Consider the following 142,697-nt stretch of genomic DNA (forward strand, 5'->3'; position numbering starts at 1 on the left):
ATTCTTTTAACACAAAAACTTCAGATGTTACATGAGCAACAACTGCTCACCCCCTCTACTATAAATCCTATTGGAAGGAATTACAGCTGTATCCATTCATAATCCACAAAGCAGAATATCAGATACAACTTCCAAGAGAAGCAGAACCGCTGGGTGCATTTCTCAAATCCCTTTCACCACCAGATGTTCCTCACCCCTCTAGGCCTCTTCGTGACACTCCTTAAAAGCTGACAGGGCAGACTGCTCTTTGTTTCACTAATGCTGTAGAGTCATCTTTAACACCATGAACTTCTATTGCCCACTGAAGAGTAACCAATACTATTTACAAGACAAGAAGAGAGGATTTCATAGCACAGCTTTTTAGCAGCAATCACATTATTGGGATGTTTTGTTAAAGGACATTCTAATTGAATGTCACGCTGTTTAAAAAATCCAACTATTAACCTTGCCCAAGTCAGCTATATATTGCCAGCTGCTGTGATTACTAGATTATTAGTGCAATATGGATGGAAGAAAGTAGATCTGCAACTGAAAACTGATGTAGAGGAGTCTGTCATGCCAATCAGCTGTGCTGCCTGCCACAATAGAAATAAAAATAGAAAAAGAGTGGCCAATGTCCAACCAGTTTTCTTTTTTAACTCTTCTAGCAGTTTATTAGTATTCCATGCCCACTAATTAATTTAACATTGATTATACTATTCTGGGGCCTTCCCTTAGAGTTTTTGCAATTGTATATAATTCATATATACTTCAACTACTTTCTAAACCTGGTGGCTGTTTCTGTTTGAAAGGGAAAGTAATTTAGCTATGTGAACTTCAAACATACAGGAAGTCAGATAAGATGAAACAAGTCCAAAATGAACACAATAAAATGATAAAAGTTCAATACATAAATTTAAATTTTACTAATTGAAACATATTTTACTGGATTAATATAAATGTTTATTTAGAAATGGGCTTTTATGAACTGTACAAAGGAAAAGATATCCTTTAAAGAAAACCATCTTCTCTGTGTGGCAATTGCTGAATTTCATATAGGAACATTTAAAGCAAATACATATCCATGCAATGCAACTAAGGTGCACATGCTGATTCTACTATTAACCACACACACACACACACACCCTAAATACAAAACATATTGCATTGGGGCTAAATTATCAGGTACAGAGAACCTTACTGCTGAGAAGTTTAAAAGTACAAGAAATAAACATTCTAGAAATATGACCATTCATTCTTCTTCCATATATTTTGCAAGTTCATACAAAAAGTTTATCAGTGATTTTTATTTATATAATTTATACAAGCAGTCATGGATTACAAAGTATACAAGTTATTTTAATGTATATGCAATTCTATGTAATCAACTTTTACAATTTTAATTTCATCTCAGAATCTTGCTCTTCAATATAAAATTTGTTGCCATTCACCCAAAACATCCCCCTAAACAGAGACAAGAGATTGTACTGTCACCAAATCGTAATAAACATTCCACAAAGGCCAATATTTCTAGGTTACATAACAATATAAACAGCTTTGACACTGTTAATTAACATACATGAAAACAACTAAGGTAAAGCAAATACCTATTAGGCAACAGCATGGAGTGGACAGACAATAATGATCTTACACTGCACATGGGCAAAACAGACTCCAGTGCACAAAGACAGAATGATTGTCCTTCGGATCTTTAAAGCAATCCAATTTAAGGAATCCATGGAACTACTTTTCCAGGAAAATAATTATCTTAATTCTGTTCATTATTGATGAATAATGGCCATCCATTATTGACGCCAAATATGGAGCATGCTAATTAAAATTAAGCTTAATTTTCAGATCAATTCCAAGATCAGATAAGTATTTAGAACAAGATTATTTTACAAGAGCTATACTTACTATACTTCATCTATTGTGCCCATTAGAACTGTGGTCTTTGGGATTTCAGGTCTAGTACTAGTCACGAACCTTGGGCAAGAGATGGGTGGCAACTGACTATGCAACATCGTCCCTTGTTGAGCTGTTAGACTTCATCTTGATGATGGCAGAATGTTTCCCTAAACTAGAGTTGGGGTACTATGGCCCTTGTATGACTTATGCACTTCAACTCCCAGAATTCCTGAGCCAGCAGGTGTTGAGGTCCACAAGTCATAAAAGGGCCATAATTCCCCACCCTTGCCCTAAACCAATGGTGCTAGGGGATTTCCAGCTGCCTTCTTGGGCAACTTGAAATTTCATAGCTAACCATGGTAAATCTAGTGTCACAAGCCTCTGCAAGGAGGGAAGACCTGTTTGATTGGTCTGCCTCAGATACCTAACGAACCTCTTTGGTTTTCATAGGGTGCTGGCAATTTTTCCAGGAGCATGATTGGCAGTTCTGCTAAGCTTGAAATAATAAGGCAGCAAGATACCCAAGTAGCCTCTCCTCTTTATTCAACCTGCAGTTGCTCCTTGGTTTACTTGAAGAATTCAAAAAGGTTGACAAAAGAGACATCTAGAGTGCTGCTGGGCAAAAATGAACAGCAAATCTGAATCTGACTGAACACGGGTAAGGCCTATCTTCTCTGGAACAGGAGACCTTGGTCACCACCTCCTGTTTGGATTACTGCAATGGCAACTACACGGGACTACTTTAAAGACCACTTTAGTGATTCCAAATGCTCCAGAAGGCATCAGCTCAAGCAGTTGTAAGCACTAAACAATCTGTCCATGAATCAGCTCTGCTTTAAGAGCTGAAGTGGTTGCATGTTTGCTAGTGCAATTTAAGGTGTTGGTTCTCACTTATAAAAACTTTTATGGTTTGAGACCTGGGTATGTATTAGATTATCTACTTGCAAGCCACTAAGATATAGAAGAGAAGACACTTTCTAGATTCCATCTCTTAGCAAGTGTCTGAATTTGAAATCTTGGATTTGGACCTTTTTTGGTCATTGCCCCTATCAGACTGATTATCTGCTGACATCAGACAGGTTCCAATTCTCCTGAAGTTTCACAAAACTCCCAAGAACTAGCTTTTTACCAAATCTTAGGTTCTTAAGAACAAATCCATACATGCAAATCAGTATTCCGTGTTGGGATTTTACTGTTATAGATATTTTTAAAGTTATTTAACTATTACTACAGTAGTAGTAGTAGATCTATAGACCACTTATAGTCAGGTATGACTAGAACTGTACATAAGCCAAATAAATTATAAACAAATACTATTTATATCCTGATTTTCTATATTACAATTTAAAGATGGTTTAAGATGATGATGATGATGATGATGATGATGATGATGATGATGATGATGATTTATTGAATTTATATACCGCCCTACTCCCGAAGGACTCAGGGCGGTGAACAGCCAAATAAAATACATATAATACAAATGTTAAAAAACCATTAAAATACAATTAAATAATTGGCCCGGAAAACAAAATTTAAAACACCCCAAATTCATAAGACAAATTTAAAATTTAAAAATTTAAAAAATTTTTAAAAACAATTTAAAAAGGAGGTTAGGCCAGGCCGGCCTGCTGGAATAAAAATGTTTTGATGTTTTGAGATCATATTTCTTTCTTTCTTTATTGCATATGCATATGACCAAATATTTATTAACTGAAAATTAGAAAATAAAAATATAACACTTGAAAACAATGTGTAAAAAGTACTGATGTCAATGAAGCTGAAGTCTAACATACAGAACTCTCAACACCTATATCATACAAATCTGTAAACAGTAAAGCTTTTATATCTAAACAGTCCCTGACAATATTTAATATTATCAGTTAATATAATTACCAGTATAATAAAGTGGTATTACATATGACATTATTCTGAATATATATTCCTATTGAACATGCTTGGCTAATATCTGTGCACATATTTTATTTATCATATCTATATCTTTCCTTTGAGTACTTCTACATGTGAAGTAGATTAATAATCAATAACTTTACAATAAATAAAATTTATGATGAATAAACCCCATGATATTTGGTCATAGTAAAAGTGTTAAACCTATCATTATTTCAGATAAGTATAGCAGGAACTAATAAGAAATGTTAGAACATCTACTGAAAATTACTTAAAAGAAATATTCTATATTATGTAATGCTCAAACAGCATTCTGTATTTAAGTTCAAAATGTAAAGGCGATACTGTTCTAGTTTAATATTTATAAATGTAAACTTAACTCTAATCCTCCCTGTACACACTGAAAATAATAAATAATATGCTCTTAAAACTGTTCATTAACCAAGTTCTAAACCCATGTAAGCACTCACCCAGCAGAACAAGGAACAGGACACAAGGTGTTGCAAAAAGCCATCTTTAACACTTCTATAAACATTTATGCAATCTAATTGTAGAACTGAAAACACCTGGTGCAGACACAAGGTGCCAGCTTTATCAGTGAGTTCAGATATAATGAAAAATACACTTATATATTGAGCATCAGATGCCCCATTCTTTTTTCTCTCTCTGTGATCTTTTTGAGATGTATCCAGCCATATACATAAATGGTCAAAATAGGCTATCTTTGTGTTACTGGCAGGACCTGGATGAGAGACTTCCATATTTTTTATTACTGTAACGTTTGTGCTGTGGTAACTAAGGGACGTCACCTTCTGACTTGAATAACATGAAGAAGTGGGTGGAAATCATCCTAGCAGTTAAGCTTTATGATCAGGACATCAAAAATATTTTGAGCATGCAAAACCAAACCACCAAGCCTCCTACACCCCCATTCCTTCTCTGGAGCATTAGGATGACAGCCGTTTCTTTGGCTACTGCTTCAGAGAAGCAGTCCAGAAGGAATGAACAGAAACTGGATGAGTTCAATGTCTTATTTAATGGGCTAATGCCAACAGTGAACTCATTGTGTAAGGATATAAGTAACAATGAGACACTGAAGACAAGGAGGAGGGGGATGCATTGAGATATTTTTAATAAAAACTCAAACTGTAAAGCATTTGACAACCTCTAATTATATACATTTAAATACCGTTTTCCTGAAAATAAGACCCAAACGGAAAATAAGCCCTAGAATTTTTCAGGATGCTTATAAGCCCTACCCCCAAAATAAGCCCCCGTTAAGATTGTCAGCCAGATGGGTGCATTTCATACCATATTTTCCCCAAAATAAGACCTAACCAGAAAATAAGCCCCGATGCGTCTTTTGGAGCAAAAATTAATATAAGACTCAGTCTTATTTTCAGGGAAACGCAGTATGTAAATTCTAAAGGTCAACTTCCAAAGCTATTAAAATTTTCAGTCTACTATTTAATGGACATAATAAATTATGCTCCATCATTCTAATTTATGAATGTATTCTATCCAACTTTAAAACTTGTTTCACAAATTATATGAAACCCACCAGACATTCTAAATGTATACATATTAGAATATGGATATAATATTGAAGAGTTTATGTTTGAGAATGCTAGAAAATATTTCATTTACTAAAGTCACAGATAAGTACATTTTGGACAGTCAAGAAGAATGCTAGTAATCGTTTTGGAATATGAATATTCATGAATTCTTCAGAAATATCTGGCCTAAACTATAACTATACAAACATCCCAACTGTCACTAATGTCTTCTTGGAAAAACAATGTCCAAACATAATACAGAAAATACTTAACTTCTAAAGCAGATTATTAATACGCATTGAAAATATCATTTTAAATACAATTCTTTTAAATACTAGAACAGTATCTTATAAGGTCAGATCAAATGCCTATTCAGTTCAACACGTTGTTGCTAAACCACCCATATCCAAATCACACAACTAATAGAAAACATACGAAAAATAATTTTATACAAAATAAAAAAAAAACTCTTGAGTCCATTGCCATGGTTTCCATCCACATAGTTTAGGCTCCCCCCCCCCTTGCAATCAAATATTTTGCTTGAAGTGGAGTGGAATAGGGTTTGGTGGAGTAGGTGCTGAACAGTTTAGAGAAGTGCTGGTAATTAGGTCTTTGCTGTATTCTGTTACCCAACTTACTCAACTTCTGCCCTAACCCTGCCCTCCCCTTGGTAAAGAAGTGGCACACCTTAGATTTGAGGAGGGTCCTCCACATCTATGTTAAGAGGACTGCCAACCTGAGGAAAACAGAAGCACTGTTTATTTCCTTCCAACCAGCTTCCTTAGGTAACAAGGTCACACCTTCCACAGTGGGTCAGTGGCTTCGACTAATCATCACCAAGGTTTATGAGCTGCAGTCCCTGCTTAGACCCACACAAGTGACAGTGCACTCAACCCGGAGTGTAGCTACAATGGCGGCGTGGGCAACACGGGCCTCTCTAGAGGAAGTCTGCAGAGCGGCCACTTAGTCTTCCCCTTCTCCATTTGTTAAACATTATAAATTGGACATATTTGCCACGGTGGAGGCAGTATTCGGTCACCGAGTCCTTCAATGTGTACATACCGAGGGAGAGACCCCTGACCAGACTGTAGCCCACCCATGAGGACAGCCAGCTTTGGTATGTTCCATTCCTGGATGCTATCTCCACCACTATGGAGAAGGGGCATTGGTCTTACCTGATATGCTCCTTCTCGTTGGGTGGAGATAGCATCCAGCCCCACCCTGAAAGCTGTCTGGTCATCGGTCACCAAGAATGACTGCGATAACGACATGTCAAGTCTGTCACTTCATCTTCGTCAAAAGCTGGGAAGCCCTAGCAATAGAGGCATGGCATTACAACTTTGACAGACTCAGTCCAATCAACTGAACAGACGAGGACAACCCATTCCTGGATGCTATCTCCACCCAACAAGAAGGAGCGTATCGACCAGTGCCCCTTCTCTTGGGTTGGATATGCCCCTTAGGCTTGACAGTGGGAAGATGTGTAGATATTGCAGAGATGGTCATGGGGAGGAATAGCAAGAGACCTCTGCTCATCCTAAAGACCTTCTATTTGGGCTGCTCTAAACTCCAGTTGTTACTACTTAACGCCAGGCTAATTCTGAATAAAGCCCACCTCTTTCACAACTTACATTGGTCCTAGACCCTTATGATGTGGTGTGCCTCGGGGCTTAGATTTCTCTTTAATATCTACATGAGACCACTGTGGAAGGTCATTCAATGACATTTGGTGCAGTATCTTCAGTATGATGAGGTTACCCATCTGCACTTCTGGCCAACCAAGTGATACTTATTCAAATACTGTCCCAATAGCTGGAGGCTGTGAGAGGGTCTGGATGGAGAGGACCCTTTAATGTCTGATCATGACAGACTGTAGGCTTTTGCTGCCTCAGATCTAATAAGGGGTCATCTTTGACTCTTGATAGAGTGGCACTTTCCTGAACAGAGCTTGTATAATTTGGGGACCCTCCGGGACTCGTATTGTAAATTTGAAGAACAGGTGGCAGCAATGGCTAAGGGAGTCTTTGCATAGAATCAATCTTTTGTGCCAACTGTGCCGTTTCCTAGATTAGGAAACCTTGTTCATAGCCAGTCATGCACTGGTTACTTCCCATTTGGATTATTGCAATGTGCTGTATATGGGATGCTCTTGAAGTCGATCTGGAAGTTAAAGTGGGTCCAGAATGCAGTGGTAGGCACACTTATGGGCGGGCACTCATGGTTCACTCATACTGTGCTGCTGCTGTTGTGCGAGCTGCATGTGCTTCCAGTTTCTTTCCAGCTACAATTCAAGGTGCTGCTTATCAACTTTAAAAGCCTGAATGACACAGGGCCAAAGTATTTGCAGGACTGCCTCTCCCTGAGAGTATCTACTCGTTTACCACATCAGATGGGATAGAAACATTCTAGGTTCATTACCTTAAATGACATTTGGGAGGATTTAGGAAGTATATCTCCTCTGTAGCAGCCTCAATTCTGTAGAAAATCTTCCACAGTGAGTTCCTGCAGGCCACCTCCCCTCCTAGCCTTCCAGAAAGCTTGAAGAGCAGGCTCACTCTTCCCCAACTATAGGGTTAGGGTGAGGATGGATCCCAATCAAATTAAATGCTGTTGTATGGAGGAGTATTTGTTTTCAGGGTGCCAGGAACTTTTGATACTGGTTCTATTGTCTTTTTTGTGAGCAACCCAGACTTATAGTACATAAGGTAGGTGACAATATAAACCTTATTATTATTATTATTATTATTATTATTATTATTATTATTATTATTATTATTATTAATAATAATAATAATAATAATAAATAATTTAATTAAAGAAAAATTCAAAAGTTTCTCCATAATTTGTGACAGTATTATCCACCATGAAAACAAATCGTCTTGTATGCAAGATGATCAGTATTTCGCTACATATTTTTTCGTATTATTATATAAGACTAAATACCCATACATTTACCTTCCCAATTTGTAGTTACACAACCATCAATTATAGTTTCATGATTTATCAGGCTCCAAATGTTTAGGAACTAAACCAGCTGAGAAACATGAAATCGTTTTCCAAAACTAGCCTTTCTCATCTGCAAAATAATCATTGAGTAACTACTAGGAAGTTACTAAGCAATAGCATCTTGCTCTCTTACCAGTCAGCTTCTCTGAAAAAGTATACTGTAAGCACTGTTGCACAAATCTTTTGTGGACCAGGTGAACTAATATTAGAGCCCTGAATCACCCTATCCAACTGATGTACAATAGTCATGGACAAAGAACACTTCTTCACACAACAACTGCATGATTAATCTATGGAAATTACTGGCACACAAAGTATGTCATAAGCTGAATTTAGTTCACAGAGGTTTATCAATGGCTCCTGGCCATGATAATTGTGGCCCATCCATATTGTGAGAAAATACGTCAATAGACATTAATTTTTGAATTTTGTCGTGTTGCCATCACGTTCTCTTAAGGGCTTTTCACAAGCTTATGTGTTTCTCAGACTAACTTGCCAGACCTACATGGAAAATAAGAATCCTTTGATTGGTTCAGCAAAAGTCTGCAAAATGATCTAATACTATATAGATTTTTATATAAAAATACTGTCCTACTTCACTCACCTCACTAAAGCTGCGATTCTCTGTGCTATTAATTAAGAGTATTTCAGTGAAATTTGTTTCTGAAGCACAATATGCAAGATAGGACTATCTAATAGGGATGTGTAATGCTTCAGCATGTGCAGAATCATGACCATACCACTCATCTGTGACTCACTGAAATAGACTGTCTACAGGACTGTGCTGCTGTGAATTTCTTGAAACAGAGAAGTCTCCTTTAACAAGGTGCAGCCAGGTGCTGTATTTGTACTCACAAACATTCTAAAGTGCCCCTTCCAAAGCTAAACCCAAGCAAAATAAACAATGCCACTGCCGCTGAAGATTAGGTCTGAAAAACCCAGGGTGGATAAAAATCAATGATTTTTTAAAAAAATAAATAAAAAAAAATCAGATTTTTTTGATTTAAATCGGATTTTTTTGATTTTTATCAAATTTATTTTAATAAACTTTTGGGGTAAAAATCTATCGTAAGATAGTTTTCTATTTAAGATACATAAATAATTTAGTTTATTCAGCATGAAATGGAGCTTAGTTATGTAGCATGAGGCTGTATATTCTGCAACACTGGGACTATCGGTGAGTCAACAGTGGGTCAAAGGAGTAGCAGAGATGACAGTTGCTCTTTAAAAATTATGATTTAAATCGAGTTGATTTAAATCAAGCCTTTTTACTAGTGATTTAAATCATGATTTAAATTGTGATTTAAATCAACTTGATTTAAATCAAATCCACCCTGGAAAAACCTATAGCTATCTCTCTTCTACCTATTTTTAATTCCCATTCTGTGATTAATAAAAATAAAAGCACAGCCATAAAATAAGGATATGCAAATTCCTCTGTAGTGTGCTTGGGGTGAGGGTTAAATCAAAACATGATAAAGAGTTAAGACAAAAAAAGATGAATAGAACAAGGGTAATAAATTAATACAATTTAATTTCTATTCAAATGGAATGAAATTAAATTAACTGATTACAGTTAACATTGTCATTCCTTATGTAGCTGATTGTTTTTACAATCATGATAGAGATTACAATTTGCAGAGAACTGGGGGAGAGGTTCAGGGAATCTCCACATATGGATTTATTGGATTGCATGCAGTGTTGGGCATGCATTAAGCATTCTTTCTCATAGGTTTGTGAAACTTTGCCACAACAAATTTTCCTTCCTTCATAGGAAGGTAGGTCTGAAAACAACCTAACATATTATTCCCGACAGTTTAAATATTTGCATCACTTTCAATCACTCAACACCAGAAACTTCAGCAGCAACAGGCTAAGTAGATCCAATCTATCAGAAAAAAGAAACTGCTTCCTTTTCAGCACTTGATAAAGGAGGACACCATGACTGAGCTAGCATTAAACTGACTGATTTACACACTGCCTAACTCCAAATGACTTTATGTGGTTTGCAAACATTAAAAAGCAATGCAGCAATAAAACAAAAAGAACACAAGCCATGTGAATCAAGGAAAAAAAAAACCAGTTCCTCAGACAAAATCCTTATTCCAAAATCCACACTAACCCAAGGTCTGGGAAAACAGCCAGGTTTTCAAAGATCTCTTGAACATCAAGGTGGAATTCAGGTAAATTGGGGGGGCGGAGGCAGAGGGTACTGCAGTTCCAGAGGGCAGATGCTGTGATAGAAAAAGAATGTTTCCTGGGTCCCGATAAATGTTTACTATTTAATCAAAGGGATTATGAACACATACTTTCTGGCACAAGAGACCCTCCCCACACCCATTCCACTTGGACAGTCCAAAAGGGTACTACAATTCATGGTATCAAAAACCACTGAGAAATCAGGGAGCCATGAAAAATGCATCATCCTCATCCCAGCTGAAAGGATATCAGCAAACAGGACTGATGCTATGTTTGAAAGATACCCTAATCTGAAACCCAACTGAAATGGGTTCAGATAATCTATTTCTTCCAAACTCCTATGGAGCTGTATGTTCAGTCACCTGGCTTCTTGAGGAAGGGATACAAAGATAAGTCATACATACAAGGGTTCACCTTACTTTCTTTTGTCAAAATTTTACTTATTTTATAATCCATCCTGTACTGACAGTGTACAATGCTGGATTCTTAAAAGAAGGCATTTCCTGAGTACCTGCTGGTGAGGAGTAACATGAATCAACAGGATGTTATCCAAGTGAGAAAAATAATTGCTTAGGAATTACAAAGATTAATGTACACTTTGACAGTCAGCTGGAAATCCGAAAATATCAGAGCCATGAAATAATTTTCATTCTCATTTCCCAAGACCAATTCCCACTAATATATATTAGTTATGCAATGCAGTACAGTGCAAAGAAATGATCATATGAAGTTCACAATCAAATTCCAGAAAATGGTAGTTTCAAGCAATCCATAATATGTATCTTAATGTTACTGAAGTTCTGGTTTGCAATGTAACAAAAGGTTATCTTATCAATTTTAGATCATCTTTGATAGAGTTAACTGATTCTAAGATTAAATACTTCAGATACATGTTAATTTGCCTCTCGTCATTAAAGTTCCCTGAGCTACCTATGACAAGACACTATTCCTATCCTTAATCATTACATATGTGGTTGTGCACAGAATAAAATAAGAACTGGTTAATATTTTCTTACAGAAATTTGGAACTATAAAGAAAGATATAAACAACGAAGCACTGCACATTTTCAGGAAACAGGGAGTTCAGGTGAAATCAGTAACCTGAATTGCAAACATATCCTTTCTATAGTGATAGATTGATATAGTGACAAATTGGTGTAAGAATCCAAATTAGAAGAGCAGACATTGAAAACAGAAGAGCAGATTCACTTTCCATCAATCCAGTTCTTGAGGCTAGACTTCTTTTCTTTCCAAATAATCACCAGTTAAACACACAATTTGAAAGTCATTTTCTGAATATCCTTGAGACTGCATTTCCAACACCCTGCTTTAAAAAGAAGCAGAAAAAATGCTTTTTTTCCAACTACCTTTTATGTATTTTTTTTCCTGCCTGTTGAAACTTGGTGGGGGAATTAACTAGTTATTTGCACTTGAAATCAGAACTGTACTTGACAGAAAATCCAAAGTATCATTCTGCTACTGCAATATTTAGTGAAAACGGCATTACAGAGGCATATGAACAAAAGATATGAAGAGTGGGAAATTAGTTAACCTGGAGAACAACAGATAAAATTCATAAAAATTTGAATGTAAACTTATTTACAAAGCACTCTACTAGCTCTGATTAACAAATTTAGTATACTTGAGTTTTTGTAACATAAGCATTCAATTTATTGCATCAATGAAATAAATTTCAAAATAATGGCATTTTTCCTCTTTGTCCAAATGTTCACATCTGAATCTATTTCTTCAGTAGCATTTTAGGGCTGAAGAATTCATTTAAATGCATTTATGCAATCTATACTGCAACACACCACAGTTTTAAAAGGAAACCTGCACCCCCTTCCCTTAGTGCAATTATCCCTGTTGCAGCACGCCTGCAACAACCACTAGAAAATACATTGGCTTCAGAATTTTCCCTTGTAAAGAAATAGTAGTGGAGAGATTGAGGGATTTTCATGCTAAAAGAGCACAAGAACTACACCCCTGATCTGTTGCACGCTGCCTTTTTAGACTATGACCCATTGAACTTCTGAATAAGCTCGCACAGGATGGAGCTGTGGCATGTTGAAATGTTATTTACCATATGAATAATGCAAAAACGAGCCTGGAAAAGATCTTCCGGGGGAGGTAAAAGTACTGATTTCAAGGCATTTCAATGCATACAGCCAACATTCGTTGCAAGTGGGTAATAAGTAACTGCCTATTTTTGGAATTCCTGTTCTGCAAAGGCAAAAATAAGATTTTGCGTTCTACAAAAACCGACTCACAGCAACCGTGTGAGCTCGGCTGAGCGCAGAGCAATGGTAACAGGGTGCTTTTGGGTTGGCAAAAGGGTTCGTCTACTTAACCAAAAAGAGCATCAAAAAAAGAAAAAAAGCAACCCCTCTTGCAGAAGCAGCAAGGCAGGCGGAAGCTACAGAAAGAAAAAGTTACTGAAAAGGCAGGCGAGGCAGCTGTAGGAAAAGGGAGGAGGGGAGAAAAACCGAGCAACTTTCTCTCTTGCTAATGCATTAATTTTTGGCAGCCCCGTCAGAGTCTGACCTGCTTGCTGAGCAGCTGCACTCCGGCTTTGGCTCCTCCATGGCTCTGACGGAGGCGGCGGCGGCGTCTTTCATGCGTGCACCAGGGCAGGCATGGCAACCCGCAGGAGCTCTTCCGCAGCCCGGCCTGGCGACCAGAGCGAAGGAGCGCGGGAGGGCGGGGGGCAGCCGACCGACAGAAAGAAGCGATGTCACTCACTCGCTCACTCACGACCCGGCTGCAGAGACCCAACCGCGCCGAGCTGGCCGTGCAGCCGCCATCTTGGAAAGAGGCTCCAAGAGGAGCGAAGCCGGGAGCATCGCTCGTACGGAGAGCGTCTAGGGACAAAGCCCTCCACAGGCGCTCTCATTCGCTCCTCGGAGCGGCAAGTGGAACGGGACGCCACCCGGAAGGAAGAGGAAAGGAACGTCCCATGCAGGAGTGGAGACGCTGCGGTGCGCGTCTAGGAGGAGGAGGAGGACCGCACCTCTCCACTCCGCTCGGAATTCCTTCCTTTTGCAAATCCCGGATTGCAGCCCCGCTGTGCGCAATGCCTACTGAAGGATTGCTCTTGCAGCCGCGTGCTGCTTGGTGGCTGGGCTCCTGTCCGGGATGGCTTTCCTTATCTCAGGGATAAGGAGAGCCAGGTAAGGCTAAAAGTAGAATAAGTGGCATAGACAAGAGACGGGGATTTTACTTATTCATTTATTGGCGGACAGCAGTGGGGGAGAAAAAAAAATCAGGTAAGCGTCATATCCTTGCAAATCAATGCTTGCCTCATTTACTCGGAGGCAGCGTCACTGACCTCAGCAAGGCTTACTCATTGATACCGCTGGATAAGTTACCTGCTTGCACGCAGTGGGATTTTCTTTTTAGTGTAAGTACGAAAAACGCCGCTCAATATTACATAGAATCTATGTCTTATGATTTATCCCGTTGGATTATGGGGTCTAAAGTACCGTTTGATGTTTAAAAAAAATAAATGGCTTTTTTTTATACCTAAAAAGTATAAAATTTATATTGAACAAGCAAAACAGCCCCTAGTTATCTTTGGTGATCATGAAAAATTATCCTGTTACTACAGGAGTTATTGCACTTTCCCAACCTGATGTCCTTCAAATGTATTGGAACTGTAAACCCAATCTTGGCCCCAGATTTGAAAATCGTAGTATTTGCAGAGACTAAACTTAACCAGACTGAGAAAAAGTAAAGTGCATATATAGTCCAACAGAGATTAAAAATCTATTTATGCACAGTAACACACAAAGTATTGGCCTGAAGATGTACACTAATGAAATCATGCAATCCTTAGAATGAGCATACAATCAGGTTTTTTAATCCTTGTTTCTTTTAAAGGCCTTTTTCTGTAAACAGAAGTGTAAACTATAAACAAAAATGGGGTGCAAACATGATTAACACCTTTGATATAATGGTGAAACAGTGAAATGGAAGATTTTTGTTTTTATGCAAAGGAATACCTCTTAGTTAATGTTACTGATGCATTTTTTAAAAAGATTTTTATCCTACCTCAATTATTTTTATATTTTAAATCAAGGTAAGGAAAGGCTGTGTCCATTTTATTCCACAACTGCAATCTTATGAGGTAGGCTGGCCAAAAGTCACCCAATGAGTGCCTGTAACTGAGTTTAAACTAGAACCTGAGCCTCTACTTCTAATCCAATGCCAAAACACTACACTAAATTGGCTCTCTAATATGATCCAATCAAATGCCTTTTTGCAAGAGGCTGACTCTGTAAACTGCTTAGAGGGCCGTAAAAGCACTATGAAGCGGTATATAAGTCTAAGTGCTATTGCTATTGCATTTGATTGGATATTACCTTTAAGGATATTGCCTTGTACTTATCTCACCTTTAAGGATATTGCCTTGTAATCTCAATTTCTACAAGTTTGGGCTTTTTAAAAAAACCTTACTTACCTATGACACGTTTCTATCAGTTTAGATTGACATTTGGTTTAATGTGAAATCCATTAAAGTAGATCATAGATCATCTTTTAAATGAAAAAAGTGTCCCTTTTTATAGACAGTAGAATAAAGTAATTCACAAACCTTTTGTAAAAGAAGCATGACTGGCTCTTTATTTACATCAATGTGATTATGATTATTTTTATTACTTTCATTTTACATTACAAATGTCAAACTAATGGAAGCTTTCATCCTTTCATCCTTATTGCAGAACAAGAATTGAATGTTCATATAAATAAAAATAAACCTGAAACAAACAAAATGTGGATGTACACTTTCTGTCTAAGCGTATACAAATCTACTACTATAATCAGATTCTCAAATATATCATTTGCAAGAAGGATTGGGGAGAATAAGAGCAACTTTAGCCTGCATCCCTGCAAAATTATGCCTGCTCATGTTGGTTATACTGAATTACATACATCATTAATCTATACAGCATACAAAGACATAGTTTGTTTTAATCATAATTCGTTGAACAAGACAATAGCTTAGTTCATAACTACTAAGCCAATAACCAAACCACAATAGATGGGATCATGCAACATGCTTAGCTGTAACTGTCCAAGCCACATTATGGTTTACTAAAATCCATTGGTATAAGGAGCTTCCTGTTTTCCTGAAGGGTAGCTGCAGACATTTCAAAAGGCAGGGAAAGAAGTTCCTATTGTAGGAACTCATAATTATTATTTTTGTATAAACCATTGTGAATACCCTACCAGGGTAATGGCTCATTAAACGAATTATTAGATCAGAAGCTGTTTCCAGTTAATGCTAAAATCAAAGGATTAAGATTTACTATCCCTCCCAGAAGGGACCCCATAGCTGCTCAGTCTTGGAGAGGAAATGCCAAATACCCATAGGTGAGTTACTCTAAAATACAGGAAGTTCAGCTGAGGACAAGATGTCATTAAACATACTGAAAGTGAAAGGTGGATACAAAGTTGTAAAACTAAAAAGACTCTAAAGACCAAAGTTATTCTTTGCTAGTAAAACCATTGATCAGAAATTTTATCCAGGGATTATTTGATGGTATGCCTGTTTTCTGCCAAGGTTCAAACACTGTATCAGCCACCAACATTTCATGCCTTCCTAATGTGTCATTATGAAACAGTTGTGCAGTGAGCTTCAATGTACTTCTCTGTGCCAGCAGTTAATTATAAAATAAAGTGCAATGTGTTATAGGTCAACACATAGTTATTTTGGAAAAAATCTATGTCGTGTGTTAGTTTGGTATCTAAAAACAAATAGGCAAACAATTACTGCTGTACACAAACATATTAAAGCAGTGCTGACATTTTAAAAGCCATCAAACTTTCTTAGAAAGAACTACAGGGTTAGACAAATGAGCAAAATGGGTGTGTGTAAATTGAATTTAGAGAAAATAAATGGTAGTTGGGTTATTCAAAAAGCTTAAAAGGTAAACATGGATTTCAACTAAGCGAACCATGATTTATGATCAATATTCTAGTCACTATGTCAATTCACAGATTATTCTATTTCATTTTAATGAATTTTTTTAAGAAGAATGTCCTGTCTTTCCGTCATCAGCTTAAGGTAGTATAAGTACTCTTCCTCCTTTTAATTTTCCCCACAGCAACAACCCTGGAAGCAAAGTGACTGACCCAAAATCACTTGAGGTAGGATTTCGCAGGAAGCTCTACTGAAGCAATGCAAAGCAGCAAAAAGGGATGGAGTAGGAGGATCACCCACTGCTTTCAGAAGTACAAAAATATGTCAGAAAAAAGTAAAAGGGTGGTTGTGGGGAATCCCCAAAAGACCAAAAGTGATTAAACCGGATGAATCAACATAACAACAATAACACAAGCCGATTGTGTATTGGGAGAACAGAAGAGATAACGGACATGCTCTTTAATTTGTAACAGACTGGTTGCGCTTTGATTACTAAAATTCTCATCTTTTTTAACATTAAGAATAGCAAGAGCACTATACTGCTTCATAAGTGCTTTGCAGCCCTCTCTAAGCAGTTTACAGAGTCAGCCTATTGCCCCCAACAATCTGGGTCCTCATTTTACCAACCTCGGAAGGATGGAAGGCTGAGTCAACCTTGAGCCTGGTGAGATTCGATCTGCCAAACTGCTGGCAGCCGGTGATCAGCAGAAGTAGCCTGCAGTACTGCACTCTAACCACTGCGCCACCACGGCTCATAATAGATATTCCTATCTTTTGAGTTTGGTGTAGGCTAGAAACTGGGAAGCCATGAGTTCTAGTTTCACCTTGGGCACTAAGCCAGCCAGGTGATTGGGCCAATCACTTTCAGCCTTAGGAAGGAGGAAATAGCAAACCACTTCTGAAAAATCTCACCGTGAAAACTGCAGGGATTTCTCTAGAAAATTGAATACAGGTAGTCCTCGACTCTGGCCAGAGCCACAGCCATCAAAAATACAATCCTCGAGTTAAAACAGTTCATTTTTAGTGACCATTCAAAGTTACAACGGCACTGAAAAAAGTGACGTATGACAATTTTTCACACTTGACCATTGCAGCATCCCCATGGTCCCATGATCAAAATTCAAATGCTTGGCAACCAACTCATTTATGACTGTTGCAGTGTCCTTGGGTCAAGTGATCACCGTTTGCGACCTTCTGACAAGCAGTCAATGGGGAATCCAGTTTCACTTAATGATATTACTAACTGAACAACTGAAATGATTCACTTAACAACTGTGGCAAGAAAGGTCGTAAAATAGGGCAACGTTCACTTAACAAATGTTTCACTTAGTAAGAGAAATTTTGGGCTTAATTGTGGCCGTAAGTCGAGGACTACCTGAGGAAAAAAAAATCCTGCTTTTGGTCTCATCCATTCTGCCACCATTCTGAGAAACAGTTTCAAGCCAACCCACAGTCATGTTCCCCACAGCTGGCCTCAAAAACAGATGGGACAATCGATGCTGCCTCCAGCTGCCTAAGACACTGCAAAGAAATGGCTGTCACGGTTCTGAGCTCTGAGCCTCACGGAATTAGGACACCACACAGCAAGCAGAGTCATACCCCTTTATTCCGGCACAGAATCTCGGCACGAAGTGAGTCTAAGTCAGTGCTATGAGCTTCTGCCTTCCAGCTGATTATGAAGGGCTGGAGCTTCCTGCTCCTCTCCAGGTGTTCTGGAACACCGGCAATCACCCTTTGTGTCTTCAGCGTTCATGCCTTAGCCGTCGCTGCTCCGACATCTCGGGCTAGATTCGGGCCCCATTGCTCCACCGTGCACCCTCTCCCCATGAGTTCCTCAGCACCATCCCTTTCGTGACAGGGCCTCTTGAGTGACAGGACTTTTCCCCTCTCCCCATGTGTGGCGACCCCAAGACGGCGCACAGGCACTCTCAGCCGCCACCATATCGGAGGTTGACAATGGCATTGAACCATTTAACAGTATTTTGTTTGGCATTTAAAAGATATTTTGTCATCACAGTTAACTGCAATGCAGTCTAAGCACCATATATGTCTGCTCAGAGTACAGTATTAAAAGAGAAAAACAATGCAACAGTGACTTAACCACTGGGATCAGTAAGACAGTGTTTCCCACCAGTAGAAAACAGGCCCATTCTTAAACTCAAAAGAAATCAAAAGTGAGTTTCCTTGTTCTCCATGAGTTTCCTTCATCTTGAACTGTACCTCAACTGGAACCAAAGTGGCTTGCCTGCCTAGCAGATACTATATTGGGAGACCTCATAGAAGTGGGACTGATCTAGGAATACCACAAACATCACATGCACACTTGTGAAAGTATCCTTTCTTTTTTCAATTATCTCAACACGGGTAGCACTAACAACCCGCTCTCAACAGAGGGGGAGGGATATGACTCCTCCTATCTCCTGTTTACAACACAGTCCTTTCCGCAGTTCCAAGAAGATTCCACACCCATTTGCACTATTCAGGTGACCCTGAGGGCACAGATAAACCTTCAAGTTTTCTAGATGACTACAAAGAATATAAACCCTTCCATCCTCCACCCTTCAGTCAAGAACTGAAGAAGCTTCTTGGATGAAAAGTGAAATGTCTTTAAAGAAAAAAAAAATCAAAGTCCGTTTGCCTTTTGAAAAGCATTTTAGGGACAACCATGACCTGGATAACTGAGAATCTCCATAGACACTAGTGACTGATGTGTTGTTTTGTTGTGAGGTCCCAGCTCTTTCTTCAATTTTTGAAATGAATGTATTATTTTGACTTCTTAGTGGAATAGTTAAGATAATACATCCAATGAATGTTTTAAAACAGTTCAAATGGCACTATTCATTTTTTCTTAAAAAGGCAAACAAGCACAAGGACTGACTATGCTCAGTGTCACACAATGTTCTCTGACCAGATAGCAACAGTTCACATTGGTTTTGGTGGCAGGCCCTCTGTGTGTGTATGTAATCAGCAGGGACAGCTAATGAGTTGCCCTCAGGGTACCGTTGGCCTTTGACTCTTCTAAAGTTCAATCAGCATGGCAACTAGGTTAAGAAGTATGGAAATTGCAGTCCAGAAATATCTGGAATACCATAAACTGCCGCCTCAATGTATTTATTTATTATTAAATAGATACCCCCACTTTTCTGCTTTTCCAAACCTACCAAGCATTTTACAATGATAAAACAAAATGCAAACTACAGAATATGACATAAAACCTAATACAATTAAAATAAATTAGCCTATCATTAAAATCATTTAACAATATATGATGCCTTAGTCACTTCCCATTTGGCCTTCAGCAATGGACTCTACGTGGGAATGCCCTAAAAACCATTCAGAAGCTTCTTCAGCTGGTCCAGAATGTAGTGGCATACGCACCATTGGGCAAGGTTCACCCATGTGACACCTCCATTCAGCTGCCCTGGCTTCCAGTAGCTTTCCAGGTACAATTCTACATGCTTGTTATTACCCACATGGCACACAGCCAGGTTACCTCCTCTTCTCAATACAGGTAGTCCTCAACTTAATGTCCACAAGTGAGCCCAAAAATTTCTGTTGTTAAGTGTGACAATTAAGTGAATTTTGCCTCATTTTACGAACTTCGTTGCTACAGTTGTTCAGTGAATCACTGCAGTTGTTAAGTTAGTAACATGGTTGTTAAGTGAATCTGCCTTCCCCATGGACTTTGCTTGTCAGGTCGCAAAAGATGACCTCAGGACACTGCAACCGTCATAAAATATGAACCAGTTGCTAAGCATTTGAATTTTGATCACATGACCATGAGGATGATGCAACAGTCCTAAAGTATGAAAGCCAGTCATAAGTCACTTTTCCTTGCCATTGTAACTTTAAATGGTCACTACACGAATGGATGCAAGTCAAGGACTAACTGTACTCTTGTCCATCCTACCAGATCCAGCAAGATAGACATTCTGCAGGTCCATTCTATGAAACAATATCATATACAAGTAGTCCTCAGTTTATGACCACTCAGTTATGATTTACCTGAAAAAGCAGACCTATGACACGGATCCAAAGTTCTGATAGCCACACCCCCATCACAGTCACATGACCCCCACTTCAGACATTCAGCAACATGGCTGCATTTATGGCTGTCTGCAGTGTCCCCTGGTCACACGACTGTGTTTTACACAGGTCTCGTCAAAAACCAGCACTAACTTCTGGTTTCTGGCAAAACTGCATTATAGCAAACAATGGGTTTGCTTAATGGCCGCTGCAAAGTCATAAAAAAGTTTCACAATTGTTACGACTTAGTGAGTCGTACCTGGTTTTATTACTTTTTTGCCACAGTTGTTAAGCAAATCACTGCAGTCGTTATATGAATCACATGGTCATTAAGCGAATCCAGCTTCCCCCATTGACTTTTGCTTGTTGGAAGCCTGCTGGGAAGGTGGCAAATAAAGATCACGTGGTCCTGGACTCTGCATCCATTGTAAATAAATACCGGTTGCCAAGTGCCCAAATTTTGATCATATGACTATGGGGATGTAAATGCAAGAACTGGTCATTAAGTCACTTTTTTCAATGCTGTTGTAACACTTACAAATGAATGGTTGTAAGTCAAGGACAACCTGTGTTATTATTTTTAATAGTCTTTTCTATATTGTACAATGTGGTCTTCCCTTGTATACTATTTATTAATCACCTGCAGTTATTTGTTTAAACTGTGCAGCCACATTTTCTAAATAATTCTAAATGAATAAATACATCTTTCTTCAATTAGGGATTTCTGCTGTAACACATTCTTTCCTGAAAGCTACTGTTGCCATACCTGCAGAATTTTAACTCTGAGCTTACATCAGGCACCAAGAAAAACCTTTGACAGAAAGGATATTTTTGTCTTAGCACCTTCACCTTACTCTCTCTCTATATCAAATCTGGGTTCTATTAAGTCATTGCTATTCTGGGAGACTTTAAAACATGGTACCATAAGGTCAGAGAATTCTTGAGCTTCATTCTCTCTTGCTTCTGCCAGCTGAAGAATTTGTCTCTACTTCCTGTCTTGAAAAGCTATTACAAATTATAGTACATCTTGCCTTCTTATATAATAGCTGTTTCTAATTTTTATTGGCAGATAAAGTCATGTAAATGTTATGCTATAAATACCAAAGATCTGATTCCAAAGCTTTCCTGACAAGACCTTAAAAGTTTTTAGGATTGAATGCCTCTGTGTCTGTATGTTTGTGTATGTATGAGTTGAGAGAAAGGGGAAGAAAAAAATAGATGGATCAATGGATGGAGAAAGGTAGGTAGGTAGGTAAATAGGTAGATAGACGGACAGGCAAACAAATATTGACGAGATCCACAAAAAAGTTACAATTTTAAAGAACAAAAGATAGCAAGGGAGAAATAAAGATAGTAAAATATGGAAAGATTTTAGTGTAAACTAAATATAAAGGGGACGCGGTAAGACACTGAGCTTGTGGATCGAAAGGTCGGCAGTTCAGCAGTTCGAATCCCTAGTGCCGCATAACGGGGTGAGCTCCCGTTACTTATCCCAGCTTCTGCCAACCTAGCAGTTCGAAAGCATGTAAAAAATGCAACTAGAAAAATAGGGACCACCTTTGGTGAGACGGTAACAGCGTTCCGTGCGCCTTTGGTGTTTAGTCATGCCGGCCATATGACCAAGGAGACATCTTCAGACAGTGCTGGCTCTTCGGCTTTGAAACGGAGATGACCACCGTCCCCTAGAGTCGGGAACGACTAGCACATATTTGCGAGGGGAACCTTTACCTTTTTAAATATAAACAGAATTCCTTTTCTGTTCTCTCCTCCCTTTAATTTATTTTGCTCACTTTCTATACTTTTTTTGCACACTGTCACTTATTCCAGGAGAATTAGTGTGGTAGTATGTATATATAACAAATATATCTATATACCTGAGGGTAACATGCATAGCAGAAGGGCAAGACTTCCAGCTAGTTTGAGATGCCAAGTTTCATACATGACTGTTGTATTCATGAAGCATATCAAATGTGTCACATATGTTTAGCAGTACAGGTAGTTCTCGACTTACATTCGTTTAGTGACCATTCAAAGTTACAATGGCACTGAAAAAAGTAACTTATGACTGTTTTTCACACTTACAATTATTGCAGCATCTCCATGGTCAAGTGATCAAAATTTGGTTGCTTGGCAACTGGCATATTTATGATGGCTGCAGTGTCCGGGGTCATGTGATCACCTTTTGTGACCTTCTGACAAGCCAAGTCAATGGGGAAGGTAGAATCATTTAACAACTGTATTATTAATATAACTATTGCCATGATTCACTTAACAACTGTGGCCAGAAAGATTGTTAAATAGGCCAAAGTCACTTAACAACCGCTTTGCTTAGCAACAGAAATCTCAATTGTGACGGTAAGCCACGGACTACCTGTAATTGGTCCTAGATCCTCTATAAGGTTTGTGCCTGAAGAAACGTTTGAATCCAAATACCACACCCCCAGCTCACACTGGCTTCAGCACAAGGCGGCATATCCAGAAAGGATAAAGCTCCAACCACTGTGACTAATTCAGGGGTGAAATGCTCCCGGTTCGGACCGGATCGCCTGATCCGGTAGCGATGGAGGTGGGTGATTTGGAGAACCGGTAGCAAAAATCCCTGCCCCCCACTCCCATGCCCAGCTGAGCCGCACAATCATCAGAGACTTTTTTTTTAACTTTTAAAAGCATTTTTTCTACAACCTCTTCGGCTGAAAAAATGCTTTTAAAAGTAAAAAAAAAAGCCTCTGATGATCGCGCGGCTCAGCTGGGATCCTCAAAGGCTTTTAAAAGAAAAAAAGCCTCTGTTGATCAGGCAACTCAGCTTGGACCTTCAGAGGCATTTAAAAGAAAAAAAAGCCTCTGCCGATCAGGCAACTCAGCTGGGATTGTCAGAGTCTTTTGAAAGCATTTTTTTACAACCTCTTCACCAAAGAGGTTGTAGAAAAAATGGTTTTAAAAGGGAAAAAAAATTGACCACGCCCACCCAGTCACATTATCCTCCCCACCAAGCCACGCCCACAGAACCGGTAGTAACAAATTTTAGATTTCACCACTGTACTATTTCATTTAACAAGAGTTATTTATCACAGTATTTGCCAGTCGATTTATGAACTGCTGAAAGTGGCTAAGGTTTCTTTCTATTAAAAGGACCTGCATGTTCATCTATAACAGTACACTTTGCTTTTATTTTTGTATTCACACAATCTGTCTGCTGACCTGCGCCCTTCCTCAGACCCTGACATACTGATTTGATAACCACTGTGAGCTTATTAAGGTCAAAATCAGCACAAGGGAGTAACAGGAAGGGATATGAGGAGTGTTTTCAGAAGATGACTGTCCAAATTTACGGAAGAGATACTTTAATTTTTCTGTTTAGCATCCCTCATTTTCCATTGCCGGGGCATGAAAAAAGTTGGAAAGATTCTATGTGGAAGATTAGGAACTCCAGATCCCTTGACAAATTCTAAGAAAGAACAAATATGCAATAAATGTCTAGGGGAAAAAACATAAGAGACTACCAAAATATTTTGTCTTTGATTTGAATGTTATAAATCATGATAAGCAGGCTGTGCAGTACAGCTGTAAGATTATTCAGCACCATAGCACAATGTCTTAAATCACAGATTAATTCCACTGTCAGCTCAAGCTATTAGTGGGTGTTGGTAGTCAGGCAACCGTGCTAAAATCTGAGATAGGGAGAGTTTGTCTACCTTCTTAATTGCACAGAGCGGTTTCACAGCACTGAAGATGATTAAAAGAGAAGAAAGAAGTTTTCAGTGACAGCAAAAAGATGGAGCAAACCCTTCTGCCTTGACAGACTTTCTATTAAAAATTGAGAAAGGAAACAACTCCTGGGGCAGAATAGTTTCCTGCCATTAGCACAAAATTGCTATGAGAAAGCTGCCTAAATTCAAAAGGTCATCCAAAAAGATTTAGTGTTGTGAAGATACAAATCTTCATTTTGCATCAATTGAAATTCACAAGAAGCTCCCACCAAGAATATCAGCTTTTTTTCCAATGCATCTGTACAGAGAATGTATTTAAGTCGTTTTAAGTAAGAAGTTACCACGGCAACCTCTGTTTTACCAGGAAAATAGTCAACACTGTAACTGAATTTATGCAAAAGTAATGGGAAATTGCTGCTACATGGTTATGCAAGTGCAAAGCTAGACACTGGCACATTTCCACTCTGTAAACCTTTTATTTAGGGAGAAGTGCAAATTGAAGCCACAACAAACTGAAAATTCATTCCCAGCTTGGCTATAAATCCCGAGAGAAAATTTAGTAAATTGAATTAAATCTAAGTTTGGGTTTTTAGTCTCTCCAATGATCCTAGTATACTAATGTAGGATGTCCACCAAATGTCTAGACTCAGAAATGAGAGAGTGAGTAATAGAAGTACTGTGGAATCCTAGAGAGTCGGAAGGAATCTCGGTGGTTATCTTCTGCTCTATGCAGGATCCACTAGAGCAGGAGTGGGAAACGATGGCCCCTTTATAACTTGTGGACTTCAACTCCCAGAATTCCTGAGCCAGCATGGGAGTTGAAGTCCACAAGTCATAAAAGGGCCATCGTTCTCCACCCCTGCACTACAACATCTTTATTCATTTATTTGCAATGAATACACCACCTCATTCTAACTAGACTCTAGGTGGCTTACAATATATTTAATATAAGACATAAACAATATAAAGCTATAATAGATTGAAAACCTCCAATGAAGGAGAACTCACCACTTCATGTGTCAGTGTGTCCAACTGGTTAACAGCTTGTAGAGGCAGGAAGTTCCTCCTGATATCTAGCCTGAAACTCCTTTCTGGTCTCTGGTTCAGCTTCTAGGGCAATAGAGAATAAATCCACTACCTCATCTGTGTGGTAATCCTTCAGGTATTTGAAGACTACTATCATATCATCCCTTAGTCCTTTCTGTAAGTTAAACATCCTCAGATTCTTTCACTATTTCTCCTAAGATTTATTTTCAAGATCCTTTACCATTTTGACTGCCCTTTTCTGAACTTGTTCTAATTTACCATGGCTATTTTTAAATTGTGGTGCCCAGAATTGGGCAAAATATTTCAAATAGGGACTGATAAGGGCAGAAACTGAGCAATTGAATTGAACAATTTCTTCCATGATCTGGACATTATGCTTCTATTAATATATCCTGCAATAGTACTTGTCTTCCTGGCAGCTGATGCTTTACACCATTGGCTCATGTTTAATTTGTGGTCAACAAGGTCTCCTTTTCATTTCAGCACACCGTTCCAACCTGTTTGGATCTTTCTGAATCTTCTCTCTAGCCCTTATTTTCTCATTTTATTAACAAATAATTTTGCGAAAGACTGTCAAAGGCTTTACTGAGATCTAGATGCATTGTGTCCATGGATTTCATGCTCTATTAAATTACTGTACTTAACAAATAAAGAGGTGAAGTTAAGTCTGGCAATATTTGTTTATGAGAAACCCAGACTGTCTTCTGTTAATTGAAGCATGCCTACACAAAAGCTCACAAATGCTTTTTAATAATCTGTTTGAGGATCTTGCCCAGTATGGATATGAAACTGTGGGTCTATATTTTCCTTTCTTGAAAATGGGGACAACATTTGCTCTTCCCCAACCTTCTGGGTCCTTGCCAAACTAACACGTTCTCAACAATTTCTGTCAGCAATTCTATAATCACGCCTGCTAGTTCATTCAATATCCTGGGTTGAAATCTCTCTGGCCCGGAGACCCAAGTTACCTTAAATTAGCAAAAATCTCTGTTACCCTCTCCTTTTTTAGTTTAAGCTCAATATCCTTCCTTTCCTCAAGGGCACAACAGTGAACTAGGCACCATTTCCCTATTGAGAAAAGACAGATACACAATAAGAATAAAGAAGTCCTGTCTTCTCACAATTAACCATTACCAAATTTACTAAAAGAAGATAGTAGATTCTGTTTTTTCTTGTCTCTTCTGACAAGAGAGGACAAGAATTTGTTGGACCCGTGTACCTAAACATGCCTCTCTCGCCTTTTATTACCAGCATCCTTACATCATTGAAGATCAAATCTAGGCAATCATTTCCAAAGGAAGTTAAGCAAGATTGGAGTTAAAATGAAGCTTTGTGGATCTCAGTCATAAAAGCCAGTGAAGACACTAATTTCTTTCATCTGAGGACTGACTTCATAAAACTACTGTTCTTCCTATACCTCAGGCCATCAAAGCTGATTTCAAAAATACAATCACTACAATGAAGAATCCAATTCAGAAAAACTGAAGTTCTTGAAACAAAGCTTCAAACTTTCCAACTGAGATCCCAGAATGATACGTAGCATGAGTAAACTATCTAAACCACTCATTATCCCTCAAAAACAAATAAAACTGATTTCAGAGTCTGAGAAAGATAAACTTATTTTAATTTCCTCTTTTTAAAAAAAGAATACATTTTAACAATTTTATAAATCATCATGGACATTTAGTGGAAAGGCAAATAATATCAGTAATAATCTGCCTGTATATAAATGAGCAATAAAATTAAATCAGTTGAGAGAATGGTAGTGACAGAAATCCCAATTTAAAAGAAGCTTGTCTAATTATTCTGGAAAATCTCACCAAACTCTTGAGGAGTCTCCATGTACATTCATCACTCACTCATCATTCATACTCACTTGGGTTCAACAACCATTTTAAAGAGGACCAGTGTTATCCTTCTAGCACTGAGAAAAAGATTGCTGACAAACCTGTCTATAATAGGCATTAGATATGATTGGTTGCAAAGTTCTGTGCCAAAGTTACATAACTATTTCATGGCTGCATGAGGTCATGCAACTATTTATCATCCAACTCCCTAATTAGGGATTTTAAGATAGAGTCAGTCTAAGTTTAGCTGCTCTAACCTTTGGATCAACCTCTTTATGAGAAACTGCTCAGCTCGAAACAACAGAACAGAAATTATATTTTTTTCCAAATTCCTTAAAATCTGATTAAAATCTATATAAATTGAAAAGATTATACAAAGTCTAAAATTCCATATTTTATTTAGGGCATAAGCATTCTAACTTTTCTTCCAGGAAATGTAGACTTCGAGGAACCCAATTCCACTCAAAGGCTGAAGCCCTGGTCACAATTTTGCTACTGAAATACCACTGACTTCACTTGGACTTAAGTGATTTGGTCGGCAGCTGAAAAACGGAGGTGCCACCACATTCAGAGTCTTATTGGGCTTGTACTGCTGAAATAGAAGGGGGGGGAAGCTTATTCTGTCTTTGGTTCCATGTAGAATTTCCCTCAACTCGCAACTAGTTAAGCAGATGTTTGGGGACTACTAGAAAGGATCTGAATCTGCCCCTTTTTTTGATCCTTCCAACCTTAGAGGCAGAAGCTACCAAAGCTTCCATGTGGATTGGGACAGGATTTAAACTTAGTCTTCCTGCTTTGCAGACCAGCTTCTCTTCACCTCTGTTCAACTCTATTTCCCAGGACGCTAATATGATTTCTAGTCCAACTCTAGAAGCAGTAGAACTTATCATAATAGTACATTTTTGAACGAGTTTTAAAAGCTGAAGGAAATGTGTTTATAAATAAGAGAAATCTGGAGCACTAGAAGCTTCCACTAGGGCTTCAGACCTTTCTCGGCTGATGGGAATATTTGATATTTTGGGATCAAGTTGTGGTGCTTTCATAAAATAGCTTATGGAAGGAAACCTGCCAATTCATAAAATGGCTGTCATAGATACAAAACATGGATTGATCAGAATGTTTCCTCCTATCAGCTAGAGTCACATCCAGACACACACTTTGCTCCCTCATTTCCTTGCTTTGCTTTATTTCTTTTTTGGGCAAAAGGCATCACATACAGGGCAAGTTTATTTCATTTCTAAAAAGCCACCAACTCAGAGTTAAGAGTTAGGCTTCCAGTTAAATAGGTACCAACTTGAAGATCAAGCTCTTCTTTTAATGACTGGTATATGTTCCTTGCCCCTTTATTAAAGAAAGGAAAACAAATACAATAAGGGCAATACTTTCTAAATACTCCAGCCCCTATGATTTATATTAAATAAAAAGTAGTTACAAGTACAACTGGATTCACATATTAAGCTATATTGTAGCTTAGACCATCAAGCAGAAAACAATATCCCAATCAAGGAAATACTAAGGAGAAAAACCACACTTCCATCAACATTGATGACTGTATATAAACAGGGAGCAAACTCCACACTCACTAGCACTGATGATGTTATCTAGTTGGGTAATGTAAGGTCTGCAAGCAAATAACCAAACTCAGAGAGCACTAAGGATTCAACCCTAGTTCAACCGTAAGCCACTAATATTCTATTCTATTGTAAACTATTTTGTTGTGTGCTCCCTAGAGATGGCCTTGGAGAAATGGGTGGCTGTATGAGAGAGACGGGGTGGGGAAAGAGAGACTGGTTTGGGTGAACCCAGCCATTTTGTGCTCTGTTAACCAAAATTTATGGTTTAACCTAATGTGTGATTATAGCCAGTCACAGTTTATTCAACAAACACCAGTTAAACAAACCTTGTCTTTATGCAATCTCTACCTCTCTCTTTCTCAAAAGAAATTATGTGGGAATACATAATCACAGACAGAGGTCTGTAACATTACATCAGATTTCTTAGAAGTTCTCTTCCCTGTCCAAAATATAAACCAAACAAAAAGAATCTAGTATCCGAAGTAACTGACAGGCTCTGTATGCAAGGAATAAAGGCAAAAGGAACATATGCATTTTTCTACTTAGAGCAAGATGAATTATTGTGTCAAGCAAACAATCCAAGACCCTCAACAATGGTGAAATTTGGGGAGATACACCTACTCTTTACTTTTTCCTCCAAATAGTTGACAGTTAATGCAAAAAGCTTCTGTCAGTCAGAGAAAACAAACGATGGATTAAATAGACAGTTTGTCTGAACAACTCAATTCAGCTTCCCATGTTCTTACCTCCAACATGTTGGGATGAATCACTGACCTGGGCATGCCTCCTGACTGGAAGAAGGCAAGTCTGGAGAAATGACTCATGCAAACACCAAAGAGGCAACCTACATAAGAAAAGAACAGCTCATGCAGTTGTATTGCCATAACATTAACAACTGGTGTATCCTCTTCCCTCCCTGACAGATTTCCCATATTTCTAGCTTAGCCTGCACCTATCTGGTATTTTCCAGTTGTTTTGGGACTGTAACAGAGAGTTATGCTGGTTGGGAGTTCTTGGTGTTACAATAGCAATATACCTGAAGAGTATCAGGGCAGAGAAAGCTGTCAAAACTATCCTTCAATCACTGGCATCCCACAAGGAAACAATGGTGGGAAAAGTATTGTTATGTATCAAGATATACAAGTAGTTCTCGAATGATAATCATTCATTTAGTGACCGTTCAAAGTTACAATGGTACTGAAAAAAGTGACTTATGATCGTTTTCACACCTACAACCATTGCAATATCCTCATGGTCACATGATTACAATTTGGACCCTTGGCAACTGGCTCATATTTATGATGGTTGCAGTATCCCGGGCTCACGTGATCACATTTTGCAAACTTCTGGCAAACCAAAGTCAATGGGGAAGCCAGACTCATTTAACAAACATATTACTAGCTTAAACAACTGCAGTGATTCACTTAACAACTGTGGCAGGAAAGGTCATAAAATGGGGCAAAACTCATTTAACAACTTATTTATAAACTCATTTATTTCACTTAGCAACAGAAGTTTTGAGCTCAATTGTAGTCGTAAATCAGGGACTACCTGTACAAATAATCACAAGTAAAAGCAAATTCAAGTGATCGATGTGTTATTGTTTGAGCCACCTGAAAATAACTATAACTATCCTGTATATTTTAAACATTTTTCTCTTTTCTAAAATGTAAACATCAAAAGGACTATAACAATACAATACAATGTCTTAAAGGAAACAAATTGTTTAAACTTCATATTGTTTCATGAATAGCTTTACCATATTGTGTGCATTGCTTGGATATTATTATTTTTTAGTTTCAGAGCATTACTTTTCAGTTCAGTTCTTAGCTTTAGACTTTTCTTTTTCTTTTCTCAGGAAATGCACACGCATAGTGCATTTCATTTGGGTAATGAAATGTCTGCAACCAACCAACCAAACTCAAAAGACCACCATGGACTCTATAGCTCCTGTCACCAATACCCAACCTGACCACTGATGGAGAACATTAATATGAGGTGGATGAGAGGGGGGGTCAGGGGGAACCTGAGCTAAATTGTCCAATGTTGTATAAGACAGGTTCATCTGTTCATGACCTGGGGTGGGTATGTAGCAATAGCACTTATATACAGCTTCACAGTGCTTTACAGCACTCTCTAAGCAGTTTACAGAGTCAGCATATTGCCCCCAACAATCTGAGTCCTCATTTTACCGACCTCAGAAGAATGGAAGGCTTAGACAACCTTGAGCCGGTAAGAATCGAACTACTGAACTGCAGGCAGCCAGCAGTCAGCAGAAGTAGCCTGCAATAATGCATTCTAACCACTGCGCCACATAAGAGGTGGAACAGGACTCAGGAACAACTGTGCAGAGTTTATTTATTTAAGAACATTTATACAGCCGCCCAACTCACTCTCAGAGATTCTAGGAGGCTTACAAAAGTAATTTAAAGAGCATTTGTTTCAAGGGCACCACTGACACGATGACTCACAAATGCTAGCTCCATAATAGGTAGGTTTCTCTGCTGGGTCTAAGTACCAAGATCTTCCCTTGTATGATTGAAGACTAATGTTGAATGAAATCCTATGCTGCAGGCCTATCTATCTCACTGATATTTCTCACTTAACATGGAATGGAAAGGGTGCTTGAACTCTACATACCAAGTGCAGTATATTATGAATCCAGTTGCATGCTCTACATGCCAAATGTGTTATTAATCCAATTCCCAAATCCCATGAATATAAACAAGCATGTCTGTGTTTCCAAACCTCAGTTCTCGAGGTTCATATTGTAATCATTTTAATGCTGACAACTTAAACATAAATATGATCTGAAGTAGGGAAAAAGATTATATTCAATATTTTTGTGCAACATTAGGCAACAAGAACCCACATATTAAGGTAATAAATTGGGTTCAAGTGAACTCAGAAGGATTCCATTTTGAAAATCAATATCCTGAAACTTCAGAAATCACAGAATACAATAGTTGGAAATAAGGGGAGAAATTGGGCAGAAGCAAAACGCAAGTTTAATTTTAGCGGCACTTTGGTACCATCACAAAAACACAAGCAGAAATGTTAATAACACCAAACCCAGGCAAGAAGCTGCTCCTCATTACCAACTTCATATTCAGGGAATGGGGCTGTAAACAGCAATCAGGATTTTTAATTAGTCTGCTACAAAATGACATCCGAATTGAAGAAGAGGTTTGGTTTTTTTCCTGTAGTTAATCTACAAATCTTGTAGAAGTGCTGATAAAATTAGACTGCATATATATATATTAATATTTCATTTATGCTTTGTTTCTTAGGATATTCTACTGGACATATTTGTATTAAGATGTGGAATTTTAGGCTTCTTGTATCTGTGAGCCTTTGCTCAATTACTAAGGGAACTAACACAGCTTTTATAAAAATGGAAAAGAACTAAACAACACAAGAACTAAACAACATGGAGAAAAAAGCAGTTCCAGATGTCGGGAGAATTAGAGAAAGGGGAAGGAGTTACAGGAGGCACAGTTCTGTAGTCAAAAACAGGATGAAGACTAAAAAACCAAGGACTAGCGGTTTCATAACAGGCATGAGCTTGTACAATAAGCTTAATTATAGACACAGATCCTTTATCTTGTTCTGTTCTTGTATTTAACAGAGTATACATCCACAAAGAGATTAAATGAGACTGCAATTTGGAAATCTGCAAGAATAAAAGGGTGACTTCTTTGTGGTTTATCCCACTTTGAGAAGTATCCAATAATCTTCAAAAGGGTCAATATTGTATTGTTTAGCCATAATTATGATGCTTGAAAACAGGCAGAGAGGAGAGAGGAGGATATTTTTTAAAAAACCTTTTCAAAAACATTACATCTGGATTCCTGCAAGAGAGAGGAAGTCAGTCTTGTGGTCTTAAAGTCCAATTTCTCTGGTTTGCATTTTTCCACCTTCTACAAAGAACCCAGGGTTCTTTCCACTGAGTAGAATAAAATGTCAGCTATTTGGGGAAAGAATGGGAAATAGTTTTAAGTTCATGTGATGAAGGACATCTAATTTGCAATGAATGGAACATTTTCCATATTGCAGCTGAGAAACCAACATGAATGTCACCAGGAATTCAGCTCAGATCAAGAAAGCCTTTATTCATTTACATCCTGATAACATACTGTACTTGCTTCGGAGCAAATATGTGGAGGATTGCACTTTTACACGTCCAATGATTGCTTCATATTTATTTCATGGGACAAAAGTGTAAGTCTACATATAGATTTTTATTTTCCTTTTAATTCTGAGGACCCAGTTTGTGGGGGCAATAAGCTGACTTTGTATAAATACACAAAAGTATGAAGGCTATTGCTTAACGCATTGTAAGCCGCCCTGAGTCTCCGGAGAAGGGCGGCATATAAATCAAATTTTTAAAAAAAACAAAAAAAAACCCATTATGTTCTGGCTAATTGGGTTTTTTTTTTTAATCAGTACTATTTCATTGCCATAGCTTATCTTTCTCACATGCTATATAGTACAAGGTATGTTAATTTACTCATTAACCTCAGCCCCCTAAGTTATATAGCAAATTAGGTGTAAGAGCAAATCCTGCAGAACTTTGCATCTGTATATTTGCATCTGTATATTTGCACCACTATATTTGTGCCAAAATAAGACAGAAACTCAACAGATCAAGCTTTCTCTCACCAAATTGGCTTGGGCACTAAACGTAGGAAAAATGAATGTTGTGTTATCTTCAGCGGAACAAGCTTATCAAACCGTCTGTTTCTTCTAGCTAATTTCATTTAACACTTTCAACTTTTCCTCAGAGGATGAGAACTTGGTCACCAGGAATTAAATACATTTATTTGCCAACTATGGTTTGTTGAAGAAGCCATCACACTAAATCATACTAAAGTATGAGTTGACTTAGAACATTGTACAGATCCTACAGATTGTACAGATCCTACAGATGCTACTGTATCTAGTCCATAATTAGGCTGCTTTAGAAAATTATTCAACAACTTTTACGTAAAATTCATACATACCTGAGTTATGATAAATGGCAGCTTTCTGCAGAAACACCTACTAACCCACCCGAAGTGAATATTGCTCCACTTAATGTGGCGTTCCAGGATATGTATTAACCACAATTTTTCAGCAAATTTGGATGTGTTATTACAAAAGGGCAAGCATAGTTCCTGAATATATGAACATAGTTCCTCCATGGTTGCAGCAGTAGCTGATTTCATGCTGAACTGTTAAGTAGACTGTTGGTTTGGGCTCAGCATGATTTGTGAACCATGGTTTATCATGGAGCAGTATATATAAATTGGACTTTTTCATCAAACCATGGTTAAAACAAACCACAGTTTAGCATGATCTTTGAATCCAGCACATATACACAGATCTTGTCCAATTAGGTTAAACCATATGATGCTGGAGTAACAAACATGAACAATAGGCTTTTGAGTATGCCAGGAGATCAATCTTCAAGACCTCCTGCCAGTTGCAGATGACTTTTTGACCCTTCCTTAAGAACTCTTGAGTGATATACGAGATCCTACTAGCTGCAGCAAATGATCACAGCCAGCCACAGCAAATTATCTTTGCAATGTAAAGACAGAGCATAACAAGAATGACATGTGGATTAGAAGACATCCAATTTAAAACGTGCATCTTCTAGAAACTCAATAGTTGGTTACAAATGTGATAAATAGAATTAAATGCAGGAAGCCTAGGTATAAAACACATAATGGTCCACACTCATCAGTCATGCAGTCTTAACAATTACCTATCACTTCTTCCAAGTGCCAAACAAGATTTAATACCAAATACACAGCCCAGCCTTCCTTTGTTCTCAAAGTAATCCAGGCACCTAGCAATCTAATCTGGACATGTAAATATGTGTTCATGTAAAGGTAATTTAACTTTACTGATAACATCTGTATTGTAGAACTGACTACTAGTAACATCCTATCCTTAACCAACTCTCTCTGTGTTTAAAATAAGATATAAATTCTGCAACATCTAAAACTGTGCACAGTACAGTTTCAATCCTATGGAGATTCCCATTTACCAAGAAGCAAGTTTTATTGAAAAAAGTGGAACTTTACTGAAAAAAGTATTGATGGGACCAGACTATAATCCAGCAGATACTTAGAAACTAAACTCCATTCAATTATCTTTATGAAAAAAACCACAGGTCAGGCTCTACACCAGGGCTGTCAAACTCAAGGCCCACGGGCCAGATGCGTCACATGCTGGCCACACCCACGCCCGGTTTAGTGAAGGGAAAAAAAGTCCAGATACATCACGTGACACCGCCGTGATGACGTGAGTTTGACACCCCTGCTCTACAATACTGCTTATGCATGTTATATTTACACAAAAGGAAGTCAAGCTTGATTTTAAGATGCTCATCAGCCAAAGAAAAATAGCACCAAATCTTCAGCAAATCTAAGACAATTTATCTTTAAAGTGCAAGTACTACCCGGGAAAAAAATCAACTCTACTTTTGGGGCAAATTACCTTAAAATAAACCCGAGGAACTCCCAGAAAAAAGGCACCTAGGCTTGGGCTAAATTCACAGCATACTTACTCAAAACGGTTATGGAAGGGTTTTAGTTCAGCAACATGTTTGACGTGCAAATGCTTCCGATTTCAAATACTAACATATCCCAGCTATGGTAGGAAAAGCCTGCTACCCATAACAATTCAGACCTTTCAGCCAGGCAGAGAAGAATAGATACAAGGCAATTTGTACGCTGCCAAATATATATATGAGCAGCTTTACAGATAACATATTTCTGGAAAATCAAATTGAAGCTGTTGCTATGCCCTTTCTGTATTTAAGGGCTGATACATTCATTACCTATTAAAACAAAGGTTTTCCCACAATGCAGAAACTATTGTTGCCAAGGGCCACCATAAGGACACACTGACAGGTCATGGCACAAAGTGACAAGTACATGATGGTGAGGGTATGCCAGAAAAAGCTTTTACCTGGCAATTGGCCTGAAAGATATTCCCTTTCACCTGTGAACTCTTCCCTGTTCCCTAACACAAGAATTCCATACACACACACACCCCAAAAAGAAAGGAAAAACAATAATGCCAAGAAAGGTGGCATGGCTGAAATGCCTGTTGATGGACAGAGCATGGAGCCTCTTCCTTGGAAGTAGGTAGATCCAAGGGGAAAGAAATGAATTGAGCACTTGCAGTTTTGATGATGAGACAAAAAATAAATAGGAAAAAAAAAGAGTGCTTTTGTAACCATAGAGTTAGAGGTAGTTTCGTATTTGTAAATTATACCTGCTGTAAAGGAAATCCAAAGTGACTTCTAATTTGCCTTTTTGCGACTTTTTCCTTGTCTCTTTCATTTACAGGAATGTGCCACTGGACGCAATGAGGTGTCTCCACGCCTACAGGATTGCTGCCTACATTTCAAGCAGCCAGATCACCTTTGCCTACCTTCCTCGAAAAAGTTGCAACAATCCGGCGGGGGTCCAACGCGTTTAGGATGGCAGCCCACGTCTTTACGAGACGGCGAGGATCCCCGGACTATTAAAACTTTTGTTGGCGAGCCGCTTCTTCCCAAGAAACCAATTACAGAGGGATGATGACGAAAGTAAATACGCTTAAGTTGCATCCAGTAATCATCCAGTTTTCCACCGAGGATCAGAAGAGTTGCTGGAAACCCGCTGCCTCGCTGGCTTTACACCCATAGTCTTCCCGCTCGGGAAAGACCGGAGAACAATGGAGAAAAGTCGCCCGCGATGTTCCCACGCGGCCTCGGTCGGAAGGCAGCGGCTTCTCTGGCTCAGCCAAAGGGTTGCGCAATTCTGCACCTCCTACCTCGCGTCTTCCAGGGCGGGGGAAAAGCCGCGGCCAGTTTGGGGCTCTTGCCTTTTCCTTCCGCTTCTTGTTTTGGCGGAAAGGAGGCGACCGAGCAATCGGGTTGCCAGCGTGAGACGGCGTTGGAGAAGGCGCGGCCCCGAGGGAGAGGCTTCTCCAAATCCTAGCGTCTCCGCCGCTGAGGTGATTTTTGGGAAAAGAGGCCAACGGGCGCTTAGAGAAGGCTGCCCTCTTTTGGGAGCTCTTCAAAGCGCAGCCCTGTTGCAAAAAAATAAAAATAAAATAAATAATTGTGAGGTCGGATCTAAGTACAGGTGGTCCTCGACTTACAACAGTTCATTTAGTGACCGTTCGAAGTTACACCTGCACTGAAAAGAGTGACTTGTGATCCTTTTTCGCATTTATGACCATTGCAGCATCTCCGTGGTCGCGTGATTTACAGTCAGATGCTTGGCAACTGACTCCTAGTTACGACTCCTAGTTGCAGTGTTCGGGAGTCATTTTGCAACCTTCTGACAAGCAAAGTCAATGGAGAACCCAGATTAGCTCAACAACCGTGTTTAATTTGCACAGATTCGTCTGGTGCGCCAGTTGCGCCCCTACCTGGACCGTGATGACCTCCGCACAGTCACTCATGCACTCGTGACCTCCCAGATCGACTACTACTCTGCTCTCTACACTACTACTACTACTGCTCTCTACATGGGGCTGCCCCTGAAGACCACTCGGAGGCTTCAGCTGGTGCAGAATGCGGCCGCATGGGTAGTGATGGGAGTGTCCCGACACTCTCATGTTACACACATCCTGCACGACCTGCATTGGCTACCGGTTGCCCTCCGGGTGAGATTCAAGGTGCTGGTTATTACCTATAAAGCCCTACATGGCCTAGGCCCGGGGTACCTGATGGACCATCTGCGGCCAGCGACAGCTCCCCATCGCCCGGTGCGTTCCCACAAGGAGGGCCTCCTTGGAGTGCCGTCGGCCAGGCAGTGTCGTCTGGCGACTCCTAGGGAACGGGCTTTCTCTGTGGGCGCACCTACCATATGGAATCAGCTCCCTCTGGAGCTCCGGGTGGCCCCTGACCTGGGCTTTTTCCGCCGTGACCTTAAGACATGGTTATTTCGCCAGGCCGGATTGGACTGAAGGGGTTTTTAAGGGGAGTTTTAATGGTTTTTAACACTTAATATTGATTTTATCTGTTTTTATTGCTGTGAGACACCCTGAGTCCTTTCCAGAGAGAGGGCAGAATATAAGCTTAATTAATAAATAAAGAAAGAAATAATAAATAAATAAATAAATAAATAAATAAATAAATAAATAATTTAACGATTGATTCACTTAATAAGTGTAACAGGTAACAGTAACAGTTGGAAGGGACGTTGGAGGTCATCTAGTCCAATCCCCTGCTCATACAGGAGACCTGTACTAGGGATTCAAACCACCGAACTGCCAACCTTTCTAATCAACAAGCTCAGTGTCTTAGCCACTGAGCCACCTAGTCAAGCTTGAGCCACCTAGTCAGGCTGTGTGGCAAAAAGTGTGGCAAGGAAAGTTGTGAAAGGGGACAAATTCACTTAGCAAATTTTTCACAGAACAACATAAATTTTGGGCTCAATTGTGGTCGCAATTTGAAGACTACCTGTACCTGTGATTGACCTGCGCTTCTTGTCTAGCAGAAGGTAGTGGAGTAATCAAGTGGAGTATCTAATAGGTTTATAGACAGTTTGGAAACCATATTTTTAGTGCAATAGATCCGCGATAAGTCGCTTCTTGCCAAAGCCTCAGATTGTACAACAGGGGTAACACATCCTACAGCTTGCTATAGGTAATCCTCGACTTACAACAGTTCATTTAGTGACTGAAGTTACAACAGCACTGAAAAAAGTAGCTTATGGCCATTTTTCACACTTATGACCATTGCAGCATCCCCGTGGCCATGTGATTTACATTCAGATGCTTGACAACTGGTTCCTATTTATGACGGTTGCAGTGTCCCGGGATCATGTGATCACCTTTTGCCACCTTCCAACAAGCAAAGTCAATAAAGAAGCCAGATTTAATTAATAACAATGTTACTGATTTATAAAATGTAACACCCACCATTTTTGTTTTTTGAATCAATCTTAGTACATTTCACACCAAGCCAGTCCCATCTTGGCATACAACTTCAGTGATTTACTTAACAAAAATGGCAAGAAAAGTAGTAAAATGGGGGCAAAACTCATTTAACAAATTTCCCGCTTAGTAACATAAATTTTGGGCTCAATTGTGGTCGTAAGTCGAGGACTACCTGTACTCTACCATAATCGCCATAGACATTGATCATGCTTTCTAGGATTTTGGAACATGTGCCAAGATGGGGCTGGCTTGATGTGAAATGTACCAAGATTGATTAAAAGGGAAAAAAATGAAAACATGGGACCTACATTTTATAAATGATTAAATAAATGCTTGTGTTTAACGCCCCAAAGGTATTAGAGTGGATAAATTATGAATAGATACCGATATTATGCAGGTTAGTCACTAGTTGATTTTAATGATCTCTGAGTAGTGTTGAGTTATGATCTCATTTCTACAAGAACCTAAGCTAATATGTGGTTTTGGGTTAGTCTATTGCATTTAAGGATTATAAATCATCATTCATTACCAGTACTTAACAGTTATTGATATTGGCAACATTGTTAGCCTGAAGAGGGAAGGGAGCCATAGAAATAATGGCTGAGGATGTCATAACTTCAGTAGAATGGCCTGTAGACTTATTTTGTCTTATGACTCATTGCAAGAACCAATACTAAGTTAGGTACTTTCCATTAACCCACCTCCCACAGACAGGAATATGATTAAAAATGGTCCCTTGGATTTTAGACCCACTCAGTCTGGAGGGACCATATACAGCCTGCATCTGCTTACTTTAATATTTGGTCACCACTTTGTTCCCTCTTCTTCTATTAATCAGAGCCACCCACAGAATATGGTAAAAAAAAAGGCACTCTTTTTTTACATGACACTGATAGAGCTCACTTTGCAATTTTTTGGTTCTTTGGTACAATGGGGAAAATAACTTGCTGCAATCAAATGTTTCAGTGAATGTGGAATAATTTTCTTTTACTCTTCAAGAATGCTTTGGAACCCTGGAGAATTTGTGGAAAACATCAACACTTTCTTGGAATTGCATTTTGATAGAATGGCTTCCACCCAGTTGTAATCTGAGATTGTCCAATTGGATCTGGGTTATGTGCAATGGTGGGTTTCAAAATTTTTTACTACCGGTGTGGCTTGGCGGCCATAGCATGGCTTGGTAGGTGTGGCAGGGGAAGGATACTGTAAAATCTCCATTCCCTCCCCAATCCAGGGGAAGGTTACTGCAAAATCCCCATTTCCTCCTGATCAGCTGGGACTCGGGAGGCAGAGAATAGATGGGGGCGGGGCCAGCCAGAGGTAGTATTTACCGGTTCTCCAAACTACTCAAAATTTCCTCTACCGGTTCTCCAGAACTGGTCAGAACCTGCTGAAACCCACCTCTGGTTATGTGTTTATTTACAATTTGAGTTGTTAAAGATTTTTGAGTTTTCTAATTTAAGCACTAGCTGTAATTTAAAGTAAGATCAACTGAGGATTGATTTCAGGAGGCCTCTAGGCAACATTATGTCTGGTAAAATGATAAAGCAGTGATACCACTAATCTGCCTCTGGCTAAGTGAACATTCTCTTAATATGACCAAGATCTATTTTCTCATTGCAAACCTGCTATTTGTATACTTGTGGATTACAGTCTGGCTTTCACATAAAAATGACTACAGTTAAGAACAGCTTTCAATCTGCTGGTATTTCAGAGACTTTTGTGGCCTGTCAGCCACACATTTCATTCAATTGGTTTAAAGCCGTCCTTCCAAGAGAAAAATTGCAGTTTCTCTTGGAAGGAGAATGCTGAGCACTTCTAGAAAAAAAAAATCTTTCAGAATCCAGAGCTGAACATGTATGTAACCGATGTAGGCTTGCCTCTGCATATTTGCATGGAAATGAGACAAATTGTTCATGTAAATTCACTATGTCTGCAGCTTTACCCTGGCGGGGCAAGTGATAAAACATGGATTATGACAAACTCTTATGTATTTATGTGCAATGACATGATCCAAGTATCAAAAGGTGGGACTAATAATGGACATTTTGGCAATGGCATCATCATGGTTAGGAACATGTATGAATGTGAGACAATTGGCATGTTGCTTCAAAAATTCACTGCTATGATGTCATTTTGGTTTAGTTGCTAGATTTTTGTATATATTTTGAAACATGTTAGCCTTATTTCCTCTGGTCAAATCAGAATCCAAAATGTTAGAAGGTAATTAAAATTACACCCACCAGTTTTCTTGCTTGCCTCGGTATATACATGGATACTCGTAGATATATGATACTGGAACTGTGATATCTTGAAATTTCTTTAATTATTATACTAGATGTATTATAGAACAAATATTCTAATGTTGCAGATTCCATAAACATCATAACACTGCTATAAAAACTCCTGCAATAGATCTAAAAAAACATAGCCTAAAATAGGCAAATATTGTGCAATAAAGTACAATGCAGGCAGTAGAATCTAAAAATTACTAGCCAGAACAAATACAAAAGCACAAGTCAATAAGTAGTGCTGTTTAGCATTAGATAATCCTGAAAAAGCATTACCACTTGGGAGACCACTAAGATATCCCAAGACTAAGGGAAAATTCAAAAAAAAAGTTATGGAAAAAGGAAGTGGCAAACCACTTCTGTACTGTTGCCAAGAAACTGCACAGACTTGTCCATGTGGTTAAAAACACAAAAACAGCAGAAGACAAAAGAAAAATGATGGAGCAGAAAATAAATCTAGAGGGGAACAAGGGAAAGAAGTACAAGATATCAGTTGTCCTCACCAAAACCAGGTTTTAGGGCTCTTAGAAATGTCTGTATGATGGGACAGTTTCAGTTTTGGGGGAATGTTATTTCAGACAGGAGGAGCTGCTATTGAGGGGGCAATGGTGGGATTCAAAAATTTTTACTACTGGTTCTGTTGGCATGGCTTGGTGGGCATGGCTTGGTGGCATAGCAGGGGAAGGATACTGTAAAATCTCCATTCTCTCCCCACTCCAGGGGAAGGGTACTGCAAAATCCTCATTTCCTCCTGATCAGCTGGGACTTGGGAGGCACAGAATAGATGGGGGTGGGGCCAGTCAGAGATGGTATTTACCGGTTCTCCAAACTACTCAAAATTTCTACCGGTTCTCCAGAACTGGTCAGAACCTGCTGAATACCACCTCTGATAGAGGGGGTCCTGATAGGTGGCATTCTTTAATAGATGGAACCTGGAGCACCCCAAGTCTACCAGATTGAGCCAAGCATATATTGTAGATACTCTAGGAGACAAACAGTCCAGGCGGAGGCGCTATCAGTTGGGGTAATGCAATTTGCTATTTTTTAAAGTGCAGTCAACCATGGTATCCTTTTGTGACAGGAGGTCCCTGGGGCATATTTTTTTTTACTATGGTTTTAGTCCTTGTTATGGTGCATGCTGAAGATAGTGCTGTTGACTATTGTTAGCCACCTAGGTTATGGAGCCATGTTGTCTTGTTGTTTACCATCTATATGGAAGTGTTGGGTATTGTTTGTTCCTTTGGAATATGCAGATGTTCTCCAGTTCTACTGCTACTTGCTATCTAATGCCAAGAAAGTATTTGGTATCCTTGAACACTGATTAAACTCATTAAGGACTGGGGGAGGGAGAATGTTAAAATTAAATCCAGAAAAGTGAGAAGGGCTATGGAAAGGAAAACTTGGGAACAGTGTGGAACCTATTTTGGATAGGATTTTCCTATCTTGGATCCCCAAGAAAGAATAGGTTTGCTATTTGGGGATGGTTATTTATCCCAATTGTTTTAGGCTTTTCAGGAGACAGTTAATCACAAACAGCACATTTCAGAATTAAAATGCCAACTGAGATGTAATCTATAGAGCAGGGGTGGGTTCTAAATTTTTTTACTACCGGTGGCTTGATGGTCATGTGACAATTATTTAGGATTTAGCAGAGGTACTGGTCTACCAGGTTTTTAATTGCTTGCAGAGCTATACCGATCTACCCATTTATTTTTGCAGGCACTGATCTACTCATGTATTTTTGCAGGCACTGGTCTACCCATTTATTTTTGCAGACACTGATCTACTCATGTATTTTTGCAGGCACTGATCTATTCATTTATTTTCTTTTAACACTGATCAGCTGTAGGGCGGCCCTTTGAAGCCCCGCGGCAAGAGTTTAAACAGTTTTTTTCCCTCTAGTCATCAGCTGGGACTCAGGAGGCAGCAATAGATTGGGGGTGGGGCCAAATAAAAGGTAAGAATAAGGTGGGGGGATGAGGGGGCAGAACCAGTTCGGTGACGTCATATCATCACCGCTACCAGCTCGGTGGAACCGGGCTGAACCGGGAGGAACCCACCACTGCTATAGGGGCAAATAGGTTATATCGGAGGGCATTTAAGTAGCCAAGCATATTACAGAACAGCTCTTGGAAAATTTTGAAAACTTGTAAAAGACTAGTGAGGTCTCAGAAAACTGGACCAGAGCAAATATTGATCATCAACACTGCCACCCACTTTCAAGAAAGGAAAGCATAAGGACCCAGGAAGTTAAAGACCTGTTTGGTTGACATCTATACAAATTATTAAACAATTTGGAGAGTGATAACTTATCTACCTTTATGTAAATGAAATGTAATTTTGGACGATCAAAAAAACCAAGCTTTTAGTAACAAAGTCAGGTCCAAACACTTGTGTTCTTTCTTTTGTTATTCATTTGAGCTGGGTAGTGTATAAAACTGAATTATGATTTGGGTGAAGGCAAAGAACAGCAATATCAATAATAGATCAATAATTCAACCTAGAGTACAGAACAAAAAGGTTAAACGAAAGCTCTTTGATAAATAAAGTGAGTAATAGTGCTGTTTCAATTGTCCAACTTCAACCCAGAAGATATCTTCATAAGATTTACACGTTTTGACCTTTTAACTGGATAAATTGGTTTTCTTTTCTTGCTTAAATGATGAAGATTATAATATATCATAATATGAAATGTTAATGGTAAAGATAATATAGAAAAAAAATTAATTGCCCTAATGTAATGTGTAGAATTACAGATCCAAATTTTGGCATGGGACTTCAGCACTCATGTTCATAATTAAATATATATGTATTATATAATTAGTTTACATAGTAGCTTTCCCAAATCAAGGAATACTAGATTTTAAAAACATATTGCACAATTAGGCCCATAATACATTTTATATAATAGAGAATACATTATCCAAATGGGTACTGTATGTTGAATGAAAGCTTACCTAAGGAATGACTCAAAAGTCCTGTATAATTACAATCATAAATTTCAGGCTTAAGGTACAAAATGTCTCTTCTGACTTCCATTATCATCTTCAGAATGAAATTCTGATGTGCCCAAGATCACTCAAGGAGAATGAATAAGACTTGAGTCAAAGCCTTCCCAGTTAGCTCTTCAGTTTGACTATTCCCTAAAAATGGGAGGAATTTCACTGGTGTCAAAATATATGTAGTGGATGACCGGTATTGAAAAATGTGTCATGTACGTACAATAGTGCTATTTTCAGCTTATGTAAAACTTAACTCCTCTCTAAGCTAGATGCAGGCTGACAAACTCCGTTCTAAAATTCTCAATGAACTAGTGTGACTCAATGAACTAGTGTGACAAATAGATATGCTCCTAAATCTTTCTCTGCATGTCACTTATTTAGAATCACAATAATATACTGTAATTACTCAAATGGCTCTCATTGTGGATGGGTGAATCCATTGTTTAGGTTTTACGTCTTTCTTTCATTAATTTGCAAAGCCAGCAAAGAAAATACAAAAATGAAAATTTGTATCAATCTTCAAGTACATTGCTTTGTTTGTTTTATTAGGTTTATATTCCAACTGCTGCACAGGAGCTCAAGACAGCACATGTAATACTCCTTCCTCCTACTTTTCCTCACAGCATCAAGGTTATGGGGTAGCTTGAGCTGAAAGAAGTTGTAACTGGACCGAAATCACTATTTCAACTTCTCCTCATAAATATATTTTTAATATATTTTCTCTAGCACATGTATTTTCAAGCAATTTCCCTCCTAATAGTTTAGAAAAGGCCTAGAATTCAAGAATACAGAAGTGACCTTGAAGAAGAACCTTGAAGAAGGAACGCAAGAAGCATTAAGTTAAACAACGGGAAAGAAAAAGGGGTAAGAAAGAAACACCAGAAGGCAAGGCAAGAAACAACGGATGGAAACTAATCCAGGAGAGAAGGAACCTAGAGCTAAAGAGAAATTTCCTAATAGTGAGAACAATTAACCAATGGAATGATTTGCCTCCAGAAGTTGTGGGTGCTCCATCACTGGAAGCTTTTAAGAAGAGACTGGGAAGCCATTTGTCTGGAATGGTATAGGGTCTCCTGCTTGAGCAGGGAATTGGACTAGAAGTCCTCCAAGGTCCCTTCCAACGCTGTCTTCTGTTAGTCTGTAACACTCCTCTTTGATTTTGTTTCTGTGTGAAGAAAATACTCCCAGCAATCTACAAATGCTTTCCATTTCCTTGTTTGTACAATTCTGCAGAAGACTACAATTCTTTAGCCAAGGCTCTGAAAGAAGTAGAAAAGAATGTTTCTGAGGAATCTCAGGAAACAAAACAGCATACAGTGCTGGGGCTGATGAAAAAAGCCAGAACTAAAAATCCCCACCCAGTTTTCTTCCTTGATGCAGCAAATAAGCATCAGGATTTGGAAAGAGGGAGAGAGGGGAAAAAACTTTACAGTGAACTGCCTTTAACACACTTGTATTCTGCATTTCTGTGTGTAAGAGTGAGGGAAAGAAAGAAGTTGTGCGTGACAAGGTGAAACATTCACATATCATTGGCAACAATTGTGTAAGGGGAAGGCCCCACAAGTATGTTCTTGACATGGGTTGTCCCTTAATAAGGATCAGGCCAGTCTCTAGTCAGCTAATGGTGAGGGTGCTTTGTGGCTTGGCTTCACTCACCTCCCCAATATAACTTGGATTCCACATAGAACTGGCAGGCTACATTCCCTCCATTCCTGAGTAGAAGAAAGACCAAAGATGGAGAGAGGCAGCCTTTTGTTTCCTGGGTTCCCTTTGCCAGCCATCTTGCCCAGGGGTGAAATCCAACAGGTTCTGACAGGTTCTGGAGAACCAGTAGCGGAAATTTTGAGTAGTTCGGAGAACTGGCAAATACCACCTCTGGCTGGCCCCAGAGTGGAGTGGGAATGGAGATTTTGCAGTATCCTTCCCATGCCACTCCCACCAAGACACAGCCACCAAGCCACATCACGCCCACCAAGACACACCCACAGAACCAGTAGTAAAAAAATTTGGATTTCACCACTAATCTTGCCCTCCTTGGACCCACATAAGCCACCCCAAGACTTTACTGCAGCTAGCTGCACCAAAAGGACAGACAAGCAAGAAACAATCATCAGCATTGCCTCAGACACCCCCACCCCTACTACAACAATGCTGGCTCTTTCTCCTGATCTTCCCTTCCCACATCGTATTTCTTAGTCCAAAAGAGGGTTTCTAAATCAGCCATCCTAAGGACCTGCCTTCATTTGCCCATCTCAACCTATTCCTGCCTCTTCTCCCCTGAGCAATTGGAATACCTTTCCAATTGGCAAGTAATGTTTGGTGAAAAGGGAAAATGAATTTGGAGAATCTACCAGTCACTTTCGTTAACTTATCCTGTATTAATACCTTTAAGGCCAGCCTTATTACTGAGATAGAATAACATTTGGCTAATTGGGACAGCAAATTTTAGGTAAGTATACTTTTCTATGTTGATGCAGCTATGGAGTTGCAAGAGAATCTATCCTTAACCAAGTGGAAAAGATGGAGAGAATAGTGGACTTCCATAAAGTTCAATCATTGGCTCTGAACTCCTTCGCTTTTTTATTAACAGGTGGGAGGGAATGGGGAGGGAAATGCCTCTCAAGCTTGCAAATGTTAAAAGTGGGTGGCGTAGTCAGAAAAAAAAACTTGAAGTCAACAGACTAAAATGTACCAGGCAAATGCAAAATTATTCACTTAGGACATTGAAATCATTGGGGGATCCTTGGCTTGGCAATAACATGCATAAAACAAGCCTTGGATTAATAGTTGATTGCAAGCTGAACATGAGTCAGCATCATATTGTGGCAGCAAAGATTTTCCATCTTTGGGATAATCAATCCATTATCAGAAATATAATTTTAAATTGCCGAAAGAAAGTGTTCCATTTTATTCTACTCTGATCAGATTCAAGCAATTTGTCCAGTTTTTGTCCAGTGACAAAATGGATTCAAGAGGGAACAGCTTCAGAGAAAGACAACAGGAATGATTCGGAGACTTGTTCACCACTGACTTAGCATTTTAAAAAAGTGCATGTCAGTATTTTGCCATCAGTTTGGTAAGCCTCCTGTGGTTTGGCCTTTGTCCAATCCTTTCTATATCACTTCTTGCCTTCTGAGTGTTTATCAGTTTTGTAAATAATTTTGTCAATGATTTCAAAGTTGTAATTTTGGGACTTCCCCCAACATTCAAGACTGATCAAAATTTATAGACAAAAGCATTAGCCAAAATGATTTCTATGCTAGTAGGTAACGTATGGTCACATGAGAGGAAAACTTCAGTGGTACATTGCTGCTTAAATGTGTTCTGCAGCCGATTACAATTTAACCACTATGCTAACTAAAGGGCCAGCCTGAGCTATCTCCAACAAACACACTCCTCTAGGTAAATCTCTGAGTGTTTCAAGAGGGCAAACATGACCAGATCAACAGGTCCACAAAGGTGATGAGATTCAGTCAAGATACCTGATAAAGAGGAAGTAGCATTAGTAGGAGCTCCTTCCTGTTTACAAGCCAAAGCATCCTTAATGTGCAGTGCACTGTTAGCATCTTAGTAGTTCCAGCCTCCAGATGAAAATTGACTTGTTGTTAAATAAAAAGACAGCGTGCAAAGAGGTCTTAGAAAGAAGCTAGCAGAGAAGAGCAACAAAGATGATTAGGGGACTGGAGGCTAAAACATATAAAGAACGGTTGCAGGAATCGGGTATGTCTAGTTTAATGAAAAGAAGGACTAGGGGTACATGGCATAGGACCTGGGTATTTGCAGGACCGCCTTCTGCCGCCGATAGCCTCCCACCGACCAGTACGTGCCCACAGAGAGGGACTCCTCAGGGTGCCGTCAGCCAGGCAAGGTCGGCTGGCGACCCCCAGGGGGAGGGCCTTCTCTGTGGCAGCTCCTGCCCTCTGGAACAATTTGCCCCCGGAGATATGAAGGATATCGGATCTCCGGGTCTTTCGCCGTGCCCTGAAAACTTTTCTTTTCCATCAAGCAGGGCTGGCGTGAACCCCCTCCCCCTTTTTTAGTCTTTTTTAGTTTTTTAGTTTTTAAATTGTCATTGGGTTTTAATTGAATTGTTTTAAATTGGGCCAGTTATGTAATTCTTTTAATAATTTTAAATTTTGTATTGGCATGTGTTTTAGTTCTGGCTGTGCACCGCCCTGAGTCCACTAGGAGAAGGGCGGTATACAAATTGAATAAAATAAATAAATAAATAAATAAATGATAGCAGTGTTCCAATATCTAAGGGTTTGCCACAAAGAAGAGGGAGTCAACCTATTCTCCAAAGCACCTGAAGGTAGGACAAGAAGCAATGGATGGAAGCTAATCAAGAAGAGAAGCAACCTAGAACTAAGGAGAAATTTCCTGAGAATTAGAACAATTAATTAGTGGAACAACTTGCCTCCAGAAGTTGGACATTTTTAACAAGAGATTTGTCTGAAATGGTATAGGGTATCCTGCCTGAGTAGGGGGTTGGATTAGAAGATCTCCAAGATCTCTTCCAACTCTGTTATTCTGTACTCTGAATATGCTGTTAAGTATTCTAGTCTCTTCTGCTCTAGCAAGGTTAATCCTTTCCCAGTTATCTATACAACTTGCCCATTTAGAGAAAACCTTATACTTAAGGAGTTCAGGGTTATGAATGAAGGCAAATATACATGTCCCAGGATAATGTTGCAGGATCCAATCTGGATCAGTACCTGGGACCAGAAGTCTAGTCTTCCGAGCTTTTGGACTCAGGATGGAGCCCATCCTCAGGGAACTTCTCTCTAATGGAATGTTCAGGATTACATTGGGGGATTGAAAATCAAGTTTTGATTATTAAGAAAGGTTAGATATATGTTTAGCTGAAACGAAGCTATGAGAATACATATGCTTTCTTAAAGGGGAAATTTCAACAATGGCTAACAATCATGATTTAATCTTTTCTGTACTAGGAACTGCATGTAACACTACAAATACTTGATTCCTTCCTTATGTTTTACCAGATGACAATTGGCTTGAATATGGCTGGAGCAAGAAATGCATATGCATAAATGGAGCGAAAGTTAATGTTTTAAAGCTCTGTCACTTGAAAGGTTTTCCCCGGCAGATTTCCAACCATTGTCCCTTGTGGTGACATTTACTCATTTGCTGCCATATGTTGGATTTGGTTGTGCCACACTAGGAAAGTTCTGGTTTATGTATCCAAAAGCTAAATCTGGTGCATAACTTCAGATGTACACAACTAACAAATACATCCTATAATAGCTAGAAATCAGCCTAAGATTTTCCATCAGTGTCAAATCTTGAAAACAGTTGCAAGAAGCTGTATATGAATTTAGCTAAACAACTCATTAAAAATATATTCCTCTCCTCCCCTCCTCTGTTCTATCCTATCCTTACTCTACCCTACCATGTCCTGTCCTGTCCTGTCCTGTCCTGTCCTATCCTATCCTTCTTTTCAATCTGTCTGTTTATCCACCTATATTTCTTAATAATACTTCATTTTTGATTAAGGAGAATTTCAGAATAAAAAAAATCTAGGGAGAGGTCTTCTACCTTTCTGTTTCATCAATTCAAACATTTAAATGTTATTTTGTAAGATCATGAATTCAAGGTAATGTTTCAACATTTCGACCAGAGAAGAGAGGCCCAAAGTACTGAGAGAATATTTAACCCAATTTGGTTAATCTCCTTTGCTCGAGGCTTGTCTAACTAAGCTAAGTCAATAAAACTTTGTCCGCAGACACACAGAGCTTTCAGCACACAACTTGCCTGTCCCAAAATGGAGTGCTGCAAATATATATTTGGATTAGTTTTCTTTTTCTACACAGGTATGTTTCTTTTTTGCTGCTTTTCAGAAGAATTGAGATAATAGAAGTCTCTGAAATATTACCATATTTAATGAGTGTTGGGACTTAACCTTGGAAGTTTGAATGGGCACATATTGGATAAATGCTTGATGTTACTAACTTTATATATAAAATACTAAATAATTACATTTCTGTTTCTAAAACCTTACATTACAATGAGATCTGATTTTTCTTAATGTTGTACAGTCCCAGGAACTAATAATGCTGAGAGAAACTGGCTGAAGAACGCTGTGCCCAATTTATTGTAAAATGAGATGTGAGCGTTTCTGCACCTAAAATTTTGCAAATTGTGTCCTGTATGCTTATGTAATGTTCAATAATCTAGGAACCACTCATATAAAGCAAGCATATTGTCTATGAAACATCAATATCGTATGCGACATTGCATCTTCTATTAATATTTATTACCCTTGGATTATATTCCTCTTCTTTTCCTCAAGATGTCTCTGAGTTGTTTAAAAATAATGTTACTGGGCAGGCAGGTTACAGAGCTAGATTTAATTAGTGGTGGGACAACTCCATCTTTTGTCAGAAAACATCACAAATCATTGCAGAAGTGGCACAAGCTAAATATGTTTCATATTGCAAGCAAGTTTTAGGTAAGTTTTCTAGCTAGACAATACGTTCTTAAAAGGGGAATTAAATGTTTCTGAATACAACAAAGCTGACAGCAGGAGCATGTGCAATTCAGTAATCCAGCAGCCATTTTAATGGCCATTAGAGCCATTCTCCCCCCCCCACAAGTTTTTTATTTTTTTTTATTTTTTACAAACATATCAATGCGTGAACAATGTGGCACCTGAGTGTCTTACATTTTAGTACAAATATAATAATATTCATCATATTTACTATGTTTGACAAGCTTATATAATTCTGGTAATAGTACACATATTTATCTTAAGTTATAATCTTTCATTATTTAGTTATTCAATATTTCAATGTGTTATTTTTATGCCAATCACCATATTCTGAGTGTCATTCCTTTTACTACAAATAAAATATTATTAATCATATTTGTTACATTTAGCAAGCTTATATGGTTCTAATAATAATACACATATTTATGTTGTTATAATCTTCCATTATTTAATTATTCAATATTTCAATATGTTATTTTTATGCCAATCACTATATTATTCAAGCATATTTGATAAAACCATAGTTCAAATTCATAATCTCCTTGCAGCTTCTTGTCAAAGTATCCTTAATACTTTGAATTATCGATGCTGTTCCTCCCCAAATTCCACTCCTTTCTTGCTGGTGGAGCATCTTGTTTAGTTTTATTTTGTCCCTCTTTTGTCTAATAATCCAAAACCCATATATTCAAACATAAAGTCACATCTCAAAAAGTTCAATATTCATGAATCTTTATATCCCAAAGCTGATTGACCTGTGCCTCTAGATAGTCCCAAGAATTTTTCCAGAATCTTCATAAGTCCCACTATAAATTCAGTCTTGTGTTGTAGCTTTCAGGGGTCACTTTAATAATAGTTTCTTTCTTATTCTCACGTTTCAATCTCCAATAGCTAAGTATTTCTAGGATTTTAAAAATGTGTTATGCCTTCCTTTTGTCAGCAGGTGGCACTCTTAGATCAAATTTCAATATTAACCAGTTTTATACAATTTTAATGGTAACAATCCAAAATATAAAGATGATATTAGTGTTTAAGTAAATAGTTCCAGCATTTTAAAATGCCTATCCAAAACAACGCCTGTCCAATTTAGAAATCCAATTTTCTGTATTTTTAAAGGTCTTTTAAAGGCCTTTCTCCCTTTGATTCTTTTTCCTTCAATTTTGAAATTCTTCTCAAAATGTTAAATCACTGCTTTTAAAAATAGCAGTGAGTATCTGTTTTCCTGAATATTCTTTTGGGGTTGAGTTTTAAATAAAAAGGATCCTTCTCACCCAATTCCAGACATTATTCACCAACTCCACTCCAGTACAGCTCTTAGATTTTCTCAGCTGTTCCAGCTTCATGGCAGCCATCTTTAGGCTGCCTCTTCTCACTATGGCATAGAGGGGAAAAAGCCTGGGGTTCAGCAGTAGAGTTGCAATCTCTCCCATGACTTCTCAGGGCACCCCTCCTTAGCTTCGCTGCCCCTATAAGGCAGCTTTGACTCCTCTCGGAAGCACAAACAGAGAAAACTCAGCACAGGGAACGTGGAGACCCGTTCCCTGCATCTGATATTGCCGCGACGTCAGCCGGAAGTCCCCTATTAGAGCAGTTCTTCATCCTAAACCAGAAAGAAGACAGAACTTCTATAGAATAATTTTCAACACACCCCAGCTGTGTTTTGACTTTATTTAGCATATTGTTAGATATTCCAGATGGAGATAGGTTTCTATCACTTAGGTTTTTTTCTCTCCTGTATCAGCAGTTTCCAATCACCAACTCACTACAGGGTCAGATGTTGAAGTCCATTAGGAACAGGAATCGATAAGGAGAATCCTGGAAGCTGGAGATCAACAAGACTTTTGCTCTTCTAAGCTTATTAAGACCTAGACGTTCTCCTGCTTAAATAGAAAATGCCTAAGACATATTATTCATACTACTCTGAGCTCAACCAGAAAAGAAAGGTAGAAACAAAACAAATAATAGTTTCCCAAAGGTGACCTTTCGTTTGTCTCAACAGTTTGCCATTGCACAAGGTTTACTGGTTTTGTAAGCCGCCTTGAGTCCTACGGGAGAAGGGCGGCATATAAATTACATACATAAATAAATAAATAAATAAATAAATAAATAAATAAATAAATAAATAAATAAATACTGGAGACATTTCTTAAATGTAGCCAAAATCAAGCCAGTGAAGAAAGGACTTGATTTTGCAAAGTATCATTAACTGTGAAATAAACAACAACATTCTGGAACTCAAAATCTCACAATCTTTACTTTTCCCATGGATAAATAATGAAAGTGCTCTTGGGACAAAAAGTTAGCAATGAACCTAATTATGGGACACCTTTGAGGCACTGCCTTGAAAAAGTTGGTTTGCGGTCTCTTCCCCATTTTATTTCCTGGCCTGGAAATTGAAGATTATCAAGACTCTTGTAAAGAGATAGAATGACATCCCCCCTTCACCTGAGACAGCAGCTGGTTTTCAGAAGAGACTGCATTTAAACACTGTTGCTTCTTCCAAAGACAGCGATAACTACATAAGGAAGTGCAAGGAACTGCAAGAAGGAAGCCAGTTTGGTTTAGTGCAGGGGTGAAATCCAGCAGGTTCTGACAGGTTCTGGAGAACCGGTAGCGGAAATTTTGAGTAGTTCAGAGAACCAGCAAATACCACCTCTGGCTGACCCCAAAGTTGGAGGGGAATGGAGATTTTGCAATATCTTTCCCCCAGGAGTGAAGAGGGAATGGGGATTTTGCAGTTTCCTTCTCCTGGAGTGGAGTGGGAATGGGGATTTTGCAGTATCCTTCCCCTGCCACGCCCACCAAGCCACACCACACCCACCAAGCCACGCCCACAGAACCAGTAGTAAAAAAAATTGTATTTCACCACTGGTTTAATGGTTAATGCATCATACTAGAAAACAAGACACTGGGAGTTCTAGTCCTGCCATAGGTTTGAAAGTGGCTGGGGGACTTTGGGCCCATCACTCACTCTCAGCCCAACTCACCTTCCAGGGTTGTTGTAAGGGGAAATAAAAGGAGAGAGGTATATTGGTATGTTCGCCACCTTGAGTTATTTATAAAAATTATAAAGGTGAGTTAAACCAAATCTAAACAAACAAGAAAGGATGTGTTGGCATCATTTCTCTCGCAAATATACATACCCTTATTTGGTACCCAAGGCAATTATTTTTATCTAACTCAGTGCTTCCCTGCTGGTGAGTTTATATCAATAGAGACACTTATAAAACCAGCAGAACTGTTTAGAAGGATTCCATATCAAGTACTGCAGAAAAACGGTGCAGAATCTCAGAATCTTCCTTTGCTCTAATCATTCCATTCTCTGTAGCCCTACTCTCTCTTTCTAATAAGAAATCTAGGAATTATCATTCCATTTGCAGGTTTATCATCCCTTGCTCAAGGGTATCAACCTTTCATCTGCAGGCCAGTTATTCTACATCTGAATTCCAGTTCCAGGAATGTCGCCCTCCCACTCAGATTCTGATTCTACATCTGAATTCCAGTTCCAGGAATGTCGCCCTCCCACTCAGATCACCATACAATAAATTTGGGTGAAATGTCTTTCCCATCTGCCACTGGAATAATTAAAGTTTTTCCCAAGTGTTAATTTAACCCTGTGCACTAATGTAATTCTTACATATTCAGGCAATTTGTAGACTTTACATTCTGGTATACATACTTCCCTGCATGCAGAATAAGCAAGTCTTTCATTTGGTGAAAAGTATGTATTTGGTGTTTTTACTTTCTAAATTCTTCTCACTTTTCCCCCACTCTCAGTTCAAGGAGATATTCTGGACAATTATGTAAGGACAGATGGTGCTTGGATCCTTGGTCAAGAATCCACCACCTATAGAACTTTAACTAAAGGAGCTTGTGCTATCAAATGTGAAACTGAAACAGAATTTATCTGCAGGTAATCATAGGATTCTTGCATTTTATGAAAGTTGCTCAAATGTTTTGATTGTCGCTGATTATCTGAAAACTTCCTTAGAGACAAATGACATAGAATTCAGCTAATACTTAGAGAGCTTGATACAGTGCAATGCAATGTACTGCAACAACTCTACAGGCAGTTCTTCACTTGCAACCACAATTGAGCCCAAACATTCCATTGCTAAGCAAGATAGATGTTAAGTGGGTTTTGCCTCATTTTACGACCTTTCTTGCCATAGTTGTTAAGCGAATCATTGCAGGTGTTAAATTAGTAACACAGTTGTTCAGTGAATTTGTCTTCCCCATTTGCTGGTCAAACAGTAGCAAAAGATGATCTCATGCCTCTGGGACACTGCAGCTGGCATAAGTACATGTAAGTTGCCAAGCAGCAGAATTTTGATAACCTGACCATGGGGGTGCTTCAGGGGTGAAATGCTCCCAGTTTGGACCTGATCGCCCGATCCAGTAGCGATAGAGGCGGGTGGTTCGGAGAACCGGTAGCAAAAATCCCTGCCCGCCCCCCATGCCCAGCTGAGCCGCGCAATCATCAGAGGCTTTTTTTTAAAAAAAAAATTAAGCATTTTTTCTACAACCTCTTTGGCCGAAAAAATGCTTTTAAAAGTAAAAAAAAAAGCCTCTGATGATCATGCGGCTCAGCTGGGATAGTCAAAGGCTTTTAACGATCCAAGCTGAGTTGCCTGATTGGCAGAGGCTTTTTTCTTTTAAATGCCTCTGACGATCCCAGCTGAATTGCCTCAGCTGGGATCGTCAGAGCATTTTTTTACAACCTCTTCGCTGAAGAGGTTGTAGGAAAAATGGTTTTAAAAGTAAAAAAGAAAAAAATTGGCCATGCCCACCCAGTCACATTACCCCCCCCACCAAGCCACGCCCACAGAACCGGTAGTAACACATTTTAGATTTCACCACTGGGGTGCTGCAATGGTCCCAAGTGTGAAAAACAGTCATAAGTCACTTTTTATGACTTTTCTTGCCACATTCGTTAAGTGAATCACTGCAGTTGTTAAATTAGTAACACAGTTGTTAAGTGAATCTGGTTTCCACATTAAATTTGCTTGTCAGAAGGTCGCAAAAGGGGATCACATGACCCCAGGACACTGCAACTGTCATAAATGTGAATCAGTTACAGTTACAGGTAAGAGCCTGTAGTACAGTAGACTAAAGCACTGTTATTAACATCTGCTGTTTGCAATTACTGCAAGTTCAAATCTCACCAGGCTCAAGGTTGACTCAGCCTTCCATCCTTTCAAAGGTAGGTGAAATGAGGACCCAGATTGTGGGGGCAATAAGCTGACTTTGTATAAATATACAAAAGTATGAAGGCTATTGCTTAACGCATTGTAAGCCGCTGAGTCTCCGGAGAAGGGCGGCATATAAATTAAAGCAAAAAAAAAAAAGTTGTCAAGCACCTGAATGTAAATCATGTGACCATGGGGATGCTGCAATGGTCCTAAGTGTGAAAAATGGTCATAAGTCACTTTTTCCAGTGCCGTTATAACTTTGAACGGTCACTAAGCGAACTGTTGTAAGTCAAGGACTACCTGCATTAAGGACACTTGTGATTTTTGTATTGAACTGCGATTTGTTTCTGGTAGCAGATACCACTATGCAGCTATGTTTTGACATAATAGCAATCTCATGCCTTTTTAAATATGGTTCTTCCTTTTAAAGTACTGCGTTCTTGCTATATAAAATTAGTAAGAGAATCCTCAAAATTACACATTAAGTATTGGCATTTAATCTGTATTAGGATTGGATCCAACGATCTCCTCCATCATAGCTTGAACCAGCAAAAAGGAGGAGAATCTTTTGCTCCTTAGCAATTCTTCCTCCGTCCAAATCTAGACTTTCAAGCAGGGTTGGGCTACTGGGGGTCCGCAGAGGTTCGGGAGAACCTCTAGCTAAGATTCTGTGCAGTTTGGAGAACCCCCAAATCCCACTCCTGCCTGGAACCCAGGAGTCCCCATGCGGCCCATTTTGAATGCAGGTAAGCTCGGGGAGGCTCGGAGAGGGTAAAAAATGGGCCTACCGGAAGTTCAGGAAGGCCAGATACGGGCCCATTTCCGTTTCCAGAGGGCCTCCGGATTCTGGGGAGGCCGTTTTTGCCCTCCCGGAGGCTCGAGGAAAACCTCAGAGCCCAGGAAGGGCAAAAATGCCACACCCACCATGGCCACGCCCACCCAGCAACTGAGCAGAGAATCCCTTGCCCATTCCTGCTTCCAAGTAGATTTAGTGATGGTATAAAGGGGTACAGAAGAAGAGGAGAGCCCTTAGCTCTTTATACAAAGTTCAGTTTATCTGACTTAGACTGGGTTTAATGCTGTTATTTTATGATTTTCCGCCTTCTTTTGCTTTTAATGTATTTTATTCCTGTTATTTTATGGTAAATTGGATGGTGCCTCCAAATTGGACAAACTATAATTCTAAATAGAATGCAAATCAACCCTTGAAGTTTCTCGCCGTGTACATGTATACATCCGAACTAGACTGTGTTGTTTCTCTGTGTCATATAATATATGTCTCTGCCCTTTCCACAGGGCATTTCTATTTACAGCGAAAGAGCAGCAATGCATTACGTTGCGCGACAATACTAAAACAGCATCTGTGTTCAGAAAAGCAGGGGCCATTCTCTTTGAAAAACGAAGTAAGTGTACACTTTTAGATATTATGCCTTTTGCCCAGAGGTGGGTTTCAGCAGGTTTTGACCAGTTCTGAAGAACCGGTAGCGGAAATTTTGAGTAGTTCGGAGAACTAGTAAATACCACCTCTGACTGGCCCCACCCCCATCTATTCTCTGCCTCCTGAGTCCTAGCTGATCGGGAGGAAATGGGGATTTTGCAGTAACCTTCCCCTGGAGGGAATAGAGATTTTACAGTATTCTTCCCCTGTCACGCCCACCAAACCACGCCCACAGAACCCGTAGTAAAAAAATTTGAAACCCACCGTTGTTTTTGCAGTTCCTTAGGCGACATGACGATTCATGAAATTTGGAAGTTGGGATAGTATGAATTTTGCAGGTGGTGTTTTCTTTTTGTGAAGGGAATTTCGACCTCAGGAGAAAAAGACTATAAAGTGATTTAATTCAAGGTATTGGTTGTGATATGGTAAAACATGGAAGCAGGCAAGAAACTGTTTATCTGCAGTTGTTTCAAAGCGCAGCTAAATATAAACAAATCAGTAGTCCTGTAAGATTTACCAATTAGTAGCCCATGTAAACTGACAAATGCAGAAAACATTACAAGGTATTAGTTGGTGAATGCAACATGTTGATGGGTTTTTTTTTTTACTGATCCACATGTACAGATAATCCACAACTTCATTTAGTGGCCATTCAAAATAAAAATGGCACTGAAAAAAGTGACTTATGACCATTTTTCACACTTATGGCTGTTGCAGCATCCCCATGGTCATGTGACTTACATTTGGATGCTTGACAAGTGCTTCATATTTATGACGGTTGCAGGTCATGTGATCATCTTTTGCGACCTTCTGCTAGGCAAATTTAATGTGGAAGCTAGATTCACTTAACAACCGTGTCACCAATTTAATAACTGCAATGCTTCACTTAACATATGTGGCAAGAAAAGTCATCAAATGGGGCAGAACTCATTTCTCACAAATTTCTCACTTAGCAAATTTCTTGCTTAGCAACATACATTCTGGGTTCAATTGTAGTCGTAAGTCAAGGACTACCTGTAGTTTTGTAGTTGATGTTTGACTGCCAACAAAATGGCATTGGTTGTTCCCTCTTTTTCAGTGTCTCTCTCTCACACGCACACCCGTGAGTCCAATACTATTTCATGAGATTGGGATACTCCATGAAGTAGTTTTAAAGACCATAAGAGCTACAACAGAGCAGGAAATGGTCCCCTTGATCAAAATTGAAGGTCACCCTCTATATCTTTGTTTTTCATGGCATCCTCTATGTCTGTATTTACTGTATTTGCAATTGGAAAGAGAACCTGAGGTAGTCACCAATGCTGTGATTAAAGCAGCCCTTAATTGCATTTGGATAATCACTTATTTGTCGCTCAGCTCAAATTTCTATTCAGTGCTCAGGGAATGAGCATCAAGAAATCAGACCATTAAAAAAAAATAACCAAAATTTGGTTTGATTTATATTTATGTTGAATTAATATTAAAATTGGTTTAATATAATTAAACCATGGCTTAGGACCTGGTTACCTACGGGACCGCCTGCTACCACCAATAGCCTCCCAGTACGCTCCCATAGAGAGGGGCTTCTCCAGGTGCCGTCGGCCAAATGTCGACTGGCGGCCCCTAGGGGGACAGCCTTCTTTGTGGCGGCACCTACGATCTGGAACGAGCTCCCCCCGGAGATAAGGAGGATCCCGGATCTGCGCACCTTCCGTCGCGCACTTAAGACTTTTTTATTTCATCAAGCTGGCCTGGCCTAAATCTTCTCCTCTTTTTAAATGAAAATTTTAATTTGTTTTTAAATTATGGGGTATTTTAAATTTGTTCAGCCAAATTATTTAATTCATTTTTATTCTATTTTAAATTTTTGTATTTATGTGTTTTATCCTGTGGCTGTTCACTGCCCTGAGTCCTTTGGGAGTAGGGCAGTATAGAAATTTAATAAAATAAAATAAATAAAATAAATAAACAATTATTCTCTAGTCACCCATTTAGCATTGCATTCCCCCTGAACTATCATAATTAAAATAATCATCTGGCAATAATTTTGAGACCATAGCTAGAGGTAGAACCTACCAACTTTGGCAAAGCTAACCAGCATTAGATCTAGCATCTAGATGGGAGACCACCAGAAAATCTCAGGATTGCAATCTTGATTGGCAAATTAAAAAAAAAAAAGCAGGAGAAGGTAATGACATACTTTTTTCATGTTGTAGCCATGTGGTCCCTAAAAATCAAGCTCAGCTTGAGAGAATCTTTACCTTTTTAACTAAGTTTGTTAAACGTTTGCTTGTAATCCAAAGTTTGCAATTTCATGATCTCAGGTTGCGATCCCCTAATTCAACTGAACATGAAGGCCAAATATTAAAATGTTCAACTTGATCACACCGGGGTGGAGTTCCATCTGTAAGCAATGATTTTTCTTTTGTGGAAAGGTGCTCTGTGATAACAATAGCAATTTTTAATAACCACATTTTCTTTCAGTGTATCTCCTGGAATGCAGAATTGGAATTGGAGTGGACTACAGAGGAACAGAATCAAAAACACAGAATGGTGTAGTATGCCAGAAATGGACCGATAACAGACCTCATAATCCCAAGTATGGCCTTTTCCCATCTCAGCAAAACAGCCTTCGTTTTTCTATAGCCATATGAATTAAGAATGATTTGACCTGAATTTTTGTAGGAAACATGTATAGCACAATTCAAACAAACGTTAGCCATGGCTAAGGCTGCCATCTTTTGCTTGCTTACCTGAAAGGAATTAGCTGTATTGAATTCAGCAGGGTCTTCAGAATCAGTAGTGGGTTTCACTTACCTTCACTACTGGTTCAGAACTGTGAGCGCGCACGTGCAGCACTTCTGCACATGTGCAGAACCTTCTGTGCATGCGCAGAGTACCGGGGCAAACCGGTAGAAACCCACCATTGTTTTGAATAGAGATTTTTAAAAATTATTTTGTAATTAAACTTCAAAGCTGCCCACCTCATTGAGACGACTCTGCTTTCTTGTACCATTAATAAGAGCAAGTTTACGGAACAGTTTTCTGAAAGTGCATAGAATACAGTGAAGCATATTAATGACCCTTAACTGGAATTTCCATTGGCTTCTCTCTATTCCCACATGTTGCAGAAAATATGATTAAATGCTAATATATCTGAACTCCAGCTGCATGAAATAGCTGTTGCTGATTTTTTAAAGCTATTCACAAAAGCTTTGAATTAGTACATGTTCAATACATTTTAAAACACTTTTTTTTTTATTATCGTTCTCTTCTTCACTTATTACAAAATTATCATAGTGAGTGACAGCTTCTGGCCAATTATTTCTGTTCTTGAAAAAAGCTAAAACCATTTCTGAATCATTGCCAGGAAAATTTCATACCGTGGATGCACATGACGTTGCTGTTGCTGCTGCTGTTGTTAAGTGACATTGTTCACTTGTGACACTTGTTAAAAATTGCAAGACTTTATTTACTAAAGTTTGACTTGGAGGACAATTTGGGAAATATATCAACAATGGTATATGGTATAATTTAGTGTTTTTCAAAGTTGGCAAATTTATGATGTGCGGACTTCAACTCCTAGAATTCCCCAGGTAGCATGCTGCAGTTATGTAAGTAGAATATTGGGGAAAGCAATGGTATAAGCAAGAAAGAAATGCCTTTACCCATGTGAAATCCCTAAAGAGAAGCACTGTCTTTTCCTTAAAACCCTCCCCTTTCCCCCTGAGATGGGGATGGGGAAAAGGTGAACAACTTCAACTTTAGCTTCCTCTCCTGTTTAAAGTACTGGAAGCCTCCAGCAGTTCTAAATGTTTTCTTTTTAACAGGTTAAACTCTTATTGACTGTGTTCTGTTAACATTTCTTTGTCCAACCCTGATGTCATTCAAATAATATGTAAAATATCTAGGATCCATTTACTCTAGTGAAATTGAAATTTCCACTAGTTCAGATCAGTTTTATTTGCAAAGTGGTGGCCATTACAGCATCCCCAGGGTCATGTAATCATGATTTATGATGCTCTCTGACAGTTTCCCCAAAGTAAAGTCAATGGGGAAGCCTGCGGGAAGTCAGAAGTTCCCCCTACTCTTGTTGCTTTTTTGCTTGCCTGTGATCATTCTGTTTATCTGTTTGGATCTTTCTTCTTTAATAAACTGATATTTTCTGCTTTAGTTTTCAAAGCAAAGTGATAGCAATGCCATTCAAAAACAATTTAATGTTCATTCTGGTCAAATCAGACTTCACTACCCTGCTACCAACGGATGATTAAATGAGTCATAGGGTCATCTAATACAGCTTAATCTTCTGAATCTCTGAGAAAAAAAAAGTATGACTTCTGTAATAATAGTCTTTTCTTTTGTTTTTATTAGTTTTACACCTTCTCTGTATCCTAATGCTTCATTAGAAGAAAACTACTGCAGAAATCCAGATCACGATGTTAAAGGTCCCTGGTGTTATACAACAAATCCTGAAACCAGATTTGATTTTTGCAACATTCCTGAATGCGAAGGTAGAATTGCACACACTGGAATTTTAGATCCTCAAGAAAATTTTGAATGCGAAGTATTGTTCTTTTCAATGATGTATAGGTAGAAAACGTATTTTTCTTACCTGCACTGTACAAATTTTAGAAAAAAAAGTAAACATTGGAGTAGCACTTTCTTATTCAAATATAAGATAGAACATGAAATAATGCTAGCATTTATTTAACAACCGATAACCGAATAGTTTTCCAAGTAAATGCCAATTAGATGTGATGTTATTTCATTCTTTTTTGTGGTTATTTCATTCTTTTTTATAAATAGAAAATATTTATTTTCTATTTCAAATAAAATAAAAACATGAACTAAATTATAATAATATCATTGAAGTGATCATATAATTAACCTATGTATGTTTCAAGATATGGAACAGGTTATATTAAATAGAAATAGATTTATTCTCAAGAAATGTGAAACTCCCCGAACAATAGCATTTCATAAATAGAAATAGTTTGATAATAATGAAAATGATAATATTTTGAAATATTTACAACTAATAGAAATTGAAACATTTACAAATCTAAGATGGTACAAATGTTGCTATATTTAAAAGCTAGTATTATATTTAAGCTATTACTAGTCAATAATTTGTTGTTCTTTTGTTTGTAAATGCCTCTGTTTTTTTAAAGGCAAAAGTATTGTATGATGGAGATGAACTTTATTACAATAAATTCCCTCTAGGCACCCATTGATCCATTTACACCAATGCATGTCTATACAAATGCCAGATTTATGCAAAAGTTTGCAAACCATTGAACAAAGTTAGAAGTTCTGTTACTAGTGTCATATAAACATTGTAATACACTGGAGAAAAGCTCCCCATTTCTCCTATTGTAATATCTTTTTAAGAATTTGGCAAATCATCATGCTATGCCTGCAAGGTGCTAAAGATTATCATGGTCCCCTGAGATTTAGCACATGAAAAAATAAAACAATAAATAAATGACCAGAAAAAAATTGCATATCAGCCCATATTTGATCACCCCAAAAATGATTCTCTTAAGACAAAAACAAGAAAGAGGAAATAATTCCATAAATCAAAAGACAATGTCAATAGATGTGTTTATGTGTAAGGCCTAGAGTGTATGTATGTATGTATGTATGTATGTATGTATGTATGTATGTATGTATGTGTATGTGTATGTGTATATATCTTCTGTCTTGGAGACTGCTGGAAACAGTCCCTGCAGTTTTCTTGGCAAGGTTTTTCAGAAGTGGTTTGCCTTATTTCCTTCCTAGGGCTGAGAGAGAAAGACTGATTCAAGTTCACCCAGCTGGCTTTGTACCTAAGATAGACTAGATCTCACAACTTCTTGTTTTCTAACCTGATGCCTTCACCATCACACCATTTACACCAGGGCTGTCAAACTCAAGGCCTGCAGGCCAGATCCGGCCCGCAGGGTGCTTAGATCTGGCCCACAGGGCCACCCTGGAAACAGCAAAGGACTGGCCCGCAGTGCATCTGCCAGTGAAAATGGAGCTCAGGCGGGCCGCCTTCCCAAACTCCATTTTCACTAGCAAAGTGCTCAGGCCACCACAGGCACTCCCAACACGTGATGTCAAGCTGGCCATGCCCCCCCGCCCCCCTGAGGTCAAACACAACCCTAATACGGCCCTCAATGAAATTGAGTTTGACACCCCTGATTTACACTATAGTGTAAATTAGGCATCTATAAAGACAAAATAAAAATATTAATTTGTAATTTTGGTTTATAGTTAACAAAGCAATTTCAAGAACTAGTCCTCACCATTCTAGATTCCTTATAAAATGAAATTGTGATCGTTGAGCAATCTAGGATAACAGATCCCATTTCAGACAGCAGAAGACTTGGGCATCATGATTCCTACCATCCAGAGGACTGGGGGAAAAATAATCTAATAGGATAAAGCTTCTTCACTCACAGTTATTTATCCTTACAGAGAAGTGTATGCACTGCAGTGGGGAAAACTATCGAGGCAAAGTTTCCACAACAGAATCTGGGCTCACCTGTCAGGCATGGGCTTCTCAAGAGCCTCACGCTCATGGATACATCCCTTCCAAGTAAGTCTACAAGCCTCAGATTCACTCATGGACCCTTATTAGCGACATATGAGGAAAAGTCAAAGTGTGTGTGGGAAACAAATAATTTCAGATACCTGATTCCTTGAAAATAAAAATAACAGCATACCTTATTTTTAATGTAATATATTAAGCAGCACACATGGTTCACTGGAAAGACTTTTAGTCCGAATTTCATTAGGGTGACTGAAAGTAGTATTTTTCATCCATATCAGAACTAAAGGCTTTGTCATCTAAGGCTTTTCTTTTTTTTTTAGCTCAAAGATGTAGTCTGAACAGAAATGATGTAATTTGATATGCAGAGATATCTGTTCAGAGGGCAGGTGGTTGAAAAAAGTCAAGACTCTAGGTGTGACGGCACAATAAAAGTTATTGTTCCTTTTTACACATTATAATCAATGCATTCAATCACCCTAACATTACTATCTTGGATTTTCACACACACACACACACACACACACACACACACAGAGAGAGAGAGAGAGAGAGAGAGAGAGAGAGAGAGAGAGAGAGAGAGAGAGGGAGGGAGAGAGAGAGAGAGGTCAACACCCACCATTATATAATTTTCTGTGGTGATACAGATAGTCCTCAATTTACGACCATAATTGAGCCCAACATTTCTGTTGTTAAGTGAAACATTTGTTAAGTGAGTTTTGCCCCATGTTACTACTTTTCTTGCCACAGTTGTTGTTTTCTTGTCACTGAAGTTGTTAAATTAGTAACACAGTTGTTAAGTGAATCTCGCTTCCCCATTGAATTTGCTTGTCAGAAGGTCACAGGTGATCATGTGACCTCAGGACACTGCAATTGTCATAAATATGAGTCAGTTGCCAAGCATCTGAATTTTGGTCACACGACCAAGGGGCTGCTGCAATGGTCATAAGTGTGAAAAATGGTCATAAATCACTTTTTTCAATCCCGTTGTAACTTTGAACAGTCACTAAATGAACTGTTGTAAGTTGAGGATTACCTGTATTGGGCTACATCCCAAAAAAATTCTGGTTATTGAAGGGAGTTTTCCTTTTGCTTCTCTGCCTTTATTTCCCACGCATCAAATCTGCTCTGAGTATTCTCTGAACTACCAGAAGAAATTTGAGATCATAGAATGTGATACTGTGGAAGGGGAATACCGATATATATTATCTTGAGTGAGCATCGTTCTGTCAACATTGAAACACCATTGGGTTCAATCCCAACCTGTCAAGAGATGGTAGGCAGACATTTCTACTTTTTCATCCAATATTCAGATTTCCAGAAAAGAATCTGATATCAAATTACTGCCGTAATCCGGATGGTGAGCCACGTCCTTGGTGTTTCACTTCCCTCCTGACGAAACGCTGGGAATTCTGTAACATTCCACGGTGTGGTAAGTATCATTTATGTAATTACTGACCCGCAATAGTTATGATATAGTAACAATTCTGTGGAGAAACCAATGTTTTAATTCAGGTAGGAGAGTTGGGGGGATTCCTTTTAATCTTATAAAATTGGCTGCAGCTTTTTAAAATGGGTAAACTGAGTGCCGAGCCTCACATAACTGGCAAACACAACCACACATATTTCAAAAAGGCATCGTTAATGCTGCTCGGGGGAAAGATATAATTTGGAAAATAAAAATAAGCTCTCAAGCAGATTTATAGCAGACTTTTTTTTCACTATCACAGAAATATGAATAAATATTAAATGCTATAACAATCAAATCACCAAGATTGTAACTTAGTTCAAGTGAAATATTAATCTAAATATTTTGATAACAGGCAAACAATTATTCAGTATTCAATTTAATAGCTGGCTATTAATAGCTATACTGTAATTAAGGCATTACAATATAACATGTAACTTGAACATTATTATTCTATGGCATAATCCATACATTCCAATTCAGTGCAATTTATTATTCTGTGATCTCTCTTTTATAAAAGAAAAATATATACAAATATATATTTATACAAATAGAATATATAGGCTCTTTCAAATCAGCTTTTAAGAGAATAGCATATATATTCTATTTGTCTATGTCGCATACATATATTCTATATATTTCTAAAGTAGGAAGTGTGATACAGGTAGTCCTCATTTAGTGACCACAACTTGTTAGTGAAGTGGTCACTAATTGACATTGTGACTGTGCTTATGACCTTACTTCAGCTTTCTTTTGCTTTACAGACCTGCAAAGGTCATAAATGATTGTTGCACACAAGTGATTGTTAACAAAGTTATTTTTTATTGTTGTGCTAACTACAAATGGTCACTAAATGAGGCAGTCACTAAAGGAGGAGTACCTGTGATACTTTTTTCATATACAGTAGCTTTTTTGGCTTTTTACATCTGTATACTGCCAGGGCCTTGCCATTTTTAGCATACAGATTCTGATGGTGCTGATTTTTTTTGATTGTATATTACATTTGCGGATATAGCTAAGTCTCCACCAGCTATTACGGGCCACCAATGTCTTGTGGGAAATGGAGAAGATTATCGAGGAAATGTAGGAGTGACCGAATCAGGAAAAACCTGTCAATCATGGGCATCCCAAGAACCTCATACCCATGGAAGAACTCCAGAAAACTACCCTTGCAAGTATGTTAAACAGCCCTGTTATCACCTTGTTGCTACAGTAAAGAAAAAGGCAAGGCACCCAGAAAAAAACATCAGTTCAGTTATTTTGCTTCCAAGACAGCAATAGCTTACATACCACTTCACAGTGCTTTATAGCCCTCTCTATGCTGTTTACAGAGGCAGCATATTGCCCACAGCATTCTGGACCCTCACTTTACCCCCCTCGGAAGGATGGAAGACTGAGTCAACCTTGAGCCGGTCAGGATCAAACTCCTGGCAGGGGGTAGAATTAGCCTGCAATACTGCATTCTAACCACTGCGCCACCATGGTTCTGTTGCAGTAGTGGGTTGCCCCTGGTTCGCACCGGTTCTATAGAACTGGTAGTAAAACCGGCGGGAGGCTCCACCCACCGACCCCGACGTCACTAAAATGCTTCTGCGCATGCACAGAAGAGCACGAGTGTGCGCGGCTCCACTGCAAACCGATAGTAAAGGTAAGTAGAACCCACCCCTGTTCTGTTGGAGCTGCGTCTTTTATCACACTTTCTGAAAATCCAAGCGAGGGCATGTGAGTTAAACAAGTTTCAAACAGGAATTCTGCTCGAAATTCAGTCTCAGGTCCATCCTGCTACCTGAGGACTTGGCACTTAACAGATATCACATCTACTTAGTAGTATGCAACTTGTTTAGGCATCTTAAAAAACAAGCTGAATTCATTTAGATGTGGTAGATCACATAAAAGCTAAGTAGGCTTGATCTGGTTAGTACTTGGATGGAAAGCCACTAAGAAATCTCAAGGAATCTTTCTCTTCTATCCTCAAAAGGATGGGAGGAGTTAGTGACAGACTATTTCAATGCTGTTGCTCAAAATACCCCACATGGATGTATTCATATAGTCAGGGATCAAGTTTATCTTTTTTTTTCATATTTTATTTATACATTTTTTAATCAACATAAGTGCTTAATGAACAGTGCATTGTCTGAATCATTTTGCTTATAAAGTCTAATATTAATAATGATAATAAGGGATCAAGTTTATCTGAAGGAAGGCTTCACCCCGACCTTAATTTGGGAAGGCTTGGTCTAAAAAGTTAATGGTGCCCAAACTTCATGAGGAGAAATGTAACCTAAGTCTCTACTCTGATTTTTATCCTGATCCCCATTTTCAAAGAAGACAACATGCAAGATGGACAAAGGGAAATAGTCTTACTTAACATCTTTCAAATAGTGGATAGTTCCATATTGTGCCAAGCTCCAACATGGCTTATTTATTTATTTTTGGCTTAATTTGATGCATGCATCTTTCAGTCATGGTGTATCATTAGTCATTCATCAATTCATTCAATTCTACAAATGCTCATCATAGTCAATGTCTCTGGGTGGCTTACAATTAAAAAAATGTCAGTCAAAATATAAATATTTTAAAATATTTTAAAACAATAAAAATAATAAAAACAGAAGAAACATCCAAAATAAATATACACAGCAGCCAAGTTATTTGATCAGTTAGCAATACAGCCAGGAAACATTCAGTGTTTCAGGCACAGGAACCTAGTCAGGTTTTTAGGGCCTTACGAAAGGCTAACAAGATTGGGGCCCTTCTAATCTCTAAAGAGAGAATGTTCCATAAAGGGGGAGCCACTGTGGAAAAAATTCTGACAAATAACAAATTATATATGGAGCAGCCGCCTATGGCTTCCTTAACAAAACCTTGAAAAATCCTTGTTATGAACCCAACCGTTGCATTAAAAATGGACGAATTAAATTAGAATCTGAAATTTAATGGAGAATTTGCACTTTTTTTTAATACCTGTTTTCAAGCTACTAACTCAGACTTCATGTAATGTTTACCTCTCTCTTGTTCCTCTCTTGCTTCTATGCACATTTTATTTCAGAGGTTTGGAAGAAAACTATTGTAGAAACCCTGATGGAGAGACTCGGCCTTGGTGCTATACATCTGACCCAACTATACGATGGCAATACTGCAACATTGCTAAATGTGATGATGTCATCACAGTTACTGGTAAGAATATTTATATTTGTGTAACTAAGAAAGGGGTGAAGTAAATAAAATGTTTTGAACTTTAAAGCAAAACTAAAATAAAATTGAGAAATAGCAATAGAAATAGACTTGGCAAGTTGAGTGAATTCAATATGATTTATGTTTGGCATATTTTAAATACAGATGTTGTTGTGCTTATTATATAACCATTCCGTATTTCATATTAGTGCTTATTTACAGAAAATAACAGGATCAATTCAAAATGTTAACAGAAGTCTTCTAATTTTAGAAATACAATCTGAAGCGCAGCTATTAAGAGGAGCATGAGAAGAACTTTCTTCTGGTTAAAATATTTTGGATAGTGGCTTGGAACTACTACATACTTGTAAAACAAAATGCACTTTATATTAACAAATAAATCAATAATATATTGTCACCAAAATCATCAATCAATAAAGAAAAATAGGAAGGGTTGCACTGTTATTACTATACAATTATGTAAGAATGGGACATTGATAAGATTGATTATAAAGCCTTTGGCAACAAAGAAGATACTATGATTTCCGACAAGTTGTTTTTATTTCTGCTTTTTTTTCCTTTAATGTAGCTGCTGTCCCTGTTGCTCCTCCCCAAATACCTCCCCAAGTACCTCAACAGGTACCTCAACAAGTACCTCAACAGGTTGAGGATTGCTATGATGACAATGGCTCAAGTTATCGGGGTACTACTGCAGTGACTACCACAGGGAAGAAATGCCAAGCATGGATTTCTATGCGGCCCCATCGTCACGCTAAGACACCATCTGCATTCCCAGATGCGTAGGTTTCTTGAAGTGTTCATTATCTGTTATGTGCGCTGGCCATTAAATGTCAAAATTCCCCTGGATACAAAATAGCCTTATTCAGATCATACACAAAACGAACAGTGAACAGTCTCTCCTCTCTCCAGTTTATGACATTGATTTCAGTGTGTAGCTGATCTCCATGTGGAGAGATCCATTAAAGGTCCTTTCCATGAGCAATCATGCTATGTACTTGGGCAACTAGCACCTCAGAGATACTCCAGCCCTATTTACAAAGAGGAAGAACTGCTCTTGATTGTTCTTCCACTTTACTTTGGATAGAATGGGACTTCTTATGGGTGTGATCAAACACAAAGTTCAAATACTTTGGTCACCAAATGAGAAGAAAGGACTCATTGGAAAAGACCCTGAGTTTGGAAAGATTAAAGGCAAAAGAAGAAAGGGACAGCAGAGGATGAGATGACTAGATAGTGTCATTGATGCACTGAACATGAATTTGGACAAGCCTGGGGAGATAGTAGAGGATGGGGGGCTGGCTTGTTAAGGTCCATGGAGCCACAAAGAGTGGGACATGACTTAGCAACTGAACAACAAACATGGGTGTGATAAAACCTGCAGGGTACTGAGATAGTATTATATATTTTTATAACTACATAATACTTAGGAAAGAAGAAAACAATATGGGACAAAGAGAAAGCCACACATTTATCAGAACATGTAGATTTGTTGGCAGTTTTATCTGAAAATTTGATAGGAATTTTTTTTTGCCTCGTCAATTAACAGAAATATTTAATATGACTATTATAAAGATATAAATATGTATTAGATGGCAAACAACCAGAACTTGTAGAACATTGTTCTATGATGAGAGATGCTCTTCTAAATGTATGGTCTTGATAATTCACTCTTTGTCTATGGATATTCTCACCCAGAAATATTCATGATGTACTTCCATCACCAAGTTGCCCGTCTCTGCTCTATAACGTAAGATTTAATCCACTTTATGCATTTATTAATAGGGACTTGAGAAGGAACTATTGCCGAAACCCAGATGGTGACAAAGCACCCTGGTGTTATACTACTGATCCTGGGACAAGGTGGGAGTACTGCAATCTGCAGAAGTGTTCACCGGAAACTTCGCAGTCATTGGCACTAAACATTGGTATGACTTCTCCTCTTCTCCTAGAATAAGCAACCAGGCAAAAGCCACTCTTAACCTGTGAACACCATTGTTTTCAATGCAGAAAAGAGTGACCTAGTGGCTGGACATAACTCCATCTCAAGCCATGAGGTTTTAATGAGACCATTAGCCACGTTCATTATTCTTTCTATTGTGTTCTATACATTTTTCAGATAATTATTTCTGAAAAATTTGTGCATAAGAGCAGAGGAGCCGATAATAATAATAATAATAATAATAATAATAATAATAATAATAATAATAATAATAATAATAATAATAATAATTTATTTCTATACCGCCCTTCTCCTGAAGGACTCAGGGCAGTGTACAGCCTATTTAAAAACAGAATCAACATCAATTTAAAATAATTTAAAAATATTAAATAAATTTGGCTTAATTTAAAACCCCAAAAATTTAAAACATCCAATTTAAAATTATGTTGCTAACCCAGCCTGGCGGAACAACAGGGTCTTTAGTGTGCAGCGAAATACCCGGAGGTCAGAAATCTTACGAATTTCCGGGGGCAGTTCATTCCACAGGGCTGGGGCTCCCACAGAGAAGGCCCTCCCCTGGGTGTCGCCAGCCGACATGACTTGGCCGATGGCACCCTGAGGAGACCCTCTCTGTGGGAGCGGACTGGTCGGTGGGAGGCTATCGGTGGCAGAAGACGGTCTCGAAGGTACCCGGGTCCTGTGCCATGGAGCGCTTTAAAGGTGGTGACCAACACCTTGAATTGCACCCGGAAGACCACTGGGAGCCAGTGCAGCTCGCGCAGGAGGGGTGTCAGGTGGGCGCAACGGGTTGCACCCATAACCACCCACGCGGCCGCATTCTGGACCAGTTGGAGCCTCCGAGTGCTCTTCAAGGGGAGCCCCGTGTAGAGAGCATTACAATAGTCCAACCGGGAGGTAACAAGGGCGTGAGTGACTGTGCGCAGGGCGTCCTGGTCCAGAAAGGGCTGCAACTGGCGAATCAGGTGAACCTGATAAAAGGCCCCCCTGGCCACGGCTGTCATATGCTCTTCTAAAGACAGCCGTATGTCCAGGAGGACACCCAGATTGCGAGCCCTCTCTGTGGGGGGCAAAGATTCACCCCCAATAGTCTGCGATGGCACCTGTTGACTATATCGGGACGCCGGAAGCCACAACCACTCGGTCTTGGAAGGGTTGAGTCTGAGCCTGTTCCTCCCCATCCAGACCCGCACGGCCTCCAGGCAGCGAGACATCACATCAAGGGCATCGTTGGAGTGGTCTGGGGTGGAGATGATTAGCGCTTAGAATTCTGTGGGTTCTTTTTCCTGCCTCTCCTCTCCCCTCCTCTCATTTAATTTTGATTTTTTTTAAGGAGTTTGGTACCTTGAGCTCTCCATACTTTATTCTTAATATGAACCTTCTCTTCCTAAACTTTCTTTATTCTTTGTCTATACTTCAATAGAAGTCATATTCTATTTCTAATGAATTTTCAGTGACAATTAGATAAATCAGCTCATTTGAGAGATTTATTTCAAGACAAATGGATATGGGACTGAAGACTTAGATTTCACTACTACATTTACTTACTTGAATGTAAGTTTTTTTTAAAAAAAATGTTTTTATTAGGTATTTTACATTTTTAAAATCAAGAACACAATAACAAAAGAAATACAAAAAGGAAAAAAAGAACGTACACATACATCAAAGGCTAAAATACAAAACTAACAACATTTATATACAATTTTACAACTTTCTGCATTGACATTTGTCTTTACATTTAAATTCCATCTTCCTAATCCTTTTCTTATTTTTGTATGCCCATAATTAACATTTTTGTAAGCAGGATTGTTACATATATTTATATCCAGTGTATTAATACCGAATTTCAGTTTATATTCTTATTTCTACTTACTTGAATGTAAGTTTTATTGACTTTGGTGGTCAGTCTTTTGAGTCATGTATAACATTGATGCTCGGGTTTCATATTGAAGTCCCACCCAGGATTCTGTCAAGGAAACGTAGAGCTACCAGAGCAAAACTAAAAAGACATTTTTATTCATTCCTGTAAACCCATTAGATAGACCTGGAAAATTTGGGCCCTTTCACCTTAAACTCAGCAGCTACCACATGGATGTTGAATTGTTTTTAATGCCCTTTGTGCTACAGTCCAGAAAATATCAGAAATTAAAACTTTCAGAAGTAATCTGGGCTTCACTTCTTGCCAACATGAGAAATTTGCCCTCAGTATTCTCTTCAGATATCCCAAATGTTCTTATTTCAGACCACAGCTACCAGTAAAATTAATAACTGTTATCCCTCGGGCTTGTTCTCCCACATACAATGGCAGCTCCCAGAATTTCTCAGTTCAAATCTTTATTGTCAGTGCACAACATATGTACAATGAGATTGGTTATATTCTCATAAATAGCTATTCAACCTGTGCTGAAATAAACCTGTAGCCTATGTAATAGCAAGTTCTAATTCATCCTTTTCTCTCTTTAAAGACTGTAGGGTTGGCAGTGGCAGAGACTATCGTGGACATGTTGCAACCACAGCGAATGGCAGGACCTGCCAAGAATGGCAAGCACAGGTCCCCCATGAGCATACTTCTTTCACACCAGAGACTCACCCAAGGTCAGGACTGGAGAAAAATGTAAGTACCATTGACCACAAGAATCAGACCCCTGATTTAACAATTGTCAATAAGAAAGACAAAAAAAAAAAAGTCTGAATAGTGGACACAGTAGTACCTGGAAACAGGAGAAGAGAAGAGAAGAGAAGAGAAGAGAAGAGAAGAGAAGAGAAGAGAAGAGAAGAGAAGAGAAGAGAAGAGAAGAGAAGAGAAAGAGCTGGAGAAAAATCACAAAAGACAAAAACTTGTAAATAGAAGTAGAAGGAGTATGGCAAAACAAAGCAAAGATAGCACCAAAATAATAGGCACCTTGTATACAATTGCAAAATATCTGCTACATACCACCAGCCTTGATAAGCGGACAATATCTCTTGCTCTTGGACATGATTTCTTCTTTTTCTATCCTTCCCTTCTCCTCAATCAATATTCCATATCTTTCTCTAAAATTTGTTGTGTTAGAAAAGATGACACTATAGTAGTAAATTGAAATCAGTTACTACAGTGTATTTTTTAAAATCCTGCATTTATTATTATTCAAGTGGCTAACATAATGCTAATGCTCCTGCCTTCTCCTGTTTTTCCTATTGCAACAACCCTGTGAGGTGGGTTGGGTTGAGAGAGAGTGACTGGCCCAAAGTCATCCAGCCAACTTTCATGCTTAAGGAGGGAGTGGAACTCTCAGGCTCCTGGTTTCTAGCCTGGTGCTTTAACCACTAGACCAAACTGGATTTCTAGCTTCTTAGTCTCTTAGGTTATTTGCATAACCTAATTGAAAATGAGACACTGCAAGACTCAGACACAATTGAGGTTACTTAATCATAGTTAAGGCTACTAAAAGAAGTGTAAAGATTTGTATTTGTGACAGGAGAAATGGAAGGTAGCAAAAAGGCTCACTCTTGAATGGCAGACCATGATTTCTGACCAAGTCAATATCATGTTGGTACTATATATACCGTATTTTTCAGACTATATGATGCACTTTTTTGTCACCCAAAAGGGGGCAAAAATGTCTGTGCGTCTTATAGACTGAATATTGCCAAAGCCCTGCCCACCTGCCAGCCTTTTTTTGGGGGGGGGGCCTCAGCATGTCCTGTTTTCAGGCTTTTTTTCAGGCTTTTTTTGACCATTTTTGAAGCTTTTTTCAGCCCATTTTTTCAGAAAAAATGGGCTGAAAAAAGCCTCAAAAATGGCCCCCAAAAGCCTCGAAAACAGGCCAAAAAAGCCTCAAGAATGCCTCCCCCAAGCCTTGAAAACAGCCCCAAAAGCCTCAAAAACAGGCTGAAAAAAGCCACAAAAATGGGCCACAAAAAGCCTTGAAAATGGGCTGAAAAAAGCCCTGGAAACAGGCCGAAGAAAGACTGGAAAAGGCCCCAAAAAAGGTAGGCCAAAACAGCTTTTTCCCTATTGTTTGTTGTTTTCCTATTCTAAATTTAGGTGCGTCTTATAGTCAGGTGTGTCTTAGAGTCCGAAAAATATGGTAAATAAATGACTACTACCGTGTTTCCCCGGAAATAAGACCCTGTCTTATATCTTTTTGAACCCTGAAATAAACGTTTGGCCTTATTGCCTTGTGCTCAAAAGCCCGATTGGGCTTATTATCAGGGGATGTCTTATTTTGGGGGAAACAGGATATTTCACCTTATATTTCCATAACTATATTCATTTTATTATTCCAACATTTACTTGGGCTGCATTTTTAAAAATAGAATAGAATAGAATAAAATAAAATAGAATAACAGAGTTGGAAGGGACCTTGGAGGTCTTCTAGTCCAACCTCCTGTCCAGGCAGGAAACCCTACACCATTTCAGACAAATGGTTATCCAACATCTTCTTAAAAATTTCCAGTGTTGGAGCATTCACAACTTCTGCAGGCAAGTTGTTCCACTGATTAATTGTTCTAACAGTCAGGAAATTTCTCCTTAGTTCTAAATTGCTTCTCTCCTTGATTAGTTTCCACCCATTGCTTCTTGTTCTACCCTCAGGTGCTTTGAAGAATAGTTTGACTCCCTCTTCTTTGTGGCAGCCCCTGAGATATTGGAACACTGCTATCATGTCTCCCCTAGTCCTTCTCTTCATTAAACTAGACATACCCAGTTCCTGCAACCATTCTTCATATATTTTAGCCTCCAGTCCCCTAATCATCTTTGTTGGTAAATAGTGAAGCTAAATTTAGTCCAATCTTATTAATACCCATGTTTCCCAGAAAATAAGACTGGGTCTTATATTAATTTTTGCTCCAAAAGACACATTAGGGCTTATTTTCCAGTTAGGTCTTATTTTCAGGGAAATATGGTCCAAAATGTGTCTGTCTGTCTGATGATCTTAACTGGGGCTTATTTTGGGGGGTATGGCTTACATTACGAGCATCCTGAAAAAATCATGCTAGGGCTTATTTTCTGGTTGGGTCTTATTTTCAGGGAAACACGGTATTATTTTATTTCTTTATAGTACTGCAGAAATCCTGATGGTGATTCAAATGGTCCTTGGTGCTATACAACCGATAAAAATACAGGCTGGGAATATTGTGATGTTCCGCAGTGCCGTAAGTACACTATTAATAAGTGTATTATTTAGGGGAGGGGGTGAGAAATCCTTGTTTAGTGAGAAATAATGATGGATGTGGCCACAATGGGATGACCATAACTGGCAATGACTATTTAATTTTTATCATCTTCTCTTAGTCTGCTTTTCACTGTATAATTTACTCTCCTTGCCCAAAATTATTCTCCTCACATTCGGTGGAGTAATTTAGATGTAAGAGTGGTCCAGATTAAGGCCAATTGATGTTATGTCCTAAGCATTGCCCAACAATGATGTCCCTCTGCCCTTCCGTTGTTTAATCGACAAGACATTAAGACTCAATAAAAGTAGAGTTGAATGTTGCAGTGAAAGAATTGAGAGCAGGATAACTGAGGGGGGAACTCTGTGTTGCTCCCCCACTGGCCTTAATGGCCTAAACACAGGCTTGTTTTTCTTAATGATTAATTACTGAAGAAGATAAAGGGTGCAGCCAGTAGTTAGACTGCTGGTTCCCATTGCTGACTTCTCAATTTCATTTAAAAGGTTTTATATCATCTTTCTCTCTCATCTCTCATCTACTGTATCTATCTATCTATCTATCTATCTATCTATCTATCTATCCATCTATCCATCTATCTATCTATCCATCCATCCATCCATTCATCCATCCATCTCTCTCTCTCTCATCTCTGCCTGTCTGTCTGTCTGTCTATCTATCATTTATCTATCATCTAAAATATATCATCTAATCTATCAACTATATCAATCTATCATCCATCCATCCACCTGACTGTCTGTCTGTGATTATGATGTACCATGACAATCAAAATGTTTCAGTAGTTTACACAAAAAATTCCAAAGAGTTTTCCATGCTGAGCTAAATAAGTTGTTTTGATAACAGCAGCCATCTCTAATTCCCTGTTCTTACCCCATCATACACAAACACATGGTGCATACGGTTCTCTTAAGATACCCCAACTGAACTATTTCAGGCCTTAGCTATTGACAAAATTAATAACTCTTAACCTTTGGACCTATTTCTCTACAGACAAAGGCAATTCTCAGGATTTCTCATTAAAGGAAATAATTATTGAACCTTTGCTATAGTGTGCATACCTTACATGTCTCCCATTCATATTTCAGTTGATTCTGATGATGATGGATGTGGAAAAGCCAAATATTCACCGCTTCTATGTTTTGGAAGAGTTGTTGGTGGCTGTGTTTCAAATCCTCATTCTTGGCCCTGGCAGATCAGTCTCCGCGTTCGGTATTAAATATAATATATTTATAATATAAATATCATACATACTGATGTTGTAGGTAAAATAGGAGGAGGAAGGAATGTTAGGTACTTTTGCTACCTTAAGCTATTTATAAAGATAATAAAGGTGAAATATAGATAAATAAATAAGATTATTTATTATACTTCTCATCCACCCAATAAGCAAAAATCTCTGTTGTTATATTCTGGGCTTGGATTGTGATTTTCTCCTTTGTTCTATTTGATTTACTATTTTTACTCTGCATTTGTTCTTCTGTTTATTGTTCAGGGCTTGTACCTTCCTTATTTGAAACTTTTCAATGAACTTGCTTATTGACCAGATAATTTTTTTCTAAAGTTGTAAATAGCAGCCCATCTTTCCTTGCCAAAGCTAGTTCCTATATACAAATTGCCGTCACTTAATGACCATTTGTTCAGCAACCATTCAAAACAGTGCTGAACAAAGGAATTTCTGAGGTACACCTGAGCTTGCAGTCACACAATTGTAATCTATGCATTTGGCAAACATTCATACTTACAACAAATTGCCAAGTGCCTCATGATCATGTGATCACCATTTATAGTCTTCCCTGCTGGTTTCCCCAGAAAGTCATCAGGGAAGTCGGCAGGGAAAGCCGCACACCGTTGCCACCTGGCTGGTTCCAAGAGGCTGACTGAAAATGGTCCATCCTGAAATCTAAGCTTGGATTTCTGCCTGGGTTTCCAAAATGGATCTTTTTCAGCCAGTCTCCTTGAGAGCAAAAAATGCTGCTTGCCAGAGAGGCCGAGTCTCACCGTCAAGCAGCGGGTTTTCTCTCAAAGGGGTTGGGTTAAAAATGGTCTGTCATGAAGGGACTTCTTCATTCAGCCTCATTGATGGATTGATTTCAGTCCGCTTGGGGCAGAGTTCTCTGGCAGGCAGAAGGGGAATTGCAGCACTGAGCTGGAGAAGAGAAGCTCAAAGAAATTCAATGATGAAAATCCAGGTTCTTTTCTCCAGCTCTGCACTGCAGTTCTCTTTTGCCCATGGAGGGGAGAGCTTCAGCAGGCAGTTCTTTTGCTCCATCCACTTAATAACTACACCTGGGTAAGCCAGGAATGTCAAATAATGTCAAATCAGATCAGGGGGTGACCTGCCTTATACTCATCATGACTTGCAGCTCAATTATGGTCATAAGTCTAAGATCATAAGGACTACCTGTATACCCTAGTTACTGAGGGCAGACAGAATATATTATTCCACATGGGTGAAATTAACTTGAATTTTGCTTCCAGACAAGCAGTAAAGCCTTTATCCTCTCACTAAATCTTGGTACCAAATGTTCCCATGTTTGCAGCACCAACGTCCTTCTCTGAGCCTTCTCTTATGTGGCTGACATGTAGATACAGTTATCTCCAGACATCACTTTGGATGAGGAAGAGAGGAGTTAATTGTGCAATGTTGAATCACTCAGGATCTTTCCCCAGCTGCATCTAACCATGGCACAAATATGCAGCGGCAACATCATTTCTGCCACCGGTTCAAGATGTTGGTTTCATCTCTTAACTATTGCCCTTAACTATACGCCACCTAGGCAGCTCTCTAGGTGGCTCAGTGGCTAAGACGCTGAGCTTGTCGATCAGAAAGGTTGGCGGTTCGAATCCCTAGTATAGGTTTCCTGTGTGAGCTGGGGGTTGGACTAGATGACCTCCAAGGTCCCTTCCAACTCTGTTACAGTTACTGTTACTATACCTTTATTGAAATAATATCTCTCCTCATATTGTGATACTGCCCCAAAGTAGTCTGAAAGGGTATGAAATGTCCTCTACTTTGTCACTCAGCTTTCTGTAAGAGAGTCAGCTGGTTATATTGACTTCAATAGAAGTAACAGCAGAGACAGGACTAGGATTGCTTACAACTTTCATTCTGGTATGGTTTTTCTCCCAAGTCATTGATCAGTGGATAGAAGCACTTCAGTTCAGCAGTGGTGAAAGGACCTCACTCTATACAGTGTGTTCAGAATAACAGTAAGAGAAACAACAACAATCATAATACATGTAAAGGCTCTCTCAAATGACATTTGACTCCTGTAAACTTTATAGCCATGTTTCAGTGGCAATACCTGGAAGTGTTTTGCCAATGCTTTTAACTCCCAAGTCAAGAATACAACTGTGAAATCTCCATGTGATCTCCCATCCTAGCCAACTCTGTCCCTGTTTAGAACAGTGTCATGAGCAATTATTATCCTTTTAACATTTACCTTGTACTACTGAAACTGTGCTTTTTTGGCATTCCATTGTTGCTTTCCCTAATGGTTTACATCTGTCTCGCATCTGCTTGTAATACGTTGTTAATTTAGATATAACTTTGCATGATAGAGCCATAAAGCCCAAAGCCATAATAAATCTGCTAATACTTAAGGTAGTACAAGATTCTGCTTTGCAAATAGGGCTTCAGACTCTGAATTTATTAGTCTCAAAGCAGCAAGAAAAGAAGTGCCATTCAGTTTGCTGTGAACTGTTGCAAATTTAAGCCATTTCATGGATGCTGGTATTAGCTCTGTGTAATGCGTGAAAATAAGGAGATTGAATAAATGAATGGACCGCCTCTGATTTCTATGTGAATTATTTACTATAAAACTAATCTTCTCTTTCCTTTTTTTTTTCCAGGTACAACAATCTACATTTTTGTGGAGGCACCTTAATAAAGCCACAATGGGTTCTGACAGCAACTCACTGTTTAGACCGGTAAAACCTTTATTTGTACACTGCCCAGAGTCCCTTTGTGAGGGACTTTGAAATATGATAAATAAAAATAAAACTTCCCTTGAACAAGAGCCCAATCCAACACTATTGTAATGGGTTGAAATGTCAACTGGCAAAATTCACAACCTGGGAATTCTGGGAGTTGTAGTCATTCTATAGCTAGAAAACATCAGGATGCAGTATTGTATCTGGGCTGCAGAAATTCAGATGATCATCAGTTAGCAAAGAGTTAGAGCTTTCTGTGTCTATTTGGGACCAGAAATCAAAAGAAAGCAATGTGTAATTTCTGAGAATAAATATACTATTAACAAAATTGGAAAGCTTTCCATTGGACATGACCAATTGACAGCAAGGCCTCCTTATAGATCACAGATTGTGGCTTGGTTTACAGTTTGTTCCAAACCATAGTATGATTTGTTTGGATCTGGCTTTGGGATGTTTGTAAACATCTCTGTTGTGGCCTGGCATTCCTATCAACTGGGTTCCCAGAAGAACCTGATGGCAAAGGGGTTGGACTGTATTTTCACTAGAATAGGCGTATAGACACAAACATAGATATCTATATACTATGCAAAAGAGACAATCAACAAGCCAAAAAGAGAACAAAAAGACGAAAACACCTTCCCACCAGCAGTCAATACCCAGATATGCATAGATTAACACAAAGATCAACAAGAAATAAACAATACCCCAATCAAGGAATTGCCAAACCAGCTAACAGTAAACAAAAATGTAACAAATGTAAACAGTAAACAAAAACAGGTAATGAAATGTTCGGAAACCAACCTACAAGCTCAGAGAACGAACCTTCACCTTTATCCTACACCCGAGCTACAGATATTCATCACTATTGCTAACAGTAAACAAGCCAACTAAAAAAGCTCCAAGAACACTCCCACCAACTCTGACAGGGCAAGCCACTAGAATATAAACTGAGAGCAAACCCCACTCCTTACTAGCAGTGATGATGTTTGGGTAATAAAACATCCACAAACTCAGAGGACACCAAGGACCCCTCATACATTTTCTGTTTCTCAGCTACTGTCTCTGAGTAATTGCACATGGACAAAGGCTGTAGCTCCAGGATGAGAAGATCTTGCCAACGTCAGTACTTAATTGACATTTCTGTCCAGGGTTGACAAGGACCTGCATCTAAAGCCTTGGAAACCACTTGCTAAGTGGCATAGTGGTAATAGTGAGCTGTATAGTATGGAATAGTGGTCTGGCTTGGTGTTTCAGCTTCCTTTGTTTCTCTGTAAAGAACAAATAGCTCCAACCAATGATGTATAGATTGTAGATTAACAGCAATTAATGCCAGTTAGTAAGTGAATATAATTAAATAACTATTGGCATCTGAATGCTTGGTATTTGATATTCTGGTTTTCCATAATTCCCCCAAATGTTCCTACTGAAACAGTGATTTCTAATCATTTAGCTTGTTAAATCCAGCACACACACACACACACACCACAATTCTCAGAGCTAGCCTAGCCCTATTTGTCCTCTCTGCAGACTTCCATAACATAGATCCACCTATGGTCCCAGTCTTCAGAAATTCTCACTGAATTGCCATCTACCTAAGTTGTCGATCTATGAAGATATTCTCACCTGGGAAATTTGTCTTTTGTAGGTCATCAAGTCCTAGTTTTTACAAAGTGTCGCTTGGCCTGCACACAGAGGAAGCTTCAGAACCATCCTCCCAACATCGCAACGTTCAGAAAATATTCAAAGAACCATATCGGGCAGACATTGCCTTGCTGAAATTAAGCAGGTATCCTTTGGGTAACAATATTTATCTTTAATACTCTCTCTCTCTCCCCTCCATTCCAAAACTCCTTGCTGTGAATATAGTAACATTTCTAAAATGACATTTGAATTGATCCAATTTCATTATGGTACAATGCTCGTCTGAAGTAGTGTTGATGCACACCGTGCCTCTGTTTTTAGGTGGTTGCGTTGTTGTTATGGACAAAATCATTGCAACTGGGATAAGCTTCTTGCATGGAAGAGTATCCATATAGTTCTTTTTTTTTTAATTGACACAGATTGGTTTGCATACAGTTTAGAAGGAAGAACATTAACTTCAAATTTGGCTTTAGCAGTAAATATATAGGAAGTAATCTACAATAACAGCATACTTAGAACTTTTATTGCACAATACCTAAGTTTAGGTCCACTAAAGATAAAAACAAAGAGTTGTTCTACCAGGTGACTTATTTTTATTACTTGTTTCTTAGATTTATCTCCTTCCTTTCTTCCAGGAACTCAAAGTGGGATGTGTAGCACTCCTTCCACACAAGTTAATGTTTCTCCAGTTCTTGGTTATCTGTTCCCAATTCCTCTTAGAGTAGTCATAATCATCATAATAAGTTTATTTGTCATACATATATAAGATAACAGGTATAAAGTATAAACATAATTTGAATACATGAAAAGAGTAAGTAAAAAGGAATATTTGGACAGGGATGGTAGGTACGCTGGTGCATTTATGCACGCCCCTTGGTAATTTATGTGTGGATTTCAACTCCCAGTTATCATTTCCAGAATTTTGGGAGTTGAAGTCCACACATCTTAAAATTGACAACTTTCAGAAACATTGCTCTAGAGAATAAATTCACTCTGAAATAGACAATGCACTTCCTGGAAATTTTGTTTTTGGGTAGATTCCATCTTAAATTTGGGGAGTTTCCATAATTTTTCTTTTTCTTTCTCTCCGACCACCCCCTAACCTTGATATACCTTCCTGCTCCTTTGCTTCCAGAGAAGAGTTTGTTTAATGACTGTTCAAATTCACAATGGCACTGAAAAAAAGTGACTTATGACCATTTTTCACCCTCACAACAATTGTGGCACCCCCATGGACACGAGATCAAAATTCAGACGCTTGGAAACTGACTCCTATTTATGACAATTGCAATGTCCCAGGGTCTTGTGATCACCTTTTGTGACCTTTTGACAAACAAAGTCAATCGGAAGCCAGATTCACTTAACAACTGTGCTACTATCTTAAAAACTACAGTGATTCACTTAACAACTGTAGCAAGAAAGGTCGTAAAATGGGGCAAAATTCACTTAACAACTGTCTTGCTTAGACAGTTTAGACTCAGTTGTGGCCACAAATCAAGGACTATCTTATTTCAAAACCCAGGCTTTTTTCAGCTCACTTGAGAAGACCCGCTTGAGATATTTGTGATTGTTTCGCTGGAAAATAGCTGACAATGTGAAATAGCATGAAGGCAAGTTGACTTCACAAAAGAAGTCAAGTCACAGTAGAGCAGTGTTTCCTGACTGGCTGTGGAATTCTGGGAGTTGAAGTCCACCCATCTTAAAGTTGCCAAGGTTGAGAAACACCGCTCTAGAGGCTACAATGATGCTGAAGCTAATTAATGGTTTCTAATTCTTTATTCATACAACATTAAGATTCAATTCCGTTATATCAAAGATTATCTCCTGGAGACAGTGCTTTTATGTAGGATGGCTCAAGGCTAATTATGGAATGCAACCCTCTTAACTGTTATTGTATATGAGATTATCTTTCTTTCAGAAAGTGACTGTAGCAGCAAGAGTTGTTTGACTTGAGGAATAGACTGACTGGAACAGGGAGATATACGATACGTGGTCACATACCATACAATGCTCAATAATAGCTACTGCTATTAATGTTTATGTTTATATTCATTTTAGAGATCAAATTCTGAAGTTTCATTGGCAAGTAAGCTGATTTCACAATGTGTAAAGTTCAGCCTCCTAGGAGTGTATTACTTAAAAAAAAATCCCGTGACTAACATACCAGTAGCTCCTGTGAGCCAGTTTGGTCTAGTGGTTAAGGTACAAGGCTAGAAAGCAAGAGGCCGGGAGTTCAAGTCCTGCCTTTAGCCATGAGAGCCACTCACCTCAAAGGGTTGTTGTTGTGGGGAAAATAGGAGGAAGTGTGTTGGATATGTTCGCCACATTGGGTTAGTGGCAAAAAAATTATAAAGGTGGGAGATGCACCCAGTGTAATATAATAGAGTGACTAGAATGAAAAGAGCGGCAATATCATTTTTCTTCCAGCCCAGTAAAGATCACCAATGAAGTCATTCCAGTCTGCTTGCCTTCAGCCAACGTTGTTGTAGAAGGTGGAGCAGAATGTTATGTCACAGGATGGGGTGATACAAAAGGTGAGTAACCTCTGAGTGATTAAAAATTCAAAAGTACCCACCATTCTGTTTTCACATTTCTCCCCTTCCCATCTTTTTGTATTGATGGCTATAAAACTGATGAATTTGTATTGATGGATTTTATCTCCCATACATCTGGGGAGACTTAGGAAGGAAGGAAGGAAGGAAGGAAGGAAGGAAGGAAGGAAGGAAGGAAGGAAGGAAGGAAGGAAGGAAGGCTTTCATATTTATTATCTGGACACAACACAATTTAGTCACTATGGGAAGTTTGAAAAAAATATATTTATTCATGGGGTAGACTTTACAATAGGATGTTTCAAGCTTCTGGATGGTTCTTGGACGGGTAAATTCCATCACAGTGATGGCTAAGGTAGAGATCAGTTTTAATTCAACAAGGAAATGAGTTCTACTTGTATTAGAGACTATACAACCCCACACAAATTATACACATTTCTGTTTTTAACAAGGGCGGCCATATAATTTTAATAGGAAAATATTTTGCAAGATACTTGGTTAAGACTAAAAGACTAAAGTCATTTAGTGACCATTTGCAGGTATGACAGTGATGAAAAAGTAACAACTCCTCACATTTATGACCTTCACAAGTCTGTAAAGCAAAGGAAACCTGCAGTAAGATAGTAAGCACAGTGGTGGTTTTTCCACTTGTGATTGGTAAATGAGGATTACCTGAACTAGATTTGAGCTGCAAGATCCAAATGACCACCAGATGGCAGCAAAAGGTTACACTTTTTTAGTTTTTGAGCTGCAAGGTAGCAGTCATGGAATTTTTAGGGATTAACAGGGTCGGAAAAAGGGAGAATTTTTTAATATATATATATATAGTGTTATACTTGGTGATGATGACACTTCCTTAAGCATATTAGAATATAATTGGTTTCATTTTATACCATGGAGAAATCATGTCTGCATTCTGAAGCTTTAAGTAACATTTCCATTTAAAAAAGCTAGAAGAATGTATCTGATCCCATTCTTACCAGATCAGGAAACATATAGAATAACAGAACTGGAAGGGATCTTGGAGGTCTTCTAGTCCAGCCCCCTGCTCAGGCAGGAAACCCTATATCATTTCAGACAAATGGTTGTCCAAATGTTTCTTAAAATTTTTCCAGTGTTGGAGCTTTTACAACTTCCGGAGGCAAATTGTTCTACTGATTAATTATTCTGTCAGGAAATTTCTCCTTAGTTCTAGGTTGCTTCTCTCCTTTATTAGTTTCAATTCATTGCTTGTTGTCCTGCCTTCAGGTACTTTGGGGAATAGGTGGACTCCTTCTTCTTTGTGGCAAGCCACAAAGAAGGAACACTGCTATCATGTCAGCCCTAGTCCTTCTTTAAACCAGATATGCCCAATTCCAGCAACCACTCTTTACATATTTTAGCCTCCAGTCCAGTAGTGGGTTTCACTTACCTTTGCTTCTGGTTCGGAACTGTGAGCTTTGCTCGTGCCCAACACTTCTGCGCATGCACAGAACCTTCTGCGTATGCGCAGAGCATCCATTATAATGTCCAGAAGGTGGGCGGAGCCTCCCGCCACTGCCGCTACCGGTTTGCCTGAACTGGTCCAGTCCCCTAATTATCTTTGTTGCTTCTTCTCTGCATTATCCTGTATGGGTTTTCCTTTCATTATTTCCTCCCTCCCCTTTGCTTTTCAAAGGAACTGGTGGAGAAGGCTTACTTAAAGAGACCGGCTTCCCTGTCATTGAGAATAAAGTGTGTAACCGGCCTGAGTTTCTAAATAACAGAGTCAGAAACCACGAACTCTGTGCTGGTAATATTGATGGTGTATCTGATAGCTGTCAGGTAAGATATGGCATGCTGGCTTTGTCAATAAACCCAAGGATGTTTCATTTTTTCCCCGGTGAAAATGCCACCCTCAGAGGATTTTTCCCTCTAATTATTACAGCAAGCGAGGAAAATATTCATTTTATATCTTGAATGTGGGTGTGTGACACAGCCTGTTTCTGGGCTGTGTTGAGGATGTCTTTATGATTCTCCAAGCTACTATTTGTTTTACTCCTTGTTTATTTTATCTTTGTATATACTTTTATTTGTTTTAATATTGTGAGCCACCCAGGAGCATATGCTGATATGGGTGGCTGTATAACTCAACCAGTTAATTAAATAAATAAATTTAATTAATTAAATAAAATAAATATCTTCTTACCGAAGAACCCACCCAGTTCATGTTATTTGTAAAACATCCACCCTTTGGGTCTAGTTTGACCCTCATGAAGTCCTTTTTAAGAGATTGTCAGGCAATAAAAGTCATCCAGTGAGAATGATGTGTAACTCATCTTAGAGCTATGTTGATTTCTCTTGCGCTCCTGGTTCATTTTTTCCCAAATCCTTGGTTCCAGGGTGACAGTGGAGGCCCCTTGGTCTGTGAAGAGCAAGGAAGATATGTGCTACATGGAGTAACCTCCTGGGGTCTGGGCTGTGCCCAGCCCATGAAACCTGGCGTTTATGTGCGAGTGTCTCGCTTTATTCCATGGATCGAAAGAATTCTGAGAGAAAATTGAGCTGCCAATAACCTCTTGCCGAAAGCAACAAAGAGAAAGAAGAATAAATAGAATTGAAGTGCAATATAATGAAATAATTTACATGAATGTAAAATAAATACCGTGAATATCCTATAAGCAACTCTTTCTTTGTTTGTTTGTTGGTTAACACTGGTTTACAAGGTGCCTGAGTTTGTGGAACAGTCAGCTGTGTTAGTTATGATGTAGAAAATTTGAGGAAATTGAATCGCTAACATTTGGCAGGATAAATAGCCACCGAAGGAGGAAACTTCTTGGTATGATAACATGACTTTTGGGACACATGGCATCTAGATTGCCTGCCTGCCTGCCTGCCATGTCATCTACCTACCTACCTATCTTAGTATCCAGAATAATACAATATGTTCCAAAAGGAAAGGCTCTTTCTTAAGATGAAGTGGAGAAAGATTTCTACAAAATTTCTATACAGCAATGTTGGATGACTATGATGGTGGACCATTCATCTCTTTCTACAAATGGCATTATACAGTATCTTTAATGCTGCCTTGTATGAATTGCTCATTCAGTTTCATAAGGACCATGAGTAAAAATTCACCAAGAAATGTTTCCCCAAGTTATAACTGAATACGCATGTGCAACATTCCTTTCTGACTATTTCATGGTGGCTGGGGAATTCTGGGAGTTGAAGTCCACAAGTCTTAGAAGTTGCCAAGTTTGGAAATCCCTGGTCTGGGCCATCTAGATTTGTTGGGATCTCTTTGGAATACATGCTCAACCTTATACGTTGCCTTAGAAGTGAAACATGCCATATAATCACATTCTTTCATACTCATTTTGTTATCCAAAAGCATTTAAATTTTAGTCTAAAATTCACTTTCTTCTGGATCCTGCAACCTTTTCCTGGGACACATATTTTTGCCTTCATTCATACCAAGAACTATTGTTAAGCTAAATATTAACAGTACCTGCATTTTTTGTATCTTTAACCTCTCTAACCATGGCTGGGCTAATCTCTGGAACTTGGGTGCATCCAAGACAGGCTAATAATTTAATACCAGCTCGTAATGCTAACTGTGCTGAGGATAAACATGGAAAGCTGTTTCTAATAGAAAGCTAATTTCTAATCCCCAGGCCAACTTGAAAATCACTGTTGAGTCTGCGTCAAGAAACAATTTTATAGTCTTATCCACACCACAGCATTATTATGAGGACAAAGGTGATAGACATGTGCTTGTTCTGGACATATGGCTTGAATCCATAGGAAGCGGAGTTAATTCCTACATTTCTTGTAGGAATGTCTTTATTTATTTATTTATTTTTTTGCTTTAATTTATATGTACCTTTGAAATAAGGAACATATTTCTTTGAAAATGTTTTCAAAATTCCATTCTGATCCTGTTCCAATGAATGAAATGAATGGCTTCTGGCTGATTCTTTGTAAGCTGACAATACTTTGAAAAAAACTGTGTTGCAAATTAGTAAAGAGAAAGGAGATAAGATCCTGTAGTAAAACAAAATATTTAATGAAAGTGATTACTCTTCTATGAGAGCCACATATAATAGTTCCCTATCTGGAAACAATAGGTTTTGAAAATATGTTCATAATTACCCCATAGAAAAATTCTATGCTTACTTTATAAAAAGGTTCTTTTAGGGTTTATGACATAATTGAATTCATCTCCTCCAACAGGAAGATGCTGTCCAGTGGTTGTGAATTTGAAAACCGGGTAGCTCATGAGGTTTTGCAATATTAACAAAAGATCAAACTTCTTTGCTGGAATTTTGCTGCTTGTTTTTTTCACAAAAGCCATTGAAACTGCGTAGAGAAGAAATAAAAATAAGTTTATAAGCAATTGTCTTTATTGGGCAGACTGATTTTAGCAGAAAAGCTGTTTCTTTAAAGTAATTTTTGAGACTGAATCTCACTTGATAAGGTGCAGTGGCATTTTTTAAAATAGGCAGCTCAAGAGGGCCCAATTTAGGTTGGGTTCACAAAGATCAAAGTGAATTTCCTCTTGTATCAAGGAGCAGATGAACATTGATGGCCCTCTCTCCTAAATTAGGGAGCGCTGTGGTCAGACTAAGATCAAGGAGATAGCATTGCAATTCCAACTTACCTAGCATCACACTGAAGTATAACGGGGCTAGCTTTGGTTTAGCATGTTGTGTGAACTCAGCTATTGTGGCTTAGATTAATTTAGCTACTATGTTATAAAAACAATCAATAGCTTAATGTGAGTACAAACTGTTCTACTATAGTTAGCCTAACCTATTTTGAATAATTGTGATAATTAGAATGGTAACAGGTGAAAATAAATGCTGCTTTCATTTTCTTGGAAGAAGGTAAAATAGAGATGCTATAATGTGCTAAGACAATTTTATTCATACTGGGGGGGGATAAAATTAATTCCCTCTGCTCTTATGCTGCTTCTAGTCCAAATTGGTCCTTGTAATGACTTTTTTTTAAAGAAAAAACAACCATACATGGATGTCAAGGTGCATGAATACACACACATATAGATGCATAGATGCATATGTATTTAGTGCATAGTTTGTGCTAATTTCTCAAAAATTGCTGAACTAGACTTAAAGTCTAGAATTAATCATCGGAAGGCTGAATTTTCCAGAGGGTATGAAAGAATATCTAAGGATACATATATTCTCTTCTAAGGATACTTAGTCAGTACCTTAACATTTTCTCCACATCTTCTACTGTCTCTGGTAAGGGCTGCCCCTTGGTCTCAGGTAAAAGTAGCACCAGAATTCCACAGAGAAGAGAAAGTATGCCTACGAAAAAGTGAAGGAAAAAATATATCAGGCTTTAGACATTTGTCCTGGAATTTTCTTGTAATTCTACTGTTTGTGCTGGAAAAAAAATACAGCTACAGTTAAATAGTTTTCTTATGTAGGGCACGTGAAAAGGTATAAATGAGCTGATTAAAATCCCATGAAATATTGCAGTGAGGCAGCATCTTATGTATTTAAAATATAGCTTCAAAACTGAGGTATAACTTATCCAGTTGTATCAGAATAAGGATTTGGGCCAAATATCTTGACACTGCATTGAGAATGGAGTATATATGAGAGGTGGGCCTGAGATAGAATCCTGTCATAGTCCTATAGATGGTGATCCACAAATCAATTTTTCCCACCTGGAGCTCCTCAGATATGATGGATTATAAATCTCATACTTATTAGGGTCAGATTTGTTGGGAATTATACTTGGGAAGATTCTATAGAGTCAGGTTTCTTAAACTGAACTCAACTCCTGATGACTACATAGGTACAACCATGCCATTTGGTGGGGGGGGGAGGGACAACAATATGGATGTGATTTTTTAAAATTGTGTTTTCTTAGCAAGAATGCTATAATTTAAGTTTTTCTGGTTCATTATGATTTCAGAACCAGCTCTTGCACTTATGGGGGAGTTTTTCTAAACACCCAAGGTGCAGAATAATATATTAGTCTGGATTGAAACATAAGGATCAGTTGACAGCATTATTTTATTTATGGAATAATATTTTATTCTATTTTAATTGTAAAACAGTGACCGCAGAGTCCGAGATAAATTCAATTAAAAATAAATTCCAGTCCTTAACACAGTTTATTTTCTTCTTTAACTGTATAAAATGAACGTAATGAGGTCAGCAACACGGAGGTCTCTTTTGGGATGTACAATATTCTTACAGGAAACTAAATTCTTGGGCAAAAAAGTAGAGGTAGTTCTCAACTTACAACAATTGAACCCAAAATTTCCATCGCTAAGCAAGGCAGTTGTTAAGTGCATTTCAACTCAGGTTATGACCATTTTCTGCCACAGTTAAGTGAACCTCTATAGTTGTTAAACAAATCTGGCTTTCTCCCTTGACTTTGCTTGTAAGAAGTTTGTTCGGAAGGCTACAAATGGTAATCACATGACTCCGGGATAGTGCAACTGTTATAAACACAAGTGCTTGAAAATTGATCATGTGACCCTGGGGATGCTCCAACAGTTGTATGAAAACCAGCCCTACGTCACTTTTTTGAGTGCCATTGTAACTTCAAAAGGTCACTAACCAAATGTTTGTACGTTGAAGACTACTTGTATTGTAGACCCATGATCATCCTGAGTACCAAACTCACTTTTTATGCAAGCATTCTCCTAAACTCCATTGTGCGTTGTGATGTGTCTTTGGAAAGGAGGCATTTCTCTGGGACAGCACTTAACAGAAGAAATTAAATCCCATCCCCATCTGCCATTTTTGCAACTCCTTCTCCTCCAAACCGTTTATCTCTGTGCAGAACTCCAGATGTGTTGGCATTTTTGTAAAGATATTTTACCAACGAGTGCAATTTTTGAGCAAGGTAAGTACAAATGCTAAACATCTCTTCCCAACCCCTATCCTCTTTTGCTGAAAATCCCCTCTCTCAAAGTTGGTTTGACCACCACCAGCATACACTAGTGGTCAGTATGTGCATTTGCTCATGGCATTGTATTTTTAGTTCTGGAATGGCATCAACCTTGAGCTTTCTTCCAAACTAGCAAAAAAAGAGCAAATTTTGAAATAATTTCTTACAATAGACAATCAGAGGAAGCTCTGACCAGATGGCTGCTAATCGGTAAAGCAGAAATGGGGCTACCGTGCCCCCTATATCGCACATTCCTGAACATATTGAGACACCAAAGTTTCTGTAAGAAAAAGAAAAGAAAACATCTTATTTATGAAGTATAGTTTTCAGTTTCAGATTAATATATTGACTCCTTTTCACCATATACCAAGAACTTTTCTATAGGCATGCAAGGTATCCATCATGTATGGATGGATACCAGCAGCCCGCAACTTTTTGGGCACCAGGAACCAGTTCTGTGAAGAGAAGTTTTTCTTCAGTCCAAAGGGGTTTTCTGTGCTGCCTGCATCCCATGGATGGGGCTTCGCTTCTTTGTGCGGCCTGGTTGCTAGCATGCAGCGGACCGGTTGGGGACCAGAGGTGGTATCAGCAGGTTCTGACCAGTTCTGAAGAACCGGTAACAGAAATTTTAAGTAGTTCGGAGAACCGGTAAATACCACCTCTGACTGGCACCGCCATCTATTCTCTGCCTCTCAAATCCCAGCTGATCAGGAGGAAGTGGGGATTTTGCAGTAACCTTCCCCTGGAGTGGGGACGGAATGGAGATTTTACAGTATCCTTTCCCTGGAGTGGGGTGGGAATGGAGATTTTACAGTCTCCTTCCCCTGCCATGCCCACCAAGCCACGCCCACAGAACCGGTAGTAAAAATTTTTGAATCCCATCACTTTTGGGGACCCCTGACGTATGTGATCCCTTGCTTGCTAACTACTTGTCTTTGACAAGTATGGGGTATCTAGAAGAGTAGGAAAGATTAGCTCTCCATTTGCAAAACAGAAGCTCTTGAGAGCTTATTGATGAACACTTTGTCTTATTCCATCTCCAAGGCAATCTCTCCTTCTTTCAGAGCTTCAGCATCTTCTCTTAGTGTCTGATTATAGGCAATTTTTAGAAAAATGTCTTTCCTCTACCCACTCCATCCTCCATAGAGGCAGGCAAGCATGGGTGGAGGGTACTGTATCAGGAAAAGTGCCTAGTTGCAAAAATGCTGACATGTTACCATCTGATACCTCACAAAAGGCTTTTCAGTGCAAAAGAAGGAAGGTGGTTTTCATTCAGGATATGTTTGATCAAAACAACCCCTTGAAATATTTTGTGAACAACTGTTCAACTACACTGAACAGTTGGAATGGAGGGGAGAGAATTATCTGTGTTTGTGAGATGTCCAAAGTTACATTGCATAAGATAGGCAGCTTAATAAATCTTTTAAATAAATATATGGAATTAAAACAAAAAGGGAGGGAGGGAGGGAGGGAGGGAGGGAGGGAGGGATGGTAGAAGGAAGGGAGGAGGGAAGGAGGGAAGGAACGAAGGAAGAAAGGAAGGGAGGGCCAGAGGGAGGGAGGAGGGAAGGTGGGAAGGAAGAAAGGGAGGGAGGAAGTAAGGAAGAAAGGAAGAAAGGGAGGGAGGGAGGGAGGGAGGGATGAAGGAAGAAAGGAAGAAAGGGAGGGAGGGAGGGATGAAGGAAGGAAGGAGGGAAGGAAGGAAGGGAGGAAGGAAGAGAGGGAGGGAGGGAGGAAGAGAGGGAGGGAAGGAGGAAGGGAGGAAGGGAGGAAGGAAGGAAGGAAGGAAGGAAGGAAGGAAGGAAGGGAGGGAGGGAGGGAGGGAGGAAGGAAAGTTCCTATAAGGGGAAATGCAAAGATATCAAATCACAATTTCTCTTGCTGCTAGAGCACTTGAAGATCTGAAACACACCATTACAAATAGTGGATCACAAACACTTTCACATATATCTTTGTATGGAAGTGTCCAAGCATTCAGAGCTGGAGGGATCAGACACTTTCCAGAAAAGTTTCATTAAATATCTTAATTTGAATTGATTAGAAATTTATACTTAAGTGTCATTAATTAATCAATACTGGATTGGCCTTTAACATTGCTTGGTGAAACATAATGACATTAAAGTAGATAAATATTTTCCCCACTTCTGGAAAAGTGACAAAAAGGCTGAGAAATAAGCCTATCTCTTAAGGAAAATTTGTTTTGATTTAGGGAATGTTGTAAGCAGATTCAAATAATGTATTGGCGGTTGCATATAGCTGTGAATTTCCTGTGAATTTCTTCTTTTCTAGAGACCCAATCTTTTATACATTTCTTGGTAACTACATCATATTGACTACTTCTCAATATGTGTAGATGTTAGGATTGCCCTGCAGCTCTATGAACCACCTTCTTGCTAAATATTATTTCTTATTTTTAAAATGCCTTCAGAGGAAAAGCTGACTTTTTCTGTGATCTTGTGAAAATTGTTCAACTTGTAGATTCCACTTACCTGAAAACTGTAGGATACAGTTCACTATTCACGAGATACACAAGTTCAAAAGTGATGGTGATTCCCAATCTTGCCAAGATGGCTACAGCTGTACTTAACCATGGTATATCTGTCGAGATACACAGTAGGCAGAAAGGAAATGTTAAAAGAATTCACTTAACCTTGGGACCGAGACGTCAAGATCCTATTTCTTAACCAATTTTATTATCTTAGTCTCTGGCCAGTGTTATTTTGTGATTCTTCTTCCAAATTAATTAGCCAGTTTGATTTCAGAATTTTTTAAGTATTTACTATCCAGGTTTAAGGCTGCCCAGTGATTCTGGGTAAATTACAAATGAAAAAAAAAGAGGGCATATAAAAAAGAGATTAGCCAGAACGATACAATTAATCAGATTTAAGTACAGGGGGTTTCAACAACCACCTTATCTTAAGATCTGGGAAAACAGCCTAGACTTTATTGTCATTTTGAATGTACACTAATCGGCATACATTAAAATGCCTATAGCTGTCAAAGAGTGATAGAGACCGACTCACTAAGAATTTAGCCTAGTTCTTAGTGATAAAGACCAACCTTCAGAGTGCTAATGAACGGATGTAATATAAATTCTTCCATTCCCCACCATTCAGCCAGAACTGAAAAAGTTTCTTGGATGAGAAGCAAAACATTTTTAATGAAAAAAACAAGAAAGTCCGGATGCCTTTGGAAAAACACCTTTGGGGCACTTTAATTTGTGTGTGTGTGTGTGTGTGTGTGTGTGTAAATTTTATATATATATATATATATATATATATATATATATATATATATATATATATATATATATATATATATATATGCATATTCTTTCTAGCCAGGTTTTACCTACGTAAACTAGGTTGTTTTGCAGCTCTGGTTGTGTGAAATCTCATTCACAAGCTTCAGGGCTTTTTTTTTTTTTCTGTTGACAACAGAAAAAAAAAAAGCCCTGAAGCTTGTGAATGAGATTTCACACAACCAGAGCTGCAAAACAACCTAGTTTACGTAGGTAAAACCTGGCTAGAAAGAATATGCACATAAAAGCCTACGAAAAAGAAAAAGACACACACACACACACACACACACACACACACACACATATATATCTGTCTTCTTAAATTTTCGCGGGTGTGTGTATGTAAAAAGTTAAAATCTCGGGTGTTTTCCCGTGTTGTGGGAATCAGGTGGCCATAGTATATGTGTAGATCAGCCTAGCTGGTTGGACACGTGTACGGAGCTTGGCACCGAAATAATCTGAGTAGGAAAAGCGGGTCCAGCTAGATGACCACCGTGTCATTATAAGTTTGTTAGTTAAAATGTTTAAAATCCTGGCTAAGATCACAGCTCAGAATCCTCTAAATTCCCAAACAAAAACCTTTTTAAGGTCTTTCAAAAACTCTGGCTGAAATCCTAACCAACACTTTAAGGTTAGGCAACGTTTCGACAAGCTCTCTACCTTGTCATCTTCGGGCCTTTATTATCAGTTTAGAAGCTGTGGGTCATGCTTCATTATACTAGCTGCAGCCTGAATGTGTGTTAACGGTCCAGTTTTTCTCTGGCTCCCTATTACCAACTGTCAACTGCAAAGAGGTAAGAATTCTAATAGGCATCACAGCACCACTGGTTGCCTGTTGAGATCTTAGCATATCTTCTGGCTTGGTTCTCTCTCTCTCCCTATTGCTAGCTATCAACTGCAAAGAGGAAAGGGTTCTTGTATGCATTACAACACCACTGGTTGCCTGTTGGGATCTCTGCCTATCCTCTGATGTTAAAATTCAAGTTTCCCTCAGTGCAGGTTTCCAAATACTTGATAGCCTAGAGGCGTCATCTCGTCTATTCATATTGTGTGGCCTCTTTTCAATTTCGATAGCCTCCCTAATTATTCTCTTATTAAGATGTTCCTCATTTGCCACTGTTCTAGCCTTGTTGAAATCTATATTATGTCCTGTGGCCTTCATGTGTTGTACCAAAGAAGAACTTTGCTCTTCCTTTTTCACTGCATTTTTATGTTCTTCTAAACGCACACTTATTCGTCTATTCGTCTGTCCAATATAAGATGACTGACAGGAGATACATGGTATTTCGTATATTCCTTGATTTTCCAGCTCAATTTTATCTTTGGGGTTTCTCAACATCATTGATATTTTTTTATCTGTGTGGAACACAGTTTTTATTTTTTGTTTCTGTAGTATCTTGCTAATTTTATCGGTGGTTCCTTTTATATAGGGCAGGATGGCTTTTCCCATCTTTTGTTCTTCTTCTTGGGTTTCTCTCTGTCCTGATGTCCCTTGTCGAATTATACTTTTAATTTTATTTTCGTGGAACCCATTTGCTATTAATACCTCTGTGAAAGTCTGAAGCTCTGTTCAGACTTTCACAGACTCTCTGTGCCTCATCTGCTAGACGTTTAGTTCTAGTGATTAAAGTTTTTGCTACTGAATTTATTTGTGAGGGATGATGGTGTGAGTGTGATTTTAAACCTTTTAACTAACAAACTTATAATGACACGGGAAAACACCCGAGATTTTAACTTTTTACATATATATATATATATACACACACACACACAAGTTTTGGTGTATTCGGGTCTTTTCCCATGTAAGATTGAGAGTATCTTGGTGACGTTTTGACGAGGTCTCACTCGTCATCTTCAGGCTGGTGTCTTCGGCTTCGTGTTTGTGCGAGGAAAGCTGAAGACACCAGCCTGAAGATGACGAGTGAAACCTCGTCGAAACGTCGCCAAGATACTCTCAATCTTACACGGGAAAAGTCCCGAATACACCAAAACTTGCATACCTCTACCTGTGAAAATCTATGAAAATCTATATATATATATATGTTTTAGGAAAGAACCTGGCTAAAGAGAAATACATATATATATGTATACGTAGGAATATATGTATATGTAGGAAGAACCTGGATATATATATATAATATATATAAAATATAAAATTTATATATATATATAAAATTTATTTATGCAATTCATCTACTGCTTTAATTCTCACAATCTCTAAGTGGGAAGTTTTATTAACAAAGAGTTTGCATGAGAGTTAGTATTCATAGTAGATATATTCTGCCATTCTGAACAGAAACATTGAACAGGAATGTTTAAGAAGTTTAGATTTATGCTTAAGATCACAGGTATACAGGTATACAGGTGGTCCTTGACTTACAGCTATTTGTTTAATGATGGGTTGAAGTTAAGATGGCCTTGGAAAAAGTGACTTATAACCCATCCTTGAACTTATAACTGTCGCACACAAACCCCAATCGCATGATTGCAATTCAGGCGCTTAGCAACTGGCTCGTATTTATGATGATTGCAGCATCTGTAAGGGGCTGCCACAAAGAAGTGGGGTTCAATCTATGGTTCAAAGCACCTGAAGGCAGAACAAGAAGCAAAGGCTGGAAACTAATCAAAGAGAGAACCAACGTAGAATTAAAGAGAAATTTTCTGACATTTAGAACAATTAACCAGTGGAATGGCTTTCCTTCAGAAATTGTGGGTGCTCCATCACTGGAGGTTTTTAAGAAGAGACTGAACAGCTACATGTCTGGAATGGCATAGGGTCTTCTGCTTGACAGGGGATTGGACTAGAAGATTCCAAGGTCTCTTCCAACTCTATTGTTCTGTTATTCTGTTAGCTTGCAATCATGTGATCACAATTTGAGAACATCCAAGCTAGCATCTGACAAACAAATTTAATAGGGGAAGCTGAATTCATTTAATGACTGTGTGATTCATTTAATAACAGTGGTAAAAATGGTCATAAAATTGGGTCCTGGGAGAATTTCCTGTCATGATGGAAATTCCAGTCACACTTGTGGTCATAAGTTGAGAATCACCTGTATTCACATAATATTCCCAAATATACATGAATACGTATAAGCTGTATTCCAACTAAACCATGACAGTATGTTAATACACCTGCCCCCTTAAAATCTTGATGCAAATCATTTTTAGCTGAGAGGAATAACTTTTACCATTTCCATGACAGAAAGAAACATAGGATGAATCTTTCCCCCCCCTCTTCCCATCCCACCATAAGCTTGTAATTTCAGCTTAAAAGACTGCAGTAATTGGGGGAGAAAAGGGGGGGAGGAGATATAACTGTAAATTGTTCATTTTGAGTGGAGAGGAAGAATACTGGTCCTTCTGAAATTTACTTTCCAATACCTACGTATACAGTAGTTATCCTTTTAAGGATCCTTGTTGTTGCTGCAAATAGCATTATTGTTAAAATGTGTAAATTCTCAGGTTTTCCCCAAAGGCAACTGATAAACTTTATTTAAAAAAAATAATACAATAATTCTTTTGGTTTTTTTCTCCTTCACTTCTGATTTTCATTTTCATAGGGCCCTTTATTTCCTGATTGCATTAGGGACAGATCTAAATCGCTCTGTTTGTGGTTTACCATTTTACTGCAGCAGGTGGCAGTACTGAGCCTCCTGCAGTTGATCTCAAGCTGTTGGTTTGACTGAGAATTAAAGAGGAAAAAAGAAATACAGTATTGCAAAAGGACAGTAGCAAGCCACTTCCATAATACTGCCAAGGAAACTGAATAAAAGCAATCAGCGGGAGTTAAGCTTCACTCCAGCGCATTGCCCAGCAACTGTTGCTTTTGGATTTAACCAACAGATCTCTGGAAGAATTTGAAACTTCCTTGTCATTGCAGAAAAAAGAGAGAGACATAGGCCATGTTGCTCTAGGCCAGGGTTGTCAAACCTGATTTCATTGAGGGTCGCATTTGGGTTGTGTTTGACCTCGGGGGCCAGGTGGGCATGGCCGGGATGGGCGTGGCCAGTTCGATGTCACTCATGTTGGGGGCACCAGTCCCAGACTCCCTTTTCGGCTGTTGATGGCCTCCTGCAGCACTCTGCCAGCGAAAACGGAGCTCGGGAGGGCTGCCCACCCGAGTTCCTTTTTTGCTGGCAGAGCACTGCAGGAGGCCATCGCAGTAGAAAACAGAACTTGGAAGGGGTGCCCCCGACATGAGTGATGTCGAGCTGGCAGAAGCACCACTGTTTCCAGGGCGGCCCTGCGGGCCAGATCCAAGCACCCAGTGGGCCAGACTCGGCCCGCAGTTTGACACCCCTGCTCTTGGTACTTGCTCTCTATTCCCTCAAATGTAGCTAGAAATGATAATGGATCGCTCTTGGATGTTTATGGAGATTCTCAGTCATCCAGGTCATGGTTGTCCCAAAGATGCTTTTTCAAGAGGCAACTGGACTTTCTGGTTTTTCTTTGAAGACTGAGAAGACTGAGAAGCGAAACGTCTTCAAAGAAAATCCAGAAAATCCAGTTGCCTCTTCAAAAAGTACCTTTGGGACTATCTCTCTTGGATGATCCCAGAAACACCAATGAATATAGTTCAGCCTATCATTTTGAATTAATTCGGGTGCCAATAAGGCAGCATGATAACATCATGTGGCAATCCTCACTATTAAGAAATTATGGGATTATTCTACAGCATGTTATCATGGACACGGTGTGCCTGATTGTGGAATTGGAAAGCAATGCTCCCTTTTGCCAGTGGAGAAAACTCTAAAAAACCTGATAAGATGAATTATTTGCCAACTGTTTACCAAAGCCTTTGGGCCAATGGTGTGCCCAAGCATCTCATTAAAATGGGCAGAATGGAAAAACTTGCCTAACTTCTATTGTATTGTGAGATCAGCAAATAAAAATCCAGGAAAAAAACCTTAGTTCTTCTATCCTTTGCCATTATTGATCTCAAACCTTTGCAATGCAATGATTGCATGGCTTGGACTCCTGACCTGAGGCAATGGTGGGCAGATAAGGTACAAATCCATTTGATGTACGTGTTTTCCCAAGGAGAAAATAGGACCATGATTACTTTCAAATAAATTGATCTTATAAAAAAAGCAAACCCTTTCCAATATCACAGCAAAGAGAATATTTGTTCCAATCTTACTGGATTGCATCAGTTTTTTTATTCTTTCTATTTGGGGTTGGGTTAGCAGGGGAAGAGAAATAACCAATGAATGGAATATATTTGTAAGGTGTATTCTCGGCACCCACTATCTGGTGTCTAAGGCACCTATACATTTGTGAACACTTATATATCTATGAGCCCATTCTTTTAGGCTCCCTTCCCCACCTAGCTTTCTATCTCAGTTTAAAGTCTGTCAACTTTAAAGTGTGTGGACCTCTACTCCCAGAATTCTCCAGACAGAATATATTTACTTTTTTAAAAAGAGCTAAATGGAAAGAAGACATTCCATAAAATAGAATCCCAGCCTTCCCACATCCTCTTTATGCCATAAACTTTCCTGCAAAACAAAGATAGTTATAAATTGCAATCTAGGGTTTGGTCGGGAAGTATGCCCACCTGCTCAGAAAAATAACAAAAGTCACCTGTAAATAGCAAGGAACATTCTGGAGATATAAAAATCAAACTGAGGAGCTTTCTAACTCTACCACAACTATGTTGCAAATGCGCAAATTTCCTTAGTGAAATTTATTTCATAAGATATCCATAATGTGCTCCAAAAATCCCCTGCATGCCCCCATCGTCAATATCTCTTGTTCTTTGTGGATTTTACTGAAAGTTTAAGAATCCTTGTGGCCTAAAAGTTGAGAGGGATCATAATTATAATTAAGGGCAGGGGTGTCAAACTGGTGGCCTGCGGGCCAGATGCATCCCGTGCAGGCCACAGCCACCCCAGCTCTGCGAACAGAAAAAAAGTTGCAAAACATCATGTGACGATAACGTGACGCCACGAGTTTGACACCCGTAATCAAGGGGATATTCCTCAGACTCCTTCAGAAGGCTTCATTTAGCTCTGCAAGTTCATAGCCCATTCATGACTCCAGAGAGCCCTTTTCTCTCTGTAGTTTAGGACAGGTCTATCTAGTACAGGCTCTAGATACAGGTAGTCCTCGAGTTATGACCACAATTGAGCCCAAAATGTATGTTGCTAAGTGAAACATTTGTTAGGTGAGTTTGTCCCATTTTACAACTTTTCTTGCCACATTTCTTAAGTGAATCATTGCAGTTAAATTAGTAACACTGTTGTAAGTGAATCTGGCTTCCCCACTGACTTTGCTTGTCGGAAGGTCACAAAAGGGGATCACATGACCCTGGGACACTGCAACCATCATAAATAGGAGTCAGTTGCCAAGCAACCAGATGTACATCACGTGACCATGGGGATGCTGCAATGGTCATAATGGACATAAGTCACTTTTTTCAGTTTTGTTACGACTTTGAACAGACACTAAGTGCACTGTTTTAAGTCAAGGACTACTTGAACTTCGATCAGGCTCACAGGTTGATGATGAATCACCTGATAAGCGTTCTCAGAAGCCTGAGTTGAGAACTTAGATTATAAATAACGGGCAAATCATATCCTTCCGTGCTTACACAGCGTCCATGCTTAGATAAAGGTGAATTAATGAAAGCTGACTCCAGATAAGACCGAAGCAAAAGTTTTGGGAAACTGTGAGAAACTTGGGAAACAAGCCCTGTGGCCTTCATTGATTTCTCATTATTTTTTGTTACAGAGTTTCACAGTACTATTACCACTTAAACATGTACTCTTGTTATTGATTATACAACAAATAAGAATATCAAGGCCTGCAATCAGGCACTGTTAGAAACTATGACATTTCTCCTTGTTGGTATTGGGTCATTCTACCTCTAAGGTGTTTTAAAGTTAGCCTGCACCAGTTTTCCATCTGCTGACCTCAGCAAATAACCCACGATAACTCCAATAGGCAACTCCAATATGAATCACAAAGTGCAAAAGGAGAGTTTTATTGAGAGCATTTTAACAAACCGCATCACTGTTTGGTTTGGTAGCTGCAGTGCCTCAGGTAGAAAATCCATACAGAGAGTAGTAAGGACAGCCGAGAAGATTATAGGAAGGTCACTTCCTGTCTTTCAGGATACTTTATAAGGACTATGTGCTTAGAGCTCAAAGCATTATTAGAGACCCCACACACCCACTTCACGGTCTGTTTCTGTGGCTCCCCTCTGGAAGGAGGTTTCGAAGTACTTCTAGCAGGACTACCAGATTCTGTAACAGCTTTGTTCCCTATGCCATCCATCTGGTAAAGTCGCAAGATTCACTTTTCTTGCCATGTATATCAGTGGTGGGTTGTTCCCGGTTCACACCAGTTCAAAAGAACCAGTAGTAAAAATTTGTAGTAGTTCAGAGAACTGGTAATAACATTGACTGGCCATGACCCCGAACTGGTCCCCGGCCCAGTCGCCACTCGCTTCCCCCGCCCACCTCATGGCTTTTTTTTAAAACTTTTATAAGCATTTTTTCTACAACCTTTTCGGCCAAAAAAATGCTTTTAAAAGTGAAAAAGAAGCCTCTGATGATCCCGCGACTCAGCTGGGATCATCAGAGGCTTCTGAAAGCATTTTTTTCTACAACCTCTTCAGCCGAAGAGGTTGTAGGAAAAAAAATGCCTTTAAAAGCCTCTGGCAATCCCAGCTGAGTTGACTGATCGTCAGAGGCTTCTAAAAGTATTTTTTTCTGCAACCTCTTAAGGTTGTAGAAAAAATGCTTTTAAAAGTAAAAAAAAAAAAGTTGGCCACGCCCACCCAGTCACATTACTCCCACCAAACCACACCCACAAAATAAGCCACACCCAAAGAACTGGTAGTAAAAAATTTTAGAACCCACCCCTGATGTACATGTATACATCCGAACTAGACTGTTATTTCTCCATGTCATATCAGATATGTGGGTATGTGCCTAATTTTGTATTTATTTATTTATTTTATCATGTTTATGTAGTGTATATTGAAGGTGGTGACTCTTTGAGAGCTGTATGCAACAAAATTTCATTTTAATGTATGTCGATTAGTGTACATTCAAAGTGACAATAAAGTTATTCTAAGTCTAAATCAGTGGTGGGTTCTTCCCGGTTTGGCCCGGTTCGGCTGAGCGGGTAGCAGTGACGATATGACGTCACCGAACCGGTTCTCTTTGTCCGGGAGATGGACCCTCCCCTGCGCGCCCAGGTTATTCCTACCTTTTATTTCTTTACTTTTAGCCCAGCTGATAGTTGCAGCAGAGTAGATTGCCGCACCTCAGCTGGGCATATTCCTAACGCGCTTGTGCGGCAATCGTGCACAAAGCGTGTGCACGAAGAGAACCGGTAATAAATCTGGTTAGAACCCACCACTGGTCTAAATCCAATATGAATCACAAAGTGCAAAAGGAGAGTTTTATGCCACAGACAATCTGGAGGAAAATAAACTGAGCTACTCAAGGAGGACAAATAACAGGTCTTGAGGCTAGACTGGCATCAACACTGGGTGTGGAAGAGCCTTATGTGTTACTGCTGAATGCTGCAACCTCTTCTATTACAGATAGTCCTCGACTTACTACAGTTCACTTAGTGACCATTCAAAGTTACAATGGCACTGGAAAAAAGGGCCAAGTTCATTTTTCACACTATTGCAGCATCCCCACGGTCACTTGATCAAAATTCAGACACTTGGCAACTAACTCATATTTATGACGGTTGCAGCGTCCCAGGGTCACGTGATCACCTCTTGGAACCTTCTGACAAGCAAAGTCAATGGGGAAGCCAGATTCACTTAACAACCACATTACTAATTTAACTACAGTGATTCACTTAACAAACGTGACAAAAAGAGTCATAAAATGGGGCAAAACTCACTTAACAAATTTCTCACTTAACAACATAAATTTTGGGCTCAATTATGGTCATAAGTTGAGGACTACCTGTATTTTCCATCATGTTCCAAAAAGCAGTGCATTTCTTTTGAAAGAGAATCACACAATCTTATTTCATCAAACTGAAGTATTTGAACCTGCTGTTAAAAAGCAATTTTTGTACTTAAATTGAGTGCTTTGAGAGACAAGTGAGACAACACAGGGAAAATAAAAATAAAAATGAAGCCATCTAGTTACCTGTTGGTAAAAATGCTGTGATTAAGCAGGCGGCCCCTGCCACAAGAGTTCCTGAGGCAAAGAGAGGTCGCCGGCCAAGTCGGTCAATGGTGGCTAAGATTAAGAAAGCTGAAGGCAATTCTATCACTGCAGAGATGAAGAACTCCAAATACAGATTCCCTTCTATGAGTCCCAGGCGCAACACAAGCCCTTGATAAACTACTGCGCTGGTGAACCTTGAAGAGGAAGACAAAAGAAGAAACAGTGGGGCCTCCAGGACTGCCTGGGAAATATCAAACATGACAGGCATCGCAGCAGTGCAGCTGAGGGATACTTACCAGGCATACATGAGGATCAAAGTGAATTTTCTCATCTGCGGAGTTCTAACCAGATCAAACAGAGAAGGGTTGCTCACTTCTTCATCAGAGACCGTGATCTAAGAAGTAAGAGAGGCAGAGTTGATAGTCCCAATAACAGGAAAGAAATGATTTTGAGGGAAATTGTTCTAGTTTTGAAATACACTAGTTTTAATTTTAAAAACAAAAGGCAAGTTGGCAAGAGGGATGACCAAAGAGTTGTTAACAAGCCAACACATTTCATCTTAATATTCTCTCTTTTTCTCCTTGCCATGGTATTTGTGTCTTCCCTAAACTACATGGCTGCATCCCTGTGAACAGAGTATAGCTCAGTGGTAAAATTCAAATATTTTTTACTACCGGTTCTGTGGGCGTGGCTTGGTGGGCGTGGTGTAGCTTGGTGGGCATGGCAGGGGAAGAATACTGCAAAATCTCCATTCCCACCCCACTCCAGGGGAAGGATACTGCAAAATCCCCATTCCCTTCCCACTCTTGGGGGGAAGGATATTGCAAAATCTTCATTCCCACCCCATTCTGGGGCCAGCCAGAGGTGGTATTTGCCTGTTCTCCGAACTACTCAAAATTTCCGCTACCGGTTCGCCAGAATCTGCAGAATCTGCTGGATTTCACCCTGGTATAGCTGGATATACCCACAAAAATGTTCAACCCTCTACAAAAGTATTCTATTCTATTCTATTCTATTCTATTCTATTCTATTCTATTCTATTCTATTCTATTCTATTCTATTCTATTCTATTCTATTCTATTCCATTCCATTCCACTCCACCCCACCCCATCCCACCTCACCCCACCCTATCCCACCCTATCTTACCCTATTCTATTAGTTATTAAATATATATGCCACCCATCTCACTATCCCAAGGTGACTCTTATTTTTAGCTTATAGCTAACAATTACCAGGTGGAAATGAACTTTATTTAATACTTACAAAATTTGCAGAACAGATTGAACACAAACTAGCCAGCAATAAATTATACAATAAATTATACAATAAAAATAATAATTGTTAACATTGTGGTGACTTTGATAAATTAAATCTTAAAGATGAGGGGGGGGGGAGTTTGTATCAAGGTTAAATAGGGCTTTTAAAATATCATGAACACACGGTTGCTTAAACTGTACAAATGCTAAGCATGACATTGATAAACAGTTGCAAAATGCATTGAATTAGTTTTGTTCTTTGACCTTAATACTGAAGTCTTCACTGTGCTCTTTATTAATGTTACAAAAGAGTAAAAAAAAAAATGAGTTGCTTGGAAAAAGTGAATAGGTATTTAATTTTTAATTTTCTATTCTTTATGTTCCAAATCAATGTACAATGCTTATAAACTCTTAGACCCACTTAAAAGCTATACTCCAAAGCAATGTTTCCCAACTTGAAAATGTGTGGATTTCAACACAACTCACAAAGATGTGCAGCATTTATCCTTATGAATTCTTTCATCTCTTTTTTATAAAGGCAACAAATAGCAATTTCCAGATTTCTTCCTGCTCAATTTGAAACACCATGGAGGCGTCACACCACTGTGTCTCTATTTCTTCCTGGCACTAAACTAGTAGGTGGTATTGAGTTGAAGCACCTATTGTCTTGTCTATGGAGATTCTCAATCATCCAGGTCATGGTTTTCCAAAAGTATTTTTTTCCCCAAAAAAGGTAACTGGACTTTCTTGGATGAGAAGCGAAACGTTGGATGAGAAGCTTAAAGAAGCTTCTTGGATGAAAAGCTAAATGTTTTCAAAGAAAATACCAAGAAAGTCCAGTTGTCTTTTGGAAAAAAACACTTCTGGGATACCTGCTGTCTTGCCTATTGAATAGATAGAGCAACAGCAAAGTACATCTAATCAGCTCTTTAGAGAGAGAATTGCAAAATGATGGTATAGGAGTGTTATCAGAGACCAGAAGAGAATGGGCACACCTGCATCAGCCTGAGATGGCCCAAGCACCAGCCCAATTCCACTTATTATTTGTCAACCTGCACAAAGGGTAGTAAAAAAAAAATCAATTATATATTTTCATACCGATGGTTGATACTGTTGGCATAAAGGGAAAAGCAATCCTGTACAGCCAAAAATAACTTGTGGCTATCTCATTCATGGGCAGAGAACAAGCTGAAGATGGAGTCATGGGGGCATGGCAGAAAATACCAGGGCAGCTCGGTATCCTTTATCCAAGGTGGGGAAAGATTGGCATCTCCCATTCTTCTTCCAAGTCTTACATAGGAGGGTTTCCTTCTAAATTATGCTTTTTGACAATATCTTTTCAAATCATTTTTTCACAAAAGGAATGCACCAATTTATTTCTACCAATGCTATGGTGTTTAATAACACAATCCTTTTCTGTTGTTATGCTGTTACAAGCCTGGCACTAGAAGGTGTTTGCTATACTTAGTTGCTTGGTAGTAATTGTCTCCCCAACTGCAACCTTCCTTTGGAAATTGGAGCTACATAATTTAGGGAGAAACTCCACTGAGAGTACAGAATGTAAAATGTGTTTGATGTTCTCATCCTAGCACTTCCGGAAGCATCGTGCTCTTTGTTGGGCACAGAGTCAAGAATGACTGGACTTGTGTATCGAAAAGGACTTTGGAAAAGAGCCAAAGTGCACTTTAGATATGTAGATATGACTGAAAACTAACCAGTTGCAGCTGTCAATAAATTAGGAGTGTGGCTGAGAACACTAGCTCGAAACTTTAGACTAAAATTTTTGAAATGACGCAGGGAAAGTAATACAATCTGGAAGCCAAGGTCAAAGTTCTAAAAATATTGTGGTTGAACAAATTGAATTTAGTATAAACTGATTGATGCCCTCCCCAGCATCAATTTTTGTTCACGATTTTTAATCTGACTCTTATACAAATATATTTATTTATACACAATGCTTTTATAAGATTTATGTGGAAAGAGACTCTTTCATGTAGTGCTGCTCAAGTGTTATGAAAAGTTGGGAAATCTCTTTGTAAGTGATTTATGAAGTTCTAGTACATTTTTCTTGGAAATGTGGGATAGACCATACTGAATCTTAATTTTGCTGTTTTAAGAGACTGCAAAAATAACCAGTTTTCCATTCCATTTCTCTTTCAAACAAAAATAGTTTAGTTTACTAACAACATTTTCCAAGCAAGGAATTAAGTGCTCTGTACAAGATAAACAGATATAATCAGAGACATTGTAGGCTCATAAAGTCTCTCCTTTTGAAATGTAATATACATGCAACTATTAGGAATGGGGAAAATCCAAAATTTACTTTGATGGTGGCTTGCTCAAACTATAATATAAACTTCTAACTATAGAAGTTAGAACTAAGTTACAAATTATAGAACTAACTAACTATAATTTAGAAGGTTTTTTTTCTCTCCTCAGAAGACAAGCGATGCCTGTATAATGCCTATTATTTTCGTAAATGTTGTTCAAAAATTGTTGGAGAAGGATTGTTGGTGGGGAAATACTAGCAAACGCTTCCTTCACAATCTGTCAAGACTCCTTTGTGGCCTAAAGCCTGCTAGGATTTAGCCAAAAATCATTAAATTCTGTCTGAAATAATGTTTTCCTTAAAAAGCAACAACAGAATTTTAAATCCCTGCACTTTCTTCTTTGAAAATGGACAGAATCCTTGGAAAAGGATTCACTCCGCCTATGTTTTGCTGAAAAGTTTAACAAATCCATCAGGTTTTGGGCAATGACATCAATGTTAGCAAAAACATAAGTAGTTGTTGGAAAGACCCCTATCGTATTAATCCTTTCATCTTGCAATGGATTGAATGACAATTGACTTCTTGAAGTTGCCTATTTGCACTTAGAAGCAAGCTGGATCACCAAGATTGAAAATCTACCCCTCTCCCTCTCCCTCCCTCCCTCCCTCCCTCCCTCCGTGTGTGTGTGTGTGTGTGTGTGTGAAAATTCCATCTCACTGAGAAAATCCATCATGAAAGAAAGAGAACTGTTGAGAATAATCTTATTAATATTACAATTGTAGAATGTTTATAGCTGTGTATAGAAAATACATGAGGACATCACCAGAAGACAAAGAAAAAAAATGACTGTGGGGCTCTGTTAATGAACATGTGCTCTGGTTAGAAGTAAAAGACAGACGAGGGGAACCTTACATGAACTGAAGAATCAAAACACTGCTACAAGTGGCATTCAGTTTTTTTCCTCCCATTTGAACTGGAATCTAGGAGAAATGGGAGGCAATTCAGAGCCACAAAACAACTGAAGAGTAAAGTGGGGAGAAGTCTTCCCTAAATGCTAGGTGGGTTTTATTTTTATTTTATTTTATTATTAGATTTATATACTGCCCTACTCCCGAGGGACTCAGGGTGGTGAACAGTCAAGAGATAAAATACAGAAAATTACAAAATTTAAAAGCAATATAAAAACCTAATTAAATAAATTTGGCCCAGAACAGATTAAAACACCCCTAAAATTTTAGACAAATTTAAAATTTACAATTAAAAATTAAAAAGGGAGGTTAGGCCAGGCCAGCCTGTTGGAATAAAAAGGTCTTGAGGGTGCGGCGGAAGGTGTGTAAATCCAGGATCCTCCGTATCTCTGGGGGGAGCTCATTCCAGATAGCAGGTGCCCCCACAGAGAAGGCTCTTCCCCTGGGTGCCGCCAGTCGACATTGTTCAGCTGATGGCACCCTGAGGAGCCCCTCTCTATGAAAGCGTACTGGCCGGTGAGAGGCTACTGGTGACAGCAGTTCCTGATGTAACACCTCAAAGAAATTTGAAGGCTGCTAGCAACACATATATAGTACATGTGACCTACAAGCCGTTCTTGCCTAGACTACAGGACGTCTGCTGAGGGGATCCTATACTTTGAAACCCCCACCTCCCTAGGGTTTAGCCTGTGGGTTTATATGAAGACTTTGTCTAAATAAATGGCAAGAGTTAGTTTTACAGAATACTTTCTTTAAGATACAGCACTAAAAAAAATTTAGCCATTGTTGCAGTTATAGCACTTGCCTCTGGAATAACATTGCTCCCCTCCCCAAGATCTGCTTGGCTCCCACTTTGACCGTATTTAGATGAGTCCTTAAGCTCTGGCTCTTTTCCCAGACCTTGGGCTAGAGCGGGTGTTGGGCCCCTGGAGAATTGCTTGATTTGTGAGATGATGGTTTGTTTCCTTCAGACATCTGTTGTCTACTGCATGGGTTGTTTTACTTTAAATTTAGTGTATCGTACACCGCCCTGGGTTGTAATGTAATAACATTACATTTTACAAATTAAATTAAAGTCCGTACCTCCGAAAAATGCACTGGAAGGCTTTGTCCATTTTCTTTGGCAACCGACTGCATAATCTGCAAGGCCTTCTTGGCTTTTTTGCGAGTGATCAGCCACCGTGGAGATTCAGGGACCAGCCTGCCAAAAAAAAGAGAGACCAATGAGGAAGAGTCGGTAGCTGTCAGCAGATGAGATTTATTGCCTGCAAGAATGCCAAAACTTCATCAGCATCTTAATGAGTTCTTAAGCCTTTCAGTTCTTTCCTGGCACTCTGAGTTTCTTTCTCCCTCCTGAAAACTTCTTTTGTTGGTGAAAATGACTCTTACAAATCTGGTCACTTCGGCCCCTTCTCCTGCTTTTTGGAATATCCTTCCAAATGTTTCCATACCCTTTTGTGTTAGTTTGGTTGAGATTGTTAATTGTGAATTTTTTTCCTTATTTCCTGAGACACCAACATAGCTACCATTACTTTTTATGGCCCAATAAATGATATTGCATATGGTGAAGGACACAAGAAATCCAGCGCATTTGAACAAAGTGAAACTGATGGATCTAATCATGCCAACAGTAATCTAGAAGTTCATATTGCTTATTAGGTGACTCATACCCATACTTTGATGGCTCTTCCTAGGGCTTACAACACTTTATAATCAACAAGTTTGATTATTTGCTATCAGGTTGGTGTCAACTCCTTGTAATCATATACATAGTTTCTCTAGGACAATTTGTTCCCAGCCTGGTCCTTCATGTCTTCCAATACTTCACCTATCATCACTGTAATTGAATCCATCTTCCCTGCTGCTGATCTTCATCTACTTTTTCTCTCTTTCCTTCTACTTTTCCAAACATTAAAACTTTCTCCAGAGTGCCAGGTCTTTACATAATGTGTCCGAGGTTTGATAACTTAAGCCTGATCATTTGTGCCTCAAGTGAGATCCAGGGTTGATTTGTTTGATGATCGTTGACCGTGCTATTCTCAGGGGTTTACCCCAATACCAATGTTCAAAAGCATAAACCTTCTTTCTATCCTGCTTCCTCACAGTCCCAATTTCACTTCCATAGAAGAAAATGAAAAAAACCATTGTTTCCATGGTTCTAATTCTGTGGGTATAAAATACATTCCAATATCTGAATATCTTTTCCAAGACCATCACTGCTACTATATTAATTGCTAGTCTGCAGCATATTTCTTAACTGCTAGTTCCTTTCCTCTTGATAGACTATCTTAGAAGGTAGAAGATATTCACCACTTCAGTGTCTTCATTGTAAATCTTAAACCTGATTCCTTCACTTGTTATGAATTTGGTTTTCTTTATATTTAAATGTACTCCCATTTTTTCACTATTTATTAGGGCTATATTAAATTTAATAATTGAATGCCTTAATTATCTTATTAAGAACTGCAATTATATTAATAGAATATAGTCATGGCATAGGATGATGACTTATGACTGTTCATTAACAATGATAAGCATTATTTTTATGGATTTCAAACTTATATAAATTAATAATCTATATAATAACTCCAAAATATAGGTCGGTATTATTGTTGCACCCATGAGTAGATGTCATAAGAGCTTATCTAAATTCAGCTTTAATTAATGACTGAGATTCAGACAGAGAAAATGTCTTAATCACGACAGAAGAATGGTTTTCAGCTTATTAAATAACTCATATTAGCTTTTCTCCACCTATTGCCATTAATAAATGTTGGACTCATAGTATTCATAATTTTTGGATGTGCTTCTCTGAAGATATACTGAGAATCCAACTTCTAGAAAAGACTAAGTTGGGAAATGTTCTTTTGCAAAAAAAAAAAAAAAAAACAGCTGCTATTTATATTAAACAGAACTCATGAATGCATCAGAAGATAATTTTGGGGCTGGGGGAGAAAATGGAAAGTAATGGCAGTTACCAGTAATATAACAGGAAAAGAAAGTTGGGAAGTGTGGTAACTAGTTGAATCCCCTGCCATGTGGGAATCACATAAGCAATTCCAGGAAGAATCACAACTCCAAGTGTGAAGAACATCTGTATTACAATTCCAACGACCCGTCGGTGATCTGAACCAACCAGCTCTGTTACTGAATTGACAAAAAGATAAACAAAAACTTTGAAAGATAACATGAGATCCATTATAAAAAAGCATAGCTGGAGTAATAGCACATTTCCCCAGTGTCTTATGCCACATTTCCCCAGTGTCCTATGCAGTGGTGGGATTCAAATAATTTAACAACTGGTTCTCTGCCCTAATGATTTCTTCCAACAACCAGTTCACCAAACTTCTCAGAAAGTTAAGAACCAGTTCTCCCAAAGTGCTTCGAACTGGCTGAATCCCACCACTGGCCTTATGCCAACCTTTCTGGCTTGGTGGCCTGGTGGGGGTGTGTGGAGAGGGGAACTGGCTTGCAAGCGGTGGGCTGGCGCTCATGCGTGCACATCAATGGTGGGTTGCCCCAGTTCACACCGGTTCTAGAGAAACCGGCGGGAGGCTCCGCCCACCGACCCCACCATCACCAAAACACTTCTGCGCATGTGCAGAAGAGCGCACGCGCATGCGAGCAAAATGAGCGCACACGTGCGACTCCGCTGCAAACCGGTAGTAAAGGTAAGTAGAACCCACCACTGGTGCACATGTGCATCAGGCTGCCGCTCGCACAAGTCAAACTGTGCTTCTAGCAGAAAAAAACAGGAAACCATCCTTTATCAGAATGATGCCATAGCAAGTTCTGCAATAAAATCCATTTCAACAAAGCTCCTTCAGTAAAGCTATTCAGCTTCTTTATGTTGCCCCAGCTGCATTGGGAAAGAATTGAAAACACACCATGCCTTACCCAGTACAAAGCTTGTCATCCAGGTTCCCTTTCCAAAGATTCCTTGTAGAAAGCGAAATATTGAAAATACAACAATGTTTGGTGCAAAAGCCACTATTAGGCCACATAGTCCTGCCCCAAAGCAAGAAAAGAGATAAATGGTGATTCTGCCAAATCTGTCAAGGAAAGCAAAGCAAATGAATAAATAAAGAAGAAATGGAGCCAAGAGGAGGAAAAAATAACTTTGAAAATCTCTAGTGAAATTTCTCTTCTTCTCCCAGATTATAGACACTCTACTACGTTTGCCCAGATACATTCAATTACAAGCTCCATGATCTTCAATCAGCATCGTTCATTGCTACTCCCCTTATTAGATTAATTTAGGTTGTTTAATGAAACTATTTGGAAATATCTTCTGCATAAACATGGGTAGGATAGTGTTACTACTATAGAGCTAAATCTTCTAAATAGGAATAATTCATAGTTGAATGCTAAAATATCTTACACCAGTTCAACTCCCTCCACATATTAATTACTGTAACAAAGATCAAATGTTTCACCACTGATAGTACTAGCGAAGATAAGTGCTCTAAAATTATTACTCTTTTAAACAATAAGAAGTTGAAGATTAGGAATGTGAAAATTACCTCCATTCTTCTACCTATGAATGATTGTAATTAACAATGTCTATTTATCATACAAGGAGCACAGGCAGTTGGATGTTTTTTATCCTTTAGTAGTGATTTAATCAAATACTCAAAAGTGTTCAGTATATCCTGGACTATTGGTTTTGTTGTTGCTTAAGGATTCTTAAGGGTTCGAAATTATGATTTGGGACCTCTGAAAATGATGAAAACACTATCAGGTGTCAAATAATGGCTAGAAGCACTGCCAGACATTGGTAGAATGACTTTTCCTGCCACATACTATGACAGCTGATGAATTTCAGACTCCCTAAGAAAACCTAATGTTGGATGTATGTTTTTTTTTTCAGGGAAGAAAACTTGGTGAGTTGTCTATATATATATTTGGACAATGGTTTTTTTAATTGGGAAATCTAGGGGCAAAACAATCTTTTTTGTCATCTTTGTTACCTTTTGGTAGCCCACATTTCTTAGATCAGGGAAGGCTTTGGAACAAGAGAGGCTGAACTAGAGTCAAAGTGGACAAAACTTTGACAAAAGTTTATGCAGCATTATAATCTTGCATAATTCTAGTCATCTATATTAAAATAGTTGTAGCTGTCAGAACAAGAGTCAGACATGCAGACAATCTGCTTTATATCTGAACTGGCCTTCAGAGTGTGAAAATCTCTGTCCCTCAGTAGGATCAAAGATGGACAACTATGACCCCTTTATGATCTGTGGACTTCAACTCCCAGCTGTATGTAAAGGAGCCATAGTTGTCCAACCTTGACTAGGATAGTGCTTTGATACTTTGGTTTCTTAGCAAATTACAATGGACAGAAACCACTTTCCCATATTTGAACAAGAAAGAAAGAGTATGTTTTGTTGCAAAACATGAATGCACGTTAACAATGTCCTTCCCTCAAATTTGAGTGTGAGGAAGAGTGAGAGAGGCATGCAGTACATACAGGTAATCCTTGATTTACAACCACTCATTTAGTGCCCATTCAAAGTTACAATGGTGCTGAAAATAAGTGAATTAGGATTGTTTTTCACACTTATGACCATTGCAGCGTCCCCACGGTCATGGGATCAAAATTTGGATGCTTGGTAATGTTTATGGCATATTTATGACAACTGCAGTGTCCTAGAGTCATGCGACCACCTTCTGACAAGCAAAGTCAATGGGGGAAGCCAGTTTCACATAACAACCATGTCACTAACTTGACAACCGCATGGTTCATTTAAACAACTGTAGCAAGAAAGGTCATAAAATGGGGCAAAACTCGCTTAACAGCTGTCTCACTTAGTAAACAGAAATTTTGGGCTCAATTATGGTCAGTGGTGGGATTCAAGTAATTTAACAACCAGTTCTCTGCCCTAATGATTTCTTCCAACAACCAGTTTGCCAAACTGTTCAGAAAGTTAACAACCAGTTCTCCCGAAGTGGTGCGAACTGGTTGAATCCCACCACTGATTATGGTCATAAATCAAAGACTACCTGTAAAGTATTTCTCCCTCCATCTACATAACGCACGACATAGCCTTATTTGTCATGGAAGATAATGCAGTCCATAAATAAGTGTTCAAAAGGCATTGTTACCTGTCTGCAGCGTATCCCAGAACAAACCCTCCTACCAGAAATCCCATATTGAGTATAGACTGAGTCATGTCTATTATCCACTTGTTCTCACAGACAAGGTTATACTGCAGAAGGAAGCGTAAAAGTACAGTAAGTTTCAGTATTTCAATTTTCAATTTAATTCAATTTATATGCCGCCCCTCTCCGAAGACTCAGGGCGGCTCACAATACATTTAAAATCCTAATAAGGATTTTAGTAGAGGAACAATGGATTTTAGGCCTTGAAAAAAAATTATAGTGTTATTGTTGTTTTATGGGACAATGTAGAATTATGCTGACAGTTTTTGAATCTTCCCAGCAGAGGGTTTATTCCATTTAAAAAAATCACTATTGAGATGGACTTTGATTGCATGACCTAAACTGAAATTTAAAAAAAAGACTCATAAAATGGAAATCCTATTGGTGCGTAATAACTGACCCATTGCCTTACCAGAGATATTTATTTAGGTCAGGGTCAGAACTGCTGTCAAAAGCCAAGTCCCTGAGCCTATCTGCATGAATGGCCAGTTCAGTTCCTGTTGCTTTCCAGGAATTGCAGGGAAGGATGCCCACCTACAATTTTGTGAAATAATACAGAGCTAAATAAATAAATGGTCTGGTTTAAATTAAGGTGGCTGATCTTTCTAATGCTGTTAGAACAGCTTTCCTGAAATCACAGCCTCAAAATGATCTTTAGTCAATAACCAGCCACAAATGTATTATGATAGGATTGTACTTAATGCTTTCTGTTCAATGTATATTTGATCAGTTAAATTTATTTTTAAATAAGAAGACTTTGACTCAGAGACAATTGTGTTTAATTATCTTAATATTCCATTACTCTTATTCTGTCTGTCAGAGCTGCCATCCTTCACTTGCATGTATGCTTCGCTAGATGCCAGACTACCTAAGCCATGGGGGGAGGGAGCTGTGGGAAGATGAGGGGGAAACCGAAAGTGATCTTTGTGCTGTCCCGAGATATCCCAAGGCCACAGACCTGGGAATGGATTGCAAGCCTATCCATCTACCCAACAGTTGCAGGAACAGTTCCCAAAACATCATCTTCAAATATGACTAGATAACGCAGAGATAACAGGGGGTTGGAATGGAGAAGGGAAAGTTAACTAGTGAATCTTTGCGTGCAAACTTTTAGATCCGGCTTTGCTACTGGTTACACTTGGCTTTTAGTAAAAGTAACCTTTTCACTATAAATAGAATCGAGAGTGTTTATTTCCTAAGAAACCAGGTGGGCAGGTCTGACACTGTCTCAGTATCTGTTGGCTGTACAAGAGGAAATGTTTATGAATCCCCTAGATTTGAAATCTAAAGTGTTCTCACTTTATTTCTGAATAGACAGTGCCCCATTGAGATTTGATGCATGATCTGGACTCATGCTGAACTCATGATTCATGCTTAAGAGTTGTTTGCATCTATGATGGGGGGTCTTTGCACAATTGCTTCTTGTATACCAGTTGTGCTCATTTTGAGCCTGGGAGGCTCTGTTCATGGTCCCTCATGACTTTCTCATCTCCTGACTGGATTATTGCCACATGTTGTACTTGGGGCTACTCCTGAAGACCATCTGGAAGCTTTAGTAGGTTCAGAAGGCAGGATGTGAGTAGTTATGAGTGCATAAGTACTTGAAGGCAGGGGTGAAATGCTATCGGTTCGCACCGGTTCGGGTGAACCGGTAGCGGCAGCGGCGTGTGGTTTGGAGAACTGATAGCAGTGGCAGCGCGTGGTTCAGAGAACCAGTAGTGGCGGCAGTGCGTGATTTGGAGAACTGGTAGCAGCGGCAACACGAGACTGCACCCACCTGCCCGGATGTTGTTACTTCCTGGTTTTAACCAGGAAGTAACCTGTTTTTTACCCTTTGCGCATGTGCAGAAGGCTTTGCGCGTATGCAGAGGGTCCAAAATTGCTTGTGATGCATGCACAAATGAAGCGAGCGCTTCCAAACCAGTAGGGAAGGTAAGTAGATTTCACCCCTGCGTGAAGGACTGCCTTTCCAAGAACATCTGCCTGTTCCATTGGAAGGGTATGTTCCAGGTTCCTTCTTTTAAACTTTGTCATCTTATGGAATGCATTTAGAGAGGGCTGTAAAGCACTATGAAGTGGTATATAAGTCTAAGTGCTATTGCTATTTACAGTGGTTGTTTTTCAAATTACAAATCATTTTCATTCTTCTATTAGTCCATTATGTTTTTAGACATTTTGTGAAGTCTCTGCCTAAGGGGAAGATGCAGTAAATAGCGTATGGACTGCCATGGTTTCTTCTTGCCTCTTATGAGAATTCTATGAGCACCAGTCATAGCTGGGCAGGCCAATAGCTACTATTTCTAACTTTTTTTAAAAAATTAGAGTCATTGCTTTTTTTATCACCATGTGGTTTGGCGTGTAGCCTTATATTCTGTGCAATCTGATACAAGCCTACTTAAAAGGTAGCCCCAATGCATTCAGTTGGACTTACTTTTGAGGTCACAGAGTATAATGGTATGTGGGAAAGACCTTGAGAAACTGGGCCAAGAAATGCTGCCAAGGGAACGGTCAGATAAGAGGCAGCATAGCCCAACATTTGTAGAGTGGGCGGGGCAAGAGGCTTAGAAGATTCCCTCCCACTCAGATGTAAAGGAGACAAAGGAGAGGGTTGTACTTTCAGGCTTGCAAGATTCCATCAAAGCAGCTTTAAATAAAAACAGAATTAGCTTATCTGGCTGTGATTCCTACCCATAAAGCCGACATAAGGTTGCGGCCTTATAATATAATCTGAAGGCTCTTCCCTAGTTAATTGAACTCAGTGCTGCAGTTTTAGTAGTCTGGGAATCTCCTGAATTAATGACCATCCATAAACAGTAAATGAGCTTCCATCATAGCTCATATGAGCAGTCTCTCTTTTCTCTTCTCTTAGTTCCTCTCCCCCTCCAGCCATTTAACATCTGATTGTGTATTTCCTGACACTCAAAAGCTGTTTCATGATTTTTTGACTTTCAGTCCATGTCAAACAACTGAACTGCTGCTGTAAAATTGGTTTTGTCTAAACCGCCTAGGTAATTTTAAGTAATAGTTTATGCTATGCACACAATGTTATGTCTTGAAAATGCATTGATTGAGATACTAGCTATTGCTTTTCAAGATTGACTCAGCCTTCCACAAGGTTGACTCAGCCTTCCATCCTTCTGAGGTGGGTAATATGAGGACCCAGGTTGTTGGGGGCAATATGCTGACTCTGTAAACCGCTTAGAGAGGGCTGTAAAAGCACTATGAAGCGGTTTATAAGTCTAAGTGCTATTGCTATTGCTTCCTCCTTTCTTCCCGCCTCATATTTTTGCCAAGGTTGCACTAAAATAAATGGTACTGAACTGCCCTGAAATTTAGTGGGCATTTAAAAACTGAAACAAAATGGCTTTACTTTAACTAAGGATAGCTGCCCACTTAGCTCAATCAGTATATTCTTCTATAAATGACGGCACTTCTTCCAGGACTCAAGGAAAGAGTTCTCACCTGTCATGTTATACAAACCTCCTGAAAGGGAGATGTTGGGAAAAGAATTTATTGCCTTTGACCTGCTCCACCAATAATCTTTTAAAAAAAAATTGTACTCAAATGAGAAATTACATCTGATTCATCTGGAGGACAAAGGCAGAATTCTGTAACTGAGACAGTATTGTCTGTCCGTGCAAATATGTTCAATTTTCTAAGTTGTTCTCATTCCTATATTCAAACCAACATCTATAATAGCATTCCTCCATCTTTCTCTGTCTTCTTCTCTCTATCTCTCTCTCTCTTTTTCCAGATTTCAAAAAGACAATGAAACAAAGCTAATATTATCCATGACACTTTTACAGTGTAGAAAATAGGAAATGAACAGTTTAATCCAAATACCAAATCTATTTTTATACTTCACAATGTATTACCTTAAATACCATATATCTGTAACATTTATTGGCCTGCATTAATAATAAACATTTGTTTAATTTTCTTTATGCAAATAAATCTATTTTTCTGGATAACGTTGCCTTTACTTACCTCACTGGCAATAGTTGAGTGAGGTTTTTTGAATAACCAGCCATCCTGGCATGTAGTAAATGACTCGCCAGCAAAGTTGTTGGTAAGATGAGCCAGTGGATACGTACAATTATGCCTGGTGTTATTCCACTTTATGTCATGCCTCTTACATTGTGAAGAGTTCATCAGGCTTGAGGCTTGAATGGTAATGTTGTATTCCTCTTCAAGCGTCCATTCACACTGCTTCTTCAGTTCAGATACATAAGGAATCCTGCACCAATATTGCTCGGGGTCTCGTCCCAGAAATACAATCCCAACAAATAGAAAGGAGAAGGTAACGCCAGTCTGACAGAGAAGGAAGAAGACCTTCTTCTGAAACTTTCCAAAGTCTCCAGCCTGTTTTAAAACCTCATCAAAAGACGGCATTGTAAATTCTAGTTGTCTCCCACATACACACACCGGCACTAAATTGGATGAATCCAAATGATAGCGGTGGTAACTTTCTTCCAACTTTGTGACTATATAAAGAGTATTTCCTATAACTCATACATTCTCTTTCTCTCTCTCTCTTTCCCCCTCTCTCCCTCCCTCTCTCTCATTCTGCCTTCCTCACAAATGTCACGAAGTAATATAAGCAAAGCTGGGACAGATCAAAGTTTCATTCCCTCCTCTTTTTTTTTCTTTCGTTCTGAAAGACTCACACACATCCATTCCACACATGTGCACGCGCAGCTATTATGTTACTTTGGCACGATGTGTACACAGAACAATTTAGGATTTCACGATGAATTTGGCACACCTACAAGGGTCTATATTTTTTATTTGTTTTCCCCAAGAGAGTACATATTAAAAACTCTTAACACTTTAGTGACCAACAATTAGCAAACAGGGGATTTAAAGCAGAACTGAAGATTCAGTCAATATGCCCAAAAGGCAATGCCAACATGTCATATGGTAATACAAAAAATATGAAAAGAATCCATAGAAATCTGTTAAAAATCTATACAAATCAATATTTCATCCCTCCCTGCATTTAAAGACAATGAAGGGATTATGGTTTTGAGAGAATCATCTCTTTCTTTGGGAGGGGAAATTAATTAGATTTTTCTACTAATTTACCCAGTTACACCTACATAAATCTATGAATTATTGGTCGGTAATCAATATTCAAGTTCACCCCTTAAATAGACAATTTAGACAACAAAATGACATTCAAATACAGTTAGGTAACATAGCCTTAATGAACTTACATAACTTGTAAGCCACCCAGAGTCACCCTATAGGAGAGATAGGCGGCATAAAAATTTAATAAATAACAAGTAAAATAATAAAAATGTGATTGTTTATTCTATACTGTTTCATTACAACTCATTCTTCCCTAAAGAGCCCAGTAGAATTTTGTAACCTGACATGCCACTTTTGAATTTGAATCCACATTCCACACATAACATAAAGATCTTCTGAGCCAACAGGAATTTTGTAAATTATAAGCTCTAGCATGCATGCGTGTGCCAGCCAACTGATTTTTGGGCCTTCCGGGCCCACCAGAAGTCGGGAAATGGGCTGTTTCCAGCCTCCGGAAGGCCTCCGGGTGGGGGTGGGGAAGGCCATTTTCTCCCTCCCCAGTCTCCAAGAAAGCCTCTGGAGCCTGGGAGGATAAAAAACGGGCCTTCCCATTTTTTGTCCTCCCGTTTTTATACCTGTTTTTATTGGGTATAATTACGGATTGTACAGCATTAGAGACTAAACTGATTTTAAATTTAATATCAGCAGCTAGGCTGTTGGTAGCGCAATATTGGAAGAAGGACTTTTTGCCTACTATTGAAGAGTGGACACTGAAAGTAACAAACTTAGCAGAAATGGCGAAAATTTCAGCGTATTTGAAGGACTATACACAAGAAAGATACGTATCGGAATGGAGAAGATGGATTGATTATATTCAAAATAAGTATCAGACAAGAAAATATCAAATAGCTTATGAATGAATGTTAAGTTTTAGAAGTATCACGTTATTTATAGTGGAATTAAGGTTTCGGGGGGGATTTTGTAGTCTAAGGATAGATAGGTTAATTTAGCTTATGATTGTTAACTGAAATACCCTGTATTTTGTTCTGGGAAGTCTGGGGGGGAGGGGGGATGCAGGGAAGGGGTGGGGGGTGGGGGGAGGGAAAAAGGGCGGGGGGAATATTGGGGGGGAAATCTTTTTTTTCTGTAAAACTTTTCAATTTAAAAAAAAAACGGGCTTTCCGGGCCCACTGGTAACTTTTTTGTCATCACATGCCAAAAGCAGGGGGAGCGCAGGGGGATCATGTGCGCATGCGTGAGGGGGTGGGGCACAGGAGGCATTGAATTATGGGTGTGGGCACATGAGCGTGCGACACCCCCCCCATGCTCCCCCCACTTTTGGTGTGCGGCAAAAAGATTAGCCATCACTGTATAGCTTCTTTGTATCCCAACCTCAGAAGTATCTGAGGCAACCCAATCAAAGCACTTTCTTTTCTCACAAATGAAGGCGAATATACGTGTCCCAGGATAATTGCAGGATTCAATGTGGGTCACCGGTCACTGGGTCTAGTCTTGTGACCAGCCGAGGTTGGATCCTGCAACTCTCTTTTCTACCTCCTACCCAAGAAGTCTGAAATCACCAATTAAAATTAGGTTCTTGTGGGCAGAAGCTCAATTAAGTAATGATTTCTCAAAAGGCTCCTGATCAGAATTCTGCATTTAGAGTGCAGTTCACTTCTTGTATGGGCTTTGAAACTATATTGTTCCTTCAATCTCAGTTCCCCTGCCATGCCAAAGTTTGGTTGTGAATTATTTAAGTGTAGCTGAGCAATTCTTGGTTATAAAAGTGATAATTAGTCTGCAATATTTCTTTATGCTTTCTGGATAGCATTTATGAAGTGGGCTTTATAATTTGCAGTTTATGATCAAATAAACAAGACATTGAACGCAACTGAAACTTACAGTTTCATCAACCATTACTATTTAAAAGTTCACATCATAGATAAAACTCTTAAGTGTTGTAAGGATTATGAATAACAAATATTAAGCTTTTGTTTTTGCAGTTTCTTAATTTGTTTATTTTTATTGTACATTCCACAAAGTCTCTACAATTCTAGGAAACTCTTTTTAAAAAAAATAAAGATCTTTTACAATGACTTTTCTGCATAAACACAGAAAACACAAAGCAGCAGCCAAAACAAAAAACCCCAGAACACAAATAGCAGGGAGGAATAAACAACCATGGCCTTCCTATAAAACTAGATTGCTCGCTTCTGAAAAGTTGTTAGTGAAGAAGTGAGACAGACGTCCCTGAGAAGGATGTTCCAAAGTTTAGGCATAGTCACCGAAGTGATCCTCTTCAAAATGAATCTCAAAAATTGTTGGGTGTAACAAGAGAGCTTCTGAACATGATCGTATGAGATAAGCCAGTTGTTAAAATATCAGGGTCCTAAATCATTCAGAGCTGTAAAGGTCATAACCAGTGGTTAGAGTTTTCCCTGGAAACTAGGATAGCTCTTTCAGGAAGAGAGTATGCTTTCTGTAGTCAGCCCTGTTAAAGTATTGATTGATTGATTATGCACCATCAAGTTGGTGTCAATTCTTAGCAGACACATAAATAGATTTTAACCATGATGACCTGTCCCTCTTAACATATGGATGCTCATACAATATTTTTCAGGCAGTTGTTTCCAAAGACTTTAAAGCCAGCACTGCACTGTAGTGATATTACAGTATATAATTTGTATGTAAGTGCCATGTTGACTAGATCTGCATATTTTAGGAAGGGCTGAGTTGGCATCCCCTCCTGACTACTGGCCTCCTGGCCCCTGTCAACATTTGGGCTTCTAGGTCATGTTTAGAAAAATACCCAAATGAGGAGCTCACCTTTTAAAAGAGAGCAGACCATTTCATTCAATCTGAAGTTGAGAAATTATTTCATGAGCAAGGATCTTAAAAATGGAATATTAGAGAATGGTAAGGTATCCTTGGGGAGAATGTTCTTTAATGATATTCTTACTACCTCTTGTAGTAAGGCATTTATCATTTCAGCCACCCAGTCAGCCACCCATTCAGCCAATCCGCCTCCGTCTGTGTTGCTACACAAAGTAGGCAAATATACATATTGGCCTCACTTCTTGAAGAATCATTTAAAAAATCCATTGAATTGAACAGGCAGGATTTGAACGTGGTATAATTACCAAGGTATTGGACTAGGAGCAGGGAACCCATGATTCAGGTCCACTTCTAGTCACAGAAATTCCCTTGGTGGCCTTGAGCCAGTCAATACTTCTTAATTTTCCTCATAGAGTTGTTGTCAAGGGATATACCTGGAGGGAGGAGTACTGTATATATTTCTTGGAGCTTAAGCAAGCAATATTGATTCAAGCCTATAGCACAATCGCTGTTAAATGTTTTAAAGATATAGGCATGCCCTTTGCAAAACCATAAGGATTCCCTTACATGCTTCTCAAACATTTAAATTGGATCACCTTGGTAGAACCAATATTTTTAAGGCAGAAAGATTTATGACCTGATTTACCACAGAAAATCTTTTTCATCTATTTTTATCTAAAACTATATTATAAACGTTAGTTAGCCTACCCATCAATACAGTTAAATAATAAATATATTATTTATGTTTGTGTCCCTTGTCTTTGTATAATTTCTTTTTCTCTTTTCCTTTCTTTTCCAAAAGGTGGCAACACTTGATAGATTTATTAAGCATTTCCCAGACTTCCAGGGTCAACTGGCAGCTTGCAGATTAGCTTTGAGTCATGGGAAATGTCATTTATCCCATCTGCTACATCCTATCCACAGGGTTCCCACCTTTGGGAAGGATGAAAAAAATTCTTTACATAATGTGCATCATTGTTTCCATCAAACTAAAGCATTTTAAAAACTATTTCTTCATTATAAATACAAGCAGTATTATACAATATTATTGTACAGTATTATTATTAAACAAACTGCCATGATAAGAAATTTTGGTTTGAAGAAGAGTAGTTGATGCACATCTCTGGCTGGATGGATAAAATATTTAAAATAATAAGTAGAATCAAAATTAACATATTAGGAAAAAGAATTTTTGAAGTTAAATGAAGTTAATGATTTGAAGTTTATATATATATATGAACTTCATATATATGTATAATGTACACACAAACATATATACCGATATATACATATACATATTTCGCTGGTAAAGAAATAAAGGGAGACTAGTATAGATCTATTTCAAGCTATTTAGCTCTCATCAGCTAGCCATACCCTTACCTGGATTCAAACTTGGGCTGCCTGCATGTTAGGCAGTTGTATTAACCTCTGAGCCACAAGTTCTCCTCCCTTCATCATATGTATATGTATATATATGTATATATATGCATATTCTTTCTAGCCAGGTTTTATCTATGTAAACTAAGTTGTTCTACAGCCCTGGTTCTGTGAAATCTCATTCACAAGTTTCTGGGCCTTTTTTTCTCTTATTGTAGGTTTTTTCTCTTATTGTAGGTTTTTGTATGCATTTTTCTTGGTTTATATAGGAAAATATGTAGGAAAACCAAGACACTTACATACAAAATACATACAAAAACCTATGATAGTTCTGCGATAGAACCAGTAGTAAAAGTAGCGGGAGGCTCCGCCCACCTGCCCGGAGTCATAATTGACAATCTGCGCATTCGCAGAAGCACACGCACACGCACATGCACGCAAGCAAAGCAAGCACGTGCACTCCTGTTGTGAACCGGTAGTAAAGGTAAGTAGAACTCACCCCTGGTTAGGACAGGATGGGGTGGATGGGGAGGGAAACAAAGCAATGAAAATCCAGTAATCCTTATTCTGAACAGCTGTATATATCATAAATTAATGGGGCAGCAAAATCTATTCTAGTGGACATTTCTGCTTGCGGAAGGATTGGTGGAAAGCACTTTAACCTAAATGTGAGGAAGAACCCATTCCATGCATTTTTCTCAGCAAAATAAGGATGGTCATCCTTTCCCTGGAAAATCCAGGAATTGCTTGATGATAAGTGTCAACCAGGTCTGATCATGCTTAGTTTTTCTTGAGAATTATCACTAATATGTGGTGAGACTCACATTTCTGAAAAATCTCTAGTTAGGGCTCCTGATTTAAAATGCTTATTTAGGTGTGAAAATGAAGTGACTTCTTCAGACTTTTATAAATTTGACTGAGAATCAGTATTATTATATTTGTTGGTATCATTTTTTCCAGAAAAGCACACAATATCAATGTCAGTGGTCTCCTGTTACTGAAGTATATTTAATTTCACCTCAGCACAACAATCACATACCAACTACCATTCAGGTTCATAGCCTCCATATTAATGGAGAATAAGCCTACAATATTTCTCTAGACTCCCTGAGAAATAGAATCAAGTAGATTCCCCAATAAAGGGGAAGTTTCTTTTGACCTGAGCATGACTCCTAAAGATTGAAAGGGTGCATCTATGTTTGTTCTTGGCAACAATCTAGTAATTGTTTACTACTGAGGTCTGGATTTTTTTAAAAAAATCTGAGTCTAGCTACACTTCTGATCTTCCCTGGATATCTTGATGTGGCATCTAAATCTATTTTAATAAGACTGCAATCTTGTGCTGATTTACTCTAAAGCAGGGGTCCCCAACCCCCGAACATGAACCGGTACAGGTCTGCGGCCTGTTAGGAACCAGGCCTCTTGTGGCCCGTCAGCGGCCTGTGCGGATTGTAGCTGATTCTGACAACGAGGAGGCTGGTGTGGTGCTACGCCAGCAGCCTGTGCAGCTGGCACTCAAGTCAGACAATGAGGAGGCTGGAGAAGATGTGGTGCCAGAGGCAGGGATTCAGTCAGGGCTTTCAGAACCTCCAGAAGCTCCTTTAAGTGAAGAGGATGAAGAGGAGGAGACTCTTCTCGATGCACGGGCGCCCAGAGCTGCCAAAAGGCAGGAGTGGTTCCTCAGGAGGAGGTCTCCTCGAGAGTAAGGCTTGGGGCTAATTGGCCACTCCCTTAGCCTATTTAAGGAGGAACGCTGACTGAAGCAATTTGTAGGGAACAACTTTAGTTCACTCTCATTCACATCTGAATTCTCTGTAAATTGCTTCTGAGCTTTCTGCCAACCATAGTAAGATTGTGATTACTTTATCTTTGGTTTCTTGTAGGCTGTTAAGAAAGTTTATTAACAGCCTTTGTTTGAAAAAGACTGAGTTATTTTAGTAATCTGAGTTTGGTACAGACTTTGTGTGTGCTGCGTTCTTTGGGGTCCGTAGCTGGGGCAGAACAAGGCTGCACAAGTGGAGGTGAATGTCAGGCGAACTAAATTGCACATATGCAGGATATAGGTTGCGCACACCTTTTCCCCCTACGGTCCATGGAAAAATTGTCTTCCACAAAACTGGTCCCTGGTGCCAATAAGGTTGGGGACCCCTGCTCTGAAGGGCATCACACTGTATTCAGTGGAATTTATTTCTCAGTGAATCAATCTAAGGTTTCGTTCTCAAATTAATTAAACCTTTGGCTTTCGGCTTCTGAATGCTTCTGAAAATTTCAAGTGTGTCATTGGATATAATGAAATAGAAAACGCTTGCATTTTGAAAGCTTGTTATTATAGTGAAAGTTGTTATTATAGTGGTTACAAAAATGGTTTGAAACATTTGGGTAATCTCCTTGACAAGCTGGCTTCATTCTATTCACTGAAATCTCCCACATTCCTAGATGCTGGAGAGTCAAGAGTTTCACATTCTTTGGTTGGGTTGTCCTGGTATCCTGCTGCATTTCCCCTACTTTTGCCCTAGAAATGAAGATATTCAGGGTTAGGTTGGAGCCAAATTGTTCAAAAGCACTATTTGTTGGCAGGCTATCATACTAGTTTCTTCTAAGGAAATGCAGTGCTCTCTTGCTTATCTTTTGTTATTTAAAGGGATTCTTCTCTATTAATATGGATAGAGGTTAGAAATTCCCGAAGAGAGAATCAGAAAGGAGCAGTGAATATCTGATCCAATGTAATTGATTATTTCCAACAACAGCATCATCCATTTAAAAATGACAGTCTTTATTTGCTGTTAGCTAGATGTGCCGGAGGCTCAATTCATTCCTTGTTTGTTCCAGCATGAAGATATCTCATTAATGGGTTGTTTAGGACATCAATGCTCATTGTTGTTCTCAAAAATTATTTTGAAAGAAGCTTCCTGTCTTGTTTCATTTTAGAAGGGGTTATCTAAACAACCCAGTCTCTACTGGGTTGGGGACAATCTGATTGTATAAATCCCAACTATGAAATTGGCACTACATTTCTTTGAACTACTTGGACAGATGTTTTCTGGCTTTCATTTCTTTGGATTTTTAATTCCAGTAGGAGTCTTGCATTTCACTTTTGGATTCTTCTAGGAAAATTATCTTTTGCAATTCAAACATATGAATGTTCTGAAAACATGTTTTGTAGTTATCCATTCACTTTTTTTCTCAGTACTAATCATGGCATTGATTGCATCAGAATGATTTTTTTTAAATTATTATTATTATTATTATTATTATTATTATTATTATTATTATTATTATTATTATTATTATTATTAATTTACTACTATTATTTAAATAATAGATATTTTAAAAAATATCTATTATTATGAACAATTATTGTAATACCTAATACTTTATTTTTCTGCAGTTTTTCAGTAATGACTTTAGAGGTTTTGGGATGTGTTTGTTTATTTATTGAACTTGTTATGCTGCCAATCTCACCAAAGGTGACTCTAGACCAGTGTTGGTGAACCTTTTCGGCACCGAGCACATAGATGGGAGCACGTGCGTGCATGCGCGGGAGTGCTGGAAACCGGAAGAGCTGAGATTGCACATGCACGCCGGTCACTTGGTTTTCCGGTGTCTGGGACACATGTGTGCGTGAAGACCAGCTGGCCGGCATGCATGAGAGCACCGGAAAATGGAAGCTCAGCTTCCTTGCATGCACATGTGTGCCAGGGAGCTGCTCTTCCAGTTTCCGGCACTCCTGCAGGCACGAAGACCAACTGGCTGGCGCCGGAACCCACATTGGAACCTGGAAGAGCAGTGGGCGATTGCTGGCATGGCCGGAGAGATGGCTCTGCATGCCACTTCTGGCACGCGTACCCTAGGTTTGCCATCACTGCTCTAGACACTCACAAGACTCAATATGATGTTCAGATTATGATGATTGCTTGGTTATTCTTCTTGATTTTCTGAAACACACTTTGAATCATACTTATTTGTGTGTGTTTGCTAATCAGACATATTAGCATAAATGTTCCTTTGTAACCTATCTGAAATTGCTCTATTGAGTTAAACTGACCTCACATTTCCCAGCTTATTAATGTATTCTAATTACCTGCAGTGTGCAAATAATTGTGGCATTAATTTCTAATAAGTTCACAATTTATTATTTTGAAAAAGGACAATATTTTCTTTGAGCTTTAAATGATTGATTTTATTTAGCTTTTTGTTTAAAACACTGGAGTTAAATTACCCAGCTGGAAAGCATATGACAAACATCAAACATTATAGTAAGGCTTTTTGGGTAATAACTGTGAGGAAAGGGACCATATATGGTCACAGATAATTTTTTTAGCAGTGTCTATCCTCCAAAAGATGTTTTCATTCTCTTACAGTTGCTATTAGCAGATGTTCTCTTTCTGTTATTCCTTCTGTGAATGTCGATTCTCAAAAAGATGTTGGCTTAAACAGTCCTGTAGAGAAAGCCCAAAACTGGCTATTTAATGCAGAGATCTATGATAATCGAATTATGAACCTCAGTCAACATTCCTCAAGCTGCCATCTTCCAGATACATTAGATTAAAAATCCCATCATTCCAGGACATCATGACAAACAGAGAGGCCAAATGAAGGTGATGGAAGATGTAAAGGGAATAGGAATAGCTTTGAAGGACAAGAAGTAGCCACTATCAAAACAATGATCAGACAAGTGGGGCTGGAGTCTTTTCAAGAAGTTAATTTGAAAAAACAACTCAGACAAGCCCGTCTCTAATTCACGCAATGATAAAAGGAGAGCGAAGGAATCACATTCAGGCTGTTACCACAGTATATTTGTTCCAATAAAAGGACCTATGGCATGTAGTGTTTCGTGGCATGGCATGACAATAGTGGTGCTAACAGTAGTCAACACACAGAGTGAGAAAAGGAAGAAGCTCAATTCTGGCCACAAAGGATGGCCGAGGAGGCTTTTATGCTTTTTATATTTATTGGTAGGCCTCAACTTACAACTTTTCATTTAGTGACTATTCGAAGTTACAACAGCACTGAAAAATGTGAATCATAAAATTTTTCACACTTACAATCCAGGGATGGGATCCTACCAATTTAACAACCAGTTTGCTAAGCGTGTGCTTCGCATTTTCAAGAAAACCCACCTTCCGCATTGCTGCCGGCAAGCTGAGATGCGGCAATCCACTCTGCCACGCCAATCAGCTGGGCTTCAGAAACGGAAATATAGGTGAATATAACACAGGGACAGGCAGGCGGGCCCACTTCAAAAACAGAGAGAACCAGTTCGCTCACAACTGAAAGTCAGAGCTAATGGTTCGCCCGAACCGGTCTGAACCGGTAAAATCCCACCACTGTTACAACCATTGTAGCATCCCCTTGGTCACATGATCAAAATTCACATGCTTGGTCGCTGGCTCATATTTATATCGATTGCAGTGTCCTGTGATCACTTTTGCAACTTTCTGACAAACAAAGTCAATGGGGAAGCCAGATTCACTATACAAACTTGTTATTAACTTAAGAACTCCAGTGATTCATTTAACAGCTGTGGCAAGAAAGGTCCTAAAATACGGCAAAACTCACTTAATGATGTCTTGCTCGCAACAGAAATTTTGGATTCAATAGTGGTTGTACATGACTACCTTGTTCTGTCCTCACTACATGTTAGTCTGGGCGCAGCTCAACATGCAGCTAAATCCACCTATCCTCCAATAAAACAGACCATATGCATAGATCTGAATGCTTTATTGAAGGAACAGGATATGGAGAAACTGGGGAAAATAGGGATACATACAATGAGAACCAAATATAAGATAGACATTATTGAGTTACTGCTGAATATAACAATTAATAAACAAAAGTAATTTAAATCTTACCAGTGATGCTGTGTGTGTGGGATGTGAGTTTGTCCTTGGATGACCATGTGCAACAGATTAAGATGAATTCTTCTTTGTGCTACTGCCTTTTCCAAATACTAAAGGAAATGGGTTCTGGCTTCCCAGCTTTGAGAGTGTGGGCTGATGGGTAAATAGCTCTATACATTCATGTAACTTATTCTCCAAATTTTCTCTCCACTAAATTTTGCAGTCTTTTTCTCTCTTTTTCTCCCCCCCCCCCCCGTCCCTCTGTCCCTCTCTCTCTCTCTCTCTCTCTCTCTCCCTCCCTCCAATTTTTAGGTCAAACAGTCACCATGTTCCCCAAGCGACTTAGGAAGTGAGTCCACCCACACTTCAATATCAGGCTGGAGCAATAGGATTGCTATGTTGACATCTCCCACAACTGCCTTGGTTAGCAGCCAGCTCAGTTCGTCTGCTTTGTGACAACACAGCTGCCCTGCAAGGCCAGAACAGAACTTTCTCCTCCCCCACCCCCCACACACCCCTTTTCTCATTCCCTTTGGTAACTCCCATCAGTACAACCAGGCCAGCCTACTAGAAACCATATGCCACAAAACCCAGATGACATGGATCTCTTGTTCTGCTCTGTTTTACAGGGCCAACAGGAATTAGATTGCAATGTATCTGCCAAAACCCAAGGGAGAAAAGGCTAATTTCAATAATGTGTTTTGAGAAAAAGTCTGACCCAAAGAAAGAAGCCTCAGAAGTTCCAGTTGAGCAGATTGCTGCCAGGCAAACAGTGATGCATGAGAATTTCAAGTTCTCGGGCTCAGACATAACAGATTACACAGATGTTTCCACTTTGTATGTTTTACATTCAGCAAATGTTGAAGCTGCTTTATTTATTTATTTATTTATTTATTTATTTATTTATTTATTTATTTATTTGTCCAATTTATATGCCGCCCTTCTCCGTAGACTCAGGGCGGCTTACAATGCATTATAGCAATAGCCTGCATACTTTTTTTTGTATATACCTGCTTATTAGGGCTTTCGCCCCCCCCCAAGCGGTGTTGTTCTATACAAAGTTGGCTTATTGCCTCGACAATCCGGGTCCTTTATACCATATTCAATAACTGGTCCATTTAGTACTGTACTATGGCTTTATTTTTCTAAGTCTGGAAATGTATATGCTCTGATACTGAGTTATGGACTCTCTTTCGCTCTCTCCCTCAAGTCCCTCTCTCCCTCCCTCCTCTCCCCTCTTCCCCTCTTCCTCCATGAAAATACCATTCACATACATGAAATTTGTCTATACAAAGCAAACCAGTGGTGAAATCCAAATTCTTTTACTACTGGTTCTGTGGGTGTGGCTTGGTGGGCATGGTGTGGCTTGGTGGGCGTGGCAGGGGAAGGATACTACAAAATCCCCATTCCCCTCCCCACTCTGGGGCCAGCCAGAGGTGGTATTTGCCGGTTCTCTGAACTACTCAAAATTTCCGCTACCGGTTCTCCAGAACCTGTCAGAACCTGCTGGATTTCACCCCTGAAGCAAACTAACAGATTGTAGGATGATTCAGTAATAACAGGAAAAGTTATTAACTGAAACTGAAAAATATAGGCACATTTTGCTACTGAAAGATCTGGAAAGTAACAATATTCTAAGATTGACTCTATAATTCTTACACATCTCGTGTCAATGTTCCAACTGATGAACCCAACCGAAGCAAGCACAGCTGAGACGATCCAATCTCTTAATGCAAAACTTTATTGAGTACATCATTTCAGCAAAGATGAGGGCAAAAGCAGATCTAACCATTTCCCGCACAAACCCACATAGTTAAAGTTCCGGTGTTCCCTCCCCCCATTAGACTAGGTCACATTGTCCAATGGAGGCTCCTGGTATTATTGTGAAAAGTTCTTTTGGCTCTGGTAAACACCTACCGAAATGTCCTTGCTTCTCACGGCTGGCATCTTGATACCTGGAAGCTATACTCTATTAACCCTTTTCCTCCCCCCATAGTTCATTGGCAAGCTGATAATAGTTGCAACAGCAAAAGCACCTTGTGAAGCTTGACATCTAGAGCTGAATTTGAAAAAAAATTAGAATATTTTTGAATACTTATTCAATACAGGTAATCCTTGATTTACCACCATAATTGAGCTCCAAATTTCTATTGCTAAGCAAGACAGTTGTTAAGGGAGTCCTGCCCTATTTTATGACTTTTTTTAGCCATGGTTATTAAGCAAATCACAGGTGTTAAGTGAATTGCGCAGTCTGTCAATGAATCCTGCTTCTCCAATTGACTTTGCTATCAGAAGCTCCCTAGCAAGGTTGCAAATGGCAATTCCAGGATCTCAGGATGCTGCAACCATCATTAATAGCTTTGGTTTGTCAAGCACCCAAAGCTTGATCATGTGACTATGGGTCATAAGAGTGAAAACTGGTCATGTCACTTTTTTTCAATGTCATTGTAACTTTGAACAGTCATTAAAAAACTGGTTGCAAGCTGAAGACTATCTGCATCCATTCATAACTTCCATGCTGGTGTTATACATCCCATTTAAATCACAAGATAGGGGGAAATTTATCTCGTCCAGCCCCCTTCACTCAATGGTAAGCAGAAGATCCTGGAAAATTCAGGGAGGCAAGACAACTCCTCCAACTCAGCAACTTACTGTCTCTAGAGATAGAAATAGCATAGACCTCCCATGCCACCGAGTTCTTTATGAATTTAAAAAATGAATACATTTTTCCCCATTTGTGAGAAACAAAATGATCCTTCATATTTGGACACCATGGCAATGGGAGAAAGACAAGCATAATGTAAAGCAGGTAGGCAATGGAAGTCCAGTCAAGAAGGGCTTTTGTGGAAAGATAGGGAGGATTTAATTGTTCTGCAAATAGAGTAGAATAACAGAGTTGGAAGGGACCTTGGAGGTCTTCTAGTCCAACCCTCTGCTTAGGCAGGACACCCTACACCACTTCAGTCAAATGGTTAGCCAACATCTTCTTAAAAACTTCCAATGTTGGGCATTCACAACTTCAGGAGGCAAGTTGTTCCAGTGATTAATTGTTTGAACTGTCAGGAAATTACTCCTTAGTTCTAGGTTGCTTCTCTCCTTGATTAGTTTCTACCCATTGCTTTTTGTCCTGCCCTCAGGTGCTTTGGAGAATAGCTTGACTCCAGAGGTTGGTTTCAGCAGGTTCTGACCAGTTCTGGAGAACCGGTAGCAGAAATTTTGAGTAGTTCGGATAACCGGTAGTAAAAATTCTGACTGACCCCGCCTCTATCTATTCTCTGCCTCGCAAGTCCCAGCTGATTGGGAGGAAATGGGGATTTTGCAATAACCTTCCCCTGGATTGGGGAGGGAATGGAGATTTTACAGCATCCTTCCCCTGCCATGCCCACCAAGCCACACCCACAGAACAGGTAGTAAAAAAATTTGAAACCCACCACTGCTTAACTCCCTTTTCTTTGTGGCAGCCCCTGAGATATTGGAAATCTCTATGTGGCATCCCTGAATATCTACCCTGAAGTCTTTGCCTTTCCAAAAACATTTCCATATTTTGATCTGCACTCTGCAGGAAAAATAAAGGAACACTATCCTATATAAATATATTTTGTTTATATCCTTCTGTCCATGGGTAATTCCACCCCCAGCCTGATCGATTTGTTTCCCGTACTGCTCCGTTCTGTTTCTTAAGCTAGCTTTAGAAATTCCATTCTGGATTGCCATGAGACAGCAAGGAGACTGGGCTGGTGCTTGGTCTGGAGTCTGGCCACCAGAAGACCTCATGGGTTGTTCTTCTGCTTCTAGCACTTCTTATGTATGCAGGAATGGAAGCCTCATTGGCTGGCTCCCATGTGGACTGGCCTATCAGTGTCTGCCTTTTCTTTTTATGTATTGTTTGATCTTCACTAGTCTCCATGCCTTTTCTTTGCTTTCCAAAATGTTTGCACACATGGGTGCTTTCACACTCCCTCCCACACATATCTCATTTGACACTAATACAAAGACTTTTTCTTTTTCTTTGTGATACAATAATCAAAGCAATAGGGAACCGATTGTTCTTTTGCTCTTAAATTCCTCTGTAGATCCCTGGAAACTGATGAAACTAGAGAAGGCAGAACTGATAGTTCAGCTTCATAGAAGCAAAGTACAAGTAGTCCTCTACTTAGAAACATAATTGGGACCAGAATTTCAATATAAATCATTTCAGACGTAAATTGAGTTGCATCCATCCAATTTTACAACCATTTTTATGGTGGTCATTAAGCAAATCACGTGGTCTTTAAGAACTCCAACTTCCCCAATGGCCATTTTTATTTTTTTTTTGCTGGAAATAAGCAAAAATTGTTGCAAATCTCAATCATACAACCGCAGAATGCTGCAAGCAGTTGTAAATGCAAGCCAACGGCCTAACACCCAAATTGCAATCATATGAGTGTGGTGATGATACAATGGTTGTAAGTGAGAGTATAGGTCATAAATCATTTTTTTTAAGCCTGTTGTAATTTGGAACGGTCATTAAATGAATGTCAAAAGTCTATCTACCAGTAAGAGTTGTGGCTGCTGCAAGAATGAAGTTAAACCTTGAGATCATCTACTCTAAAGAGCTTAAGACAGCTCAGTGTCAAGGTTTTCATTTGTGCCGAAATGATGTACTCATTAAAACAGTTCTTTGAGGAAGCCGAATGTCTCGGAGCTCTGAATTGGTTGGGTTCATTCATCGGAACCTTGACACTCAGATTGGGAAACAGCAGTTTTGCATCAAAACATGGGCGTGGGGATCATTTGCAATAGGATGTGAGTGGAAAGAAGATAATATCATTTGTTTCTTCCATCAGGAATTGATGAATGGCCTAACTGGTGATGGGCCAAGCAGATCTGCCCTATGACTAAAGAGAGCAAGTCAGCTGTTCTTTTATGGATTCACAAAAGTTAACCAGGGAATTATACAGGAAAAAAAAAAGATCCTCCCTCCAAAAGCAGACTCTTGTTGAGTTTCAGCCTTACCGTGCCTTGGTCTGACTTGCCAATGGGATGATTTAGACCAGGGGTCTCCAACTTTGGCAACTTGTGGACTTCAACTGGAACTGAAGTCCACAAGTCATAAAGTTGCCAAGGTTGGAGACCTCTGACTTAGACAATTATTGTTCCTTCCCTAATTTCCCCTGCTGGCTGTGTCAATTCCAGATTTTAGAAGGTGCTTGGCCAGGTGCTCTTGGTCTGCTTCCTTCTCTGAGTCAAGTCCCACCTTCTCCTTCCTGCAGGTGGCCAAGATCCACTGATTTCATTCAGGGAAGGAACAATCCAAGCAAGCACTAACCTGCTTCTCTTTTCCCTGTATATTCATTTAGGCACAGCAGCAAATCAACAGAAGAATGAGAAACCATGTCTGGGATGACTATGTCCTTCCTAAGGAACTGTGAGGCCCTCTGCAGATGCCTGTTGATACAATAAAAATCTCTTGATGGTGTTGCCGGTTCCTTTTCCTTTGCTTTACTAAGACCTTATTTTGAGTGGGAGAAGAGAAATTGCCTCTTGTTCCTTGTTGCTTCCCAGGTAGCTCAAGTGCTGATTTAAAGTTGGTCCTTGCTATTTCCTAAGAATTGTTTCCCCCACCCCTCCTTAGGAAAGGTGCTAGTCTGTTAAAAACCAAAGCCAAAAGAATTAAGTCATTGCAACTGTTTACTGATTGAAGCTTTAAATACAGAAATTCCTGGATTTAATAGCTGACTTTTATAGTTAGCCTACAAAGACTCACATCTAAAACCTTGGACTGCTACTTACACATGATAGCTAGAAGGGCCAAGTTCTGATTCACCATAAGACTATCCTATGTGTTAGGTCTACTCCTACACTGTTCTGGCTTTTCCTTGTCATAAAAACTCCCTTTTTACGACCCTGTAGTCCCTATTCAGGTTAGAGTTGGGGCATCTGGATGGAGCTGAGGGTTTATTGGCCAGATGCCCTTCCTGACAGCTACTTGGGATTCATAGCAGATTTTTTTTTCTTTGTGCCCTGACAGAGAAACATCTGCTGCTACTTTAGGATTGAACTTTCAACCTTCCAAATGGGAAGTGAGTGTCTTCACCACTAGGCCACCACATAGGTCATTTTTTTCTTGTCATAGAGTTATGCATGTTGGGTTTCCACACCTACATTATCTTGGTTTTCCCTTCTTTATTTCACTGCCTCTTCATCCTTCCATTGATGGCAATTGAGTGGTTCACTATTGGTTCTATGGTCTTGTTTCTTTTCTCTAGGTTTGTCTTCTTTCCATGTGTAATTAAATGAAGAGTGGTAAGATAAAGCTGGATAGAGAGCAGGGATGAAATGCTCCTGGTTAGGACCGGATCACCTGATCTGGTAGCAATGGCAGCGGGTGGTTCGGAGAACCGGTAGCAAAAATCCCTGCCCCCCCTCCCATGCCCAGCTGAGCTGCACAATCATCAAAGGCTTTTTTTTTTAACTTTTAAAAGCATTTTTTCTACAACCTCTTCGGCCGAAAAAATGCTTTTAAAAATAAAAAAAAGAAGCCTCTGATGATCGCACGGCTCAGCTGGGATCGTCAGAGGCTTTTAAAAGCATTTTTTTCTGCAACCTCTTAAGGTTGTAGAAAAAATGCTTTTAAAAAGAAAAGGAAAAGTTGGCCACACCCACCCAATCACATTACCCTCCACCAAGCCATGCCCACAAAATAAGCCACGCCCACAGAACCAGTAGTAAAAAAATTTAGAACCTACCCCTGCACCATGGCCACGCCCACCCAGCAACCAGGCAGAGAACCCCTTGCTAAAATTTTTGAAGCCCACTCCTGTGTTCAGTTATAGTGAAAACAGAACTGGGTGTAACTCACTTGTGACTGTAAGGAATGAGACATAAGCACTGAGGCACCAGTGGCTGTTGTCTATGATGCAGTAGCTATTCAGGAGGCCAAGGCAAACCAAGCATCATAATATTTATTATATAGAGCATATAATTATCATGTCACATTAACCCCACCACCACCAAGCCATGCCCACAGAACCGGTAGTAACAAATTTTACATTTCACCACTGATAGAGAGTACTTGTTGATAAGAAGGGCCTACGCAATACAAGTATTGTTGGGAAACCTTCTTGCTGTGCAATTCCATCCTGAGTTCACTCGATACCTTTGGATCAATTACTATCTCTCAGCCCAACATATCTCATAGGGCTGTGTGGTGGGGATAAAATGTGGAGGCGGGCCTGTTACCCGAGTAGTGAGCTCACCAGTGAAAAATGGGATAAACATAGTCAATCAAGCAATCATTGTTAGATTGCCCAAAGATCCGTGAGATTGCCTCAGGGACACATTAGCAGAGGAGAATATTTGTAGTTCAGGATTGACATGAGGGGTCCTTGGTGCTCTCTGAGCTTGCTTGTTTTCTGGCAGATGTTTCATTACCCAGACTAGGTAACATCATCAGTGCTAGAGTAGAATTACTCTACTCTACTACTCTCTCATTAGTAGAATCATCACATAGAAATAGTTGGCAAATGAAGGTGCATTAAGATATGAGAAACCAGCCTAGTCAGAGGTTTCTAAGAAGGTGCATAAATTTCCCTTTTTCTCTGTCATTATGAGGCATGCATGGGTAAGTCAGGTCTCTGAACAGCTTGGACAGAGTTCAGGCCACTCATATATTAGCTTTCCCAACAAACCAGGCTATATAAGTCAAAGCCTCAGTGCTCCTTAGGATCTCTGCCCAAAATACTTTGACCTAATAGATAAACCAACTTTGAGCTGCAGCCGCATTGATTTCTTATTTTATAAGCAGCTGTACTTTTTCTGGGTTTAAGTTCAAAACCATTAATGTTTTGCAGAAGTTTTTTTTTTTAAAAAATTAAAAACGACCCGTATGACTTTGTTTCAGATTTCTTCAAAACATTTGTTCATCCCCTCAAAACCAAAAGCTGTTTTGTGTGTCCCTGTTGCCATCATATGTCAAGATCTTCAATTTAAATTCTTCTACATCCGAAGTCCTTTTGCATTTACAGATGTTTGTGTCCCAGTACTATAAATACCTAAAACCAAGAAAGACAGGATCTGTAAATCCATAAATAGTGTAAATTTTTTGTCCTTAAAAAAAAAAAAAAAAATTAAAGTGTATCCAACCAAAGAGGACTCTGATCCAATGTTCTGCTCCCACGGTGGTACATTAGCCTGAGGTCACCAGGTCTCCAGGATACTGGCAGACACCAGTCTTCTTTCCATAAATAGCAGCAGTGAGCCTATAACAATGATGGTGAACCTTTTCAGTACTGAGTGCCGAAAAGGGAGCGCACGCACATCTAGGCCGAAACCCGGAAGAGGAGCTGCCCAGAGTGCATGCGTGTGCCCGAAAATGAACTTCCGGTTTCAGCTACTGAACTTCCAGTTTCAGCCAGCTACTCTTCTGGGTTTCTGGTACACATGTGCACGCAACAATCAGCTGGCCGGTGCGCATGCTTATGCAGGAAAACGGAAGACCAGCTCTTCCAGTTTCCAGTACTGCAACATGCAAAAAGGTCAGCTGATCATTGCGCGCACATGTGCGCCAGAAACCCGGAAGAGGAACTGGCAACGCTGCCAGACAACATGGCTCCATGTGCCACTTCGGGCACGCGTGCCATAGGTTCGCCATCCAATATTCCGCCATCCAATTCCACCAGATTCTTCAGATAAATACAAACTCATCCAAGAATGGTTATCCAGGTCTGCTGACTTTCTCAACTTCCAGCTTGTCGGAGTTAAATTGTTGTTTGCTCCCCATGTCTTCATTGGGCTTATTTTCCTTTTTAATCTGAAGACCAGATTTAATGCCTGGGTTAGGGGTTGCTTTAAGGTTGCTTTAGATTGGTGCTTTTCAAACTTGGTGTCTTTAAGATGTGGCCTTCAGTTCTCAGAATTCCACAGCCAGCATTCTGATTAGACTACACTATCTATATACAATCTGAAAAGAAGGACTAGGGATGACATGATAGCAATGTTCCAATATCTGAGGGGCTACCATAAAGAAGACTCCACCTCTGGAGTCAAGCTGTTCTCCAAAACACCTGAAGGCAGGAAAATAAAAGCAAAGGATGGAAACTAATTAAGGAGAGAAGCAACCTAGAACTAAGGAGAAATTTCCTGACAGAACAACTAAAGTTGTCTCCAGAAATTGTGAATGCTCCATCACTGGAAGTTTTTAGGAAGAGATTGGATAACCATTTGTCTGAAATGATACAGGGTTTCCTGCCTAAGCAGGGAGTTAGACTAAAAGACTTCCAAGGTCCCTTCCAACTCTGTTTATTCTATTCTGTTCTGTTCTGTTCTGTTCTGTTCTGTTCTGTTCTGTTCTGTTCTAATTGCTTTAAGATATAAAGCAGGGTATATAGGCTTTTAGTCTCATAATTAAGACAATGAATGGGGCAAAGGAAATTATCCTGACTTTTTTTTTCAAGTCATACCTTTTATTAATGCAGTACAATTGCATTATAAAGATTTATCCCTTCTCTCTCTTATCTATATTATCACAAAGTTCAAAAAGAAAAATCAGTTTTCAGTTCAAAGGTTTTGTCAGCATATGCTATGGCAAAAAGAAAAGGTGGAAAGAAAGCTGACCTTTGTTTCATGGTATAGATTATACTTTGGAAAAGACCCTGATGTTGGGAAAGATTGAAGGCAAAAGGAAAAGGGGACGACAAAGAATGAGAGGGTTAGATAGTGACATTGATGCAATGAACATGAATTAGGGCAAACTCCAGGAGACAGTGGAGGTTCGAGGGGGGGGGGGTGCTGGTGTGCTATGGTCCATGGAGTTGTGAAGAATCGGAAATAATTTATCAACCAAAAAACAACAACAACTAACAGCATAGATTACATTGAGAGTCTATCTGGCAATTTATGAGGAAAAATTTCACCATTGTCCCTAAATATATTTGACCTATGAGTTCATTCTTTAAAAAAAAAGTGGGGGGCAAAAAATGCAGTGAAGATTTTTTTTGCATCTTTATTTATCAAAATGGCCAATGTAAATGAAATCATGAGACTCATCTTTTTCTTTTTTGCTTTAAATATGTTCATTATTTTAGATGAAGGCCAAGACAGCCCTGGCAATGTACCTGTTTCTAAGGTCAAATTGGAAAAAGATGCCAAATTAGGAACTTCAGCAAAAATCCTATAATCCTATCAATCTCTATTGTGCTCTTGGACTTTCTTAGCTATATCCATGTTCCTATTTATGAAGAGGTCTAATTCAGTTATTGAAACTTCCTTTCAAAAGTAGGACTTCTAGGAACAACTGGCCCCTAGTTCTCTTTTTCTTTCTTGAATGCTGCATATTTTCTACAGTAAGGGGGGGAGGGAGAAATTAAGAGAAAATATTGCAGATCTATGAGTAGAAGATTAATTTTCATCTTAGGAAAATACAGAAATTCATGTTGAGGTTTTAAAATTATAAGAGAGGAAGAAAACTTTCTTCCTGAGAGAGAAAGAGATTGCATATATATGTATGTGTAATTTTGGATTTCTACCTTGCAGTCACAAGGAATCATGGTCAACCTCTTTCTATTTTCTTGGATTTTCACTTGGACATGGTTTGATATATGTGTGTGTGTGTTCTTACATTTTAATGATATAGAACTCCGTTTTATTATTTAACCTGATATCATTCATACACTTTAATAAATACAATCATCTGAGCCAATACAACATATGAGATGCTTTTTCCAGGTGCCCAAAATAGTTGAAAATACAAATTGTAAACCCCATTTCTAAATCTAGACAAAAATGAATACATATGATTATGATTACATATGATTAGTAAGCTTTTTTTAAAAAAATCGTGAAAAAGGATTTGCTTTCTCTGGTGGAAGCACAAATGAATTTGGAAAAAGAAACCAGATAGTTTTAAACCAAAGTTTTCATTCAGGCGTAATTGGCATGCTGTACACAGTAGCTGTTGAGAATAAGTGGTGCATATACTTAAAAGTAGCTGGATGATTGAAAACAGTTCACTGGGCTTTGAAAATAAGAGGCAACGCTATGAAATAGCGAATAGAAACAAGTATAATAGAAGCAAAATATCAAAGGTAATGTTCAAATAGCTTTCCCCGTCTCATTCCACTGCTTTACAACACAAAAAGCTACTTCTGAAAGTGTTTGATTGAATGCTTGATTTGCAGTTAAGATTACTTGAGAAGAGAACATTCTAATTAAATTCAGGTAGCAGCAAACAATCCTTCTTGGCCAGCTTGCCTGACTCTTAGCTACTAGAACAAAAGTCTCCCAAGAAGTTCATAGATGCTTTTGCATAACATGTTGGATGAGAGTTCAAGAGACTAATTGGTAGCGATGAATTCATGGGCCACAGCCCTAGAATGAAGAGTGATAAAGGCTGAAGTTGTGCCAAGTGGTTTTTTTTAAAAAAAGGAGTGGGTGGGGAGAAAAGACTGTTGATACCCCACCCCAAAAGAAAGGTAATTCTTTTGGGGTGAAAGAAAGAATGAGAGAAAGCTTATAGAGTAGTTTTTTAACACTCACTTCAGGCCTAAATATTCATGTTTTAGTATTTCTCAGGAAGTTCAAAGTTCCTTCAAAGTTCCTTCCTTCCTCAGGAAGGAAAGCAAATGTGATTTTACACTAAGCATGGGATTTTCTGTTGTCTAGTTTTGTGTTCATTAAGAAAATGAAGGAAAGAAATATAATGCTCCAAGGCTGGCAGAATGTGGTCATGTTCAGGCAGGGGTGAGCTGCTGGGGGTTCACAGAGGTTCAGGAGAACCTCTAGCTAAGATTCTGTGCAGTTCGGAGAACCCCCAAATTCCACTCCTGGCTGGCCCCACTCCTCCCCTCCCGCCCCTCCCAGGATTCCCCACGTGGCCTGTTTTGGATGCAAGTAAGTGCAGGGCGCGTGCGGAGGCTTAGGAGGGGCAAAAAATGGGCCTACTGGAAGTTTGGGTAGGGCCCGTTTCTAGCCTCCAGAGAGCCTCCAGAGTCTGGGGAGGCCATTTTTGCCCTCCTGGAGGCTCGAAAAAAGCCTCCTGAACCCAGGGACGGCAAAAACGCCCCCCCTCCACTGTGGTGCAAGAGGCCAACTAGGCCATGCCCACCATGGCCACACCCATCCAGCAACAGGCAGAGAACCCCTTGCTAAAATTTTTGAAGCCCACTCCTGTGTTCAGGTATAGTGAAATCAGAACTGGGTGTAAGTCACTTGTGATTGTAAGGAATGAGACATGAGCAGGATCTGAGGCACCAGTGGCTGTTGTCTATGATGCAGTGGCTGTTCAGGAGGCCAAGGCAAACCAAGCATCATAATATCTATTATATAGAGCATGTAATTATTATTTGACCATGTAACTAAGGAGAAGTAGGAAACTTAGGAAAACCAATGGACCACTGGATAAAAGGCCTAAATATGTAGTAGTACATGGTACTCCTGTATTCTGTGATCACAGAGGCTACCCTGAAACCTGTCAACACTTGTCAGTAGCACCTCCCACTTGTGATTCCAGCAACTCATACAAAAGATAAATAGTCATAATGATAGGCAGCCATTGACAGCCTTCCTCATTCATGCTAACAAATCTTCTTTGTTCTGGTTGAAAAGCATCTTTACACCATGACATTACTTCAGACTTTAATTAAGAAGGAATACTTCCTTTTATTAAGTCAGAATACCTTTATTCATCTTTATATTGGATGACCCTGGGAATTAATATTTTTAGGGTAATATGTTAAACCCTCTGACACTTTTTCCATACCATGCAATATTTTATAATTCATTAGATCCTTCCTATTCAATGTTTTTCTAAGGGAAAAAGTCCATTTATTGTAACTCTTCATCACAGACCTCTATCCACACACCTTCGATTATTTTGTGTTTTTCAAAAGGCAACTGGATTTTCTTGACAAGTCCATGACCTGAATGTTTGAGAAACTCCATAGACAGTTTACAAGTTGAAGCCATCATAATGTTTGGCTGTGCAAAATCCACCAGCTGCTAATGCCCCCTTATTCTATTCCACTCCTTGTCCTTCATTTCCTTCTGCAACAGTTACCATTACAAATCCAGCAATTCTTATCCTCTGAAATGGAGCAGCGTCTGCTTGTCTTGTTCAATGCTAACATTGCAGAGTACAAGAGTACAGTTGTGCTTTTCAGGCATGTAACACATCCTGCCCAAACCGTGAGATTATGTTCTTTTATAGACTGATGGGTTACTAATTATAAAAGTAGAAATGCACCCAAGAAAGCAGATTTAGTGGAAAGCAATTTGAGAGCAATGGTGCCCCTTGGATTCAGAGATTGACGTATTTTTAAAAAGGAAGTGAAGAGATATATGAATTCTGTAGAGATTCTCATCCAGGTCAAGGTGCTTTTTCAGGAGGCAAGTGGACTTTCTTGTTTTTTTTTTTCCTTTGGAGACATTTCGCTTCTCATCCAAGAAGCTTCTTCAGCTCTGACAGGATAGTGGGGAATGGAAGGATTTATATTCCTTGCAGACAGCTGGTCATTTGCATCCTTTTAGAAGGTTGTTGAAGCCCTTGGAGGTTTATCTGTGTCCTCAGGGTCACCTGAGTAGTGATCCTGGTTCCTGTAGTGTGCAACTTTTCTTTCCTTTGGAAATCCATTCCTACTCCCACACCATTCAAAGGATGTTCATCCCAAATTGTATAGCTAAAAGTCTGTAGAGATTCTCAGTCATTCCTTCCATTCCCTTCCATTCCCACTATTCTTCCATTCCCCACTATCCTGTCAGAGCTAAAGAAGCTTCTTGGATGAGAAGCAAAACATCTTCAAAGAAAAAAAAAATAAGAAAGTCCAATTGCCTCCTGAAAAACACCTTTGGGACAGATATATAAATTGTTCCTCTCTGGTCTTTTTTCACTTGTTTGTGGCTTTGGTTGCTGCATTTTTATTAAAATTGCAAGAGGAAACATTTTAGGAGATGATAACATTTTGTGAGATGTCATCCCTACAGAATAGAACAACAAATAACAAAAGGACAAACTTTGTTTTTATTGGAATACATGACCAGTCCACATACTTTCCATTTGCTAGGCATTTTTTTCTCACCAGGAAAATAACTCCTAAGGTCATCATAGTTCATTCTCTTAAAGGGACAGATATAGATACATCTGAATAGGATGCTGTTTAAACCTTGCTTTTAATATA

At 39.0% G+C, this 142,697-nt stretch overlaps 3 protein-coding genes across 6 annotated transcripts in view; 1 reads left to right on the forward strand and 2 right to left on the reverse strand.

Annotated features, from left to right (window-relative positions):
* Positions 1 to 13,227, reverse strand: part of MAP3K4 (mitogen-activated protein kinase kinase kinase 4) — a 72,105-nt gene extending 58,878 nt beyond the window's left edge. For all 4 annotated transcript variants that reach the window (XM_070932613.1, XM_070932611.1, XM_070932612.1 and 1 more), the window contains exon 1: positions 13,104 to 13,227. In XM_070932613.1, coding sequence (XP_070788714.1) covers positions 13,104 to 13,177 — 74 coding nt within the window. In that variant the 5' untranslated portion in view covers positions 13,178 to 13,227. The remainder of the gene's footprint in view (positions 1 to 13,103) is intronic.
* A 36,430-nt stretch (positions 13,228 to 49,657) lies between these two features.
* PLG (plasminogen) lies at positions 49,658 to 86,104 on the forward strand. Its single transcript, XM_070932614.1, has 19 exons — positions 49,658 to 49,734; positions 54,186 to 54,321; positions 56,897 to 57,003; positions 59,502 to 59,616; positions 61,389 to 61,528; positions 63,480 to 63,600; positions 64,866 to 64,984; positions 66,036 to 66,195; positions 68,070 to 68,197; positions 68,784 to 68,994; positions 69,998 to 70,140; positions 72,638 to 72,786; positions 75,215 to 75,308; positions 76,430 to 76,553; positions 79,197 to 79,274; positions 80,923 to 81,063; positions 83,346 to 83,452; positions 85,125 to 85,270; positions 85,828 to 86,104. The coding sequence occupies exons 1-19, from the start codon at positions 49,686 to 49,688 to the stop codon at positions 85,987 to 85,989; spliced, it is 2,430 nt and encodes an 809-aa protein (XP_070788715.1). The 5' UTR covers positions 49,658 to 49,685; the 3' UTR covers positions 85,990 to 86,104.
* Positions 86,105 to 87,393: 1,289 nt separating this feature from the next.
* Positions 87,394 to 117,856, reverse strand: SLC22A3 (solute carrier family 22 member 3). Its single transcript, XM_070951467.1, has 12 exons — positions 117,452 to 117,856; positions 113,408 to 113,511; positions 111,200 to 111,354; positions 110,281 to 110,449; positions 108,386 to 108,503; positions 103,105 to 103,202; positions 102,788 to 103,002; positions 92,848 to 92,956; positions 90,526 to 90,638; positions 88,656 to 88,755; positions 87,602 to 87,784; positions 87,394 to 87,469 (listed from the first exon to the last, which is right to left on the reverse strand). The coding sequence occupies exons 1-11, from the start codon at positions 117,854 to 117,856 to the stop codon at positions 87,730 to 87,732; spliced, it is 1,641 nt and encodes a 546-aa protein (XP_070807568.1). The 3' UTR covers positions 87,394 to 87,469; positions 87,602 to 87,729.
* Between the last annotated feature and the right edge of the window lie 24,841 nt (positions 117,857 to 142,697).

This window comes from Pituophis catenifer, unplaced genomic scaffold (assembly GCF_029215685.1).
Source record: "Pituophis catenifer annectens isolate HBS135680 unplaced genomic scaffold, rPitCat1.0.hap2 SCAF_1, whole genome shotgun sequence".
Lineage (NCBI taxonomy): Eukaryota > Metazoa > Chordata > Lepidosauria > Squamata > Colubridae > Pituophis > Pituophis catenifer.

Excerpts from the sequence above, each read along its gene's own strand:
- SLC22A3 (XM_070951467.1), bottom strand. The coding sequence starts at position 117,856 with ATGCCGTCTTTTGATGAGGTTTTAAAACAGGCTGGAGACTTTGGAAAG. Across the intron at positions 103,003-103,104 it reads TTGATCCTCATGTATGCCTG|GTTCACCAGCGCAGTAGTTT; the intron begins GTAAGTATCCCT and ends TTCCTCTTCAAG. Across the intron at positions 90,639-92,847 it reads CTGTATCCTACAGTTTTCAG|AAACTTTGGTGTCTCAATAT; the intron begins GTAAGTGGAATC and ends TTTTTCTTACAG.
- PLG (XM_070932614.1), top strand. The coding sequence starts at position 49,686 with ATGGAGTGCTGCAAATATATATTTGGATTAGTTTTCTTTTTCTACACA. Across the intron at positions 72,787-75,214 it reads GGTCAGGACTGGAGAAAAAT|TACTGCAGAAATCCTGATGG; the intron begins GTAAGTACCATT and ends ATTTCTTTATAG. Across the intron at positions 79,275-80,922 it reads GCAACTCACTGTTTAGACCG|GTCATCAAGTCCTAGTTTTT; the intron begins GTAAAACCTTTA and ends TGTCTTTTGTAG.